This window comes from Schistocerca gregaria, chromosome 1 (genome assembly GCF_023897955.1).
Source record: "Schistocerca gregaria isolate iqSchGreg1 chromosome 1, iqSchGreg1.2, whole genome shotgun sequence".
Lineage (NCBI taxonomy): Eukaryota > Metazoa > Arthropoda > Insecta > Orthoptera > Acrididae > Schistocerca > Schistocerca gregaria.
This window is the reverse complement of record NC_064920.1, coordinates 345,412,550-345,556,728: the sequence shown is the minus strand read 5'-3', so window position 1 is coordinate 345,556,728 and position 144,179 is coordinate 345,412,550. Positions and strand designations below refer to the sequence as shown.

At 38.9% G+C, this 144,179-nt stretch overlaps 2 protein-coding genes across 4 annotated transcripts; both read left to right on the top strand.

The window, feature by feature from the left end:
• Nucleotides 1-32,369: 32,369 nt before the first annotated feature.
• Nucleotides 32,370-34,449, top strand: LOC126344704 (U5 small nuclear ribonucleoprotein 40 kDa protein). Its single transcript, XM_050002041.1, has one exon. The coding sequence runs from the start codon at nucleotides 32,614-32,616 to the stop codon at nucleotides 33,646-33,648; it is 1,035 nt and encodes a 344-aa protein (XP_049857998.1). The 5' UTR covers nucleotides 32,370-32,613; the 3' UTR covers nucleotides 33,649-34,449.
• Nucleotides 34,450-47,706: 13,257 nt separating this feature from the next.
• On the top strand, nucleotides 47,707-126,285 carry LOC126344673 (myoneurin-like). 3 transcript variants are annotated; one of them, XR_007565161.1, is made up of 8 exons: nucleotides 47,841-48,522; nucleotides 48,690-48,872; nucleotides 65,673-65,989; nucleotides 66,268-66,456; nucleotides 92,222-92,398; nucleotides 93,143-93,332; nucleotides 111,919-119,427; nucleotides 119,527-126,285. XR_007565161.1 is itself a non-coding variant. In XM_050002038.1 (8 exons), exons 2-8 carry the CDS (start codon nucleotides 48,388-48,390, stop codon nucleotides 112,072-112,074), a joined length of 1,347 nt encoding a protein of 448 aa, XP_049857995.1. In that variant the 5' UTR covers nucleotides 47,841-48,041; nucleotides 48,130-48,387; the 3' UTR covers nucleotides 112,075-126,285. The 3 variants fall into 3 exon arrangements, 2 of the variants coding, with proteins under 2 accessions (XP_049857996.1, XP_049857995.1); XM_050002038.1 differs by having other exon boundaries at nucleotides 47,841-48,041; nucleotides 48,130-48,522; nucleotides 111,919-126,285; XM_050002039.1 differs by having other exon boundaries at nucleotides 47,707-48,522; nucleotides 111,919-126,285.
• Nucleotides 126,286-144,179: the final 17,894 nt, after the last annotated feature.

Here is a 144,179-nt window from a genome sequence, read left to right as displayed (position 1 = left end):
CTCCTGGTGGTGTGCATTTTTTAAGTTCACGAATTTGTTTCCGTCAGCAGGCATAATAACACCTACTGAGTCCTTAGAAGCGCAATATACTAGATATGCTGCTAATAACTGATCTGAGGAAAAATAATTCAGGCACCTTAAGTAAATGTGATTTTTATGCTGATATTTACTCAACTGAGAGAATAGGAGCTGGGACATGTCTTTGATTTAAACATAGTGATAATTACCACCTTCAGAGAAAAGTAACATGTTTAAATGCATCTGACACTCACCAGCAAATTTTGAGAAATGGTCAGGGCTGACGACAGTAGGCTGGTCCTGCTCATCTGGGTTGCTTTTCTTCTCCAGACCATAAACATGAACCAATATTCCAGTATTGTGCTCCTGAAATTTAGGTATGTCCTAGATCTTGATTGACAACTCGATACTATCAAAGTATCTTTAGGTACTCAGTATGTACTGTGATGGTCAGGATGATCCCTACGATTGTAATATATCTTGCAAGCCAGGATTGACCATGCAAAACAAGCCCATCCCTTTCTATTTTCGACATTAATGCACGCCCTTTTATTAGTTACACCTTTAGGTAGCTCTATGTTGCTAGACCCTCCATTTACCAGATCATAGACACTTGTATGGATTTGTAGTATCCGGCTGAGTTCTTTAGTTGATCCTCTCACTTCCTTCTCAGAAAAGTGGGTCAGTAGAGCACTCAAGGTGGATTTACGAAACCTCTCATTCGACAGTTCGATGCTGAGCACTGCACTACATTTAATGGCGGAATACTGTGGCTCATTGATGACTACCTTGAGAAGCTCCTTTTCCATGACAGGAAGCCATCTGCTTAGAAAACCAACAGAGTCGCGGTACCCTCTTGCCAGATTCTCGATCCCTGTGAACGAAATTCGCTCCTCAAGGCGTCTGCAATCACTGAGTATTCTAACTGTGATATACAAGGTGCATTCAAGTTCTAAGGCCCCGATTTTTTTTCTCCGGACTGGAAAGAGATAGAAACATGCCCATTGTTTTAAAAAGTCAATACGTCCCAAAGATGGCAGCACTGTACGGCAGATGGAACTTTACCGCCAGCAGCGAGAATCAGAACTGTTTTAAATACTTAAAATGGCGACGATTTCCTTACCTGACCAGCGTGCAATCATTCGTTTTCTGAATTTCCGTGGTGTGAAACCAATTGAAATTCATCGACAGTTGAAGGAGACATGTGGTGATGGAGTTATGGATGTGTCGAAAGTGCGTTCATGAGTGCGACAGTTTAATGAAGGCAGAACATCGTGTGACAACAAACCGAAACAACCTCAGGCTCGCACAAGCCGGTCTGACGACATGATCGAGAAAGTGGAGAGAATTGTTTTGGGGAATCGCCGAATGACTGTTGAACAGGTCGCCTCCAGAGTTGGCATTTCTGTGGGTTCTGTGCACACAATCCTGCATGACGACCTGAAAATGCGAAAAGTGTCATCCAGGTGGGTGCCACATGGCTGCCCGTGTGGCATGTTGCCAAGCAATGTTGACGCACAACGACAGCATGAATGGGACAATCTTTTCGTCGGTTGTGACAATGGATGAGACGTGGATGCCATTTTTCAATCCAGAAACAAAGCGCCAGTCAGTTGAATGGAAGCACACAGATTCACCGCCACCAAAAAAATTTCGGGTAACCACCAGTGCTGAAAAAATGATGGTGTCCATTTTCTGGGACAGCGAGGGCGTAATCCTTACCCACTGCGTTCCAAAGGGCACTACGGTAACAGGTGCATCATATGAAAATGTTTTGAAGAACAAATTACTTCCTGCACTGCAACAAAAACGTCCGGGAAGGGCTGCGTGTGTGCTGTTTCACCAAGACAACGCACCCGCACATTGAGCTAATGTTACGCAACAGTTTCTCCATGACAACAACTATGAAGTGATTCCTCATGCTCCCTACTCGCCTAACCTGGCTCCTAGTGACTTTTGGCTTTTTCCAACAATGAAAGATACTTTCTGTGGCCGTGCTGCTATTGCCTCAGCGATTTTCCAGTGGTCAAATCAGACTCCTAAAGATGCCTTCGCCGCTGCCACGGAATCATGGCGTCAGCGTTGTGAAAAACGTGTACGTCTGCAGGGCGATTACGTCGAGAAGTAACGCCAGTTTCATCGATTTCGGGTGAGTAGTTAATTAGAAAAAAAATCGGAGGCCTTAGAATTTGAGTGCACCTCATAGTGTCACTGACTTGATGTTCTTCACTAAAAGAACAGGAGAGGGAACTGCTAGTAGCCGCTGGATCATCTCTATTACTAATACCATAATTACAACTAGGTCATGCAGCTGCTTGCAGTTATGTGTCGAGTGGTAAGTGCTGTACCTCACGAGATTAGCGAGAACATGATGGTGGAATAGGAGGATGAGATGCTGCAGAGTCGAGCCACTGTAAGGGGCCTGGTTGCTGCAGCCCTGACCCAAAAGCCCGCGGGAGGGCAAGTCCTGGACGCTAGAGCGGTGCTGGAGTGATCGCAGCGGTGGCGGCAGGGGTGGGTGCGGCGGCGGTGGCGGCAGTGGCGGCCTCCCGCGCGGCGACTAGCGCCGCCCTTGATGGCGAAGCGTACCACTGGGGACCCAGTCCCGCTTTCATAGTCTCAGCCGCCCCCAGTACCCTAGCCATGGCGTATTGTGGAATTTGTTCACCTGACTCAGCCGTTGTAGAATAACGAAAAAAAGGGTTAAGCATAGTGAGTATATATGACCTATTTCGCTCTGGCTCGTGAGCATCTCTCTCATCTCATCACTATGACGAAGGACCCTCTCCACCTTCTCCAACTGCTGTGGCATTTCACTCTCGCCTGAATTTGGGAAAATTCATTGAGTCATCTCCCCTGTATCACCTACAACGTAATGATCTAATGATGACAAAAGATGCACGCACAAACACACAGACACTATGGATACAAAATGTTTTTTTAGAATATACACTTACATGAGATCTGCCTATCTCGAGCACATACCCCTCCCTGTCCCCATTTTTTGTCTGCCAGGAAGTCATCTACAATGATAAAGAATATACACCATGTTACATATATGGCGAAATTTAAGTATGTATACACAATACTATGGAGATAAAAAAATGAATATGTATACAGAAACAATACGAAATTTTTAGTGAAATAAAAAAGGAAGTAACATTTATCGATTTTGGTCCCCAAAATCATACAAAACAACAACAGTGACAACATATTACATAAACGATGAAATTTTTCAGAAAGAAGCTATGTAACAATATGAAATTCTTAGTGAAAAAGTAACCTTTATCGATTTTGGACCCTCAAAATCATCTACAACAACCTCAGACTCGTTAGCCACAACATATTATGTCTTCAATGATATATATATATATATATATATATATATATATATATATATATATATATATATATATACTACTTATGATAGTTTTTGCTGCTGCTGCAGTTCCTGCCACTGCTGCTGCTGCATCCACTGTTGTTGCTGTTGCTGGTGCAGTTGCAACCACTGTTGTTCCTGCCACTGTTGCCCCTCGTCCTCTTCAACTGCCCACAGTAATACATGTATTCAGTACGAAATTCTTAGTAAAACAAAAAGTTACAGTCACCGATTCTGATCTCTTGAAATCATCTACAGACTCGCTGGTCACTCCAGTACTACAAAGATGGAATATATGCTTACAATGACGCTGCTGATGCAGCAGCTCCCGCCACTATCTCTGCTGTTGCACCACAGCATTTATTTCTCCAAACTCTGTGGTATTGGTGGACATGCACTGAAACAATAAAAAGAAATGTATTCAATTCTACGAAATTCGTAGTGGAAGAGAAAAGTTACAGTTATCGATTTGAATCTGTACTTACTAGGTAATTCCCCACCCCAGTCTAATGGCCTGTGCCTTTTGCCACTACTAGCACTACCGACGGTGCTTGATGTAGCTGAACGTTGCATTTCTTTCACCTAAACTGATAACAAGCATGCAAAAAAGGAGCATATTGACACTCACGAGCGAGAGAAAGACGGTCGACCTCACACTACCGTGGTTGACGACAAATTGAGGGCTACTGGGGATGGAGTGGCCTTTATATACCCTCTGCCCCCTCCACCCACCACTTCCTTCAGGGAGCCAATAGTAAGGCAGCATTCTACCCCACAAGGAGCTGCATGCTGGTCTGAGGGCGCTGCACAGGTCGGTGCCAGTCTGACCACACTGGACAACTCTGTGCTAGTCTGTCAGCACTTCCTATGTCCTGGTGGTTGTGGGATTTTTGCTATTCGACAAAACCGAATGTAAGATTTAATGTAGGTGAAGCTCACTCCCATTTTGCGATAACGTTCAGATTTCTACGCATCTTGGGTAGCCATAACTTCTGTCTGACAAACAGGAAATTTCTCTCAAATTGTCTGAAAATGGACGTAATTCTGGAAGGAGAAATCGGGGCAAAGCTGTCTACTTATCTTAAGCTTAGAAATTTGAAAGACTGGAGCAAGCGCTGCTTTCCTTTGCAAACAGTTGCAGCTATACCTAAAAAAAAAAAACAAAAAAAAACAGAACTTTGAATGATCTCCGTGTATTTGCTTCACAGTGCGGGCGCTAACCATTTTTTCACAAATGCTGTTGATTTTGTTTGCCCAACGTCACGGTTTTTGCTACTTTGTAAACATTAAAATGTTTGGAGCTTAGAGTGAAAGATAGTTCACTAATTTCAAAGACATGATCATGTTTAAGGGTATGATAGTAAGTAGCTTATTTTGCTGCTGTTACTAATTGCCACTGTTTGAATGAATTTGAAACAAAATAACTGTCCATTTCTTTAAGTACTTTCAGAGTGCACGTTTGATTTGTGCTTTACGTCAGCTAAATGATCCTTAATATCTGCTCTCCCCCATCCAGAAAAAAATCATAACACTTACAAATTACACATTCTGCTTCATAGTCATTCCTCCCTCGTCTCCCTCGTTTTATGAACCATTCGTCTGAATACTTTTTTTGGAATGAACGCTTCCTCTTCGGTACTTTGAGTTCACTTGAAGCAATCAAACACCTATTAACAAATTAGCCGCGATATGACTTAGAGAAACAGAGAATCACATTACTGTAAAACATAAACTACATTGACATAAGGGACACTTATGGTGGTCCCTCACGCATTCGAGTCATAGTGCTTAAAACGAGGCTCATACTTTGAAATGAGTTTATCCTTTTAGATATGTCAGGCAGCAAATAATATATATATAAAATGGCACAAGTTGTGTGGCGTCCTCGTATAACGACATACTAAATAAATACTGAGTATAGCGAAATTCGTTAATTTTTACGATTTGTGATTGTTGTCCTCAATTTGTCATAAGCAGAGAGTTTGTTTGAGAACAGTGTTAACATCTCCTGTCAGTCAGTGGTACCACAAAACAAAATTGAATGTGCACAGTCACATGGACGCCTCCCAGTAATCTTTGTACCTCCCATAAGCCGGTTAATATCTTCTGAGTTCAGGCAAATTAATTTATTTGTGCGTAGAAAGGTGAATTCTAGAAGGTGAAACCTAAGGTGTATTTCAGACGAAAGGTAAGTGGCATATTATACCTTTCTAAATGAGGACGTCGTGATTGAAAGGTTGTAACAGCGTAAAAATTTAGGACATTATTTCGCTGTCTTTTTAGTCCTCTTACGGATATCCACAATGCCCCGAGACCAATATAGATGAAGGCCACTTACAGAAGAAGTTATTTAGCTCCGTAATTCATCTGAAATTGACGATCTATCTGATGATCCTGGCGATAATTTTGAACAAGAGGACAATGATGTAGGTAATGTTAGACGTTTCATATCATACGCTATATTTTAAGTTCATTAGCCTAGACGCAAACCTCGCTAACTGCATGATAGGTGACACTGAGAAAAACAGGTAACGCTCTTCCCATCCAATTGACAATGCATTGGCAGCGAGAATGTTATTGTTGTGTACGAGTATGTTACAGCGCAGCCAGCCTAAAGCTGAACAAGAAAAACATCCATTCTAATCGTAGCAGACTGAAAGGTATCTTTAAATGTCCTGATTGGTATGTCTGATGGCTGTTCATGTGCTTTGCATCTGGACATGGCAGGGCGACAGCCACGCCTATTGGGCATTTATTGGGCTTTGCACTTGAAGACAACAAGCAGTTAGCGGCTTTTGAAACCGAACACGATTTTCGACGGTTTATAGCAGGTTTTGCACACTGACACATGTTCTATCACATAGCTGCTGAAAAAATCTATACGGCCCTGTGCCCACGTCAAAATCGACATAATATGAATTTAGCCACTTTTTCATCTGGATTACTCAGATGTTACCATCAGAATGAGGTGTTTCTAAAAGTAAGACCCTTGATTTGCTTCACTTAAGGGCAAGTGTGACCAAAGTACTGAGAAAAATAGATAAGCCAGCGGCCAAGAAAAGTGGGCATCCCACTAGTGAGAGTCCTTTGCTATTTACAAGTACTTCAAAACGAACCAATGCGGAAGTTTGTGCAGAAGCTGATGTTCGTTTGGACAACGTTGGGTATCTTCCATCGGTCAGTGAGAAAAAACATATGACAGGTCCAAGAAACCAGGTTGCAAAGGAGAAACCAAATTTTATTGTGTAAATTCACTTATGTCTGGATAGAAAAAAACTGTTCTTTGATTATCATTCTTCATAAGTGTAAAACCATAGTTTATGTATACAATCATTAAGTAAGCTTTGCGTAATTTATGTATTTTAGGGAAATAAAAGAAAAGAAAATACTTTGACTTTTCGACTTATACCTGCACCCACTTGAACACAATGTCATCATTTGAGGATACATTGTTACCCCCCCCCCCCCCCTTGGGGGAGACCTCAGAATATTTTATACATCTGAAAAATCATAATTTAATTCGAAGAACTGGATAGCAAAACCATGTTTTTCTCAGGAAAAAAATAATTCTTTACAGAGAAGTATAATCAGTTTCACATATATATATGAGAGAATATTACACACATTTCTTGACTGATCCGCTCAAACACTATGTAAGCAGTAACATTCTCTTTTCACAGTGGATGTACTTTGTAGGAAATAGTTGGGTAAATAAGTTTTGGTTTCGATGATAAACTTTTAGAAGTAAAATCTGACATTAGCAATCACAGTGAGGGGCTGGAGAATAAAATCAGTGCTGCGTGTAAAAAGATTCATCAGCTGAAAAATAAACTTGCAAAAGTAGAAAATAAGCTCAAAAATAATGTTAAAAGTGTTGAAATTTCTAACAGAATCAAGTGGGTGGAAAAGAGATTATCAGAGAAAATGGAAGCCGTGCAAAATAATCTTATTGAGCAAATTTAGGTGTGTGAAAAAATGCGCATTACTTGAAAGACAGACAGGGGCAGAAATTAAATCAATCAAAACAGGAATTTCTGTCATAAGTGGATCAACAACAATAAAAAGGAACTAGAAGAGGAAGCAAATGTATTGAGAGAAACAACTTCTAGTGTAGCAGCAAGGAATGGAAATGTGTTGTTGGGGTATCCTATGAGATATGGACATCTGTCAAAACTATTTCAAGAAAACGAAGTGCTGAGGCTCATAGAGCGTCAAACCTCATCTCTCACTGGACCGTATTTCAGGAATGCCGTCTACAGCTGCCCTGACTCCCATTCGATTGAGTACTGTGGGAGTAAAGAGTGGATCACACTTCCTGCGGAGATGGCTCTCCAACTGTAGAGAAAGAATAATTACACATGTTCCAGACTCTCCTGCTGCTGTAAAGAAAGAAAGAACGCGGATTATATTTGCCACAATAAATAAAGATGGGTACATAAATTACTTGAAACAGTGATGACGTCACCCTGCCTACTCTATGACACTACATCCCTGACATAATCATTGGAGACAGCCACTACCCAATCAGGTATCAGTGATCAGGCTTCACGCAGCTCTCACTCAATTTCTGTCAGCCACTTTGGCATCTCCTCAGTTGGACTGTGTTGGAGCCGCCAGACCAGCTGACTGACATCACCACCACCACCTACAACTACATAATGATTTAAAAAGTGTATACAGCACTATGCAAACAATTTAACATTAACATTATGTACTTAAGTGATATCTGCATTAGATTCATCTTGGGTGGTGTAACACTAGCCTCTAAAACACCTTGACAACACCAACACCTACAAGAACATACTGATTAAAAAGGTATGCACATACACAAATTACAACTCCTGTAAAAAAGTTTAACGAGAATATCTATTTACATGGTGGCATCACCGATAGAGTATGTTCAGGGGGTTGAACAGGCTCTTACCCCCATGAAATAACGAAAATATACTTCGAAATGAAATACTTGCTACTAAATATATTGATCTGATAATTGCTACTAAATTCGTTTTAACGAAATCTGAACACTCATAGCAATGAAATAGCGAAAATATACTTCGAAATCTGAGCACTCAGTGCAACGAACACATAAACATTCGGCACAAAATATGTACTTACCTGGTAATTTCTCCAGGTACTGCTTCAGACTTTTCCTGCTGCCACTGCTGCTGATTCTGATTGAAGACGCTGATCGCTTCATGGTGGTGTTAGATGATAACTCAACAAAACAGGGGGGTGGATGCACCAACGACCACGACAATAGAGTACAGCACAGTGAAGATGAACGTAGAGGGCACAGGGTTTCTATAAACTCAAGCTCCACTCACCAATTTGGGGGGAGCCAACAGAAGCGCTTAGAAAGAAGGAAAACCTTGGTCAGCATGTTCAGACACATTAGGTGTTATTGTCCCACAGACCATAGGTGAAACCGGAACCAGTTCTTCTTCTTACAGCAATGTCTTTGTCAACATTCACCAGCCTTCCCAGAAAAAAAAAACTGTTGTTGGCTACAATTAAATCTGGCGCAAAATTCTCTGGGGCAGATATTGTTTGCAAGGTCAACTTTCCAGGAATGTCTTTGTTAGTGTTCACCAGTCCACCCTGGGAAACCAGTTTTCAGCTACATTAAAGCAAAGGGTAGCATACTGGTCTTTGGCATACAACTATTCTGGATGCCCTCGAAGCAAGCACTTGTGTGTGTGTGTGTGTGTGTGTGTGTGTGTGTGTGTGTGTGTGTGTGTTTGTGTGGGTGCACGTGTTTGTGTATGTGTGGATACAGGAAACACGCTGTCCTTCCAGGAAACACTTCGTGCTTTTGTCAGTGTCTTTCAATTGTGCAGGTGGTCACTATCCTTACAAGAATAATAGGCTAATCCGAGGAATGCCTCAAAACACCTGTTTGTGTGTGATGACAGGAAATTGCACTGTTCTTTGTCGATCTTTCTAGGAAGGCCTTTGAAGCTGAAGCTACAGGTCTGCTGACTCAAATATGTTTCAAGATGGGTGGGTATGCACGTAACAACAGCATCATCCTTGGAAAGCAAGAGGTTTATTGTGACGCACCAAATTCTCAGAATGATGGAGTGATTGATGGATGGCTCACAAGGGAAGAACAGTATTTCTGGGAAATACTTCCAGTTTCCATGTGTTCCAAGATTGGCTTAGTCCACTGACCTTCTGACTCGAGTACTTCCAGTATTGTTCACAAAGAGCGAGCAGGATTTCTGTGAAATATATCCTGATGATGGGTGTGAACTTCCAAGCTACCCTGGGATGTTAAAGTATCTGCAGGCCCAGTGAGTATTCTGGGAAGCAATTAGGTAGGCATCCAGACCTGGACATTTGCAGATGGCTTATCCCAGGGGGCACTACAGGATGCGAGAAAAAGCAAACTGGTTACACAGGGGCCCATGCACCAGGCGAGGGCAGGAAGCATGAACCAACATCTAGCCCAGGCAGTTACCAGCTAGCCATTGTCACGGCCAGGCCGGCAGAGTTAACACAGGCACTTCCAGATGGTAGATGCTGCTGTGGCAGTTTGCACCGCCCACCAGATCACTGACTGCTGCATCACATGAATGTGTTCTCAGTACTGAGCGCTCTACGATTTTCCACGAATTTCTATGGGTGTGATGTATGTAAAGTGGTGTCAGTTCAGTTTTCTGTGATTATTTTTGCCTGTGATGATGTTTTTAAGCATCACTTTTTCACTATATGGATAATTTAACGTCGATTTTTATGTGCGTGGTCTGTATAAAGTGGTGTCATTTCAGTTTCCCATAGTTTTTCGTCATTACTTTTACCTGTGACGATGTTTTTGACTAGCTTTTTCGTCATAGGTAAGACTCACCATCAATTTAATTTTATGTGTAATTAGATCAAGACATCTTCCCACCAATACTGAAGCATTTTCCCCTTTGGAAAACCACCAATTGTGGTACCTTGTATTGTATCATAGTGCATAGACGAATGTTTCTCTCCAAATATTTTAAATTCTTGTGTACTGTGAACTTGGTCACTGATCAAAGGTGTAGGGTGATTGCCAGTTGTTTCCTGCGGTTTTTCTTGATTCTTTTTAACTTTGACGATTGTTTTTAATGGGCGGTTTTTCATGAGATCTACGATTTGCCATCAGTTTCTTTGTTTGTTTACTCCAGGACATCTTTCCACCAATTTTGAAGCATATTCCTTCGTGGTTACACCATTTCTCGTAACGTGTATGTAATCATAAGGCTGATTATCTGTAATTAGAACATAGGAGAGTGCTTCCCGCTAAAAATTTGAATTTCGAGCGGTTTTGTGGACTCAGTCACACACCAAGGCTGTAGGGTGATTGCCAGTTCTGTTGCCTGCAGTTTTTTGTGATTACTTTTACCTATGACGATGTTTCTAACTACCATCTTTTCGCTATATGTATGATTTACCGTTAAAAAGACCTGTGTTGTGTCAGATGCATCTGGACCGACTATATTTAGTATTAAAATTGCCATTTGTAGTAGTGTAATTCGTTCAATGAGTGTTTAGGTTGATGCTGACGCCAATTTAGTGGTGGTATTGCACGCACAATCAGAAAAAAGCGATTTATTTGCATATTTAATTATCCTTTGACAGGTCGATAACTAATTTTCGAAGTATTTTACAACGCTTGCGGTTTCCAAAATCAAATAAACCACAGGGAAAGCTGGGTTTTCCCGCCAAATAAAGAGATCCAACCCCTGCAAATTGAATTTTATAAATAAACAATTATTGCTATACCCTTTGCACTGTAATTCAACTTGATTTCAATGTCGAGTTGTGAGATCCTTTCAGTCCAACAGCTCAGCACAAACTGAGCGTCTCCCGCCATTTTTTCAGGTAGAGGAGGGGAGGGTTGAGCTTTTCTCGCCAATTTCCAAAAGGATAACACCAAAGATAAAGAAAAAACCAACCCATGTCCTTCCACACCAGCGGCTCAGCACAGACAGCAATTTTTCCCTCCCAATTAATTTGATATCAACTGTATATCAAAACTGCGCCAAATCTCTTTTTCCCCCACTACTAATGTGAGCCTTTTTGTATGTTGTCGTTTAACAAAAATGGAACATTAATCAATGTGATGTTAAAGTGGCTTCACTGAAAGATATGCTGGGATAACAAATTTACATACAATGATCACTATATGCTACAGGTTATGTATGCAGATTGCTTTGAAGCTTGTTTTTATTGAAGCAAGCACCAAAATGTTGTACAAGTCTTTGAAAGAATATCTTAAGACACAAGCAGCCTTGATCTATGCATTTATTTTAATGAGAATGTAATGCTTTTATTTCATGTGGATGATGGGTTGATAATGGGATCTGATGACATGGTTCACAGATATGCAATACAACTGAAAGAAATGTTTGATATTGTGGTACAGCGAAATGGGTTGCTGTCTTGGTCTTCAACACTGGTAGTTTGAATATTGTGTGAAGCTTAATCAGACCACAACTGTGGAAAGTGTGTCTCCAACTTATGGTATGACTGATTCAAAACCAATATCATCAACAACTGAAACTGGATTGATACCTAGCAACTCATCACCATCTACTGATATTGACATGAACCAAGGAATTATTGGTAGTCTCACATATTTAACATTGAGAACACGCCCAGATCTCATTTATGCTGTTAATGTTGCTTCGAGACAACAAAATTTGTGTCCTGAAGCCTAAACCAGTTACTTGCTATCTGACAGGTCATGTTGATGAATGAAAATTGCAAACAGTTGCATGTAAGATTATTTATTTGAAATCACAACCGGTTATGTAGCTCAGAGGCATATCTTTATATGAGTATCTGAATAAAAATTATTAAGACACCGACCTGAAGATATGGCTGTGCTTCAGAATACAAGACCTTACATAAAGCTGTTAGCGGTTTTCATTCCACAAGATGCACTTTTGCAACTATGGTCGACCTGACCATGAAGTTGTTTGATATTTGTGACGTAAAATAGACGCCGGTATTCAGTTTTAGAAAAATAACAATATCTCCTAAACACCCTTATTGTAAAGCCAATCACACAGATGAAAAATTGACTAGACATTCAACAGCAGTGTTAGTGAAGTATTACGGTGGATTAGTAATATGAAAAAGTAAACTTCAAGAATGTGTTTCATATTCATAAGTGGAACTACACGTGAGGCAAATAAGTAATTCATGTGCCTGGATCATTTAGTGAAGGAAATTAAAGTTATTGACGAATGATGAAGTCCTGTATTATGTTTTGATAATCAATTTACTGTTTAATACAGTACATAAAAGGTAAAGATTCTATGGAATTCGTTAGGTATTTTATTCTCAAAATAATAAATATGCTGCTTGTACAAAGCTGATGACGTTTACACAGATATGTCACTTCTAATGATTAAAATCACAGGAGAAGTAAGGAAGTTATAAAAAAAAGTATAAACTGATATTACAATGTGCATAGGCATTCCTTTTGGTTTAACATCCCATCCTTTATCACTCTAAATTGATATGCATTTAATGTACTTGGTATATGAAATTATCCATTGTCCACAAGCTTTTGTGTTGGAGCTCATGTTGTAGAGACACATACTGCAAATGCTACAGCGTATTTCTTTCATGAAGACTTTAAATAGTAAATGTTCGGAAAGATTATCTGTATCACACAGCAGTACAAGTGATCTGTTTTGCCAATATGGATGTACATATAAGGTGTCAGACAAAGGATTTGGGGAAAGTACTTGAAATGCTTGTCAGTTTCCTGCTGGATATACTCAGTAAAACTATCAACCACCCGAAATACTTCTGAAACACTAAATTTCTCTATAACTGTGGTACTGGCCAGATACCTCGCCTACTTGCTGCAACTATACACTGGCAGAACAGACAGTTACATTAAAAACTCGGCCCAATTTATTGCACAAATTAGGGAGATTACGTCAGTCCAAGTGATATTCTTGTGAGGTTTGATGTAGTGTCATTGTTTACCATGGTTCCTGTAAACAAAGCTATTTCATATATAGCATATATTTTACTAACTGGCATAGAGGCTTTATTTAAACACTGCCTGACGACAACTTATTTCCAGTACAACAACGAGTTTTACGAATAGATCGATGAGGTGGCGATGGGAAGCCCTCTCAGCCTAAATGTTGCCAATTTATTTATGGAGATCTTCGAACAGCGAACGCTGCAGACATCCAGTAAAAAGCCTGCTAAATGGTACCGCTATGTTGATGACACATTTGTAGTGTGGACTCATGGTGAAGAAGAGCTGGATGTCTTCTTGGTGCATCTGAACAGTATTAACCCGAAGATACAGTTTAAGATGGAGAGAGAGAGAGAGAGAGAGAGAGAGAGAGCAATGGTCAACTCAATTTCCTGGATGTGTCGGTAATTAAACGGGTGGATGGGACCCTGGGCCACAAGGTATATAAAAGAACACTCACACGGATCGATACCTCCACAGGGAATCAAACGTATCATTCTAGGCAAAAAAGAGGTATCATGAAAACGTTGGTGGACAGAGCCAACAAAATCTGCGAGGCAGCTTACTTGCAAGATGAATTAAATCACTTATGGTCAGTCTTCATGATAAACGGATATGCCAGAAAGGAAATTTATCGAGCCCTCCATCAAAAAAAGAAAAGAAGCCAGAAGTCAAGAGCAACAACGGTCACCTACAGGAAAAGTTTTCCTGTCGTTCATTAAGAAAGACACGGACCATATCAGGAAAGTTCTGGTCAGGTATGGGATCGAAACAATCTTTAGATCCACCAAGAAGATTAATGAATATTTAAGAACTGCAAAAGACGCCCGACACCCCCCAGCAACACCTAGGGTATACAAAATTCCATGCTGTTGTGGACAAGTATATGTTGGGGCAACGAAATTGTTCAAATGGCTCTGAGCACTATGGGACTTAACATCTGAGGTCATCAGTCCCCTAGAACTTAGAACTACTTAACCCAACTAACCTAAGGACATCACACACATCCATGCCCGCGGCAGGATATGGTAGCGCGGTTCCAGACAGTAGTGCCTAAAACTGCTCTGCCACCCCAGCCGGCTGACCAACGAAAAGAAGTGTAAACACCCGCATAGCTGAACATAAAAGAAACTGTCGCTTAGGACACATCGAAAATTCGCCCGTAACTGAGCATGTTTTTCGAAATGGGAAGCACGAAATTAAATTTAATGAGACAAGCATTCTAGCACGAACATCCCATGTATAGAGAAGGAAAGTTTCAATTGAAGACAACATGGACCGTGAAAGCCTACACTGTATGATATTTATTCTTTGCTTCTCAGTGACACATATATTCACAAAACACATAAAATATGTCTGCCGTCCAAGTACTAAACCTATGGGTTGGGGGCAGTGCATTCTATGCAATCAGTATTACTTGGTGAGTATTGTCTGCCAAAGCAACAATTCAGATGTTCATGAACAATATAACGGTTAATGCACACAGCAGCAACAACAGCCAGATGGAGTATTCCTCCCTGCTGTGTGAAAGGCAGTGCAATCAAGGCATGATAGAAGGTGGCGATGTCAATTCATTAAGACAGCCAATATTACCATCCATACAGATTGAGATTTTCTCTCGGCAGCGGAGTGTGTACTGATATTAAAGTTCCTGGAAGATCAAAAATATTTATTCTTGATCAAGACTCGACATCAGGACCTTGACCTTTTTGCAAGCAAGTGATCTACCGACTGAACTACCCAAGCACAACTCAAGACCCATTCTCACAGCTTTACTACCACCATTACCTCATCTCCTTCCTTCTTCTTCACAGAAGCTCTCCTGCGAAACTTGCAGGACTCGCATTCCTGCAAGAAAGGGTATTGTGAAGATATAGCTTAGACACAACCTGAGGGATGATCGCACAATGAGATTTTCATTCTTCAATGGAGTATGCACTGAGTGAAAATCTCATTCTGCAGACATCTGTCAGGCTGTGGCTGAGCCATGTCTGTGCAATATCCTTTCTTACAGAAGCAATAGCCCAGCACGTTTCGAAGGAGAGCTACTGTGAAGTTTGGAAAGTATGAGATGACGTACTGATGGAAGTAAAGCTGTGAGGATGGGTCGTGAGTCATGCTTGGATATCTCACTCGGTAGAGCACTTGTCCACGAAAGGTTAAGCTCCCAAGTTTGAATCTCAGTTCAACACACAGTTTTGATCTGCTAGGAAGTTTCACCATCTGTACATTATACTTTGAATGCAAAATGAGGCCCACTAAATCTAATTCGATTGAACTGGGGTGGTAAGGAAATCAGTCCAGTTATCGTCACCCTCGACCACGAAATTATCATGGATATGATGCACACACTAAACAAAATACAAACAGACCAAACTTATATGGAGTTTTGTACTAAACTGTACAGTCAACGGAAACAAACTAGTGAACAATGCCACACAACATTATAAATAGTATGTTAAGTGTAACAACAAACATTAGACTGCAGATGGTCTGGGGGCAGTGTGAAAAATACAATTAAGGTGCTATGCTACACTGAAGACAATGATATCTGGGAAGAAATGATCATCAATAAGTTGAAGTGCCATAAACAAAATAAGGAATTTGTACTGGCTACTATACATGCTCTCATATGAGTTATACCAATTGACTGATACAGATGCAGTGGTAAGTATTACAAACATCAGCCAAATACCCTCTCCAGAACTGTCGAATTCTGGGTACTATCGGAATTAAATCGCTAAATGTCAGGATCGGGGTGCAAATAGAAGAGATATTAGGGAATGGAGTGATGCAATCCTCGTTCTTACTCACAAGAGCATTAACAATTGAGTGCATTATGGACCTAGACATTTGACATGAGAAGGAGGCAGCAATAGATATCTTCATAGATAAATGGTATTTGAGCATTGATAAGCTAAGAACTACAATAAATCTGGTTATGACATAGGTGAACCACAGAAAGTACTGCCTAGCAGTAAAAATTATGTTAATTAAAACAAAAATGACACCCACCTGTGACACCTCAAGTTGATGATGTAGAGAATCAGATAACGAGTAAAGTAGAGGGATCTACCACTACTTACTCGTCACACCATAATGAACTGCAAAATTTTTGTTGAAGTAGGTATACATCTTTACTAAACAACCTGATACTATAAACACTTTGTAATATGATATCAGTGTCTGCTCTCATGAGTTTTATTGCTACAATACAAATTTTGTCCCATAGTCACAGAAAACAGTGATTAGTAGTGGAATAAAGCAGATTTTGAGTGGCATGTAAGCAACTTTTCGAATAGATGGTAAACAATCTTCCTTTGTGCAACATGCAGTTTACTCCAGCTGATATGGTTAGCAAATCCAGTTAGAAGAATGAATGGATAGATCCACTGTCCTGAGTATGCAAAGAATGTTCCTGGAAGGAAGATAAGAAAATTATTAACTGCAATCATATAATAGGCACACTTATGTAAGTTACACTATCACAGGAAATTACGTCAAATACAGACTTATCAAGTAGAAGGTTACATTCTTTTAAGAACACACCCATAAGTAATGAGATTTAGATCATTTTTCGTGAAATAGTGTCTGAATCTGATTTTGAAGGTAGTCTGTATATAATTGTCACATGAATTTTATTCCAGAAGGAAGAACATTATATGGATGCAAGTAATCATTAAGTATCTTAAGCAAAAAGAGGTCTGAAGCAACAGGTATTTATTTAGTTAAGACTAACCCAACTACACTAATTTCAAACCAGGAGAGAACCACTTTATCTGACACAAAAGTGACTAGGTTATGAAGATATTTCTGATTTGCACATATGTATATAATTAGTAGAGATAAGTGAAGGATGGTCACATGTATTAATACTGCTTCAAAACTAAGACAAAGAAAGAGCTGCATTGAACTCACTAATTAGTATATGTGCATAAAATTATCAGCACCACTCATGTAAAAGCTTTGAACATATTACAATACAAGATAAAACAAGCTTTGAATGAATACTGTACATACATATGAGTATGACTTCTGCTCAGCCTTGAGTGTTTGTTTTATTACATTTCTGTCATTTTTCATATTTTGTCCTATGTTTAGACAATACTCTAAACAGAGTGATGGACTGTGATAGACTGGGTTATTCTGTCCTGAGGAGGATTTGATAAGCAGGTCACATTCCCTGGAAGAATTTAAGAAATAATTGTAAATATAGAAATTCATCTAAAAATATATTCTTGTCTGAAGATATAAACCTAAACAATTTGTAAAAATGTCGCCTAGAAATATTAGAATAGAAAATCTTGGAATTGTGTGGGAGAATCTACCAGAGCATGATCTATGAAAAGTCTACTGTTAAACAGTATTGTATAAAAGTGGGATGTCAAAGAGTTACTGTGACAACGAACACGTTAAGTGAGGCAATCGGCACAGATATATGTTACTCAAAGTTAGATGATACAGCAGCAGCAGTAGTACAGTGTTGGAACTTTGCACTACAGATAACAAATTTTGGTGCTGACATTTGGACTGTGGATGCACTTACCTAGTAATATACTCAGGATCTCATGTTTTGCTTCTCAGATTTTTGTGCACACGTCGAGCATCAGGTAACTGTATTCTGGCAGGTGGAGTGATCCAAGCGCTCCAGTAATTGTGATGTCAGCTTTGATTGTTGTTGTTGCGGTCTTCAGTCCTGAGACTGGTTTGATGCAGCTCTCCATGCTACTCTATCCTGTGCAAGCTTCTTCATCTCCCAGTACTTACTGCAACCTACATCCTTCTGAATCTGCTTATTGTATTCATCTCTTGGTCTCCCTCTACGATTTTTACCCTACACGTTGCTCTCCAACGCTAAATTTGTGATCCCTTGCTGCCTCAGAACATGTCCTACCAACCAGTCCCTTCTTCTTGTCAAGTTGTGCCACAAACTCCTCTTCTCCCCAATTCTGTTGAATATTTCCTCATTAGTTATGAGATCTACCCATCTAATCTTCAGCATTCTTCTGTAGCACCACATTTCGAAAGCTTCATTAGTTATTAGATCTACCCACCTAATCTTCAGCATTCTTCTGTAGCACCACACTTCGAAAGCTTCTATTCTCTTCTTGTCCAAACTAGTTATCGTCCATGTTTCACTTCCATACATGGCTACACTTCAAACAAATACTTTCAGAAACGACTTCCTGATACATAAATCTATATTCGATGTTAACAAATTTCTCTTCTTCAGAAACGCTTTCCTTGCCATTGCCAGTCTACATTTTATATTCTCTCTACTTCGACCATCATCAGTTATTTTACTTCCTAAATAGCAAAACTCCTTTACTACTTTAAGTGTCTCATTTCCTTACCTAATTCCCTCAGCATCACCCAATTTAATTTGACTACATTCCATTATCCTTGTTTTGCTTTTGTTGATGTTCATCTTATATTCTCCTTTCAAGACGCTATCCATTCCGTTCAACTGCTCTTCCAAGTCCCTTGCCATCTCTGACAGAATTACAATGTCATCGGCGAACCTCAAAGTTTTTACTTCTTCTCCATGAATTTTAATACCTACTCCAAATTTTTCTTTTGTTTCCTTTACTGCTTGCTCAATATACAGATTGAATAACATCGGGGAGAGGCTACAACCCTGTCTCACTCCTTTCCCAACCACTGCTTCCCTTTCATGCCCCTCAACTCTTATTACTGCCATCTGGTTTCTGTACAAATTATAAATAGCCTTTCGCTCCCTGTATTTTACACCTGCCACCTTTAGAATTTGAAAAAGAGTATTCCAGTCAACATTGTCAAAAGCTTTCTCTAAGTCTACAAATGCTAGAAACATAGGTTTGCCTTTTCTTAATCTTTCTTCTAAGATAAGTCGTAAGGTCAGTATTGCCTCATGTGTTCCAATATTTCTACGGAATCCAAACTGATCCTCCCTGAGGTCCGCATCTACCAGTTTTTCCATTCGTCTGTAAAGAATTCGCTTTAGTATTTTGCAGCTGTGACTTATTAAACTGATAGTTCGGTAATTTTCGCATCTGTCAGCACCTGTTTTCTTAGGGATTGGAATTATTATATTCTTCTTGAAGTCTGAGGGTATTTCGCCTGTCTCATACATCTTGCTCACCAGCTGGTAGAGTTTTGTCATGACTGGCTCTCCCAAGGCCGTCAGTAGTTCTAATGGAATTTTGTCTACTCCTGGGGCCTTGTTCCGACTCAGGTCGTTCAGTGCTCTGTCAAACTATTCATGCAGTATCTTATCTCCCATTTTGTTCTCATCTACATCCTCTTCCATTTCCATAATATTGTCCTCAAGTACATTGCCCTTGTATAAACCTTCTATATACTCCTTCCACCTTTCTGCCTCCCCTTCTTTGCTTAGAACTGGGTTGCCATCTGAGCTCTTGATATTCATACACGTGGTTCTCTTCTCTCCAAAGGTCTCTAATTTTCCTGTAGGCAGTATCTATCTTACCCCTAGTGAGATAAGCCTCTACATCCTTACATTTGTCCTCTAGCCATCCTCGCTTAGCTGTTTTGCACTTCCTGTCAATCTCATTTTTGAGACGTTTATATTACTTTTTTGCCTGCTTCGTTTATTGCATTTTTATATTTTCTCCTTTCATCAATTAAATTCAATATTTCTTCTGTTACCCAAGGAGTTCTACTAGCCCTCGTCTTTTTACCTACTTGATCCTCTGCTGCCTCCACTACTTCATCCCTCAAAGCTACCCATTCTTCTTCTACTGTGTTTCTTTCCCCCATTCCTGTCAATTGTTCTCCTATGCTCTCCCTGAAACTCTCTACAACCTCTGGTTTAGTCAGTCTATCCAGATTACATCTCCTTAAATTCCCACGTTTTTGCAGTTTCTTCAGTTTTAATCTACAGTTCATAACCAACAGATTGTGGTCAGAGTCCACATCTGCGCCTGGAAATATCTTACAATTAAAACCCTGATTCCTAAATCTCTGTCTTACCATTATACAATCTATCTGAAACCTGTCAGTATCTCCAGGCTTCTTCCATGTATACAGCCTTCTTTTATGATTCTTGAACCAAGTGTTAGCTATGATTAAGTTTTGCTCTGTGCAAAATTGTACCAGGCGGCTTCCTCTTTCATTTCTTTGCCCCAGTCCATATTCACCTACTATGTATGCTTCTCTCCCTTTTCCTACTCTCGAATTCCTGTCACCCATGACTATTAAATTCTCGTCTCCCTTCACTATCTGAATAATTTCTTTTATCTCATCATACATTTCATCAATTTCTTTATCATCTGCAGAGCTAGTTGGCATATAAACTTGTACTGCTGTAGTAGGTGTGGGCTTCGTGTCTATCTTGGCCACAATAATGCGTTCACTATGCTGTTTGTAGTAGCTTACCCGCATTCCTATTTTCCTATTCATTATTAAACCTACTCCTGCATTACCCCTATTTGATTTTGTATTTATAACCCTGTATTCACCTGACCAAAAGTCATGTTCCTCCTGCCACCGAACTTCACTAATTCCCACTATATCTAACTTTAACCTATCCATTTCCTTTTTAAATTTTCTAATCTACCTGCCCAATTAAGGGATCTTACATTCCACGCTCTGATACGTAGAATGCCAGTTTTCTTTCTCGTGATAACGACATCCTCTTGAGTAGTCCCCACCCGGAGATGGGGAACTATTTTACCTCTGGAATATTTTACCCAAGAGGACGCCATCATCATTTAACCAAACAGTAAAGCTGCATGCCCTAGGGAAAAATTACGGCTGTAGTTTCCCCTTGCTTTCAGCCGTTCGCAGTACCATCACAGCAAGGCCGTTTTGGTTAATGTTACAAGGCCAGATCAGTCAATCATCCAGACTGTTGCCCCTGCAACTTCTGAAAACCCTCTTCAGGAACCACACGTTTGTCTGGCCTCCCAACAGATACCTCTCCATTGTGGTTGCGCCAACGGTATGGCCAACAGGATCGATGAGGCACGCAAGCCTCCCCACCAACAACAAGGTCCGTGGTTCATGGGGGAGCAGCTTTGATTGTCAGTGCCTTTATGCAGCACACATTCATTATTGACTTAAATTTTGAATAAAACCATGTAAGAAGGTTAGCAGGGAATCTCAAATTGTGTATGTTCAGTCATTAATAGAATTCAGATCTAACTTGAGTAATATCCTTCGTAACCTATGTGAGAATAAAAAATAAAAAATCGTGCAGTAATCATAATAAACTCAAGTACAGCCTACAATTGAATACAACACCATAATGCATATAATAAATGAACATTTAAATATGTCGTTTGTTTTGCTGGATATCGGTGTCGTACTTGCATGATGCTTCGGTAACATAGCTAGTTACCTTCATCAGGTGCGATCTGAGACTACTCCTCGAGTGGACCTGGTCCAGTATTTGTGACTGTGGCCTTCTCCCTCACCAGTCGCTCCCTCTGCGGTCCGCGCCCGCTCGCTGCTATCTTCTGGAGCATTGCCGTTCCGTTTTCCGAGCGCTGCAGGCCTGGGTGTTCTCTTTGCTGTCCGCGCTCGCCAGGCACGCTACTCGGTGTTCCATCTTCGATCTTGTGCGTTTGGAATCCTGCCTGTGGTACTAGGTATTCCCCCTGTGGTACTCCCCCGCTCACTGTGATCTGCTGGAGCGTTGCCATTCCATTTTCGGTCCGCTGCGGTTCTAGATGTTCCCTCTGCAGTCCGCACCTGTGAAGCCTGAACCTGGGCGTTCCATCTTCGGTCTGGTGCGCCTGGATCTCTGTATGGTGATCGTTCACCATGTCCGCGTCTTGAGTTCTTCTATTTGTGGAGTGCTGAAGCTGTCCCTGTTGCTTCTTCAACAATTCCAGAGCAGGATACCAGGCTCTACTTAGCCGGTACCCCGTGTCACGGTCCATGGGATTATCGTTCACTTTTATCTCTATTGACTCCCTTGTAACACAGTCCCAAAATCTGGACGTCTGTGCTAAAACTTGGAATCTTCATAATTCATGCCATGATCTAGCTCTAGACAGTGTTCAGCAATGGCTGATTTTGTTGCCTGGCTTAATCGGGTGTGCCTCTTGTGTTCCTTCCACCTGTCATCTACTGTTCTTGTCGTCCGGCCAATGTAGAACATGCCACATTGGCAAGGTATATTATAAATCACTGCTTTCCGTAAATCCAGGTCATCCATAAAATTTCCCACCAGTCCCCCAATCTTGCTGGATGGACAGAAAACACCCTTGATATTGTGTTTACAGAGGATCCAACTAATTCTGGGAGAAATAGAACCAACATAGGGCAAATACGCCACCCCACCTCCTTTGCTTCATCTTTCTCTGCTTCTAGATCTCGTGGAGTCGTGGCTGGTCGGAGTGCCATCTCAATTTGTTTCGGTTTATATCCATTTTTGCAGAACACTGTTTTGAGATGCTCTATTTCTGTCGGTAGACTTTCTTGGTCTGACAGGGCATGTGCACTGTGGACCAATGTCTTGACAACATTATTCTTCTGTGCAGGATGGTGACAGCTGCTGGCCTGCAGATATAAATTAGTGTGCGTGTGTTTTCGATACGTACTGTGGCTAATTGATTCACCTGCTTTCCTTTTTACTAGTACATCCAGAAACGGCAGTTGGCCATTCTTCTCCAGTTCTATGGTGAACTTGATATTCGGGTGGCACAGGTTAAGATGTTCCAGAAACTCATTGAGCCTGTCCTTCCCATGAGGCCATATCACGAAAGTTTCATCCACATACCTGAAGAAGCATGTGGGTTTATATCTGGCTGTCTCTAATGCCCTCTCCTCAAATCTCTCCATGAACATGTTGGCAACCACAGGAGGCAGTGGGCTACTCATAGCTACACCTTCACTTTGCTCGTAATATTGGTTCCCATACATGAAATACGTGGATATCAGTGTATGCCTGAACAGGTCCAGCAGAGCACCGTAAATTTTTTCTCTAATCAGTTCTAGTGAGTATCTCAGTAGGACCCTAGTGAATAATGATACCACATTAAAATTAACCATGATGTCCGAATCTGTGCTGCGTAGTTGCTTGAGGCATTGCAGGATGTCTTGTGAATGAGCACATTTCCCCATATACGGAGACAGCAGATTTTTCATATACTTTGCTGTTGCGTACATAGGTGTCCCAATACTACTGACAGTTGGGCGTAGAGGCACGGCCTCCTTGTGTATTTTAGGCACACCATACAGTCTAGGTGCACTGGTGCTTTTGCCTGAAGTTGTCTGATGATCTTCTCAGGCATCCCTGTCTCCTTCAAGAGGGCTCTGGTCTTCTTGTCCACCTTGTCAGTGGGGTCACACTCCAAAGTTCTGTATGCTGGGTCCTCCAGAAGTCGGCTTACTTTCTCATCATAATCCACCCGCTGATAAATGACTGTAGAGTTCCATTTGTCTGCTGGCAGTACTACAATAAGAAAGCACTACAGTAAGAAAGTGCAGCAGATGGAGGAGACTCGTACTGTGACGAATCTAAGTGACACATAGTTTGATGATATAACCATAAAGGTACTCAGCAAGGGTCTCAACTTCGCAACGACCCCCAGAAATGTGCACATTTAAGGTTTTGTCAGCGCAGTAGAGCAAGTTGCAGCTACACTTACACCCAATGTGGCAGTGGAAGTCTGCTGAGAGACTTGCAGGTCACTCATCAAAGCCAGGCATCAAAAACTGAACATCACATCTGAGGAGAGGCTTCCACTGATAAAACTCGGGGAAGACAATGGTATTGTAGTTTCATGCATGCCAAACTGCTGTGTCCACTGGGGTAAGTAAGAGATGTCGGTCAAATCAAATTCAGGGTTCCTGCTTTGTGTTCAAACTGATGACCTTTAATCCGGAGATTGGCTACCAAGATGGGCCTTAACACAGCCGAATAACGCCGCCTGCGTCACTACTTTGGTTCCCTTTTGTGTGATCATCGCTCTTCAAAGAGCTGTCCAGCCCTGAAATCCTCCACTACAAAAATAGAACATTATTCAGCGCATCACAAACAAAGGAAATCCACTTGTTACCAGCACCCCATCACTGTAAAAGGAAACAAAACGTAAAAATACAAACCAATTTTGAAAATGTGGGTAGCAAACAAAATATGTGTTGAACATACAAGATTGCCAAGTGTGTTCAAATATTCTTTCATATTTTGTTGTAAGCAGAAACGTAGCTCATGAATCACCAAAAGAATAAAAGGTAACTACCTCATGTAACTAACTGAATGACAAATATAAAAAGACCATATTGTGTATTTCCATAAAAACTTGATTCTAATTCCTAATATTTATAAAGTATTTTCTGGGCAACAAAAAGTATAATTCAGTGTATTTATCAAAATGTGAGTATTGTGTTTATATTTTCCTATGTTATGTAAAACTACCAACCCAATGGCACCTTGAATGGATAGTCAAACATGATATAAACCTTGACATAGCCATTCAAGGGGTGGTGTAAATGATCAATTTTGTATGGACTCATTTCACAGAGAATATTTTATGTAGCTTTGGCAGATTTTCAGCCATAATTCTTCCTGTAAGACAAATACATTCAAGTTCTTCAGACTCATCTTTCTTTCTTCAGATGTTTAAGATGAAAGAAATAATTAAAATAGTATTCATATATTGTGAGTTGTTGTTGTTAAGACACACCTCTCCTGTATCATGGATTACATATGTACATCTACATCTACATCTACATCCATACTCCGCAAGCCACCTGACGGTGTGTGGCGGAGGGTACCCTGAGTACCTCTATCGGTTCTCCCTTGTATTCCAGTCTCGTACTGTATGTGGAAAGAAGGATTGTCGGTATGCTTCTGTGTGGGCTCTAATCTCTCTGATTTTATCCTCATGGTCTCTTCGCGAGATATACGTAGGAGGGAGCAATATACTGCTTGACTCTTCGGTGAAGGTATGTTCTCGAAACTTTAACAAAAGCCCGTACCGAGCTACTGAGCGTCTCTCCTGCAGAGTCTTCCACTGGAGTTTATCTATCATCTCCGTAACGCTTTCGCAATTACTAAATGATCCTGTAACGAAGCGCGCTGCTCTCCGTTGGATCTTCTCTATCTCTTCTATCAACCCTAACTGGTGCGGATCCCACACTGCTGAGCAGTATTCAAGCATTGGGCGAACAAGCGTACTGTAACCAACTTCCTTTGTTGTCGGATTGCATTTCCTTAAGATTCTTCCAATGAATCTCAGTCTGGCATCTGCTTTACCGACGATCAACTTTATATGATCATTCCATTTTAAATCACTCCTAATGAGTACTCCCAGATAATTTATGGAATTAACTACTTCCAGTTGCTGACCTGCTATTTTGTAGCTAAATGATAAGGGACCTATCTTTCTATGTATTCGCATCACATTACACTTGTCTACATTGAGATTCAATTGCCATTCCGTGCACCATGCGTCAATTCGCTGCAGATCCTCCTGCATTTCAGTACAATTTTCCATTGTTGCAACCTCTCGATACACCACAGCATCATCTGCAAAAAGCCTCAGTGAACTTCCGATATCATCCACCAGGTCATTTATGTATATTGTGAATAGCAACGGTCCTATGACACTCCCCTGCGGCACAACTGAAATCACTCTTACTTCAGAAGACTTCTCTCCATTGAGAATGACAATGGACTTAATGCTTCAATCGTTTATTATCGCTGTGAAGCATAAGTTCAGTGAAGTGATGATGACACATCATTTCGGTATAATTAGGTGGATCATTACTTTACTCAATTTAGAACCTGCAGTCTCATTTGTTCTTAAAATAAGGTTCAAAGATTGCAGCACCTTTCATCATATTGTATTGAAGTATTACACAGTCGCACATCACTTGACTTATTGCTGTCCAGTACCATATGCACCTGCTTATAATTCCTGGAACACAAAGTGTAACAAGAAAAAGCGCATAACCGGCTGTGGGGGGCGGAGTTTTTTGCAAACAAATATCCCAGTTTTCTAGAAAATCCTTTGTCAGTCATTTTTGCTCCCAAAGCAGCTCATGTAATATGTTCCATAGTAATCAAGCTCACAATTAATCTTGTCTTTTTAACTTACGTGGACTACAGAATACTTTAAAGCTCATAGGCGGTGTCTAATAACCCAAAATTGAAGTAAATTTAGGTTTTCTAATACGTTTTTAGGGCATGCCCCAATAAAGAATTTTATAGTTCATTTCATTGCGTTTTAGTTCATAGGATAGGATGTGGAGTATATCTGGCTGGGATTCCCACCACACATAAGGCCAACAGCTGTTCTTAGTCTCAGGCATGATGCTCTCATAAATTATGCAAGTATTTTATCCTGTGACTTCTGTTACAATTTATGTTGACAATAGCCTCTACCTGTAGGTATTTACTAGTTTGAATTCTTCCTGAAGTACGCTGAATGTAATCTGATTTTTCCTCTTTTTCCTCTTCATTTTATCTCTAATTCAAGAACTAGGCGATATTTATACAAATCTGCTTTGTTTATGTTTCAAGTCAGTATGTTGGCAATATGTGTTTGGTAATTTTTCTCTTTTCAGTTACAGGGAAATGATCTGATGCAATAGTATCCTGCAGAGCTGACCTTGCTGTGATTCATACAGGGAGAAGTTAATGTTATATCCACTGCAGTTGGTCTCATCCACAGTCCTTTGTTTAATGGTACTGATCCATCATTGTACATAATCATGTAACAAACATTAATGCAAGACAGTCTGTACACATGTACATTATTATTTATATTACACCCCAATGCTGTGTGGCGGACACTGGAGTCCCCACAGATTAGGAAGATTTTTGGTATGTGTTGCAACAGTGTGTGTATGTGTTGTTCGAAATTCCTACAGTTTGGGGACGACAAACAGATGCAAGGGAGAAACTGCATTTGTTAGTATTTGCTTCTAATGTTATTGCTCGAAAGTTAAGGTTAGTTACTGGTGTGGTAAATAGTTTATAGTCGAGTTTTATACTAATCAATAGACTACTCCAATTTTTCCATCCTCTCTATCTGATCTTATTACTGGTACTTGATATCCTCAACATCCAATAGTCATGTTTGGTTTAACCTAGATTTCACTTACAACAGAAACAGAATAGTCATTAGTATTCAGTTCATGCATGAACGACTCTCTATTAGCATATAAGGCTCTGGCATTCCACCAGAGAACTATAATATCCATCATTCTGTTCATATGAGTGGAATGTAAGTATAGACTATTTCTGTCCCAATGGATATTTATTTTTGATACTATACAAGCAACCATATTGTAGATATTAGCTTGATCCAAACTCCCTTTTTAATGAGGTAAGCTGTGTTATTAGATTTGTTATTCCAGTACCAGATTTTCGATTATTGCCATGTTCCTATCCTTTCCTCTTGGTATAATTGCCTGTTGTGGTTTAGGAGTATGTGGTCTTGGCGCATATGGATTCTCTTTAATAGGATATATCGGTAACTTTATATTTGCAAAACGAGGAACTAAAATAGGCACAGTCTTTATTTGTTTTGCCCAACTGTTGTGAACAGTTATTGTGAAACTGTTCTGAATAGTTTTTATTGGTAAGAGGGTGGAGGGAACTTTTTCTCCCATTTCGATTTTCTCCTACCATTGCTCCCTACCTCAGCAGAATAAGGTCTTGGGCTTATATATTCCTCAGCTCCCTTAAAGGACATATTGTATGTAGCAGACACTTTCTTGTTGTTTTAGATGATTTGGGCAAGACTTATTTTTTTATGTATGGTTCCCTTCACAGTGGACATAGCACGTTATTTCACTTGTGCACTGAGTTGTCTTATGGTTACCTCCACATTGATTGCAATGAGTCTGTGACTGGCGTTGGTTTTAAAGATGGATATATTGAAGGCAATTAAAACACTGCCTCACTATGGGTATGTATGGTCTAAAATTGCACTTTGTGGCATATATTTTCACATATACTGGTACGAACTGTGATGCAATGTGACCACACACATCTGCTGGAGTAAGTAGTTCATTGTTTCGAAATTACTTATTCTCTTGATCATCTTGCATACGTGGGTGCCTGTAATTACAGATTGAATAACGTCTTTCAGTAGTAACTCTGTTAATTCAGGATCTACAAACACCCTGCTGATGTTTTCTGTTGTTTGTTACGTATGCTACCTTCTGTTTATGTAGCAAGTTGTCCTCCAAAACCTTGTTTGCAGCCTCCCTTGTTGATAAATCAATACGAATTACGTTTTTCCCCACTACCTTGAGAAATGTTATTTTCTGCTTGTACTCATAATCTGAGGTAAATAATTTTTTCACCTGCATGGGGTGGTATTTACCTACATTATCAGTAAGACCCTCAACAAATTCATAAAACAGGCCTATTGCATCAGTGTGATATTTTTGATTTTTGTTTTGGTCATATATCAGCTGTACATTTGTTTGTGAAGGATTTTTCCTTGGTATTCCACTCTTCTCTTGTGTATGTTGTGTGTTAATGAGTTACCACCCAGTGTCATGTCAGACATACATCTACATCTATACTCTGTAAACAACTGTGAAGTGCATGCAGAGTGTATGTCCCATTGTACCTGTTATTAGAGTTTCTTCCTGTTCCGTTAACATATAGAGCACAGGAGGAGTGATTGTTTGACTGCCTCTGGGTGTTCAGTAATTATTCTAATCTTATCCTAACGATCTCTACGTGAGTATGTTCCTAGCGTATTCATTTAAAGTTGGTTCTTGAAATTTGTTAATAGACTTTCTTGGGATAGTTTACATCTATCTTCAACAGTCCTGCAGTTCAGTTCCTTCAACATCTCTGTGACACTCGCCCATGGATTAAATGAACCTGTGACCATTCATGCAGTCCCTCTCTGTACACGTCCAATATCTCCTGTTGTTCCCATTTGGTGTGGGTCTCACACACTTGAGCTATATTCTAGAGCTGGTTGCACGAGTGATTTGTAAGCAATCTTCTTTATACACTAGTTGTACTTCCCCAGTATTCTACCAATAAATTGAAGTCCACCACTTGCTTTACCTGCAACTGAACCTATGTGATCATCCCTTTTCATATCCCTGTAATGTGTTACATGCAAGTATTTGTAGACGTTGACCAACTCCATCTATGACTGTTTAACATTATAGTCTTAGGATACTACGTTTTTTCGTTTTCTGAATTGCAAATTTTTTACATTTCTGAACGTTTAGAGCTAGATGCCAATTTCTGCCCCATGTTGAAATCTTATCAAGATCTGACTGAATATTTATGCAGCTTCTTTCAGATAATACTTCATTATAGATACCTGTATCATATGTAAAAAGCCTGATTTTACTATCAGTATTGTCTGTAAGGTCATTAATATACCATATGAACAGCAAGGGTCCCAACACATTTCCCTGGGCCATGCTCAAAGTTACATCTACATCTGATGATGACCCTCTGTCCAAGATAACATGCTGCGTCCTTCCTACAAAAGAAGTCCTCAATCCAGTCACAATTCACTTGACATCCAATACGATCGTTCTTTTGACAATAGGCTTAGGTGTGGTCCTGTGTCTAATGCTTTTCGGAAATCAAGAAATACTCATCTACCTGCTTATCTTGATCCAAAGCTTTCAGTGTGTCATGTGAGAAAAGTCCAAGTTGGGTTCACATGATCGATGTTATCGAAATCTATGCTGGGGGGCATAGAGAAAGTTCAAGATACCTCATGATGTTCGAGCTCGAAATATTTTCTAAGATTCTACAACAGATCGACGTCAAGGATACTGGATGGTAGTTTTGTGGATCACTTCTACTACCCTTCTTGTAAAACAGTGTGACCCTTGCTTTTCTCCAAGAATATGGCACGGTTTTTCGTTGGAGCGATCTATGATAGATTATAGCATGAAGAGGGGCTAAGTAAGCCGCAAGTTCAATATAGAATAGGGAATCAATCCGGACCTAAAGCTTTTTCAATTTTTGAACGATCTCAGTTGTCTCTCAACATCACTGACACTAATGCTTATTTCATTCATCTTTTCAGTGGTGCAAGGATTAAATTGGAGCAATTCTCCTGGGTTCTCCTTTGTAAAGGAACATTTGAAAACAGAGTTAAGTATTTCAGATTTTGCTTTGCTGCCCTCCACTTCAGTTCCTGTCTTATGTGCTATGGAGTGGACACTAACTATGTTGCCAACAATAGTTTTTACCCATGTCTAGAATTTCTTTGGGTTCTGTAAAAGATCACTTCACAATATTCTGCTATGGTTGTCATTGAAGGCTTCACAAATTGCTCTCTTGACAACCAAATGCGTTTCATTCAGCATCTCTCCATCTACAGCCCAGTGTTTTGTTTTACATCTATTATGCAGCAGTTTCAGTTACCTTAGAAGTTTCTTTTTCAGTGGCTATACAGAATTTAAACTTGAGTTCCTCTACATGCTCCTGATCTTTGCTCATAGTTCCAAGTTTCTCACTGAGATATAACACTACTGATTTTTTCTCTAATTTACTGAAAATATATATCTTTCTGTCTCTCAACATCACTAACACTAGTACTTATTTCATTCATCTTTTCAGTGGTGCAAGGATTAAATTGGAGCAATTCTCCTGGGTTCTCCTTTGTAAAGGAAGATTTCTTTGGTAATCATTGTTGCCACAACTGCATCATGGTCACTGACATCAGTTTCGTAGTAGACGTTCTCAAGGACGTCAGGTCTATTTTTTGTCATTAGATCCATTATATTCCGATCCTGCATGGTGTTCCTAACTATCTGTTCTAGGCAGTTTACAGAGAAGGCAGTTAGATAAGTTTCAAAAGATGTCTTATCACGCCCACCACTAACCAAACTGTAAGTTTCCCAATTAACCGTTGGATGAAAAAGTCTTCATCGATGATTACAGTATGATTGGAGAACTTACATAGAAGTGAACTGAAAAGTTTTCGGTTACATAGGAAGATGAGTTTGGTTGGCGATAAAAGGATCCAATAATCATTTTATGTCCAACCCTGAGCCTGAGGCTTCCCAAGCAACCTCATGTGCACTTAAATTTCTCCCTCGAAAGATTTAAGTTTCTTGTTTACTGCGACAAATACACCACCTCCATTTCCCATTTGCCTGTCCTTTCGACATATACTTAAATTTTCCCCAAAAATCTCACTGCTGTCAATTTCAGGTTACAACCAGCTTCCTGTACCTAGTATAATGTGAGCTTTGCTGCTTTTTATGAGCGCTGCAGACTCCAGCACTTTGTTTGCGAATGCTTTGGCAATTTACCATTAGGATTTTAATACTCTTACCTGTGGGAGGCATTTATTTCGATCCTACACTGATACTTCTGTGTTTCCTACGACCATAGTTATTTGCATTGGATGGACAGTCGCCTAATCTAAAGAAACCCTGAATGCACTCCACACACAGTCATCTGTGTGCACCCCCACACAGTCAACTACATGAGTAGCAGCCACTGATGTGTAGTGCACTACTGACCTTTTTAGGCGAATCCTACAGTTCTGTTGAGTGTTGTCGAATTTGTTACCTCCTTTGTTATTTGTTGCCGATGTTGTTGAATGACGACTGCTCGTCTCTTCTCTTTTATTCATTTCTTACGCTCCAATGTGCGTTTTGGTGCATAGCTCGTCGGTTTCGCGATATCCATGCTCATTCCCAGGAGAGCTTTCGTTCCCTGTAATTCTCGATTGTATAACTGCACAACAAGAGGGGATGGCCTCCTCTCTCCCCGGATGGGCCAGTGTCCATATTTATTGTACCACTATTTGTTCTGATTATGCAGGGTCTTCGTCCTGCTTTATTTATTTAAGACACTCGACTTGTTTGTTTCAATAACTTTTCCTGTTTGTTACGCAAAAGAAAAAGACTGGGAAATTAGTGTTTTCAATTCAGTTTACTTGGTTGTGAACCAAAGATACAGAACCCTCCCGTAGCAGGAGGAGACAGACAGCAAATCACTTTCGAAAAAAAAATGCCAAGTCGACTTGGAGAAATTCTTACATTCGTAACTAGCGTGGCAAGTTCCTCCAAGGAAGTTAATTGCTGCAAGGACTTGCCAACGTAAACCCAGCTTTAACCATGGAGGTACAAATTCTACCTCCATTGCTTAAACTTTGTTCCGTTTCTTTTCTAGTATCTTTGACACACGCTTGGTTCGTAAACAAAACGGTGTGTGTGCTGCGAATGGATTTTTGCGGTGTTTTGTGGACTTGTGACGTAGTGATATTGTTGTTATTGTTAAATGTAGCTTTATTACATTAATTGTGACAGTCAGAATAAAATCATCAAGATGGAAGTGAAAAGGAAAGCTGAAGACATGGCATTGGTGCCAGATTCAAAACGATCTAAAAGTGAACTGGTGTCGAGTAAAGGTACCAGCATGGTACCAAGTGACATTCCGAGAACATCGAGTTTGTTTGCGCCTATTATGTTGCTGGAGGGACATCAGGGAGAAATTTTCTCGGTAGAGTTTCATCCGGAGGGCCAATATCTGGCTTCTGCTGGCTTTGACCGGCAGATCTTTTTATGGAAAGTTTATGGAGAATGTGAGAATATTTCTCTTATGGCTGGACACACAGGCGCAATAATGGAGGTCCACTTTTCTACAGATGGAAATACACTTTATACTGCAAGTACAGATTGTACAGTGGGAGTTTGGGACATTGAAAGTGGCGTTCGGACAAAGAAACTCAAAGGTCATTCTACGTTTGTAAATTCGTGCCATTCTGCAAGGCGTGGACCAGCTTTGGTTTGTAGCGGTTCCGACGATTGCACTGTAAAAGTATGGGATCCGCGAAAACGTGGTCAGTGTACAACACTCACAAACCAATATCAGATAACAGCAGTTACATTCAGTGATACAGCAGAACAAGTTCTGTGCACCGGGCTAGACAATGACATCAAAGTCTGGGATTTGAGGAAGAACTCAGTGCTGTATAAACTCAAAGGGCACACAGATACTGTCACTGGTCTGTCACTCTCACCTGACGGCTCCTATGTTTTATCGAATTCAATGGATAATACAGTTCGCATATGGGATGTACGTCCTTTTGCTCCCCAAGAACGCTGTGTGAAAATTTTATCGGGGCACCAACATAATTTTGAAAAGAATCTTCTGCGCTGTGCTTGGTCCCCAGATGGATCAAAAGTGTCTGCCGGCTCAGCTGATCGTTATGTTTATATATGGGATACAACATCGAGAAGAATTTTGTATAAACTTCCAGGACATAATGGCAGTGTAAACGACGTAGATTTTCATCCCAAAGAACCTATAATTCTTTCTGGCGCAAGTGATAAAATGATATATCTGGGAGAAATCGAATGAATGGTATTACTTATGTGCTAGACATTTTTCTTTTTAATACTAGAAAAGCTCTGTTATTGTCCAACTGTCTCAATATAATTTTCCTTATATGAAGTACAAGTTCACCAATGGTGCACTCAAGCTGGCCCAGATAGTTTATTACTATTGTAAATATTATTAGGACTCAAGATTGAAGATTACTTGGTGGACTAGTGTTTAGTTGTGTAATGAAGTGCTCTACAATATATGTTGAGCAATCCACTGACTTTCATGGACGGTGCAAAGGTCTGTGTGTGTGACAAGTGTGAATCTGTCTAATATTGATATGAAACAGAGTAATAAAAATGTTTCATTAGCTAGCCTCAGATTTTAATATATTTGCCTTGTTATACATCCTTGTGAATTCCTAAGGATAACAGAACAATAAATTGTTTACTCTTCTTTCAAATGCAAACATTTGTATCATTAAAAATAGTGTAAAGTGCGGGGGAGGGGGGAAGAGTTTTTTCTATTATGACATAGGGCATATGGAGTTCTCTTCTGATTTGTATCATGAGTGAAGTGTGAAAATACTGATGCAGAGTAAAAGCTGTAACTAATATTTTTGAGGTTGGTTACATCTTATTAGAAGGGTGTGACAGTGACATAGTCACAGGCCAATACCTTGTTGGCTAGAGTGTGATAGTGCAGTCGACAGAAATCTTTGCTGTGTTGACACCTTGATGTGTAACATACTGTGAGGCCCAGGTTAAGCTGGAAAGTAATAATTTGGTTTAGAGTTGGAGAAGCCATTGGATGTGAAATAAAGTTTGTGGTAACAGATTGGTCTGTGGTGTATTATGATGTCTGAACAACTTGTTATACCTCTACATTAAAAGTTGGATAATGTTTGCACAAATCTTGACATTTTATCAATATGTGAGTTTTTATAACAATGTAGCATTTAGGTAACTGGATCATTTGCAGGTAAATCCAGTATATCAACTAATAATCTTTGCAATGTCATTAATGTATGACAATTAGCTATAATGATCATTGCATGTCCCAGGGAGACACTTTGTGGGTTTACTTGATTCCATCCATACCAGATGTGGTGTAGTCAGTGTGATGATATTTGTGTGCAGAGAGATAACAGAAGACTTATAATATATATTTTGCATCTGTATTATTTTTTGAAACACAGGTTTTTGGTGAAAGACTGAGCTGTAATGCAGCTTAAGGTCAAGATAGATGATGACAAAGTGATAGTGAATTGACAAAGCCAACAAAAGTTGTGTCATAGGTATAACTATAATTTTTCCATGGAGTGTATTGTGTACATTGTTGCTTTCGGTTAGTGTTTTTGGTCTGCAGATGTGATGGCATTGTGGGTCTGGGCAGCTGGGTTGTTTCGGTAGCTTCAGTATTTCTCACAATAGCTGTAACTTTGCCATTTGTGGGTTACTGCTAATCCTGAATAAAATGCTGTGTTCCACCAGTCAAAACATCCTCAGTCTAGTCATGTGCTTATTTGGGTATCCCGTGGTAAGTGTTGGAGTTGTTCTGAATGAAAAATCCTATAAAAGGTTAAAAAGACTTAGTCCACTTCCGGTTACCTTCATGTTTTACTCTTATGTTGTAATTCATTTGTGAAAAGCAAGAGTTTCACATAACTGGTCGGTATTTTCTGAATCCATGATAATGATTGTTTGATTAGGTTAGATTAATAATTGTTCCATAGATAGTGAGTATGACACTTCATAACAATGTGAAACATTTCTTTATAAGACAACTTAATTCTTTCTAATAATTGTTAAATTGCTAATCTGTATGTAAAAATATATCTCTTTCGTAGAAGGAGCTATCGTTCAGAATTTCCTTCAATTTGTTTTTAAATACTGTGTTGTGATTCTGTTTGATCCTTAATAGGTTACAGAATTCTGTTGGTTAGAGGGTTACTGATATAGTAGTGTATTGGGTCAGTAAGTGGTCCAGATGGAGAGGAAAAAAATCTGTTCATATGTAGTGTGAGGAAGAACAGGTATCAAGATGGCTCCTTGATTTTATCTAAATTTTTATCATTATTTGCGATGTACATAGGTGGCTGCTGTGAAACACATCTCTTCTGCTTAAGAAGTTCTCATAGCCCTTAAAGTAAGCATCTTAGCCCATGTTTACTAAACAAAAAATTCTTGTATTGATCCATACTGCTGCCTCCTCAAAAATATGGAAAGCAAAGAGATCGCAGTAAAAGAGATTTGTTTAATAGTATTGAAGATGAACAAGTGCTGATAGCTCTTATGGTGTGCCTTTTAGAGCCCACGTTTACTGGACTTTTTTGCTTGGAATTATGGTTTCCGTCATATTCCTGAAGAAGCAGATAGATGGAAAAAGTACATTGAAGGCTTCTGTGAGGGGGAAGACTTGGCTGATGACATGAAGAAGAAGAAACAGGAGTTCACAAGAAAGGGATGGGGAAAGCACTATTAGATTCAGAATTTAAAACAGCTCCGGTAATTTTACTACCAAATAAAGCAGAAGGGATACTTAACATTCCATCGGAATTTCTAAAACTGCTGGGGGAAGTGGCAACTACATAAATGACTATTCACATTGGTGTACAGTGTGTGTGAGACTGGCATTACACCATGAGGCTTTCAATGTGGCTTTAGGAAAGATAAAGGCATCAGAGAGGCAGTACTGACACTGTACTTTATAATGGAAGCATGATTGTTGAAAAATCAGGACACAGTCACAGGATTTGTTGACCTATCAAAAGTGTTTAGCAGAGTAAAATAGTGCAAGACACTTGAAATTCTGAGAAAAATAGTGGTAAACTCTAGGGAAAGATGAATAATATACAATATGTATAAGAACCAAGACAGAACAACAAGAGTAAAAGACCAACAATGAAGAGCTCTGTTAAAAAGGGTATAAGGCAAATGAAGTTCTTCATCCCTACTTTTCAATCTATACATCGAAGAAGCAATGACTGAAATAAAAGAAAGGTTCAGGAGTGGTATTAAAATTCAAAGTGAAAGTATATCAATGTTAAGAATCACCGTTGACATTGCTATCCTCAGTGAAAGTGAAGAAGACTTACAGGATGTGTTGAATGAAATGAACAGTCCATTGAATACAGAATATGGACGGAGTGAAAAATGCAAAAGTAGTGAGAAGTAGCAGAAATGAGAACTTTGAGAAAGTTAAGATCAGAATTGTGCATCATGAAGTAGACAAAGTTGGAAGCAAAATAACCCATGATGGACCAAGCAAGGATGACATAAAAAGCTGACTAGCACAGGCCAAGACAGCGTTCCTGGCCAAGAAAAGTCTACTAATATCAAGCATAGACCTTCATTTGAGGAAGAAATCTGTGAATGTACATTTGGTGCACAGCATTGTAAGGTGTTGAAATATGGAATATGGGAAAACCAGAAGAGAATCAGAGGATTTGAGAAAGGTTGCTACAAAAGAATATTGAAAATTAGGTGGACATCGGGGAATAACCTCCATAGTACTAATAGGAGCTGTAAAGGGTGGAAATTGTTTGGGAAGACGGAGATAAAAATACATACAACAAACAAATGAGGACGTACGCTGCAAGTGCTACTCTGAGATGAAGAGGTTGGTACAGGAGAGGAATTTGTGGGTGGTTGCATCTCACCTGTCAGTAGTGGGATGACTAAAAAAAAAACACATTGCTGTTTGAGCTCTCTGATTTATTTTCTGTATTTTACCATCCGCACTGAGAAGTAAAGGCCCAGATGGTCCCTCCTTTGATAGTATGGCCAACCTTAATACCGTATTTATGTTGACAACCAATTGACCCCAATGGCACGATGGATAAAGTATTATGATATGTTGCATTTATGTCTAGTATATATGGCTTTAGGTAAGTTGTTCTCGACATAACTTCTTGCTTCAAGCTTATGTGAATGATTATCTTAGTCCTCTGGATGCAGCTATGTGCCAAACACAATGTTTTGCCCTTCCTTGTTGTTTTTCATAGTTAAGTGTAATGGAGTAGGTACTTCTGGGTAATGTAAGCCCTGTTGGACGGTAGCTTGTCAGGGTGGTCTTTCCACACTTTTCACCATGAGGGTGGGGTTTACCAGTGGAGAGCAAGAGCAAATTTAGTATTGGCCTTGTTAAAACCTTATACATTTATCAGACATGGTTATGGTACTGTAATGCTCCAGTTTCATGTACAGGGGACAGTATGGGTTTTGACCCACAGTCCTTGGTGGCAGTGTGCTGTCACAAACACAGTCACAACTGTGAACAGCTCGATGTCACGTGGAGTGGAGCATTCTTGCTGTGGCAGACAGCATTTGACTGATAAGTCAGTGCTCAGGACGAGCAAACTCTGGCCTACAACGTCTGGCTGTTGATGTCTTGTGATGGCAGTTACTTAGCGGATGGTGGCTAGTATGGTCCCAGCATGACTGCACAGTCGGGCCACAGCAGCCAGACTCAGTGGCCATGTGTGTGTGAGTTGTGTTTATTCCATTTTTGAATGAGGACATTTTTGTTCAAAAGGTTAAATTTTTAGTAGTCTTTTCATTGTGCCTGTCTGCAATCCGACATCTGCTCTGCATGGTGAGTAACTATCTGTCCTCATAATACTGTTGTTATTCCCTCCCAGAGTTTCCATTGTTTGTATGTGTGTACTATTATCATATGGCATTAGACAACATACTCATACAAACACGCAATGCATTTACAGGCAAATGTTTATATGCAACAACTAGACTGCAGCATTCTATCACTTCATTCAGTTCTTTCTGACCTCCTTTAAGGTGGAAGTCCTTCACAGTATGTCTTATTACCTGTGCGTCTGAACCACAGTTAGAAGCAGCACATTAAAATAACCACACTTCTTCAAGATGTGGCCGTATTGTCGTTATCCCATTTAGGTGCAGTTGAGTCTCTACCGTCTGCAATGGGAGAGGTAAAACTCTGAAGTCCTTGTCTTGAATTAGGTGGACGGTCTAGGATGATTGATTGTTCCTTTCCATTTCATGGTGACATTGAATGTCTGTGACACAAAGATCGACCCAAAGTGGGTTGCCCGAGTACAGGCATTTAGCTGTTGGGTTTTACGTAGTACTGTGTGGAAGTGAGTTCTTAGAATGTGCAGCGTGGCAGCTTTGATCTGGAGGGGAGAGAATATTAGATAGAACAGGCAACTATTAAATGCTAATATATCAGACATATAACTATCTTAGTTGTGTGTGTGCTGTTTTCCAATGCAGTGGTACAATACTCAGAAGCTGAGTATGCAGGTGTCATTGCGTAGCATATCTGATTTTGCTTGCCAGTTGTATTCAGCTATTTTGTGGTGTAGGTTTACTCATAAGACGAGAGTCTTTGATAAGTTTGTACTGTGCCACTTAAATGACAGTGTAAATCAAGTGCTACACCTAGGTGTTTATGGAAATAGCCATGGGAAACTTAGATCCCGTTAAAACCAGATGTAACATCCTGAGTCCCTCTGTATTATGGATGTGGAAATCTGTCTCTCCTGTTTTACTTAGATCTGGTTGGAGCCTTCTGCAAAACTACTCATTCAGTATGTTGATGTCACTTGAGTGTGTATTCTCACAGTGCTTGATATCTTTGTTGTGGTATGTTAGTGGCAACTCATATACATACTGGATTTTCTTGAAAGTTAATAGCTTGTATATAACAACCTGCAAGATAAACAGAAGAGGAACCAGGACTGATTCTTGGGTCAGGCCATTATTCAGGGTTCTTCATTGAGAAAAACTGAAAACCTTCACTCACAGATCATACTGCTGAGTAAACTTGTTGGCTATTGACATGGTATTACGTCAACAAAGTTGCTGTACATGCTGACACTGATCAACAAAGCACTGAATTCTGATGACTTATACGTAAAAGGACTGAAGATATTCTTTCAAAAGTCCCACTCCCATATTCCTATATCAGGATAGGAATATTTACTTGTGGTGTTCTTCTGAATTTTAACATTCTTTTAGTGGTGGGGATATTTCCCTTACTTATATGTTCCTCATGTGGACAGCTGCTAGGCATCTTCTGGATGTATATATGAAAAATTGCACCAGCCTGACTGTTTTGTTTCTTTGTTCCAGGCTTTCCCAGTCTAACTCTATTTTTTATCATTCCCATGGTTTTTTTGCCCTCTTGTGGTTCCCTCATACGTACCTAACTTGTTTTCAGCACAATTTTATTGCCGATAATATGCAGGCACACAACTCTATCTACTTGTCAGTATTGCTATTGGTGCCTTTTATTTGTAGAAACATAAACCTTAAATATACTTTTTTGTATGTGAGATCCAGTATAGGTCATCAAAACTCAAAATTACTATACAATATATGCATCTGAAACACTGATGTTGTGCAGTCCCCATTTGTAATTATAATTAGATGTACAGCTTTGGCAAAATTTGCCATCAGATCCTTTTCATCATTCACTACCGAATTTATTTGTCCCTTTATAAGAAATTATAGGTCTTTTTGTAGTATATCACATTCTGCTTCTTTTTTTAAAATTTCCATCTGTACTGTTCATCAGCAAATAGTCTTACTTGTCCAGAAGTATTCACACTATGACAGAAATAAACAGTGCAGATAATAAGATTAAAACTACCTGGGATATTATCAAACACCAAACAGAACAGCCAGTCAATGTACAAGATACAGTAACAATTAAACTAAATGACAATGTTGTGACTGATAACTCACAAGTTGCGAGTAGTTTTAACAAACATGTTCTAGATAAAAATAGGATTAAATGGTTCAGTTGAAGAATAAAGTGAATAATTTAAAAATTAAGCAACTAGAAATATCACCAGCATCCTTCACTGAAATTAATAGAATTATGAAAATTCTAAAAAATAAAACCTCCTGCAGTGTTGATGGAATTTCAGATAGAATTCTGAAAAGTTTTCCTAACTCAACACGCAATATCCTTAGTGATACATATAAAATCAATGGGGCAGGAAATTTTTCCAGACAGTTATTTTTTATTTTTTTAAGTGACAGTCCCCTGACTGGTTTGATGTTGCCCGCCAAGAATTACTCTCCTGTGCCAATCTCTTCATCACAGACTAGCACTTGCAACCTACGTCCTCAAGTATTTGCTTGATGTATTCCAATCTCTGTCTTCCTCTACAGTTTTTACCCTCTAGTACCATGGAAGTTATTCTGTGATGTCTTACCATCCTGTTCCTTCTTCTTGTCAGTGTTTTCCATGTATTCATGTCTTTGCTGATTCTCCAGAGAACCTCATTCCTTACATTATCAGTCCACCTAAGTTTCCAACTGTATCTCAAATGCTTCAATACGCTTCTGTTCCGGTTTTCTCACAGTCCATGCTTTGCTATCATACAATGCTGTGCTCCAAATATTCTCAGAAATGTCTGCCACAAATTAAGAACTATGCTTGATACTAGTAGACTTCTCTTGGTCAAGAATGCCCTTTTTGCCAGTGGTACTCTGCTTTTTATGTTCTCCCTGTCTAAGAGCAGAATTCTGTAACTTCACCTACTTTGTGATCACCAATCCTGACGTTAAGTTCATCAATGTTCTCATTTCTTCTACTGCTCATTACTGTCATCTTCCTTCAACTTAATCTCAATCTGTGTTCTGTACTCATTAACTTGTTCATTCCATTCAGCAAGTCCTCCAATTCTTCTTCATTTTCACCGAGGAGCACATCATCAGTGAATCTTATCATTGATATCCTTTCACCCTGAAATTTAATTCCATTCATGAACCTTTCTTTTATTTCTGTCATTGGTTCTTCAATGTACTGGTTGAACAGTAGGGACAAAACACTACAGCCCTGTTTTAACCCTTCTTAATCTGAGCACTTCGTTCTTGGTCTTCCAATCTTACTGTTTCATCTCAGTTCTTGTCTATATTGTACATTACCAGTCTTTCCCTATAGCTTACTCTTATTCTCCTCAGAATTTCGAAAATCTTGCACCATTTGACATTTTCAAATGCTTTTTCCAGATCAACAAATCATATGAATCTGTCTTGATTTTTCTTTAGTCTTGTTTCCATTATCGACCACAATGTTAGAATTGCCTCTCTAATGCTTTTCCCTTTCCCAGAGTGAAACTGATCATCATCGAACAGATCCTCAATTTTCTTTTCCATTCTTGTGTAGTTATTCTTGTCAGCAAATTGGTTGCATGAGCTGTTAAGCTGATTGTATGATAATTCTGATGTTTGTTGGCCCTTCCAATCTTTGGAATTGTGAAATTTTCACTTTGCAGTGGAGTTTGCACTGATATGAAACTTTCTGGCAGGAGAGCTTCTGTGAGGTTTGGAACGTAGGAGACGAGGTACTGGTGGAATTAAAGCTGTGAGGACGGGGTGCGGGCCTGAGCTGTGCTTGGGTAGCTCAGACAGTAAAGCACTTTCCCGTGAAAGACAAAGATCCCAAGTTCGTGTGTGGATGATGTTTTTTTCCAAAAGTCAGATAGTATATCATCAGACTCATACATTCTACACACCAGTGTGAATAGTCATTTTGTTGCCACCTCCCCAAATGATTTTAGAAATTCTGATGGAATGTTATCTAAAATTATAAAGAATGTAGCAACCAGTTGCAGAAAAACGACTGGTTGCTACATTCTTTAAAATTCTATGTTCCACAGTCACTGCACAGAAAGGGAACCTAATGGAGCCCAACATTCAAAAGGAATGTTATCTGTCCCTACCCCCTTATTCAGTATTAAGTCTTCCAAAGCTTTTCCAAATTCTGATTCTAATACTGGATCCCTTATCTCTTCTATATTGACTCTTGTTTCTTCTTCTATCCCATCATCAGGCAAGTCTTCACCCTCATACAGCCTTCAATGTACTCTTTTCACCTATCTGCACTCTCCACAGTGGAATTCTCATTGCACTCTTAATGTTACCACCCCTGCTTTTTATTTTATTTCACCGAAGCTTGTTTTGACTTTCCTACATGCTCAGTTGGCTCTTCCGACAATCCATTCATTTTTTATTTCTTCGCATATTTCATTCAGTCACTTCGAATTTGCTTCCCTGCACTTCCTGTGTATTTTATTTCTAAGCAACCTGAATCTCCTGGAATATTTTTGTATTTCCATATTTTGTTGATCAACTGAAGTATTTCATAGAGATGTCCATTCCTCTTCTACTGAACTACCTGCTGAGCTATTCCTTATCACAATATCTGTAACATCAGAGAACTTAAAACATATCTCTTCATTCCGTAGTTCTTCCGTATCCCACTTCTTTGTGCACTGATTCTTCCTTACTCTCTCTTGAACCTGTTAAACCTCTTCATAAGAAAGGTGACAAGATAGAATTAGGCAATTATTGTCTACTTTCTTTACTGAACATGTTTTCCAAAATAGTCAAAAAAGTAAGGGGTATTCTCACACTTACATGGAAATAATTTACTTAGCACATCATATTTGAATCCAGAAGGGTTGCTCGACTGAGGGTGCTATTTATACTTTCACTCATTAAATAATACAAGCCTTAAATAATAAAACAGCGCTAGTTGGTATTTTTGTGATCTTTCCACGATGTTTGAATGTGTAGATCATGTTACTCTCTTAGAAAAACTCAAGTTTTGTGGAACTGACAGCTTTATGCACAGCTGGATTGAATCATACTTAGCAAACATAACACAAAAGGTTCTGTTGAATAATTCAGACCGTGTCAGAAGGGTAGAAAATATTAGTTACTGGGGAGAAATCACAAGGGGACTCCCAAAGGGTCCAGTCTGAGTCCACTCTTATCATTTATATACATGAATGGCCTTGCAATCAATATTCAACAAGCAGAATTGGTATGTTTTGCAGATAATAATAGTGTTAAAATAAACACTATAAGAGATAAAGCAACAGAAGAGCTGGTAAATGATATTTTCTAAAGAATTATGTAGTAGTTCTCAGAAAATGGATTCTCCCTAAATTCTGAGAAAAAAATCAGTTCTGTACATCAAAGAGAGTCTTACCAAAAATTGATGTAGCATGTGATCAGGAGTCTGTAAATAGGATAGAATGTTTCAGATTTTTGGGTGTACATACTGATGATTGCTAGCCTTGGGAACAAACGAATCAATCACATGATATAATTTGCATATTTCCATTTAATAATGTCTTAATGGAATAATTTTACCTTAAAACTTACCACTTAGAAAGAAAGTATTTATTTCACAAAAGTGAGCAGTAAGAATAATCTGTCGTGTTCATTACCACTTCAAGGAGCTAGGCAGTTTAACTGCAGTATCACAGTACATATATTTGGTAATGAAATTCATCACAAATAATCCACCACAAAGAACAATAATGTGCATACCTGCAATACTCAAGGGCACCTTTATTACCCTGTTAGTGGCTAAGAAAGGAGCTCAATACGCAGTAACAAAAATTTTTTATTGTTTACACAGTAACATAAAATGTCTGTCAGATAGCAAAGCAAATTTTAAATCTAACTCAAAATCATTTTTTTTTTTTTTCCTGGACAACTTCTATTCCATTTACATATTTCTACTTGAAAACTGGCAGCCAGGTTTTACTTTCTTAATTTACTTGTTTATATATTTTAAAAACCTTTTGAAGCGTGTGGATGAGAAGAACTAAAAAACAATGCTTCATTAATGTTAAAGCTTAATCCATAAACTGACTCGTTTCACATCATTTCAATAAAAGAACCATTCAAATGATATATGAAGTATGTAACTAACTAACTTGCAATGCTGATCATCTGTATTACTGACCCATGTCAGAAACAGTAATCGCCCTAATTTATTATTCTGTGGTGTCCTCATATACAAGGGTGAGTCCAATGAAAACTTAAAATATTTTTTATTGTGCAGAAGTGGTACAAAGCTGTATCACTTTTCAACATAATCTCCCCCATGCTCAATGCAAGTCCTCCAGCACTTACAAAGTGCATAAATTCCTTTAGAAAAAAATTCTTTTGGTAGTTCGTGCAACCACTCATGCACCACGTGGCGTACCTCTTCATCAGAACAGAACTTCTTTCCTCCCATTGTGTCTTTGAGTGGTCCAGACATATGGAAATCACTTGGGGCAAGATCTGGTGAGTATGGTGGATGAGGAAGACACTCAAAATGCAGGTCTGTGATTGTTGCAACTGTTGTACGGGCAGTGTTGGGCCTTGGACTGTCATGTTGCAAAAGGACAACTGCTGACAGCAATCCACATCGCTTTGATTTGATTGCAGGCCGCAGATGATTTTTTTGGAGATCTGTGTATGATGCACTGGTGACAGTGGCCCCTCTAGGCATGTAATGCTTCAAAATGATGCCTTTCTCATCCGAAAAGAGTGTCAGCACAACCTCTCCTGCTGATGGTTCTGTTCGAAACTTATTTTGTTTTGGTGATGAGGAATGGTGCCATTCCTTGCTCGCTCTCTTTGTTTCTGGTTGGTGGATGTGAAACCAGGTTTTGTCCCCAGTAAGGATTCTTGCAAGGAAGCCATCACCTTTTTGTACAAAGTGCCAAAGAAGTTCTCCACAAGCATCAACATGTTGTTCTCTCATTTCAGGAGTCAGCTGCCGTGGCACCCGTCTTGCAGACACTTTGTGAAACTGGAGCACATCATGCACAATGTGGTGTGCTGATCCATGACTAATCTGTAAACATGCTGCAATGTCATTCAGTGTCACTTGGCAGTTTTCCTTCACTATGGCTTCAACTGCTGCAATGTGCTGTGGAGTCACAACTCGTTGTACCTGACCTGGACGAGGAGCATCTTCCACTTAAGTCAAACCATTTGCGAACTTCCTACTGCATTCGCAGACTTGCTGCTGTGACAAACATGCATCACTGTACTGAACCTTCATTCATCGATGAATTTGAGTAGGTTTCATACCTTCACTATGCAAAAACCGAATAAGAGAACGCTGTTCTTCCCTGGTGCAAATGGGGCGGCCATCTTTATACTGATACTGCGATGGTATGTGTGCATCTGCACTATGCTGCCACCTACAGGCCATTCTGCATGCTGCTTCTAGCATGCTTACCAACTTACAGAATAACAGTGCGAAATTTTGATTTGTTATTAAAAATTTAAGGTTTTCATTTGACTCACGCTCATATATACTCCCCATTCTCATCCACCATCTACTTTGATGTCCGCCTCATTAGCCGAATGGTCAGCACATTGGCATGCCATGCACGGGGGGTCCGAATTCAACTCCCAACTGGGGTGGGAGGTTTTCTCCCCTCAGTAACTGGGTGTTGTGGTGTCCTCATTGTCATTTAATCCCCATTGTCAATGCACCAAGTCACCCAATGTGATGTTGAACTCAATAAGACTTGCACTTGGTGGCCGAACTTCCCGCTTGGGAACTCCTGGCCACTAACGCCATTCACTCATTTCCATTTCCGTCTACTTTAATACTTTTGCCTGACACTTAAACAGGTGGTGTTATGTCACTGCTAATGATAGGAACTCTTTAACAATGTAAATGCAAAAGTAAAATGTTCTTACCATTAAGATGACGCTGTAAGTTGCAGACAGGCACAACTAAAAGACAATACATTAGCTTTTGGCCATAACCTTTGTCAGAAAAAAAACCACACACACACACACACACGTGACCGCCCTCCCCGGCAGCTCGGAACATAATGTCGGAGCTGCCAGTGGTTGTTGTGATGTGTGCATGAGAAGTGCTTTTGTATGTGAAATGTGTTTCTTTCTGCTGAAGAAGCCTTTGACTGAAATCTGTAATGTGCAATAGCCTTTTTGTTGTGCCTGACTGCAACTCAAAGTGTCATCTTTACTTAAGAGTACAAACAATTATTTTGTACTGCAGAAGCATGATGGATTTCATTGTGCAGAATATTGTCAGATGTTTGTAGTTACTATGAGAATTTACATTATTCTACATTGTGACCAGCCTTGTTATTGGATAATGGTACTTATGTGGTGGTCACTACAAACAGTGGAGTAAAAAAGGAGTGACTATTATGTACTAAAAATGGAAGAGTAGGCCTATCAACTCCATCATGAGTCAACAAATCTGCTGGTAAAAATGAGAGCCACCTCAATAAGTTAATTTATGACTGACATATGCACTAGAAGACTGAAAAATATATGTTTCAATTGAAATAAAACCCAACGAAATTCAAGTACATCGTATTAGGCTGACGTTATCTCACACAGATGGCAGTGTCACAAAGCCATTTTATGAATCATAAAATAAGTGTGTGATGATCCAGACTGGTAAATCATCTTGTCTCTGAGTAGGCCTACCAACAAATGAGGGTCCATAAGAGTTAACATGAGGGCTGAGGACTTTTTTCTGAAAGAATGATTGGTGACTGCAGATTTGGTTGTATGTTGACAAATTATTCACTATTACTTGCCGATTATACTGTTCTAAATCTGTAGAACAAAGATTACAATTTAATTGCAGAAAATATTTTGCAGTAATACTTGATAATGGCTTTAAGGCCGTAATTGCACATGTGAAATAAATCATTTCTACAGTCAACAGCAAAAGACGATGACCCTCAAAAAATTCTATAACATACATATTTTGTAATTATAAATGCAATCGTTGTGAAAAGAAATGCATTTGGATAACCCTCGCTCATTGAAACTGTTATTAAGCGAAAATGAAGAAACCATGGAACAATAATTGAAGTCCATAATTCCCCATATCATATTTCGTAAACCAGATGTTTCTTAGTGTACACAATTTAATCCTGGGCGTCCATGAGAAGTATAATCAGTAGAGAGCGTTATAGTGTCGCGAATCAGAAGATGTAACAATTTCAATAAATTAGAATGAGTATTCTTCAGAGCGCTAACTTCATAGAGCTGTAAATATTTATCGGATCAGTCTTTCGTCTCATTTCTCCAGAAATATAAAGGAGGTCAAACGTGCTAAAAGAATCAACTAATTGGAAATGAAACAAAAGTACTGCTTGTTTCGAACAGTTTCAGCACGCTTGCCAAGCGACAAATACCGGGTGACTGAGTTTTCGTTTTATATATTGCGCTGAACCCTATACGCTATAAAATAAACTGCTTTGTACTTTATGGCATAGACTTGAGAACTGAAAGTGACGTACGTCTCTCTCTCTCTCTCTCTCTCTCATATACACACACGCACGCGAGACTTGTTTAATAGCATGGACAAATAACTGTAAATTTACTGAATGTAAACAATAGATGGCAGGTAATTCGCATCCTGTGCTGCGACCTGCTGTGGGAAGCGACAGTATAAGGATGAGCTTTTGGTGTGACTGGGAGTCGAACTAAGCACCTTGTACATAATGTCAGATGCAAGCAGAAACATGATGCGTTGTTCTACCTTCGCAAGGTTTTATCACAAAGAGACTTTTATATTTTTCCGCTGGAATAGAAAGAAATGGCGCTTAAAATCATAATCGAAAAATTAGCACTTGTTACGAGGTACGTAAAACATTTAAGAATTCGTTTTGGCGTCAAATGGGTAGGTTTACTCATTCGCGGAATGTTTGTTTCTTTTTGTTTCGTACAGCCGCGCCGGCCGGGACAAGCTAGAGATTGTTATTTCGGTTTTAAATCACGCTCTCTCCCAAATCTACGCGAACGGAATGCTATTGAAGTATTGAGCGTCGTTCTGGTACGACGCCTTAACCAACGTCATTTGTTCATCAGTGTTTTTACGGCGTCGTCGTTAGAGGTCATAAGTAAAAAGATCGTTAATAATCAAGAAAACTCTTTCATGCACTCGGCTTTTTGTGAAATGGACGACGGTTGAAAAAAGTGTTAGAAAATGGGTACAGTACCAAATTTAGACAAATTATGTCGAATATGTACAAATGAAAACACGGAAGGTGTGCCGATATTCGGCGAAGATGGCAAAAAATTGTACTTAGAAGAAAAAATCAAGAAGTATTTAACCATTACGGTGAGTGTTGGATCGATTCGCTACGGCTGTTCTCCTATTGTTTTTAATTCATCTTAGAAAAGGATTATTAGATTCACATAACCACAACATCGCAGGTTTTACGATTTTTATCTGCTTTATAGAAATTAAAATACCAGTGAACATGTCTGTTATTTGCAACATTGCAGGTGACGTCTGAAGACGATTTACCGAAAATGGTTTGTGGAAATTGCTGCAGGAAGCTAGATAGCATTCATCGTTTTGTATCGATGGCAATTAAAATGCAAGACAAATTGAAAGCACTTGTCGAAGCACGGGGCAAAGAAGAAACGAAAAAGGAACACAGTATTCTGCATTCAATTTTGAGTAAAGTAAGATATTTGCCCAAAAACGGTGGTTTTTCATTTGTGTATTTTGACAGCGCCTGATTGTTTACTATCTTCAGTGACACATGTTATTACATTGATTTTTTACACTTCTTGGTTTTGTTTGCTTCATGAGAAAGTTTTCTTCGAGGCATTCGTGAGTAAGCCAGTCACACGAATTTTGGAAAGGCAGCAATACTTTTCTTAAAAAAGAGATAACTTCATAATTTGAGAAATAAACAGATACGCGGATATTAAATAATTAGAGAATGACAATGACGAATATAACTTTTGCAATAATTTAAAATAATAACGATTTTAAATTATTATGCAGTGGGATGGAGAGACTGCAGAATACAGCATAAAGTAATTTGGGGCACATACTCAGAATTTTTAGGAAGGGGAACTGTATCTATATGCCTTTTAAATAAGTACACACAGAAGGCCTATACTTTGATATTGGACACCTTTAGTCCAAGACCACAATGTTTTTACTTACCATTGAACTTTATATATTATGAATTAACACATTTATACAGGGTGTTACAAAAAGGTACGGCCAAACTTTCAGGAAACATTCCTCACACACAAAGAAAGAAAATATGTTATGTGGACATGTGTCCGGAAATGCTTACTTTCCATGTTAGAGCTCATTTTATTACTTCTCTTCAAATCATATTAATCATGGAATGGAAACACACAGCAACAGAAAGTACCAGCGTGACTTCAAACACTTTGTTACAGGAAATGTTCAAAATGTCCCCCGTTAGCGAGGATACATGCATCCACCCTCCATCGCATGGAATCCCTGATGCGCTGTTGCATCCCTGGAGAATGGCGTATTGTATAACAGCCGTCCACAATACGAGCACGAAGAGTCTCTACATTTGGTACTGGGGTTGCGTAGACAAGAGCTTTCAAATGCCCCCATAAATGAAGGTCAAGAGGATTGAGGTCAGGAGAGCGTGGAGGCCATGGAATTGGTCCGCCTCTACCAATCCATCGGTCACCGAATCCGTTGTTGAGAAGCGTACGAACACTTCGACTGAAATGTGTAGGAGCTCCATCGTGTATGAACCACATATTGTGTCGTACTTGTAAAGGCACATGTTCTAGCAGCACAGGTAGAGTATCCCGTATGAAATTATGATAATGTGCTTCATTGAGCGTAGGTGGAAGAACATGGGGCCCAATCAAGACATCACCAACAATGCCTGCCCAAACGTTCACAGAAAATCTGTGATGATGACGTGATTGCACAATTGCATGCGGATTCTTGTCAGCCCAGACATGTTGATTGTGAAAATTTACAATTTGATCATGTTGGAATGAAGCCTCATCCGTACATACTGACGAAACTAAAATGAGCTCTAACATGGAAGTTAAGCGTTTCGGGACACATGTCCACATAACATTTTTTTCTTTATTTGTGTATGAGGAATGTTTTCTGAAAATTTGGCCCTACCTTTTTGTAACACCCTGTATAAAGTATATTAGGTGTGTTGCATATCATCTGTGAGTTGGACAGCTAAAATACTTGTGTGTACCATTACAACATCCAAATTTTCAGTTACTGGAATGGTACTGTAGTTATGCCCTTATGTTTCTCTTAAACATTTTTACACCTATGGCATATTTGATAGTGCCTGGAGTTTGTTGCATTGTTTTAGCCTCATGTGAAAAGCTACTTTTGACATATGTTGATCTTTGTGGGTATGATATGAAGAGTAATTTGCTATCTTGTACAGTGACTATGGATGTAGAAATTTTTATTCTTATAGTTGTCTAAAGTAGCGATTCAAATGGAACTGAATCACCAGAAAATAACTCTTGCAGAAATTTTGCCACCAAATTCTGTGATTACTTCATCACAGCAGCTGCAAGCACTGCATCCGGAAATAAACATTCCAGTGCAGATACATTGGATTTACTTATGTGTATAATAGGTATACCACATCATTTCATCACAACAACAGATAGAATCAAAGCACTCTTGCCATTCACTGTGGAGTCAAATTGAATCATAATCCACAACCTACACCTCAACTTCAAACAGCTGAAAAAATTATCAGCAAAAATCGAAACATAGAATTAACCTGATTCAAAGCTGGCCAAAGCATAGTGGGGTGCTTCCATCGCAGAACTTTTAATAATTAGCACAATATCCCTGGTACACTCAACCGCTGAACACATGCTCCTATCTGGATCAATAGCTGCCATACCAACTGTGTCGACACCCAGTTAAGTCATCCACAACTGGAACTATTAGAATGACTCTGCTGTGGTGGCTACCATTGTTGAGTAATATCACACCTCACCTATGACTGACAGCCCTCAAGTCACAGTTGGAAAGATGTGATGCCAAACTCTCTCTTCCCATTCATGTCGATGCAGATTCCCTAAATGACAGCAGCTGATACTAAAGTCAAGACATCCACCTGGAGAAGCCACCATTAAACTCGACTACATCAGTAGTCACTGGTCATCTCTTTGGAAAGACCAGAATCTGATTAACTCTCAACTCGTGACAGATCCAATGTCAAAGGTACCAGGATTTTTTCTTCCCAGAAGACAATGTGGCAAAATCAATAGGATATGCACGAACCATGGTATTTGAAACTAGAGCCCCGGAAACAACCACCATGGAGCCATGACCCACTTGGCCCTGGTTTGCCCTTATACTTCCTTCAGGGATGCCTTTGAATGGCCAGCTTCAGTCTTAGTAGGCCATCTTCAGAGCAGCAGGTGACCCACATAGATGATGACCAGAACTGTCTTATATGTCAGGAGGCACCATTCATTAACAACTCAGCTGATTATTTTTGTTAAAATAAGATATCAATCACTGATGTTCCTAACATGCTGTCTAAAATTGTTAACGATTTGTGCTGGCTATGATGGCACTTCTAGCAGAATATTAAGATCTTTGCTGAACTTGATAGAATTACTCTCAAGGTATGACTTCGGGAGTATAAGGTGACATACTTAAATATCCACCAGAAACACCCATTGACAAAACTTCAGATATGCAAACCACCTGTAGTTACTGACCTATGCCAATAATTTCAGTCTTTTCAAAGGTATTTGTGAAAGTAGCCTGTGACAGAATGTTGACTCATTTAACTGAATGGAATGTGTTAACTGCATCTCAGTTAGGCTTTCATAAAGGAATCTCCATATACATTATATAAAGTGATACAAAATCTTTCAAGGGAAGTGCTAGCAGTGCCAAACAAGGAAAAATTACTTTTGACATATTCTGTGACCTTGCCAAAGCCTTTGATTGCATAGATCTTAAAATTGTACTTGACAGCCTAAAGTGCTGTGCCATTAATAGTATTCTTTTTCCATGCACGGAATTTTACCTCCATAACAGGAAGCAGTCAGTCATTAAGAGACTGAATCTTAGCATGAAAATAACCCCATAATGGGGGAACATAACATGTGGAGTGCACAAGGATTGATACTGGGCCCACTCTTGTTTCTACCCCATAGAAATGGTTTTCCAGTAACTTTTAAGGGCATTCAAAAATTGCAATGTTTGTTGATGATACAAACCTACTAATTAAGGGTCCAAACTAAGCCCTGGCAGACACAGCTCAGATGATATTTGAACAGTCCTACAAGTGATTCACAGCTAACAATTTAGTCTTAATGTCACAAAGACTCATATTATTCAATTTCAAACGAGGAATAATGATCTTAGAGCACCAGAAGTAGATGTAACGGTCATATATATTTAAGTAAGTGTAGTGTGTAAAGTTCCTTGAGGTCCAGTTAGATAACAAGTTAAAATAGGGTCAACACATGGATAACATAATCAACATGCTCAGTTCAGGGTGTATGCCTTAGATGCATCTCCCATTGTGCTGACACAAGGGCATCCACTTGTGTATGAAATTTGTAGTGTGCTACCTGCAAGACATACAGAAGATAGACCTGTATTGGTAGAAAGAGCATCTCTCCAGATTTATAACTCATATTACAGATGCTCAACATGGGCACAATTTGTGATGTGGTAGACTTCAATATATACCCGAAATCACTGACATGAATTGCCTGGGAAGGCTATGGACATCTGTTCATTGGATTGCCTGCCTGCAGGTGTGATCTTATTCGACATGACAGTACTGAGCAGATGATTTATCTACATGTTCTGATGTGCCTGCCTCCTAGCATAACTGCAACCTTGGTGCATATTAACAAATGAGAATTTTGACCTATGCTGTTTTGACTAATGTGTGTCATTTTTCTGTATGTCTTGTAGTTTTCATGCAGTTGTCTTTTGAAATCATGAAATACTTGTAACTAATACTATATATGCCTCACAAACAGGTTTTGTAGAGAGAGACAAGGATGTGTTAGAAGGAGATTAGCAGAAACTACTTAGTGGAGTAAAGCAAATGGTTCTGAGCGATATCAACAGATGTGTTGGGAGGAGGATATGAAGTACTGGAACCAGGAGGACGGGGCATTTAGAAAATGAGGGAAACAAATTATTGGAATTTTGTAAGATTTTATGAAATTCTTGATGCACTGCTAAAAGAGGACTACAAAATTAGCTGGTATTTTTCAGTCTGGTCAAAGAAGTCAGCAGTGGAGTATGAACTACATTTTGTCACACAACAGAGAGCAACAGTTAGACTTATAATGTCATTCCATAAGAGGCCCATAGTTGTAACCATTGACTGTAAACAGCCAGTCTAGATAAACAGAGTTTAAATGGAAAAGAAAGAAGGCTGAGGACATCCAAGTCAAAGCAGGAATAACCAAAAAAGAATGCCAGGAATAAATTAGGAAGAGAAGACAGTAGAAAAGTATTGGGAAAGATTCAAATATGCATAAGTTAGAACAGCTGAAATGCTGTATAGGATAGACCAAAGGAGATACTGTTGTGGAACTCAGGGTGCAAAGAAGTAGTGCTGCTGATAAAACATTGCTTCCAGGAATTTTTTCAGTGGAAGTAAATGAAAGTTAAAACACCAAAAGCAAAGCCAGCCAAAGTGGTTGTATGACAAGAAAGAAGGAAGAGGCAGAAAAGAGAACAAAAATATTGCAGGAAAGTAGCAGTCAAAATAAGAAAGCAGTGCGTGGTTTGGTCAGGAATAAAAGAAGAAACAGAACCAGGGATGAAATTGTGGGTGAAAGTGGTAACACAGTTAAAGACACAGATAAATTAAAAAATATACTTTAGGATAATTTTGAAGATCTCCTGAATGCCAGAAAGTCAAGGCATCTCACTATTCCTGTTAATCTTAGCCATGGAAAGCAAGAATATAAATAATTCATGACTGAAAGAGACCACTCATTGAATAGCACAACCTACTATATTTATAGCTCAGAGTATGATAGAAAAGTTAGAATATAAAAAGAAGACATTGCTCTTTATGGATGACATGGTGTGAAATATTTCAACTTAAGTCCAAGAACAGTGATAGGGAATATAATTGGAGCGGCACAAATAGATTGGTTTAGTATCAAATGACAGAAAGACTTGCTAAAAGATGAGCATCTACCAAAAACGGGGGGCCATCATGCAGGAAATATGGCTTAGCTGCACATGAGCCCTTGACAAATATGTTAGTTGCTTAGGTAAATCAAGGTATTGTACAGCACAGTGGTTAGTCTTTGTTGAGGAAGAGAAAAACCAAGAAATGAAGATGAAAAAAAAAAAAAACCAACAACTTGTACTTTACCCTGAAGTGACAAAGCAGTTCAGGTAACACACAGCTCTTCACTTCCATCCCCCCCCCCCCCCCCCCTCGTTAAAACACATACACACAGTGTTTCTCTCATTCTGCTATTTTGTTATACGATAATTGACACTACAGGTGGTGCTCAGTGTGCACTTAGCTGCTCTTGCATTTGGTCTCGTGCACTTGCTCCAGTAATATGTGGACATTGCTGATGAATATGTAAAATGCCAGTACTTCTAAATGTGCCCAAAGACTGAAATCCAAGGTATTAATGACAGATGGAAAGAGGGCCATGGTGTTGGACCTTCTTGACCAACCATCGCTCATTAAATGTTTTTAGGTACTTTCATGTGAGGAATTGTGCATCATGCATAAACCTACAGGAGTAACTTTCATCTTTAGTGTGTGTGATTTTTCACCCAGAAATTAGCTATAAACAGATCTTGCTAATTTGTCTAGTAAAGTGATCATTATGGGTCATTTAAAGTCAGCATCGAAGGGCAACATTGGCAAGAAGTCTAAAACACAGAAAACTTGAAGGACCAATTTAATACATTTCTTCAAGTCTTCAGCACTTTCTTTCATAGCCCTTTCACAATGAAAATTGTCAACAGATATGCATTACCAATAAGCAACGAATATGGGTAACTAATGGCATAAGAATTTCATGTTGGAGGAAGCATATGTATTGTAACAATGTGGACAGTTATATCCCATTTACAGAACTTTTCTACAGGCAATACAGCAGAGTGCTGAGTAATGTTTCAGACAGGCTACTACAATACATCACACAAAGGGAATACAGCGATCTCAGGACAAAGTTATAAGTATATGTTCAATTGCGAAAGAAGTATCAGGTCAAAATGTGGGTGCTCAATTTATTACACCTCTCTTGTGTGACACTGGAATTGCTAGTGATCCACCAGAGTTGTAGCAAGTTAAATCAAAGTTTTATTGATACAGGTGAATATACAGAACCCCTGAACACCAGTGCCTTAGGACAACTATATCACAAGCAGCTACAGCATACAAGCAAAGATGAAATTGAATCAATAATTAAATGGTTAAAGAACAGACTCCTGCAGATATTATGAAGTTTTATATGGTATTACGATCTTCTTCTTCTTCTCACGGCATTACAACCCTGTGTGGGTTTTAGCCTCATCATAAAGTTTCCTCCATTTTGCCCTCTCCAGCACGATTCTCCGCCATCCTCGGACTCAGAGAGATTTCATATCTTCTTCCACAGCATTTGTCCACCATTTTTGTGGCCTTCCTGTCTGTCTTCTTTTGGTTGGCCTCCATTCAAAAATCTTTTTAGTTGTTCTTCTGATATTCATCCTGAGGAGTTGCCCAAGCCAGGCTATTCTTCTACTTATTATAATTCTTATGATGTGAGCTTCTTGTATGAGGCGGTCCAGCTCAGTATTCATTCCAGATCTCCAGAAGCCATTATTATCCTGAACTGCCCCATAGATCTTACGCAGCACTCTACATTCAAATATTCTGAGCTGTTGCTCATCAACACTCGTTAGCTTCCATGTTTCACATACATAGGTTACAACTGGCCTGATAATGGCCGTATATGGTTGCAGCTTCAGCTACCTATTTAATAACCTAGAGGCCAGCAATTTCTTACATGTGTGGAAGCATCTATTACCACTTCGGATGCACAGTTTTACACTAGACTCTTGGTAATCTGGCCCTCAGTAGTCCGGACTCTCAGTAATCTGGCACTCGTCCAAATATAAGCGCACAATGAGTTATCGTGCGCAACAATGCTTGGTTAAACAATGGTTTATATACTGTATTTGAAATGGTAGCTTTCTTAAAGTTCGGAATCATGTCTTCCAAAAGGAAACACGTTACGCAAAGACCTCAAGCAGAAATTCGAAATTTTAAATAAGTTAAACCAAGGTTCTTCGCAGAAAGCCATTGCTACTGAGTTCAATGTTGGACGAGCAACTATTTATGACATCAAAAAGCAAGATACTGAAGATAATAGAAGAAGAAGATTTAACTGCTGATGCCTTGTATAATGTTGATGAAACAGAACTCTATTATAAGATGCTACCTTTAAAAACATTAGCTGCCAAGAACAAGAAGGAAACTCATGGTTACAAGCAACAGAAACAGCACATAATATTAATTACATGTTGTAATGCAAATGGGAGTCATAAACTACTGCTTATAGTGATTGGAAAATCCCAACATCCACATTGTTTTAAACACATTTACGTAAGTACTGTACCAGTGCAGTATTGCATTCGGAAGAAAGCATGGATGGACAGACAAATATCCTCTCTTGTGTTTCAGTGAAACGTCTGTACCAGCAGTGAGAAAAGAGTTAAAGAAGAAAAAGCTTCCACTGAAAGCTACCCTTATAATTGACAACGCTCCCAGTCATCTGTCAGATGTTTCTCTAAAGTCCAATGGTATACAAGCATTCTTTCTCCCACCCAATTGACAGCCCTAATTAAGCCCATGAACCAGGGAATTTTGGAATCAATTAAACATCATTATCGACATTAACTTCTCTTCTCCTTGCTGAACTAAAGTGAAAATGACTGTATCGAGACTATGCTGAAGGCGTGGAAAGCAATTAACATATGTGATGTTGTTTTCCAAGCAGCCGAAGCCTGGGATAAAGTGTAGAGCGCTACCATAATGAAGAGCTGGAGAAAATTGTGGCCATCTATTGATACCGTGTTGGATCCAGTAGTGAGTGACAGCAATGAGCCAGTCAGTTTGGAATTATCAATTTACTTTGTACACTGACATGCTCCACAACCTTCCACGAGAAGAAATTGATGGTGAAAATGTTACTGAGTGGTTGAATGAGGAAAACTGTGATATGGACCAAACTTTTAACAGATGAAGAACTAATCAAAAGTGTGCAAGAAAGTAATGATGAAAGTGGTGAAGAAGAGGACACAGGAGGAGAGCGCATGAGGATTTCTCACACTGCTGGTGCTGAAGCTGCCGAGGTCTTCCTGGAGTACACTATGCAACAACCAGATACAAGCAGGACCAATATAATGCTTGCGTGGTAAAGCATACCTCCGTCATGTATCATCATTATGACAGTTAAAAATTAGGGACATGTTTCATTGTGAGTGATACGACTGTATAATTATGTACAGTATACACTCAAAGACTAAGTTTTCTTTCAAAATTAATGTATTTTTGGATTTAATAAAGTATATCCTCTATGTTTGAAAACTGTAACCTTTGGTTTAATAAAGTACTGTACACTATATCCCCTATGTTTTCAAAGTAAATGAATAAAATAAATTTCAGACACTCAATAATCCATCATTTCCGCTAATCCAGCACCCATATGTGCCAGGAATGGCCAGATTAGTGAGAGTCTAGTGTATTTCAATTGACATCAATTGAGATTACTGCATAATATATGTAAAACAAAGCTTTGGGCTACAGATAGATAGATGCTGAATGAAAGATGCATGGCTGTCAAGAGCGCAATGCATGATGCCTTCAGTGACTACAGTAGCACAATATTGTCAAATGATATTTCACAAAATCCAGAAAAATTCTGATCATATGTAAAGCCACCAAAGTTGGTGTCCACTCTCAAGCGAATGAGACAGGAAATGAAATTGAGGGAAGCAAAGCAAAAGCTGAAATGCTTAACTCCATTTTCAAATGTCCCTTTACAAAGAAAATTCCAGAAGAATTTCCCCAATTTAGTTCTTGTACCACTGAAAAGATGAATTAAATAGTATTAATGTCAGTGGTATTGAGAAACAGCTGAGATCTTTAAAATTGGACAAAGTTCCAGGCTCCAACGGAATCTCGGTCAGATTCTGCAGTGCAATTGCGCCTGAGTTAGCCCCTCTTCTAACTATAATCTACAGTAGATCCCTCAAAAAAAGAAAAGAAAACTGTGCCTAGTTCTTGGAAAAATTTATAGGTCACACCCGTCTACAAGAAAGGGTAGTAGAGGTGATCCACAGAACTACCATCCCACACCCATGACATTGATTTCTTGTAGAATCTTGGAACATACTCTGACCTCATTGTGAGGTACCTTGAACAGAATGACCTTCTCAATGCCAACCGACATGGATTTTGAAAACATTGCTCATGTGAAACTCAATTTGCACTTTCTCACGACATACTGAAAGCTTTGGATCAAGGCAACCAGATAGATGCTGTACTTCTTGAGTTCCAAAAAGTGGTTGATGTAGTACCAGACCTGTGCTTGTTGTCAAAAGAACAATCATATGTGGTATCAAGTGAAATTTGTGAGTGGATTGAGGGCTTTTTGGTAGGGAGGATGCAACATGTTATCTTGGATAGAGGGTCATTGTCAGATGTATAAGTAACTTCAGGTGTTCCCCAGGGAAGTGTGTTGGGATCCTTGCTGTTCATGTTGTATGTTAATGATTTTACATTATATATTAATATATTATACAGACAGTAATAACAGTAAAATTGAGCTCTTCGCAGATGATGTAGTTATCTATAATGAAGTACTGTCAGAAAGAGGCTACGTAAATATCCAGTGAGATGTTGATAAGATTTCAAAGTGGCGTGGAGATTGGCAACTTGCTTTAAATGATCAAAAATGAAAAATTATGCACTTCGCAAAACAAAACAAAAAAGTAATGTCCTATGACTATAATATCAATGAGTCGTCGTTGGAACCGGCCAACTCATACAAGTATAACTCATATCGGTTACAGGCTTGAGGATATCATTTAGCACAGATGACATGACTGTTGAATAATGGTGTTGGCTGAAGTTTAGCAGATTACTATATCTGCCATTTCCCATGTTGAATCGTAGGACACCATATCACTGTTTATACTGTGCACACTCTACAGAATCTCTAATCTTATTCTGATGACCGCACAATCTCAGAAATGTGTTTGAAATAGCTGATCTGGGAGACAAGTGTAAGGACTATGTCTGGCAACAGCATTTCAGCCAGAGGATTGAACACAGAGTGTGATGCAAGCAATAAGAAATGAGCAGTGAACCTCACAGGGAGAAAACCTACACCACTCAATACTGATTGTTCTTGACACAAATATTATGGTCCATATTTCATTAGGTGTTTTTCTGATCATATGTTTGACACTTTTTTCTAGTTTTGACCAGCATTATCTCATGCAAGAGCAAGGTACATTTGTTTTTAAACACTCAGTATAACGTTATTTTGAGGTTTCTTGGGTGTCCAGGCAGATACGATCATCGAATGCCCATGATATATACACTGGGAAAGCCCAGATCGCACTCAGTATGTTGCTTATGCTGTTAAGTGTATCTGTAAAAGCAGAGGTCAACCACTGAGTGTGCTGTTTTGTCCAAGATGAAGGCTGATGGTTCAGCAAAGATAAAAATTAAAAAAAAAAATAAAAAAAAAAAACCAGGATGTGATGGAAAGAGAGAAACAAATACTTCACTCCTGATGCCATAAAATTACATGCTGACAATGTATCACGTGGTGTGGAAGCCATGAAGAGTGCAATACTTAGTCCTTAATCAACCTTCCACTCTCAGTGCTTCTTTCCTCATACATTTGAAAGGATAAAATAAAAGCTCAAGCCTCTCCTTTTGCAGTGGAGTATAAATGGCTTATGGAGTCATGTCAAAGAATTAAAAATTCTAATGTGGGAAAAGCAACTTTGTGTACGTCTCCAAGCAATTTGCATTAAGAAAAGCTGCCGTGATGCCCTTCTCAAAACTGAGAAGCAATGGACTGCATCCAAGTATTTACCAAAGTGTAGCTTTAATGGGCTGCCTGTTTCAGTTCCTAATCTGGGCGTGGAGGGGGAGGAAGCCTTTGAGACACTCCACATATGAATTCAGACAGTATTGATCTAGGTAGCAATAAGCACTATTTAATCTGTTTAACTCGTATTGCGAGCACCTCCTTATAGGAGTATTCTTGGACGTTGACTGAGCATTTAATGCTGCTTGGAGGTAAAACGTTGCCCTTCAGTGCCAGAAATGGGTTTTCTATCGTCACATCTTTACTGTAGTAAGACTGTGTCCTGCATAGCATTATCTTAGATATAAAGTTGGGAATCAACTCTTGGACATCTATAGGAGAATATCATTGATCAGAGAAGAATGTTAAGGAGTACCATGTTTGTTATGTTGATAAATTGTGTGTCATCCACAGTCAAGTCCTGTCCAGCATTCTCTGTAGACCAGTTTTCTTTTCAGCTACAACCTGTTACTACTGCTGACACTTTAAAGGCTTAACGAATGGGCAAAGATAACAACATTTATCTTTTCATCCTAAGGAACTATGTGTGTTTTAACTGTCTTCGTTCTGTCTTTGACTTAATTAGCTACAGCTACGGAATATCATTCTCACATCTGTGAGATTTATTGGAATTATGTTTAGTAAGACATTAACATGGTGGTTGTACTAGAAGGTCTGAATGTAAGATACATCACAACTCTTAAAAATTTTGAAGATTCTGAAAGAGAAGAACTGAGGATCCAACAAAATTGTTCATACTGCACTTCTATGGGAGCTTCATTTGATAGTTGGTGTATTACAGCAGTATGATTTTCATACACAAAATACTCAAATCAGTGCACTAAGAGAGCATCAGATTAACCACTTGGGCACACAGGACTGCCCCAAACTCATAACCATATCAAGGCTAGCAGTTGTTATGATATGGGATTGAAGCAGGTTTCCACTTTGGTTATCAATAAGGCCTAAGTTCTCCAGATTTGCTAGAGTATAGGAAGTCCTTCACTCTGCACTACATTTCTAAGTTATTTTAAGGAAATTGTGCAGTGCTAAGATGTAAACTACACTGAGAATCCAAATAGGGAGATATCCTGGACTGCTCCATCATTTTCCTTCACTGTACCACTGAGCAAGGTGACATACTAGTAACACACTGGACTTGTGTCCTGGAGTACTCTTTCTTAAATTGTTTGAATGTAGATTTCAGTGTGCATCAGAGTGCCTTTGGTTTTCTACTTTTTTTTCCCAGTCAGCAACGTATATTCGATAAACAAAGAGTGTGTGTGAGTGTGGAGGGAGGGATGGGGGGGGGGGGGGAGGGATTGGGGAGAAGTATGCACAGACAATGTAGTGGATGATGATGTGTGTGTGGAGGTACTGAAAATGATGCTACTGTTTTCCTTGTATGCTGCATATTGCAATGGTGGAGAGAAAAGGGATTGGAAAACTCACTGATCCGTGACTCCCATAAAATTTCATGGTTTGTGAACGGATTTAGAATTTATGTGGGGCAGGACCACATGCTTAGCACAAAATAATATCTCCTTTTTCTATAATAGGCCAAGTTGGAAACGTTTGAAGGAAGGAAAATCAGAGTTCTGGATTAAATGCATGTTTGTGTCATTAGAAACTGGGCACAAGGAAAGACCTTTCACAAGAACCATGCCACCTCTTGCCTTATGGGACTTAGGAATGTTGTGGAAAACCAAAATCTGTATAGCTAGATGATGATTTGAACCATTTACTTCCTGAATATAAGTCCTGTGCCCCTTGACAGAAACATTTTATAATCCTGTGCAATGAAACTTCACAATTCTCAGATAAAATACATTACTCATTAGTTACACACACGTATCCTCCTCACCACTAGCTTGCCGGCAGTAACTGTTGTCGTCCATACATTGGTCAGATTATTTGCCAACAAACAATGAACTTTATAAAGAGGCCCTTATTAGGCAACCTGATCCACGCCTTCATCTCCTTCCAGTTATTCTCAATTGTTGGGGACTTATATCTTTTGTATCAGAAGATATCTATTTTCCCAATAAACCTCAAGAGAGACAAGGAATATTGCGTTGTTATTCTTAACAATGAAGACAATGCAACATTGTATTTATGAGTGAATATCAGGTAGTGACTTTCAATTAAAACGTACTCCCCTGTACGTAGATTACAGCATTTGTATACAAGTTGTGATGCAGGAATGACGACATATGGATGTTTGGGTCTGGCTGGAGGTCATACATGAATGGTCAAAACTCTGGTACTGAGTGCTGCGGGTTTCAAATTCGCTCCAGACGGCATAGACCTTGATTACCGTTAGAGATCTCTGCAGCCGTTGCATTGTAAGCCGTGGCTGCGTGCATTCCTGGCCCACGTATAACGTGAGGGTGCCACGGTGGAGGACATGATACATGACCCCAGCAGCCAATAGCAACATACCCTATCCTGTATTTAAGAGCCTGCATCTCGCTCAGCAAGGCTGTTTGATATTCATGTGAGTCTATCGACATCTTGGCTACAGACAGTGTGTTTACTTTACTTTGTTTCTGTGTTCAAGTGGATGTTGTAGATTCGTGAGGTTGTCGCTTGTGACCCAGTTGCTTCTTGCGTTTTGTTGTTCGTAAGGTCTTGCTCGGTTGTCCGGTGTTGTTTGTGTCCATCCTTTCCCATTCATTTGTTTGCAGGCTGCTCCCATTTGGTCCTGCTGTGGTTCATTCTCGGCAACCCTGCAACTGTTCTTATTGCGGTTACAACGAAAACGGGTAAGGCTCTCGTAAAGCGGGATATCCAGGTTCGAGTCCCAGTTAGACACAAATTTTCACTGTCGTCATTCCCTTATGTGGCTTATGGTTGTCAATATTTGTGACTGTGAATTCATTTGGTAAGAGCTGTAGCTGCCACAGTGCCTGTTCCTTCGGACATACATACATGTCTGAAGGAACATTGCATTGTTCTTCTTAACAACACAGGCACTGCAATATCATAAAAACAGGATTGCATCTTCTTGAAAATAAGTGGCAAATTCAAACTAAAAAAATAAATAAAAAAAGAAAAAAAATTGTCATATTTCTACAATTACCAAATTTAATCGCACAAATGTAGACTGACAGCAGCACACAAGGCACGGTCATGTTTCACTAATGTAGATGATTGCATCAGAAAAGTTCGTGTGACACAGCATATGAAATCATTTGAGATGCATTCACAAACAAAAAACCTGCATCAAGGAATTACAATATAAATGAATACATTGACAAATACTCACTGTTACTGTCTGAAAGCTACCTATTTTGCTCACTGCTTGGTGTTGCATAACAAATGCATTTATGTATTTCCTTACTCGTATAAAGATAAATTTGTGTTAAAAAAACGATGCCACCTTAAAATATCTTTCAAAGTCCATTTACTTCATGTATAAATCCCCCCTCCACCTCCCAACCCCACCTCAATTGAACAAAGTGGAACAGTTGCTACACCCTTTAACTAGCATTCTGTGCAGGCTTTTATATTCAGGATTTCTATTGTTTTTCTATTTCACTTATGGTGAATCCTGGGACAGTATTTTTAAATAACTTCTGATGATACTGCCAAATGCACTTTTGTGTGCTGTCAAGGGAATTATATTCTCAGTTCACTCTTCAGCATTGTATTGAGGACATTATACAACATTGGTCTTTTTGTTCTGCTTTGAAACACTCGATGATGAATCACATTTAAGTGATGACTTCCTCTTGTGGAGCTATCCATCAGGTAGACTACTTTTCGAAAGGAAGGAACTGGAATGAATTCTGACAAAGTAAACAAGATATTTTTAAGAGAGCTGGCTGTTTTCTGTATATCAAAACAACATCATAGATTGGATAGGTTATGTGAAACTGTGATCAGCCATGCTATGAAAGCATCCATTCTGATATTTTCATGTCAGCTTAAATAGCAGTCTCTCACTTGGTGGAACAATGAGGGTTGTTTTGTGTATTCCTAAAGCTGAAACACTGCAACCTTACACATCGCTTTGAGTTGTGAATTCAAAGGATTAAAGAGTACGAAGGGATTATGGCAAATGTTTACATAGTCAGTTATTCCAAAGCTCAGTTTGATGTGTGTTTGAAACGTAATTAGCTAGTAAAAATTCAGCATGAAAGCCTTTGGCAGACCAGAAACCTGTAAACTGCATTGAGAGAACAGTTCTTCCCGTTGTAGTTTTGTATTTTTGTAATACTTGTTCATACAAGTCTCAAAAGCTGTACCACCCACTCCTTTTATCTATGTTATAGAAAATTGTAAATGTGAGACCGGTTAAAAGAGTAGATTAATAGTTTTTTACTGTGAACATGGTAGGAAGTCAACATTAGTTCAGTTGGAACACAGATTTGAAAGCCTTCACTGCATATTGTACTACACAAATTTGCAACTGTCTCGATTGTAAAATAAAAGCCATTTCTTCATTCTTACTGTTTAAGAGAATTTTAAGAGCACTCTTAATTGTGTGATTGCTTCTATTCATTAGCAGACTTTGTATAACCTATAGAACACCAGAACCTTGAATTAAGGAAGTGCAAAATTTGCTGCTACAAGTGGAGTAGAGATTCTTGTGCATTTTCTTCAAGTTACTTTATCTTTTATTCAAAATCTAATTGATATAATCTTTATGTAAATAGAATGTGTGTGAGGTGGGGGGTGGGGGTTGCAGTGGCTGCACATCTTATCTATAAACAATGTGCATGATAATTTTTAAATAAAATGAAATAAGATCTTTGTAATAATTTGTTACTATGAAAAGCTTTTTATAGCCAAGAGGGCTTAAATTCTTCCTTATTTTCAACAACCGATTTTGTTAGATTTTGCTGTCTTCTTCTGGTCTCCAAAAACGTGTTCATTAAGAGTTAGAAACTCATGCCATGTTGCTACATTAGTGGATAAAATGTATCACTTTATACAAGTAAAACATTTATAATTAAAAAGTACCTCGTGCACATGGTCATGTCCGTATATATAGTGCTCAAAGGTGAGTGTTAAGTCTAAAAACCACAGTATGCAGTAAAATACCCCTTTAAACATCTGTATGTGTTTGTTTGCTTGACATGTTTGATTCATTGATTATACAGGTATATGGTACAACTAAATTTGTGAGGATTTCTGGTATACTGAGTGTAACTTACTGTAGCCATTCCAAGCCTGAATTTCTACATTGTGTTACATGAATGCATTTTTATTGTTACATTTTTCTGTGTAAGCTGTTTGTGTGTTATAGTCTGTTTATACTTATTACATCCTGATAGACATATGTATGTTTGAAGCTTACACACACTGCTATAAAAAGCTATTTTTTGTAGATATTTTCTTAGTATAACATTTTTATTCTTGTAGGGTTCTGAAACTGACAGTGAAGTCACGGAAGTTGAAGTGAGAGTTGACCCGATGCTTTTTCTTTGTGCCCTTGAAGATGGTAGTCATGACAGTGATGACTCATTTGAAGCAAGTAGCGATATAAACCAGTGTAACATGACAAATGAAGAGCAGGATACCAGTGACAAAGATGATTCAAATGTTACTTGTAGTGTTGATACTGCTCATGACAGTGATACTGACTTGGCAGAAACCAAGGAAGCAGACGAATGTGATACAAGTGAATGTGATAATAAAAGTGAGACTGATGTGCCAACAAACAATACAATTCAAGCAAGGTATGTTGTGACAAAAATAGTGTGTTGTAAAGACATTTAAAAATTATGTGTGTTACTAAATTTTGAAAGCATAGTTGTTTGCTGTTTCAGCTATGAACAATGTGTAGCTGTCTCTTAAATGTAACGTGCTTCATTTCTCCAAAAATTATCCAGACTTATTATTTATTATTCATGTATTTAATGTATGTGGATGAGTAATATTGTCTCTTGAATAGTGTTTGTTTGTCAGCCTCATGTTACATTTGCTCTGTAATTTTTGTGTATGTATTTACATTCAGAGTAGTGCCGGCCCATGTGATTACACATGCCAGCATTCCTCCTATTCTGGAAAAAGAAACGAAGCCATATCAATGTACGTTGTGCTCAAGAGGTTTTAATAATGATATTGGTTTACAAAACCATTTATGGAGTCACCTACCAAGGGATCGTCGTGTTCTTGGTACCAGTGATGGTAATCATATGCAACGGTAAGAAATACAAAATTTTTATGTAGAGTAATTTAACCAAAGTTATCCTGGAACCCTCTGAGGGTAAATTTAGGTTGTTATTGTTGCAAGAATAATTTTATCCAGAAAATAAGTTGCAGACTATTTTCCCTGGCAAAGTACTCACCCTGGCAGCAGCAGTGGGAATGTTTGTGGTGTGCGCATATGAAAAATGTTTGCAAAGCATGAAAGTACTACATGTTATAATGCTTAAACAAAAAGAATATTTGCAAGAGTAGTTTGTAGTTATTATTACTGTCTCTTGCATGTGTGAGCTTAAGGTGGGGTACTAATGTGACACACTATCAGGGTTTGATCTTGCTTGAATTATATTGTTTGCTGCTATGACAATTAAAAATTTGTTTGTTTTACAATATGTTTACACAGTAGCAGTCATCCAAATCCTCTGACCAGAAAATAAGTGAGAGACTGAAATTTGTGTCTGTTATACTCAGGATCTGAGATTGGATGGGAGACATAACTAGTATTAATTTCATAAGGATGGAGGAAATAAAGTGCAATTTCTTACAACGTAGAACTCAGGTCTATTGAAAAACTGTGTTTATTAATCACGAAACAAGCTAATGGTACCACATTTTGATGAGTATCTACTACTTTCTTTGTACTTTTTACATAACTGAGAGAGTACAATGCATGTGAGATTTATATGTATTATGTTGCTGTTATGCAGGTAACTCTCAGATGTATGTGAATATTTTCTATACACACATTTCAGTGGCTTTTGAGACTTGGGTTTGCACAAACCAAAAATGTCAGATTGAACATTCAAAATGGCTGGAAGCTTTAATAACACAGAGCTAACTTAGATTTTAGGTTGTAAGGAGAAGTAACCAATAAGCAATGTTAGTTTTATCACTTGACTTGGACCCATCTCCTTATAGTACATGTGCTTCATTATTCAGGCAGAGGAATTATGAATTTTCCATAACCTGTTCTTTAATTTCTGAATAACTTATTTTTGACCACTACTTGTGGAAGTTGCTTATTTGCCCACTATTTTCTACATATACACAGGAATGTTCTTCAGTATTTTCATGGCGGCTGGTTTGCATCAAGCAACAGTGTGTTGATTTGAGTTGACATAATAGCCCCTTAACCCATTCCAATTCAATTTTTTCTGCTCACTGTGTTCTCCCCAAATCTTATTTATTTTACGCCTGTAAAGATGCACGATATTTACAGATTATTTCACTACTGTTTTTTTAAAAAATAAAATGCAATATGAGGTCAGTTGACAACAATATATTTTTTTACCATTTGTTTTTGAAATTATTTATGGTGTTTTTATTCATGATTGTTTATAATTTTCTGTTTTCTGATACCTCATAAAACATTCTACCATGTGAAGTCCAAGCTACTTCTTGCATTTTTCACCGCAGAAAATTGTTTGTCTTCTTCCTCCTTTCTCCCTGTGTTTGCTGCAAACCATGCAATCTTTTGTTGATTTCTTTTTCATTTTGCATTATAAAATGCGTCTTTCTCCATTTACTCTCTCCTCAGTGTCAGATGATGATTGTGTTCCCCTCTCCTTTAAATTTGTTTTTCTCATTTGGCCTGCTAGATGCCTGATTAGATTTCTTCTATAGGAAAGATGAGTCTGCAGTTGTTTTGTCAATTGAGTAAGGAATGTAACTGTTTACTACAGCAAATTTAATCAGCCAGAAGAATAATTTTTTCCACCACATTTATGACTGTCTTGTAAAACCATTGCAACCAGAGTATTGATCATCCCTGCCAACTCCTCCCTTTAACTCAGTGTATTCCAAAATAACAGTGGGTTTCAGAAACTGCACAGATTCTTCTCTGTCTGTAATTGATCAGTTGGGTCTGAGGATCAAGGAAAATACTCAACATTGTCACTAACCTTTTGTCAGAGGACAAAAGGTGCGTAATTTTCATTTCACTTTGATGGGCACATAACTCGTACCCAGCAGGTTTCATCTTCTTAAAATAACTTGAAAAATCCTTTGTAGAAGTATAACTGTACTTGTTGGATGAAATTTCATTTTGTGCAATTCCTGAGCAAGTTGAGGCGTGGATAGAACCTGTCAGTAAAGATGTGGTAGCCTGAACCATGTACACAAAGTAGCAGTTGCTGTGCCAAATGAACAACTATTCAGGTTGCTAGAGGTAAATTAGGCTGAATTAGATTTTCTGGAGTTGTCTTAACATAATACAGAGTGTGAAAAAAAAACAACCCACACACAGTCATTTTCTGAATTTCACAGATGTAAAATTCATAAACCTCACTTTGTAAACTTCTTTGGATTGTAACACTTAAACTGAAATCTCCCTTTAAAGCATACTGTGCTCTCAGCTACAGCTATATTTCCTTTTGGTACATGAATTGCTGTCAGTATACTCACTAATGTTCTTCACCTTTCTCTCTCTCGTATGTTGACATCCCTGAGCTGTGGGAGACAATTATAAGAGAAAACATTCAAATTAAAGGCCACATTCAATATTTCACCAAGGAAAGCCTTCAGTGCACAGTGAGTGGTCTGTAAGTGGAGTGGCTTTTGTGTGTTGAAGTTCAGAATTTGGTCAAATACCAAGGTGAATTGAAACCATATTGCATGACAGAAAATAGGGGACGCACTGGTTACAGACAGTGATTGAAGAAAACTTTATTATTCTTTGGCCGACAGACAGAGTGGTGTTTACTCTTTATATTTGTGAGATTGTTCTTGAGTTAGTTCTCTGCTCATTGGTTGTCAAGTGATAATTAGCTGATGTAATCATTAAAATAAATATCTGTTGTGGGGTTCTCCATGAGTGTCTGCTTTGTAGCCTACACTATCAGCAGTACCTATAAAATCTTGGTTCTGAAGCACGGAAGTAAACAGCAAATTTGAGCATGGTACAGAGTGAGATGGTGAAGATAATGGACAAGACCGAAAGGAAGGACAAGCTTGATGCTGGGAAGAGGAGCTGGAGAGATGTACTAGGGATCTGTAGAGACAAGTTGTGTCACATAGACACAGAGAGTCACATTGAAGAGCAGTATATACAGCAGACAAATGAACTACAGAGTTGTAACATGTCCACAAAGTCAACGATGAAAATAAAACTGCCGTACTTCCTGCTTGATAAATCTGTACCTCGGTTTGCAATGGGAGCTAGCGTTTACGCAGAGTAATTTCATGAATGGCTATACAAAGTCTGCTGTGGCAGTTAATATCTTGGACGCTCGAGCAGTGGAGATGGTATCGGAAATCATTTTAAGCCTCCTACACATAGTCAATATCAACATTTGAGAGACATGGTGATCCAGCACATGGGCAAATCCTCAGACCAACAGATGCAATAGGTCCTACCCTTCGAATGTGTTGGCAACGAACATCTTCCAAATTCTGGCTGCATTTCTGGAGTGCTGTGGAGGAGGCAGCAATATGGGATCACATGCTTCGGCATGAGTGGCTTATGCAGTTGCCGCTGTCAGTAAAAATGGCAATAATCTTTTGTGGGACGAACATCATCAGTCCTGTTCTGTCAGTCACTGATAACATGCATGTGATATTGTGGCAAGTGAGTGCCTCAGCAGTAACACAGCAGAAGACACAGTCTAAAGCTATAATTAGATGAAATGAAAGGACAGTTATTGCTGCTGGAATCAAACAAATGAGTCATTGTGTACAGCAGTATAGTAGAAGGACATTCGCCCAGCCAACAGAAGTAAGGGCCCGAGGGACAAGAGAGCAGAGTATGTTGATTCTACAAAAGGTTTGACATGCAGACCATGAGGTCCGCAGTTCCCTGCACAGCCCAGCAGCTTGCAATAGGTGTAGCAGGCCCTGTAGCTTCACAAGAGTGCAAGTGTGGATATGAAGGGATGGACAGACTGTGATGGACTGATAGAAGACAGCTGAGATGCAACACTCAAGAGTGACAGTGTTATTTGAGGCATTCTTTCCATGCATATGTAGACGTGTAAGTAAGTTTGCCCACTGACTTTATTGTGCTGCTTGTATGTGACAGACGCAAAGGCAAATCAAAGTTACCTGTTTGACTCTGGCTTGGACTTTAGCACACTGCCATTTAATCGGATTCGGAAAGAGGCAGTAGACACAGCACTCCACCTATTTGCCACTAACAATTCACCCATTATGACTTATGGCGAACAGGAGATGGCAGTGGACATAGGTTTTAGCAAAGTTTTTAAATGGAGATACGTACTGGCTGATGTGCAAAAGCCGATTCTAGGTGCACATTTCACCCACCGTCATGGCCTGGGGTTTCAGCTGAGCACAGCACAAGTTAGGTGGAGGAGTGCGATGATGATAGGCATAGTAGGCAGAAGTACAAGGAACACGGTTGCTGTATCTGGTGATTCAGGTGAACATGAAACAGGGCAGAAGATATTGCATACCACATTGCACTACATCAAGACTACCACAGGCCAACTGGTCTTCTGATGGCTGAGGACACTGGTGCCCACTGGTTCCCAGAGGCAAAAGCAGAATTTGACAAAGTTGCTGGCAGGTGTTGTAAGAAAATGGGATAACAAATGGGCTTCACTACTGGGCCAGAAGACTGATGACACATGAAGGTCATGCGGGAATTACCAGGCTTGGAATGCATGAACATTATATGATGACTATCCTGTATGAAACTTGTGTGATTTTATGAATGTTGTTGCTAAGGCTACAATCTTCAACATGATAGACAGCAAGAAGGCATACAACCATACTCTGGTTGCTGAAGAGGACTATTCCCAGATGGCTATGATATCATATTTTATGGACACTAAGATGCACTTTTTTCTTCGAAAAATTGCCTCCGGCTATGATATCATATTTTATGGATGCTAAGATGCACTTTTTTCTTCGGAAAATTGCCTCCAAAATTGAGGTGCGTCTTATGCTTAAAATTAATATAAAAATGTCCAGTGTTAGATATAAAATTTCAGTCTGTCTTAAAAATGGCCATGTATTCAATACTGAAAAGTGATCATATATTCGATGCCATAGGAAACCTATCTCTATCTGGAAAATTGGATTCACCTGGCTGCAGCAGTGCACCCCCAGAACACTGTCTAGCCTATGATGCATCATTGCAGTCTACAGTGCCAGTGAACTTTAATTGAAAGTGATTTTTGTTATTGGTAACATTATTTTTGTTAGTAGCTGGTTTCTTAATGGAAAAGAATAAAAGGCATTCATATTATGTGGGCCATAAATGGAAAGTAATGGCATATGCAGAAGAACATGGGAACAGAGCAGCTGAACGACATTTTGGCCTCCCACCAACAGAAAAAACTATTCACGATTGGTGGGCAACAGAAGAAACTATTCACGATTTGTGGGCTAGTAAAGAAAAACTGGAAAAAAATGATGATGCAGAGGACTGAATGCAAAATGACGAAAACCACAAGATGACGTATTGAAATGGATTCAAGGACACCGTCAAAACAGCATTGGAATTACTACAAAAATGTTTGGAATACATGCTTGTAAGCTAGCACTGCAGTGGAACTTGACAGATTTTATGGGTGGAGTTGGTTGGTGTTTCAAGCTTACGAAGTGCTTCAAGCATTTAAACCTAAACCAAAATATCTCAGAAAATGGCACAGAAGTATGAAGAGAAAATTATTCAACATCAAAAGAAAACAAATGTGGACTTAAGCCAAATAGTGAATATGGACAAAACTCCTTTGACGTTTAATGTGCTGAGTAACAGAACCATTTCCATGAAAGGTCTAAAACTGTAACTATAAAAACAAGTGGATATGAGAAAATGCACTACAGTAGTGTCTTTTCACATTGTGCCGATGGTGCTAAACTTAATCCAGTGATTGTTTTCCAGTGCAAAACAACACTAAAAGCTTCTGAAATACTGCCATGTGGTGGTGTTCTCATACATGACAAGGGTTCAGTGGGTGGGGCTGGTATGAAATTATGGATTAACAGTGTGTGCTTTATTGAAGAACAGTTCTTTTCTTGTGCAAGATTAGTTAATAATTATTTGAAAAATTCTGTGAAATGGAATTGGACAGAGAAATACAGAGTTTGCTATTATTGCGGGATGACTTGCTACACAATTGGAAACCCTTAATGTCTTGATGAGTAAACCATTTAAAGCTTAAGAGAGAGGAATGGAACATATGGATGATGGATGAAATCCAATGGATTCACACCTAAGGGAGCTTTAAAACGACCAACAATCAAACAAGTGTGTCAGCGGATAAAACAGTTGTGGTCTAAAGTGAGAGAAGACATTATTGTTAAGTCTTTCAAGAAGTGCAGGCATAAGTAGATCTTTCGATGACAGTGAAGTCCATCGTATATATGAAGAATAGAATGATAACAACGAAGAGTAGGAGGAGGAAGAAGAAGAAAAAGAAAGTTCAGATGACGATTTTCAGGAATTTTAGTTCGGTTTCATACACGGAGATTTTTTTTTGTCTGGTTTTGCAATATAATAACAAAAATGGTAGTGTAAAAAAAGCTTAAAAATTAAGGTACATCTTTTAGTTCGTAGTGTCTTATAATCCATAGTGCCAAAATGATGTTTCTCAGGCAAGTGGTATCAGCATCTAGTATCCATCTGTTCAAGAACTTGGAGGCTTTATGGAACATTCCAAAGCCAACCAATGACCAGCAGTTACAAAGATTTTTTGGGATAGACACCTTATACTGGGTGCAGTGGGAATGCAGGCACTGCTTGCAGAGGCACTAGCAGATACTAACTGAAAGGGCAAGCAGCCCATATCAAGTACTCCAATTGTGCAGCAGGCTTTTGAAAAGATAAGGGCTAGCTTGCAAAGAGCACTACTGTTGTCTCATCCAGTTCACATTCCACTGCTGTTGATTGACGTAGAATCCAGGCAGTTGGCTATTGGTACAGAGCTCCATCAAAACGTGGAGGGGAGTTATAAGTCTTCACGGTATTTTTTCGGATAGCTATCGCAAACACAGGCTAAGTGTAGTGTGTATGGTTGGGAATTACTGCCCATTCATGAGGCCATACAATGCTTCTGGATATATGTGGAAGCTCAGCCTTTATGGACTACACCAATCATAAGCTTGTCATGTTTGCTTTCCAAGAAATGAAAGAGAGGTGTACTCAGCAGTTTCACCAACTATAGTTTTTCAGGCAATTTATTGCTGGTATAAGGCATATTAAATTACAATTTCTGCAACAGTAAATGATGACCAATTGAGAACGGAACAAGCCACAAACAAACAACTACAGCAGTTGTTGCAATGCAACTCAACATCCCTTAAGTTCATGCAAGTTTGTTTGCTAGGCAGGAAAAACCTAATTTGGTACAATGTTCCCAAGAAACAGACTACACCATTTGTGACTTAAGTCATTGTGAAAGTCAGTTTTTGACAGTGTCCAAAACCTTGCACATCTGTGAACATCACGCTGAAGCTAATGGTGGAGAAATTTATGTGGCCAGGTATGAAGAAAGATTGCTACAACTGCAGTGTTGTGCAATATTGTCTCTGTTTCAAATAGTACAGTTCATGACATAAATTCATGGCTTGTAGAAATTCAATTAACACTAAATCACAGTAAGACTCAGATTTTACTGTTTTTAACACATGATTCAACAAAACTAATTTCACAGAATGGGCATATGATAAGTGAATTGAACAGTTCAAATTTTTAGGTGTTCAGATAGATAGTAAGGTGTTGTGGAAAACCCACGTTGAGGATCTTGTTCAAAGACATAACACTGCCATTTTTACTATTCAAACGGTATCTGAAGTAAGTGATAGTTCAACATTAAGATTACTCTACTTATTTTCATTCGGTTATGTTGTATGGTATTATATTTTGGGGTAACTCTTCCCATTCTCAAAGAATATTTTTGGCTCAGAAATGGGCAGTTCGGGCAATAAGTGGTGTAAGTTCGCGAACCCCTTTTTGACCCCTGTTGACTAGTCCGGGTATTCTGATATTGGCCTCTCAATATATGTATTCTTTACTGTCATTTCTTGTTAATAATTTCACCTTATTCCCAAGAACTAGCAACTTTTACTCTGTTAGTACTAAGTAGAAACTCAATCTGCATTTCGATCACACTTCCTAGACTCTTGTGCAGAAAGGTGTGCAGTATACTGCTGCATCCATATTCAAGTAAACTACCACAAGAATTCAAAAATCTTAACAGTAATCCATGCGCTTTCATGAAACTAAAGAGTTTCCTCATGTGTCACTTCTTCTATTCCTTGAAAAATTAAGCCGATTCCTATATTATATCATTGATTTCATTTACTTAAACTGATGGCTTGTCTTTTTTTGGATTCATAAACATTTTATTTTATCTGTTATTACTTTTATGTTGTAATTTCATGTTCTGACACATTCCCTGACCTTGGGGATTTGCTCCTCAAAACTAGAAATGTAAAATAAAATAAAAATAAATACTTGATAATACCTAGATCTATTACTTTTAATGGCAGCTGTACAACCCGAACCATCTGGATCCTCCCTTCCACTACCAGTTTTTCTGCACTGAGAGTTAACATTACAACACATTTTGCACTTTCAAAATTATTCCAGCGTCAACCTACAGTAAACTACTGTCCCCATGCCCTCCGTACCACAGTTTCTGCCCCCTCTGTCCTGTCATTTCATCCCTATTCATACCCTCTCACTCTCATTGTGTGTCGCCCTCTGTAACACACCCACCTATCTTTCCCATTCCCTGCTCCTCTCCTTTTATGCTCCCCCTACCCCACACTTCCTTGCCTCATGGCCTCCCGATGCTGACTCTAGCCATCTTGTCATGCCTCCATCCAGTCCCTACATGTTCTGCCGGACAGTGCTCATCGCTGCCCCACCCATACCCTGCTATTCCTCTGATTCCCCCTCCCCAGTCAAAACCTCTACTTTTGTTCAGTGAGACAATTACATTCTGGTCCAAGCTGCTGGTGATGGGGTCATGCTTGCATGAGATATGCTTACTCTTCTGAAGATTGTGTGTGTTTTCTCTTCTGAAGAAGGCTTGGGCCGAAAGCTAATGTGTAACGCCCTTTTCCTAATATTTTTTCATTAGTACCATCATTTGTGTCTGTATAATACTACCCTGTGCTCCACCATGTGTTAAGTCAATAATAATGCAAAGTAAGTCCCATAATTGATAGTATCTAATTACCTGCTTATTGCTAAATAGATTCACAATAACAGTGACACCTTTCTACCTAGAGCATTTGTCTTACACTTCACAGAGTTAATTATATCCAGTAGGCCCTTTGGGAGTGAACCACTGTTGAATTCAGACTGACTAAGCATTGATATTAGCTTTGATTTTAGAATGATTAAATGGACTCCTGTGATGTGATGAACCTGGATCTATTACTGTACCATATTAAGGTTGTATTTATTTGCACAAAATTTAGGCCAGATTCATCAGTCCTCATCCAGTGCCCTAGATGGCAAAAATTTTGCAATTTCACATTATTATGGAAACTTTCAGAACAGAGCAGGAGCATCTAGAGGAACTTTTGGCTTAAGTTTAAAAGAATAGTTCACCATGGGAACGTAGTGCTACCTACAGTCATGTTATGTGACAGTGCAAACTGAATGAATGTGTGGCCATTGTCATTTGTGTATTCATGGAGGCTGTGCTTTCCTACTGCTGCGAGGTAATTGTTTTCTTTAGTAATCTGTGCATTGAGGTCTTCAATAATTATTTTAGTGTGATGCACAGGGCATCTGTCTAAGTTCTCTCAAAGTTCTCAAAGAAGGTGTCTTTATCCTGGTCACTTAATACTTGTGTGGGTGTATGTACGTTGGTCAATGAGTAGTTTGAGAATCGGGACTTCAATTTCATATGGGAGAGTCTAGATGTTATTCCAATGAATCCACTCACTAGGTGCTTAAATTTTTGTCTTACCATGAAATCTGTACCAAATTCATGGTGGCTCTCTGAATCATTGTAGAAAATTATCCAGCTTTCTATATCAAGCACTTGTGTCCAGTCCATCGCATTACCTGTAGGGCAAGTATGCATGCCTTGGTTTTATCGAGTTGTTCTAGCACTGACCTCATGGTCACCACCCAGTATAGCAATTGTATGTTTCAGGTTCCAATAAAAACATAATTTTTTTGTTTTTGTTTGCCTTTAATAGTGCCATGTTGTCATCCATAAATCCATCCAACTTATTTACTTTGATGTTTCTGAACAAGAATTTTTTTTTATAGGTAGGGGTTGTTAGCCACTTGCCCAGCCCCCAAATTGGAGGACCAGGATTTATATGAGGTTTATTCCTTTAGGGAAGCTGGCTTCACCACATCTATGCAGCCCTCCCTGCCCTATGTTGTGGGACACACTTTGTCTGGCTCCTTTGTCAAGACCACTCTGGTGCTACTGCTAACACAGCTCTTGACTTCATCGGAGGTGCTAACCATCCTGCCCAGCATTGAAGGTGACTTCGATAAGGTAGTGTCCCCTAGGAGGGTTGGTAGGAAGGATGCAACATATTATCTTGGATAGAGTGTCATAGTCAGATGTGGAACTAACTTCAGATGCACTCCAGAGAAGTGTGTTGGGATCCTTGCTGTTCATATTGTATATTAATGACCTTGCGGACAGTAATAACAGTAAAATTGAGTTTTTCACGGGTGATGTAGTTATCTGTAATGAAGTACTGTCTGAAAGAGGCTCATAAATATCCAGTCAGATGTTGATAAGATTTCAGAGTGGTGTGGAGATTGGCAACTTGCCTTAAATGTTCAAAAATGTTAAATTTTGCAGTTAAAAAAATGTAGTGTGCCATGACTATAATATCAACGAGTTGTCGTTGAATTGGCCAACTCATACAAGTATCTGTGTGTAACACTTTGTAGGGATATGAAAGGGAATGGGAAATATACTTCAACCCCTTATGTATTGCTCAGCTAGGGATCATGAAGATGAGATTAGAATAATTACTGCACACACAAGGCAGTCAATCAATCATTCTTCCTGTACTCCATATGTGAATGGAACAGGCAGAAACCATAATAACTGGTAAATCAGAATGTATCCTCTGCAAGCACCTCATGGTGGGTTGCAGAGTATAGATGTAGATGTAGATGTTGGTACTGTGTAAGACAGTAATTAATGAAAAGTTTATGGAAGCTGCACAAAACAACATGATTGTTTATGCACAAATGTATTATTTGTTAAAGTTAATAAATTTGTTTTTTCACTCATTCAGAAATGATCGTACTATCTTCTAGAATTCATCGTCGTAATACAATGAAAATAAATAGCTCAGGAATAAACATACACACTGACTATATAAGTATGCTTTAAGTGGAATTGATTGGCTTTGACCTTGATGAATGAACGATCCCAGCATTTGACTGGAGTAGTTTAGGAAAGCCATGGTAAATGCAAATCAGGATGGCTGCACAGAACAAGCTCCTTCCTCCAAAATGTGTGGTCAATGTCTTAACAACTGTACTTCCCAATTCATTTGAACCCTTGTTCTTTGATATAAACACAGTTTCACTCTTCATCAAGGACCTCTGCTGATGACTCGGGAACCACATAGTTTCTGGTATACCCCTTGCTCTAACTCCGATCAACTCAGAACATGAATAGTGTGTCATCACAAGATATTAGCTGTTACAATCTGATGATAAATCTGTGAGAGTCCATGCACATGACATTCCTTTTGCCAGTGTCTGTGTGTCCATTCCATGTTAACTGACAATTAGTATTCATCCCTAAAAACCTTATGCTTGTTATATTATCTGTAAATTTATTACCTATGCTTAATGTGATAGAATTGTGTTCCGTGATTATGCTGAAGTATGTACTGTTTGCTTTCTTGATTTTTGGTGTTAACTTATTACAAACTGCCCAGTTGTGTGGAAAAGTTTCATTTGCTTTCCCTAATAGGAGTTCTGGTGTTTTATCAGTGATTATGGTCTTGCTTTCATCGGCAAAGAGAACTTTTGCTCCATATCTTATACTGTGGTAAGTCATAGATATACTAGTTGGTTATAATTAAAGCACAACTCTTCACAGGGGTCCAGTGTGGGCTGTAATTATTGTATGTCAGCGGAACTTGGTTGGTACGCCAATGAATTAATGTGGAACCAATTTACACTGGAAAAAAATTAGTTCCAATTTTGGCCACCAGGTGCAAATCTGGTGCTTTGATGCAAGAAAGGCGTATAGAAATGTTTCTGTGTGTAATGGATTAAGAACGGAACATGGTGAGAAAAGAACGGAACATGGTGAGAAAAGGTCAAACAAATGAGAGAGGCAAAATGTTGATGTTATTATTAACCGTTATGGTTTGTAAAATGCCAGCATGGATGTCATACTGTCATACAAAGAGTGTACAGTGCCAGATTTTCACCTGATGGTCAAAATTGGAACTAATTTTTGTTCGTGTTTAAATCGGTTCTGCATTAACACATCAGAGTATCTACCAAGTTCTGCTGTCATATGATAATTACAGCCCACACAGGGCCACCGTGAGTAGCTGCACTTCAGTCATAACCACCTGGTATATTAAAAATAGAATTGGACTCAATTCAGTCTAAACACTACCCAGCGGAACACCTTTGTTCATGTGTTTTTTGTCTGACAATTGTTTCACTAAAAATTGAACACACAGGTGTGTGAACTATCTCTGCCAACAAAATTTATATTGGCTAAACTTCCTTTCCAGGAGACACCACCTTAAAATAGTACTGTCCATGTGGGCAGAGAGGTTTCAGTTTTCATACGACAGTAAGGGGTGTGCTGGCAGTAGCATCGCTACTGGCGGTGTCTCCCAAGCCAAGGTCTTTGTCAGTGAACCATCTATATCTATATCTACATCTACATGACTACTTTGCAATTCACATTTAAGTGCTTGGCAGAGGGTTCATCGAACCACAATCATACTATCTCTCTACTATTCCACTCCCGAACAGCGAGCGGGAAAAACGAACATCTAAACCTTTCTGTTCGAGCTCTGATTTCTCTTATTTTATTTTGATGATCATTCCTACCTATGTAGGTTGGGCTCAACAAAATATTTTCGCATTCGGAAGAGAAAGTTGGTGACTGAAATTTCTTAAAAAGGTCTCGCCGCGACGAAAAACGTCTATGCTGTAATGACTTCCATCCCAACTCGTGTATCATATCTGCCACACTCTCTCCCCTATAACGTGATAATACAAAACGAGCTGCCCTTTTTTGCACCCTTTCGATGTCCTCTGTCAATCCCACCTGGTAAGGATCCCACACCGCGCAGCAATATTCTAACAGAGGACGAACGAGTGTAGTGTAAGCTGTCTCTTTAGTGGACTTGTTGCGTCTTCTAAGTGTCCTGCCAATGAAACGCAACCTTTGGCTCGCCTTCCCCACAATATTATCTATGTGGTCCTTCCAACTGAAGTTGTTCGTAATTTTAACACCCAGGTACTTAGTTGAACTGACAGCCTTGAGAATTGTACTATTTATCGAGTAATCGAATTCCAACGGATTTCTTTTGGAACTCATGTGGATCATCTCACACTTTTCGTTATTTAGCGTCAACTGCCACCTGACACACCATGCAGCAATCTTTTCTAAATCGCTTTGCAACTGATACTGGTCTTCGGATGACCTTACTAGACGGTACATTACAGCATCATCTGCGAACAATCTAAGAGAACTGCTCAGATTGTCACCCAGGTCATTTATGTGGATCAGGAACAGCAGAGGTCCCAGGACGCTTCCCTGGGGAACACCTGATATCACTTCAGTTTTACTCGATGATGTGCCGTCTATTACTACGAACTGCGACCTTCCTGACAGGAAATCACGAATCCAGTCGCACAACTGAGACGATACCCCATAGCTCCGCAGCTTGGTTAGAAGTCGCTTGTGAGGAACGGTGTCAAAAGCTTTCCGGAAATCTAGAAATACGGAATGAACTTGAGATCCCCTGTCGATAGCGGCCATTACTTCGTGCGAATAAAGAGCTAGCTGCGTTGCACAAGAGCGATGTTTTCTGAAGCCATGCTGATTACGTGTCAATAGATCGTTCGCTTCGAGGTGGTTCATAATGTTTGAATACAGTATATGCTCCAAAAGCCTACTGCAAACCGACGTCAATGATATAGGTCTGTAGTTAAATGGATTACTCCTACTACCCTTCTTGAACACTGGTGCGACCTGCACAATTTTCCAATCTGTAGGTACAGATCTATCGGTGAGCGAGCGGTTGTATATGAGTGCTAAGTAGGGAGCTATAGTATCAGCGTAATCTGAAAGGAACCTAATCAGTATACAATCTGGACCTGAAGACTTGCCCGTATCAAGCGATTTGAGTTGCTTCACAAATTTGTTTCACGATGCCCTATCTTCCTAATCCCTGTCTTTCATCATTTCACATTTTTAAGAAGAGGGGAGATGAATCTTGACAGCTGTAGAGAAAGCAATTCATCTAGGGGGAGGCTACCTCAGTATCAGAAACCCTGTTCCTCCAGATTGTTATTTGGTGGTTACTTGTTAATGGTAAACAAACTACAAGGAAGCCTCAGAATATGACAATACAAAATAGACGAAAAGTGTTAGAACAAGATATTCAATTTGGAACATGGAATATTTGTGGTTTATATAAAACAGGTGTCTGAATGAGCCTAGTCAAGGAGGTCGAAAGATATAAGGTGGATTTATTTGCTTTACAGAAAGTTCATTAAGTTCTTTGGGGAGGGGGGGGGGGCAACACTTGTACCCTTGATGTCAAAAAGTATACAATCTTTTATGGAAGCTGTGAGACAGGGTACAAACAGGATAAGAGATTTTGTGTAAGGATCTAGCTGGTAATGTGTCTGGGTTTTTGTCAGTGACCCCTACAGTTGCAGCATTACCAATAGATGTGAAGATACATAAAGTGTCATTTGTGAACTGCCATGTACCCACAGAAGGAAGCACACGTCAACTGAAAGATGAATTCTGTGCGTAACTGGAGATTGTCAGGGAAGCCATCCCCAAAAGAAAATGTAAAGCCCTGTTGGGCGATATGAATTCTAAAGTGGGAAGAGAAGATGTATTCCATTCAACAACTAGAATACATGGTTTACAGGAATCCTGCAATGATGATGGCATTATGTTCTTAACCTATGGCATTGTGTTCTTAACCTTTGCAACCTCAAAAGGGATGTAACTTCCTGGCAGACTAAAACTGTGTGCTGGACCTAGACTTGAACTCGGGACCTTTGTATTTCGTGGGCAAGTGCTCTACCACCTGAGTTACCCAAGCATGACTCATGCCCCGTCCTCACAGTGTTACTTCTGCCAGCCACTTCTATCTCCCGATGGACCATGTTAATGAGTAATCTTACCCAGATGCATGGACAACATCACAGTCCGCATCCTGTGACACCTGATTCAAAAACTAACATGTTTACGGAGGTGACAGTAGAACTTTTGGTCTGGTCACCACGTTGGTGTGGGCGTGGATGGGCCCCATCCTTTTTAAAAAAACTTCTGCCAGCACACAGTTTTAATCTGCCAGGAAGTTTCATATCAGCGCACACTCCGCTGCAGAGTGAAAATCTCATTCTCAAAAGGGATGTTCGTCAGCAGCACTAAATTTCCAAAGGAAGAATGTACATAAAGGAACTTGGGTGTTGCCAGATGGTAAAGCAGTTAATCGTATAGCTCACATTGCTGTTGGCATCAAAGCAAATAACTGAGTGGTGGATGCGAAGACAGCATGGGGTGCAGAGTGTGTGTGTATTTGTGTGTATTTGTGTGTGTGTGTGTGTGTGTGTGTGTGTGTGTGAGAGAGAGAGAGAGAGAGAGAGAGAGAGAGAGAGAGAGAGAGACCACTTCCTAGTAAAAATATGGCCTGAAGTACAACCCACAGCAAGAGTTAGAAACAGTCATAAGAAAGTAATGTGCTACCATGTTAATGCACTCAGCAAGATACATACCAGGTGTTTCATACTGTGGTAATGCTGATAAACTGAATATCTAAATTGTTGAGGAATGTAAGGGCAAACGTTACTTGTTGATACATTGCACCATAATAATCTTCCACCAGGGGTTTCTTGATGTTTAATCATCAATGAGGTATGAAGATTAGAGTGGTTTTTCTCAACTTCCTCAGTTACTTGAACATCTGCTGTCTTCTCATAATAAATTGATACTAATACTCCCAGTTCGGATAGGCTGTCAGTCACACTAGTTTCTTTTCCAGAAATGTGTGTAGGGTCTGTTGTAAATTGTGATATGAATTGCACGTGAAATGAATGAGCATATGGCATTGCTGGCCGGGAGGCCCCATCTGGGGAAGTATGGCCGCCAAGTGCAAGTCTTATTTCAGTCAGCACCACATTGAGTGAGTTGCGTGCTGGTGATGAGGATGAAATAATGATGTGGACAACACAATCCGGCCGGGAATCAAACCCGGGCCCACTTGCACGGGAGGCGAGCACGTTACCACCCAGCTAAGTAGGTGGACATGAATTGCAGGTGAAACAGTTGCATAGGGATTGCCTCATCATTCCTTGCTTAAAAACTTTCATCAAAGGAGCTTGGTTAGGATACACTGCAAATGAACATCCTTCAAGGAGGTTCTTGAAATGCCTTATTGCCATGTATTTTGAATATTTCTTCTGGGATGGCAAGAACTTTTTGTCCATATTCTTTATTTTTTTCTGTTTCAGCACTGTACTGGATGCAAAAATCTGAACTTCCATGTTAGAGCTCATTTTAGCTTCGTCAGTATGTACGGATGAGGCTTCATTCCAACATGATCAAATTGTAAATTTTCACAATCAACATGTCTGGGCTGACAAGAATCCGCACGCAATTGTGCAATCACATCATCATCACCGATTTTCTGTGAACGTTTGGGCAGTCATTGTTGGTGATGTCTTGATTGGGCCCCATGTTCTCCCACCTACGCTCAATGGAGCATGTTGTTATGATTTCATACAGGGTACTCTACCTGTGCTGCTAGAACATGTGCCTTTACAAGTACAACACAACATGTGGTTCATGCACCATGGAGCTCCTGCACATTTCAGTCGAAGTGTTTGTACGCTTCTCAACAACAGATTTGGTGACCAATGGATTGGTAGAGGCGGACCAATTCCATGGCCTCCATGCTCTCCTGACCTCAACCCTCTTGACTTTCATTTATGGGGGCATTTGAAAGCTCTTGTTTACGCAACCCCGGTACCAAATGTAGAGACTCTTCGTGCTCGTATTGTGGACGGCTGTTATACAATACGCCATTCTCCAGGGCTGCATCAGCGCATCAGGTTTTCCACACGACGGAGGGTGGATGCCTGTATCCTCGCTAACAGAGGACATTTTGAACATTTCCTGTAACAAAGTGTTTGAAGTCACGCTGGTACGTTCTGTTGCGTGTGTTTCCATTCCATGTTTATGTGATTTGAAGAGAAGACATAAAATGAGCTGTAACATGGAAAGTAAGCGTTTCCGGACACATGTCCACATAACATATTTTCTTTCTTTGTGTGTGAGGAATGTTCCCTGAAAGTTTGGCCGTACCTTTTTGTAACACCCTGTATAGTGGAATTACCATAATTACTGTCAGCCAGGAAACTTAACCCAGAAGTTTTATCTCTAACAAATAGTTGATATCACGACATCAAAAATAATCAATTTTTGGCAATATAATGTAACTGGATAGATAAAAAATCTACTCACTAAGTGGCGGCAGGAGCACACACACAGGAAAAGGTTGGACTTATGCAAGCTTTCAGAGCCAGTGACTCTTCAGCAGAAGAATTGAAGGGAAAGGAAGAGAGGTGAAGGAAAAGGACTGAGGAGATTTAGGAAAAGGGGTACAGTTAGGAAAAGTCGCCCAGAACCCCAGGTCAGAGGAGGCTTACCAGAATGGACGAGAAGGAAAGACTCTGCAAGAGAGTAAATCTTGGAGTGTGAGAAATGGTGGGAGTGGCAAAAACGAAAGACAGAGGGTGGAAAAAGACTGAAAAAGGGAAGAAAAAAAGGAAAATTTGGAAAAATCAGAAAATCTCCTACAAAAATTGTGAGAACTGACAATGGTTAACAAGAGGCAATGAGTGGGCAAGAATTTCTCGTCTGAAGAGTGGTCTATATAATACCAAAAAAAAAGGTTGGAAACGAAAAAAAATTGATAGGAAAACTTGTAAAAGGGGACAAAATTTTAAAAACTGGGCAAACAGAAAGAGAAAGTCACAGGAGAGAAGGTTTCGTTTCATCCCGTCCAGTAAGTCTCCCGTGACCCAGGATTCTGGTTTAAATTTCTGAACGGTACCCATTTTTCTAAACCTCCCCAGTCCTTTTCCTTCATCCCTCTTCCATCCCCTTCGACTCTTCTGCTTTGAGGAGGAACCACTGGTGCCGAAAGCTTGCATAAGTTAAATCTTTTTCTGTGTATGTGTGTGTGTGTGTGTGTGTGTGTGTGTGTGTGTGTGTGTGTGTGTGTTTTCTCCTGCAGCTGCTTGGTGAGTAGATTTTATATCCATCCAGTTACTTTAAACAGTTGATATTGGTGGCCTGGGATACCATTGCAACAGAACACCAGTTGCTACTGTGTCTGCCAATTGGAGTTTCCCTCATTTCTCCATAGAAAAGTTTGGACTCAGTTCTCAAGTCTGCAGTTTGAGCTGTATCAAAATTAAAATGACAGTACTTTTCTGAATTACTGTATCTCAGCGTGCTGCAGCCTCTGCTGTGAGAACATCGTCACGACTTGGCACTGTTGCTCCTCAGATCTGGATTTTTGGATTTCGGTTTCAATCTGCTTGATCCTTACCAGAAGATCTTTCACTGAAACAGAGGAATCATGTGCTACAGGGGCATTGAAAATGATTGAAGTTCCTGAGTGCTTCACATTTACATCATCATATCAGCCATTTGTGCTAGTTTGTTCACATTTTCTTTGGAAATTATTAAAATATTTCGGGTGCTGGCAGGAAGTTTGTCTACCCAGTCAGTCTGTAAAACTTTACCTGGAACATTCAATCCTCCATAACCCTTCACTTTCCAAAGCAATTGACAGGTTTCAGATCAGTAACATTTAATTTGCTAACTAGTTTCTTAATTTGACGTTATTCACTTTCCTTAAAAGTGATTAACAGTCTTTCCTTAGCTAACGAATATTTGTTGCTTGTGTCACTTTTCGTGAGACCCCATATATTTTCGAAAAATTTGGGCGCTTAACTGAGCCAACAAAATAACTGAATTTGGTCGCTCCAATCTGTATTCTCATGATTGTGAATTGTGCTTCAGCCTGACAAAATCATATATCAGGCTTTTCAGTCCAAAATTGAAAAAGCTTCCCTCTAACTTTGTCCACTTCTATTTTTGTACCATTTTTTGGGATATTACTGTCCCCTTTATTTGGCATCATATTTGGTTCTTGTTTGGATCATATCAGGGTCTTCCTGTGCAATTAATCATAAAACCCAGTATTTTAGATTAACAAATATTATTTGAAAACTTCAAGACAAAAATCTCACACTCAAACAAAACAATTGATATGTAGACCTCTTACTTTCTGAATTTCATAATTTCATTTATTTTCAAGATATAAAGTTACCACAAAGAATATTTACAGACCTGTGGGTTATGAATATGAACATAACCTCACAAGATCCCCAACTGTGATGAACCTAAAGATCTGTTTGAATTTCAATCTCCTAACATTATAGATTTAGATGATCTCCTGCCTACCCTGGAGAAAATAAAGATTCGGACAATGAAGCTGAAGAAAATCAAAAGTTCAGGAGAAGATGGAATCCAGGCAGAAGTATTTCAGGCTGGACAATAGAGACTCCAACTGATCAAGAGTATCTGGATTTTGGAGGAGATGGCAGAAGATTGGATGTCTGTGGCCATCTGCTCTATACAGGGTAAGTCACTAACTATTGCCACCAAGAATAACTCCGAAAGCATGACAATAGCTGAAAAGTTTGCGGGACAAATGTTGCATGGGACAATGGGGGCCATAATATGACGTTGGTTTTTCATTGTTAGAAGGGGTCGCGTCAGAGATATGGAGGTCAGCTTTGTTTTTTTAAATGGGATGCTATATATTGATACTTATTTTCTGATAGCGGCTATTGAGACGAATCCAATAATGTGTAACAGTAAGATCTCTGAAGTTCAAAAAAGTGGCGTGAACGCCCATTTACAGAAGGTGTTCAAAGTGATGACCATTGGTATCAGTGCAATGCTGGAATCTTCTTATCATGGATTGAGTGGTATTCCTTATCATATCGGCACTTATCACATGCTCTGACAATTCTCTCTAGCATATCTTCAGGTGTAGTTTGAACTTCTTTATAAACAATGTCTTTTATGAGTCCCCACAAGAAACAATCCAGAGGCGTCAAGTCTGGCAAACGAGCTGTCCACAACACATCTCCCCCACATCCAATCCAACGATTTGGGAATTGTCTCTGCAACTCATTTCTAGCCATCAGCAAAAAATGTGCTGGACGTCCATTGTGTTGATACCACTTCTGTTCCTTGTTCCTAAAGGTATTTCTTCCAATAACAGACCTAATGTTTCTTGCAGGAATGTGGTGTACTTCCTATCATTAAGATTTCCTTTAATGAAATAGGGGCCTGTAATTCTGTCCTCCAGTATTGCGCACCATACATTCACTGACCACGGTTTTTGGTGTGCAACTTGCTGCAGCCAACATGGATTTTCAGTTGCCCAGTAATGCACATTACGCAAATTAACATTTCCATGGTTTGTGAATGTAGACTCATCAGTAAATAAAATCAAATTAATAAATGTGTCATCCTTCTGAATCTGAAGTTGAGCCCATCGGCAGAATTCGATGTGACACATACAATCCGTACCAGTTAATTCTTGGTGGAGACTTATATGGTAAGCATAATATTTGTGGTGATACAGAACATGAACAACACTACTCTGGCTCATGCCAGATTCCCTTGCGATTTGATGCGAACTAACACAAGGATCTTGAACCACAATGGCAAGAGTACCAATTTCTGTTTCCTTGTTAATAACTTTCCTCTGCCGGATATATTTATGATATGTTAAAGATCCAGTTGTTCTCAATTTATCATACATATATTTAAATGTATGACGTTTAGAGTGAGTACGTTGAAGATATATTTCAGTGTATAAGTCTTTAGCTCTCACTGAAGTTTGTTGGCATTATTCGTAAATGAGAATCGTATCGACTTGTTCTTCGAAGGAATACATCATTAACATTTGCTTGATTCAGCGATACTAGTCTCACCATAAGTATTAGTGTCGTATTGCGAAATGGTTAAATGGCGTTTACATGTCAATGGCACATTAAATGGATATGCTGTATTCGGTGAATATTTACTATTTGCACACTATATGAGAGAGAATTGTCAGAGCATATGCTTTGATAGGTGGCGAAGTGATAAGGAATACCACTCAGTCAATGATAAGAAGATTGCAGCACTGCATTGATACCAATGGTTATAACTTTGAACACCTTTTATAAATGGGTGTTTACGCCACCTTTTTGACCTTCATTGACCTTCAAAGACCTTACAGTTAAACATCAGTGGATTCGTCTTGATAACCGCTATCAGAAAATAAGTACCACACTATAGCACCCCATTTAAAAAAACAAAGTTGATCTTCACATCTTTGAAGCGACCCCACCTAGCAACCAACGTCGTATTATGGCCTCCGTTGTCCCAAGCAACATTTGTCCCACAAACTTTTCAGCTACTATCATACTTTCAGAGTTATTCTTGGTGGCAATAGTTAGTGACTCACCCTGTGTACAAGACTTTGATTTTGGTGTGACGTCACGTGTGCTGCACTGCTGCTGAAATAGCTCGTTAATATTGTATAAATTTTAAAGTTTATTTGTTTTAATATTTGGCGTAAAAGTAACTTATTAGCAGATTTTCATTAATCTCAGTCTTTCTTCCTGTGTTATTGACTCGAGTGGTCTGTTATTTGTGAGTCTGCTTTCGTCGTTCGTCTAAGCGTCGCATCTCAGTAGTGTGTTTACATTTTGCGGCGTGCACTGCAGCTGTAGCTGTTATAAGCTAAGTACTGACAAACTTATTTGTGCTCTGTAATACAGTTATTAAATTTAATAGATTTCAGCGGTGTTGCATGCCGTTTGTGGCGAAATAACGACTTAATAAACTTTTGTAATTGTTCACTCGCTGTGTTTTAGAGAGTTTTCAGTGTGTTGAAGTCGTTAGTAATTTTCGTGCCTTAGTTTTCAACTGATGTTTATTATTCTTTCTAGTGAAATATTTCAGTAAAATTTTCATATAGTGTTTTAACTTCGCTTAGTGTTAGAGTGGTAGTTTTAATTTTTTGGTTGTAGCTAATAATTTTGTGAAGTTTTGCTGGTATTGGTATCGGCTGTATTGTAGTAGTATTAATACAAGTAGCTGCTTTCTTAGTAGGCAGAGAATTTCGAGACCATTATTGTTCTTAAATAGTTCTACTGGTGTAACTGAACTTTCGTAATGTAGACGTATGTTTTTTTTTTTTTTTTTTTTTTTTTTTTTCAGTAACTGTAAAATTTACCATGAGTGAAAAATGTGGGCTCTGTCGTAGGTTTGTGAGGAGTGGATTACAATGTGGGATTTGTTCAAAGTATTTTCATTGGGGGGAATGCATTGGGGAAGCCAGTGGTCATTTTAGGGAGATCCTCTCCTGGGAATGTAGAATCTGTAGTAGAAATAAGTTAATAGAGGAGCAGGAAGCGTAAGATCTGTGCCCTTCAGGTGCAGTTACAATGCGCAAAGGAGGAACTGGATAGGTTGAGGAGGGTGAAGGGTGGTGGGGAATGGGAACTGGCAGTTGGCAAGAAGGTAGCTAGGAAGAGGAGGTACTCAGACAGTTTTACTTTGCATACATGCAATAGATACGACCAACTGTCAGAGTTGAGTGGAGAGGAGCCTCGTGTAGCCATAGATGTAGGTAACTTGCAGCAGTCCTCAGCAATTAGGAGTCCTAGGTTAGTTGCAAAGTCTAGCAGAAAGAAGGTTCTGCTGCTAGGTAGTTCCCATGGTAGAGGTGTGGGCCAGCAGTTGCAGGAAGTGTTGGGGAGTGAGTACCAGGTCACCAGCATTGTGAAGCCTAGTGCAGGGTTGGCTCCAGTTACTGAAAGCATAGGGTAGTTATGTAAGAATTTTACGAAAGAGGATCAGGTAGTGATAGTGGGTGGAGCAGGGAAGTCTCGATAGGGACGGGGAATATGATGTCAGTGGTGACTTGGTTAAGATAGCTACTCAAACTGGTGGTACTAATGTGTATTTCGTGCAACTGTTTCAGCGTCATGATCGGCCTGTTAGGCGCGTTAATATGGGGCTGGGGAGGGCACTGATGGCGGAGGGCATGAATCACATCTCGGTGGTGCCAGTTGGGTCTATCAGTAGATGGGGTTTCACTAGGCATGGACTGCACCTCAATAGGTATGGGAAGGGGAGGCTGGCTAAGCTTATAGGTGACAGTGTAGTGGGTGGTGGTGGTAGTTGTATCACTCATGGAAAAATTCCTATAGTTGTTGGTGTAGAGCTGCACCTTTTTTAGACTGAAGTCAGCTGATAGGTATACCTGCTTAAAGGAAGTGCCTCTAACTAAGGGCTCACCTCCAGAAGATGTAATGTTTCCAAGTAGAGAAGGAATTAGCATATTTCATCAAAATATAAGAGGTATTAGAGATAAAGTTAGTGAACTGCTAATAGATGTTAACTCTGGAATTATTGGTATATCAGAGCACTACTTAAATAATTTGATAATTCAGAGGCTTCCTTTACCAGGCTACAGATCAGCTGGCTGTTTCTCAAGGAGTTCCTTGCGGGGTGGGGGAGTGGCTCTGTACGTAAAAAACAGTATTTCATCTGAGACCATAGACGTATCACGACACTGCACTATTTTATTAATGGAAACTGAAATAAAAGGGCTCGAAAACTTACTGTTTTGTGTGAAGTTTGAAAACGTATCAAAAAAACTGAAGTGTCATTGATATAGAGTGTAGAAAGAAGTTGTGGTAGTCAAATTTATAGAGAATTTTGTGCTGTTTTAAAAATAAAATAGATGCCAAAGCTCTGGGAGCACAAGAAACTAAGATTTTTTTGAAAAAACTGAAGAAAGTTTGAAATTGTCAATTTTTTTTTAGTACAGAAAGTTTAGTCAGCATAAATTTTGTTGGCAAAACTGGGTTTTACCATCTTTCAACCATATGAATAAATTTAAAAAATTAAATCCTCTGCCCTACCTTTAGCAAGGTATAGGCTTTTTTCCGACACTTTGACTGGAGTGTAGTGCTTCTAAATTGTTTAGTAGTAGTTTGTCATCTACAGTGTAAAAAACCTTGGACAAGTCTAAGTATGTGCCCCTAACAAAGTCCTCCTTGTTTCAAGTACCACAGTCCATAAAGCTTAAGGGTTTATGGGGCTGAAGAGTACCCTAAAGCATCAGCTTTTACAAACTCATTTTCTAGTTTAGAGACAACACACTGGGCTCTACATCTGCTACATCTGGAGAACCTGGCCTCAAATCCACACCTGTGATCTTGATTTTATCCCTTCAATATTTAATCCAAAGAAGAAGATTCTCTTCTTTGCCTTCTACTGAAATGGATGGAACTGAAGTAGTGTGAGGTATAGAGTTAAAAATGTGTGCTTGATACAAGAATCATGTGTTGCAGTACCACACCGCCTGAGCTATTCAGTAACAAATCACAAACCACCCTCACAGCTTCAGTTTTGTCAGTACCTCTCCTACATTCCAAATTTCACAGAAGCTTTACTGTGTAGAGCCTGTGAGATTAGCACTCCTTGAAGAAGGAATTTTGCAGTGAAGTGACAAAATCAATGGGGGGGGGGGGGGGGGTAGTTTCCAGAATGAATTTTGCATTCTGCAGGTGGGAGGGCAGGTCATGAATTGTGAGTTATGCCTGGATAATTCAGTTGGAAGGGCACTGTCTATAAAAAGTGAAGTTCTGGATTCAAGTCCTTATTTGATACCCAGTTTTAATCTGCTAGGATGCTTCAAAACTGCACACACACTATTCCAAATTGAAATGTTCATTCGAGATATGTTGGTGTTTGAAGAAAGAAAAAAGTCACTCGTAACGTGGATGAGGATAGATGCAGATGGAGGAAAGCTTTCAAAATAAACAGTTGACAAAATCAGAGTTTTGATTCCATAATACTAATAATGAGCTGTTGGTAATTGACTGATGAAAGATGGGTTGACAGAGAGCTAATAGAAAATAAAGGCAGTTCAAAGCAGAAAAAAAGGCAGATTTTTTTTTTTTGGGGGGGGGGGGGGGATTCTAAAACAGAGTGGCAAAATTGTGACAAACTAAAATAAAATGGAGAAGATAATGAAAATGGAGACAGGAAAAGGGGCTAGAGAGTTAAGATCAGGCGATTTGCAAGAGTAAAACACAGGCTCATGAGACACTAACCAAATTATCAGAAAAGTTAGGAGTACAACGAATTCAGTTAATATTCTGCTATTGGCACATGGCCATTGGAATTGGTCAGCAATATATCTGAAGATTTCTTGGTGAAAGACCCAATGAGCATGCTAATTAATGAGCTCCTTTCAGTGTCTCCAGCTTGTTATATTACTTAAAGATATGATTAATGCACCAACAATCTCAGTGTGTACTAACATTTTTAGCAAAATGTGGTTATAGGATGCAGAACTAGAGCTGTAGTAGATCCAAGCCATGCTAACAAACAATGTCAAGATTCTCAGTGCATGTTACTTCAACAAAACAATAAAACATAAAGTTATTTTTAAAATTACATTTGTTGTCTATCCCTCAGGCACCTTCCAGTGTACTCCTCCAGAGGAGTTCTCCATACCAATACTGCTGTTGGAACAGCAGTTCGTTTTGTGTGTCCAGTGTGTGGCAAGAAAATTTCAACTAAAGGCAATTTGAAGGTACATCTTGAGACACATCGACCCAAAGGAAAATATGGCTGTGATATATGTGGAAGGGTGTAAGTTTACTGTGTAGCAGGTAGCATTTAGGTAAAGTTATCTAGTTTATTTTATTTGTAGATAATGAAATGTGGACTGTGTTTGCCTTTAATGGCAAATATCATTTTATTGTGTATGTTACATGATATTATACATGGACCCAACTTAATTTTATTTAGCTAGTGATGTTCAGTGTTTTACCACCGAAAGCATGAGTTGTGATATGTTCGTTGAGTTTTTCTTTTTGCATTCTTTTTACTCTTGTAATCTGCAAATGTAACTGGGGGGGGGGGGGAGGGGGGGGGGGCATTATTCTAGGAAGTACATTGTGGAAAGAAGCTTACACAGCAGCATATAAGAAACAAAAATGAGACATGTGGTACCTGCATGGTTGTTTATAGCAAACACATTCATATAATTCTTTCAGTAATGCAAACATTATGCTCTTTCTAATCTCAAGGTTGTAAAATTATGGTCCAATAGTTTGAAATAGAAACATTCAGTGTTCTATTAGAGGCTGTATTTGTTTTTAATAATTGTTTTGTTTGTTATGTATTTTGACATATTATTGTGAAAATATATGCATACCTGTGTTTTGGGTGCCATAATGAAAGTGTTGGGGAATATTAGCTAGAATTGTTTCAAGTTTTTTTCTCCATCCTGTTTTCTCAAATTTCTGCTATTGCAGCTTTTTACAGTTGGGCTACTATGCTTGAATAATCCAATGACGATTTATTAGTTGGTACCTTTTTTTTGTATTGCAGATTCAAAACTCAGTCTAACTTATACCGACATAAAGAGTACCATGGAGGTGTACAGTTTCCCTGTGGCGTCTGTGGCAGGGTTTACCCCACAAATAGTACATTGAGAGCTCACAGTATTACACATAGTGACTTAAGGCCTCACGCTTGCCCATTGTGTGATAAAACATTCAAACGAAACCAAGACCTAAAGGTGAGTGATAAATAGCACGTAATTATATACTATCTTCTCGTATAGCTAGCAAGGTGGTGCCATTTGTTTGCAACATACGAAAGCAATTATGGGTATGGAAGTTCAAAAACTGTCTTACAAATTACATCTTTAACGAGCTGGACTTTTTAGAGTAGAGAAGTTTCTTAGTCTTACAGAGACACCATAAATGCAGCTGCCTTGTTGTCCAGATACAAAATTCTCTTTCCACTTTTTACTCTTTACCTGTGCCAATTTACAGCTAGCATGTATCACATAGTTGTGGACAGCATTTTCAGTTCATTTGTAATTTATGTTCTATTTTGGCGGAAATGTCAGCTGCTGCAATACTTGGTTTATGCAAAACATTTAGCAGGGGCAGTGAATGATGACATTGCAGTGTTGCATATTTCCAATAATTTTACATTTATTTGCTACATTTTCTTGTGGACTCATAGACATATCCTCTAAAATATGTTAAAATCAACAATCTTTGCATGTTCTACATTATAATGCTTTGTAATGGCCCAGTAAACACTGCTGGTCTCAGATCACACTTGGGAGTTATTTCCCTACTGCAACTCCCCAACTGACAATGCGCCACGGTGTAATTTCAACAGGTACAAGTCTGCAGCTGTATGTAACAGCAGGTAGAAACATTGCTTGCATCTGCCCTGGGGATTATAGCATACTTGCAAATCCCCCATGGGAAAACAGTTCCAAATGTTGCTGTTAGATTGCACCACGATGTGAAGATGATTTCATCCCTGCTTCATTGCTTCTCGCAAGAGCAATTTTTTTGCATTCTGCTAGGTTATGGATTTTATCATATGCCAACACCGTTATTTTGTCAGCAATCATAAATGTTTTGGTTCATTTACAAACTTATAGTGAATACTGTGTTTGGGAGGAAATGTTTACTTGTGAATATAATTTCATTTTACATTTTTGTCAAATGTAAATAGAGCTTAGTGCCAATGTTGTTGCATAGTGACAGGGTATTGTCGGTGTTAATGTGGACGTTATTTTTTTGTTACTCATGTGTTACAAGATTTTTGGTGGCTTGAGGTGAATGTTCTGATTTCAGATAGCTCTTGCATCATGTGACTTCCTGTGTTCCTATTTGCTGATGGCACTATATTAGATTAAACTGCAGTCATCATATTTCTTACATTTTGCTTTCTTGTATTTTGGTGTGTGATCGTAATAGTGTTTATTTATTGTAATTTGCACATGATTTTCAAAACACATATTTTGAAGTATAATTTATTGGAATGGCATCTTGGGATGCAGGATGTGGAGTTAAAAAATCCTTCCTTTCTAAGTTTCTTATTTAAAAATCTGACAGTGAAAACTTTGTTGCAACACCCAGCTTCAAGTACTATCAACTGCCACTGTCAGTTAGTAAGCTTCATAATATGCTGTTAGTTTTGGATAGCGGAAGATCGAGAGGGAAGTGTTCTTTATGAGTCGGTACAGGTAGAGATTGTCACTGTTGTCGCTGTTTGCAAACAGCTACAGATTGTGTTGGCAACAGGTGACAAGCCTAAGGCTGTTGTGTTATTAACAGACATTTCATAATTGGCTTTCTCTGATAGTTTATATGAGAATAAGGATATTTTTACCTTTAGTATGGTTCTTTGGTAATATTTTATCTATCTTTTTGAATCCAACATGGCTTGGAGCTACAACTCCATTTTCATGGATTGTTGTTGTTATGAAGATGATGACACTGAAGTTTCTGGCACCATATCTCCCTCAGTTTATTGTCTAGAAGTAGATGTTTAATATAGTTGTTAATTTTTTGAGAAAATTGATTCTGTTAAGAATAATGAACAAGTAAAGAATAACTAGTACACTACTGGTCATTAAAATTGCTACACCAAGAAGAAATGCAGATGATAAACAGGTATTCATTGGACAAATATATTATACTAGAATTTACATGTGATTACATTTTCACGCAATTTGGGTGCATAGATCCTGAGAAATCAGTACCCATAACAACCACCTCTGGTCGTAATAACGGCCTTGATACGCCTGGGCATTGAGTCAGACAGAGCTTGGATGGTGTGTACAGGTACAGCTGCCCATGCAGCTTCAACACGATACCACAGTTCATCAAGAGTAGTGACTGGCGATTTGTGACGAGCTAGTTGCTCGGCCATCATTGACAAGACGTTTTCAATTCGGTGGGAGATCTGGAGAATGTGCTGGCTAGGGCAGCAGTTGAACATTTTCTGTATCCAGAAAGGTCCGTACAGGACCTGCAACATGTGGTCGTGCATTATCCTGCTGAAATGTAGGGTTTCGCAGGGATCGAATAAAGGGTAGAGCCACGGGTCAGAACATATCTGAAACGTAATGTCCACGGTTCAAAGTGCCATCAATGTGAACAATAGATCACTGAGATGTGTAATCAATGGCTCCCTATACCATCACGCTGGGTGATACGCCAGTATGGTGATGACGAATACATGCTTCCAATGTGTGTTCACCATGATGTCACCAAACACAGATGCGACAATCATGATGCTGTAAACAGAACCTGGATTCATCCGAAAAAATGACGTTTTGCCAGTCATGCACCCAGGTTCGACAGGACAATCACTGGAAGCAGTTACTTCCATAAAATATCAAGGAGTATGCATACAGAGTGATTTAAAGTGTACTGGCTATGTAAAACTAATCACAGGAAAGGTAGGTGCCAGACTGAGATTCATTGGATGTTTCTCTTTTGTTCAACCAATACTTGAATATTGCTAGTCAATATGGGATATGTACCTGATAGGATTGACAGAGCAAATAGGGGAGATACAAAGACGCGCAGCAATTTTATTATAGGATCATTTAGTAAGGACAAAAGTCTGATGTAGATAATCAACCAACTCCAGTGTCAGATGCTGCAAAAAGTGTGTGGCAGCACGATGTGGTTTAATGTTAAAGTCCCAAAAGTGTACATTCCTACAAGAGTTAACAAGTTTATTGTTTTCTTCTATGTATATCTTGTGAAAAGACCATGCAGATGAAATTAGAGAGATTTGATCCCACATGGATGCCTACTGGCAATCATTCTTCCTGCAAACCATTTGGATCAGGAAAGGGGGAGGGGGTCTTAGTGGTACACAAGGTAACTGTTGCCACACACCACAAGGTGGCATGCAGCGTATGGATGTAGAGGTCATGTGTTCATAGTTTTGTTGAAATTTTTCAATGCAATTCAGAGTGAAGATGTTGTCATTTAAAAAATTAATGTTTCTTTGGTATATTGCTAAAATGCATGAATAGAGCCGAGGACAACAGAAAGATAGAATCAACTTTTCATTAAGGCACCTCATTTGCCCACAAAGGTGCACTTATAGTGAGGAAAAATGAGGGATTTGAAGTACAACTTGTTGGAACATTCAACCTGTCAGCCTGAATTGGAAACCTTTGATTTTCATGTATTCTCACATTTAAAAAAAGACACCTGTAGACTGACAATTTGGAGACATTTCAGATTCACACTTCAGCAATGGAATCCACTCGCTGGATGACACTAGGTAGTAGGAAAAGTCTCATCAAAGATAATATCAGAGACAAAGTACTGTACAGTGGCTTGTGGAATACATGGTATAAGTAGAAATAGAAGCTCAGATAGGGCAGTGACATAGAAGAAATCAACTGTGTCCATTTTGAAGTAACCATCCTGGTATCTTTAGGGAAACCACAAATACCTTAAAATTTGGGTAACCAGACAGGGATTTGAAACCACCACCACCACCACCTCCTCCTCCTCCTCCTCCTCCTCCTCCTCATCATCATCATCATCATCATCATCCTCCTCCTCCTCCTCCTCCTGAATGTGAATCCAACATGCCAGCCACTATACTATCCTTCACAGTGTAAAATATTGAATATGGTGTATTGTTTTAAAGGGGAATACATTAAATATAAGTTCAATTGTTACCTAATAAGCAAATTTTAATTCCTTTTCCAGTAATTGTCACTATATATTGTAAATAAAATAGAAAGAAACTTCCACATGGGAAAAATATATTAAAAACAAAGATTCCAAGGCTTACCAAGCGGGGAAAGCGCCGGCAGACAGGCACAATGAACAAAACACACAAACACACACACAGAATTACTAGCTTTCGCAACAGATGGTTGCTTCTTCAGGAAAGCAGGAAGTCTTTCCCTCTCCTTCCTGCTTTCCTGAAGAAGCAACCATCGGTTGCGAAAGCTAGTAATTCTGTGTGTGTGTTTTGTTCATTGTGCCTGCCTGCCAGCGCTTTATTTAATGTGCCTGTCTACCCGCGTTCCTGCTTGGTAAGTCTTGGAATCTTTTTTTAAATATATTTTTCCCATGTGGAAGTTTCTTTATATATATAAAATAGAAAGAAACTTCCACATGGGAAAAATATATTAAAAACAAAGATTCCAAGACTTACCAAGCGGGAAAGGAATGACCAGCAACAAACTGTCCATTCGCATGAATGGACACAGGCAGACAGTGTTTGTTGGTAATGAGGATCACCCTGTGGCTAAACATGCCTTGATGCACGGCCAGCACATCTTGGCACAGTGTTACACCGTCCGAGTTATCTGGATACTTCCCATCAACACCAACCTATCCGAACTCCGGAGATGGGAACTCGCCCTTCAGTATATCCTCTCTTCTCGATATCCGCCAGGCCTCAACCTCCACTAATTTCAAGTTGCCGCCGCTCATACCTCACCTGTCTTTCAACAACTTCTTTGCCTCTGTACTTCCGCCTCGACTGACATCTCTGCCCTTACTCTTTGCCTTTAAATATGTCTGCTTGTGTCTGTGTATGTGCGGATGGATGTGTGTGTGTGTGTGTGTGTGTGTGTGTGTGTGTGTGTCCTTTTTTTCCCCCTAAGGGAAGTCTTTCCGCTCCCGGGATTGGAATGACTCCTTACCCTCTCCCTTAAAACCCACATCCTTTCGTGTTTCCCTCTCCTTCCTGAAGAAGCAACCATCGGTTGCGAAAGCTAGTAATTCTGTGTGTGTGTTTTGTTCATTGTGCCTGTCTGCCGGCGCTTTCCCCGCTTGGTAAGTCTTGGAATCTTTGTTTTTAATATATTTTTCCCATGTGGAAGTTTCTTTCTATTATATATATATATATATATATATATATATATATATATATATATATAAAACAGAAAGAAACTTCCACATGGGAAAAAAACAAAGATTCCAAGACTTACCAAGCGGGAAAGCGCCGGCAGACAGGCACATGAACAAAACACACAAACACACACACAGAATTACGAGCTTTCGCAACTGGCAGTTGCTTCGTCAGGAAGGAATATATATATATATATATATATATATATATATATATATATATATATATACCGACGGTTGCTTCTTCAGGAAAGAGGGAAGGAGAGGGAAAGACGAAAGGACGTGGGTTTTAAGGGTGAGGGTAAGGAGTCATTCCAATCCCGGGAGCGGAAAGACTTACCTTAGGTGGGAAAAAAGGACAGGTGTAAACTCGCACACACACACATATTCATCCGCACATACACAGACACACGCAGACATTTGTAAATTTTGTCTTTACTGGAGATTATTTTAACAATAATGTGTAAAATATAGATTGCTATTGACAAGATATATTGTTGTCGCGTATTCCCCTGCAAAATAATACCCCATGTTCAATATTTTCCACTGAGAGGGATAGTATAATGGCTGGAATGCTGGAGTGACTTTCAGGAGGAGTAGGAGTAGGAGAGGAGGTGGTGGTTTCAAATCCCTAGAGAGGAGCCGTCTGTCCTTTTCATATTTTTTCATTATTCCATCCTAGATTTTCCAGTGTTTGGAGATTATTTTATATGGATATAGCACACTTTTGTAATGTAGAGTTCGTGTGCAGGTCTCTTTGAGTATCATTCCAATTTTTAGTTTGATAGTAATGAACTTGTGGTTTCAGTGCTAAAAGTTTGCTTTATGAATTAAAATTATGGTACATTATGATTATGTTAGTAAGAGCATTCTTTATTCTACCACTAATTTTTGAAATTTGAATGATTGTTTCTGTAAAACGCTATTTCCCTGGAACAACTCATTGTATCTTAGTAACCTTTGTGTATATCAGTAGTAGCCTGATAATACTCTTTTAGTATGTATTAACTAAATCTTTTCTTGAATTGTTCCACATGTTTCTTCAGTCTTAAATAGCTCTGTAACCAGACACTCAGAAATTTATTGTAAGACATTTGCTCTTTGTTACAACCCCCAAATTACAACAGTATATTATTTCTAGCTATTGTTCATATATTACTCATCCTTACTGCTTCCTTGCCATTTACAACCATGTAATTTTCCCTAAACCACCTGCTTCTTCTTGCGTCTTTGGATCTTCTCTTGTCTAACTCAGCTTCAATAAAAAAAAAACTAATGTTATCTGTAAGTACTACTGTCCCCACTGTTGACAAGTAATGTGGTAACTTTATGTGTATAATTTCATGAATACATTCCTTCAAACAATTACTGATGCATACGTTTCTTGTCACACATCATATAGAGGGATCTCATTTTTTTGTGAAGATAATAAAATATTCGAAGATGATGTGACTTACCAAACGAAAGCGCTGGCAGGTTGATAGACACATAAAAATTCACACAAAATTCAAGCTTTCGCAACCAATGGTTGCTTCATCAGGAAAGAGGGAAGGAGAGGGAAGGACGAATGGATGTGGGTTTTAAGGGAGAGGGTAAGGAGTCATAATCCCGGGAGTGGAAAGACTTACCTTAGGGGGGGAAAAAGGACAGGTATACAGTCGCATACACACACATATCCATCCGCACATACACAGATGCGGATGGACATGTGTGTGTATGCGAGTGTATACCTGTCCTTTTTCCCCGTAAGGTAAGTCAGAAGAAGAAAACACCCAACAGTAACTCATATATCTATGTTCACTATCTTGGGCCACTAAAGGCTAACTGTGAGTTCATCTGACATGAGCAACAATCTGGCTGGGATGGGTAGCAAGAACAAGGAAGAGGTGTGCGGTGGGGAGTGAAGGTGATAGCAGATGCTAGTGCTGCTCGTTAGAGAGTACAGGGATGTGGTGTGGACAGGATAAGGGCTGCTTGGTGCAGCAGTGGATGGCTATGTGTGTGTCAATGGGGAGGGAGGGGACAGAGTATGGAATAGGAAGTTACTATGTAGGTGCTTGGTATCTAGTAGGCGTGTGTTGAAGGAATAGATCAGCTTCTTTCACATGTAGCCCTGACTTTGAAGGGTATGGAGATGCCAGTAACAGGACTGGAGTGTGTGATAGTGGAACGTATGGGACATGTCTTGCATCTGGGCTAATACAGGGATGTGAGCCATGAGACAGCGGGGTTGGGATGAAAGGACAGTAAAAAGTAGGGAGGAGGATATTTCTCATTTCAGGATTATATGAGATATATTCAAAACCCTAGAAGAGAATGTGACTCAGTTGCTCCAATCCTGGGTGTTACTGAATCATTAGAGGAGGACTACTTTAAGGCCAGACTGTGGGTGCATAAGGGATATTAGGTAAGGAGGACAGACGTCATATTTGGAGACGGACAAACATCATAGAGATGAAACGACATTGGGTGGTTAGAATGTATGAAAGGCAATTTTTGGTGTGGAACAGGTGGCAGCTGTTGAAGTGGAAGTGTTACTGGGGATTGGTAGGTTTGATGTGGACGGATGTATTTATGTAGCCATCCTTGAGATGGAGGTCAACATTGTATAAGGTGGGTTGGTGGGCTGAGGAAGACCAGGTGAAGTGGATGAGGTTCTGTGGGGATGTGGCTAGGATGTCCTCATCTTTGGTCCAGATTTTGAAAATATCATTAACGAATCTGAACCAGTAAACCAGATGAGGGGTTTGGGATTCAGGATTGTTAGGAAGGATTCCTTTTGATGGCATGTAAATAGTTTAGCATAGGATGGTGCGATGCAGGTGCCTGTTGCTGAGCTATGGATTTGTTTGTAGGTGATGGCTTCCAAGGAGAAGTAATTAAGGTTTGAGGATATAATTGATCATGGTGACCAGATTGGAGGTTATAAGTTTGGAGTCAGACAGGCATAGGGAAGTGAAGTGTGTGGCACAGCCAGGGGAAATTGGAGATGTTAGTGTAGAGGGAGATGGCATCAACAGCGGCAACCAGGTTACTGGATGGTAAAGAAACAGTAACTGTGGGGAGTCGGTGGAGGAAATTTTTCGTGTTTTTTGCATAGGAGGTTAGGTTATGGGTGAGAGGCAGAGGTGTTGATACACAAGGGCAGAGATTCACTCAGTGGGCACAGAACCAGCCATAATGGAACGTCATGGATGGTTGGTTGGATTTATGTACTTTAGGAAGCATGTAACAGATAGGAATGCTGAAATTGGTGGGGGTGCATGTGTAGTGACAAGCAGCCCCTCTCGAAAAATGCTAAGGGTCTTATCGAGGCCTTCACAGACTAGAATTACCCTCCCAGCCCAGTCTACAAACTGATCTCCCATACTTTGTCTCACCAGTCACCTATCATCCCCCACATACCCACAGTCTGGCTGCAAAGAAGCACCTTGGACTGGAACAAATGAATCACATTCTCCGCAAGGATTTTGACTATCTCTCATCCTATCTTTAAATGAGAAATATCCTCCTCCCCAGTATGCACCACCCACACAAACTACATGGTATCTTTGTCCGTCCCTACTGCACCCCTGCTCCCAACCTTTCGTCTTTCTACAAACTTAGTTGCAATCACTGTGTGGCATTCTACATAGACGTGAGAATTGTCCACATGAATGGTACTTCCAAACTGTGACCGAGACACACCTGTACCACCCAGATCTGAACATGCCACCCAACACGCTGTGCTACACTTTAATGGCAGCTTCACAGCCTGTGCTATATGGATTCTTCCCAACCGCACCAGCTTATTTAAATTGTGCAGTTGGGAACACTCTCTACAACCTATCTCTTATTCCCATAACCCCCTTGGCCGCAACATTTGCTAGTCCATGGCCTTCATCTCCCTGTCCTCTCCCGGCACACTCACCAGTACTACACACACCTTCTATCCCAGCGGTGCACTTACGTAGCCCTCTTCTCTTCTCTTCTCTTCTCTTCTCCTTCTCTTCTCCTTCTCTTCTCTTCTCTTCTCTTCTCTTCTCTTCTCTTCTCTTCTCTTCTCTTCTCTTCTCTTCTCTTCTCTTCTCTTCTCTTCTCTTCTCTTCTCTTCTCTTCTCTTCTCTTCTCTTCTCTTCTCTTCTTCTTTTGTATTTCCTCTCCCTTTCTCGTTCCCCTCGACTGTTCCCTCCCTTCCTCCACTCTGCACAACATCCTGATGATGCACCTAGCAGCCTTATCCTGTCACTACCGTATCCCTACACACTGCCACAGTTAGCACTAACATCATCCTCCAGCACTACCCTGCTGTCCATCTCCATCTCTTCCCAAGCCTTTTTGTTACCCCCACTACCCAGTGCAGCCAGAATGTTGCTCATGTGAGACACAATCACAGTCGAGCCATAGTGCCCAGTTGCAATTAGCATTTCGTGTCAGGAGACAATGGAAATGGGTGTGTGAGTTATTGTGTGACTGTGTGTGTGTGTGTGTGTGTGTGTGTGTGTGTGTGTGTGTGTGTGTGTGTGTGTGTGTGTTTTCTTCTTCTGGAGGACGACTTTGTACAAAATAAAAGTATATTTGTAGGATTCTTTTTTGTGGTGCTTTTCTGCAACTCAGCATTTCCTCTATGTGATTGTCTAGAAAATATTGCAGTCTGCATTAATCATCTTTTTGTTTAATACCATACTCTCTCTCTCTCTCTCTCTCTCTCTCTCTCTCTCTCTCTCTCTCTCTCTCTCTCTCTCTCTCTCTGTCTCTCTCCGCCTCGCTACCCCCCCTCCCCACCTCCCCCCTCCCCCCCTCTCTCTCCCCCCCTCCCCCCCTCCCCCCCCCCCCTCTCTCTCTGTCTCTGAGCGCTTCTAACCACAATTTAGCTGCTACTGTGTTGTATATTGCCACAGACTCTGGGCGTGCTAATTTGGATGCAAAATGCCGAATAGGGTCCACAGTCTGCACGCTTAAAGGGTTTCAGCCGACTTGCCTGCATTGATTAGGATAAAACTGTACATAGCTAAGAAACTGGTCAGAGCTTCACTGAATTGGGACTCCATTATGGCCTTCCATGTTGGGGTCTTGGAAGTTCTGCTCCACCTCTGAGTTAAGCACTTGATAGCATAGGGCAGTGGTCAGATGTTCGATGCCATGTCTACCACAGAATTGTTTAAATGCAGAGGTCATAAATCAGGGACTATTATTGGAAGCCAGGGTGTGACGATGGCCCTCCATTGTGAAAATCATCTCTGGGGCTTGGAGTGTGGCTGATGCAGAACTACTTGACATTCACAGGATGTAGGAGAAATTTGTGAGAACATTGACCACTGAGTCACAGTGCTCCCTGGAATGGGCCCAAGAAACTGATATGAACCCATTCCCAAGGGTGCTCAGGTTTCAGCGAGATGGGGGGGGGGGGGGGGGGAGGAAGTTGCACTGCGCTACATTATTCCAGGTGTAAGCATTGCAGGCTTGTATTGCTCTCTTAATGGTTATATCGATTCCAAGCCGTTAATGCCTGTATCAATGCCAACCATTCATTTGTGCATTGTTCAAATGGCTCTTAAAAGCACTATGGGAATTTCTGCATGCCATGATATCCTCTGCTGTGAGGTGTAGAACAGCTAGATCACGTGGGACTGGTTCCAGAGTGGAATCATGATTCAACGTTCTTGGTCCTCCGTAGTTAACAGTATGATACCATGTATGATGATAGACAGTGTTGCAGTGAAATACAGTTTTGGAAGTAGAGCCTGTTTCTTTATTGAGATGTTCTGGGCAACCCAGCTGTACTGAAACAATACCTTTCAAAGGACTTCCACCCTGTAACTGTTAGTACCTCAGGATTGATGATTGGTCTCAGGAGTGCTGATTTGGAGTCTGCAAAAGATTTGGTGTAGGTTGTTGTCTGTTATGAAAGGCACAGTCTCGTGTCTGCCAGACTCATTTTCAGGGTAAGTGGGCAGACAAAGTGCTGCCTTTACATGCTGATTGGGGGTCAGTAATATACAAGGCTTGGAACTTAAATAGTGGCAACTATTTATTCTCAATTGATACAAAAGAGTTACATGTTTGTGCCTGTTACTGTCCTTCAAAGTAGTCACCAGCATTGTGTAGAACCCATTGAACCCATTGCCAGCAATGTGGAAGGCATAGTATACTGTTAGCAGATCCTGTTCTGTTGATGGTGTGAATGGAGCAGTCTAAAGTTATGATTATTCTTGTGTACAACTGTGATGGTGGTATCCTAATGCATTACGTTCCTCTACGGCAGACCGTCAGTTTACAGTATTACTGTTCATTTTCGGAGCAACACCTGCAACCGGCTTTGCAAAAGAAGCACTTTCTGTACAACTCACCCATCGTTTTGCATGACAATGCACGGGTGCATACAGCGCAAGCTGTGGCTGCTCTGTTTGGGCAATGGGACTGGGAAGTACCGTACCATCCACCATACTCCCCGGACTTAAATCTGTGTGACTTTGATTTGATTTCAAAGATGAAGGAACCACTTCGTGGCATTCACTTCAGAACTGTTCCAGAGATTTGGCAGGCAGTAGACCGCTCCATTCGCACCATCAGCAGAGCAGGCTCTGTTAACAGTACGCTACGCCTTCCAGTTCGCTGGCAGCAGGTTCTACCCAATGCTGGTGACTACTTTGATGGATAATAACAGAGGCAAACATGTAACTCTTTTGTATCGATCGTGAATAAATAGTTGCCACTGTTTAAGTTCCAATCCTCATATATTGACATGTCATAACCACACTCAAGTCCAAATCCAAAACCAGGGTCATCAGTGAAGCACAAAAACATAGCACTGAAGGTACATTTGTTACAGACACAGACAGAACAGAACTGACCTGACTCCTGGATAATGAGTGCTACTATTTGTACAAACATAAAATATTCCAGACTATGCAAATTCTGAGAGTGTGATAAATACTAAATGACAAATATTTGCCCGTGATTGTATTTGAACTGGTGACCTGCAGAATACCAGCCAGTGATGTTAACCACCACTCCATGTTAGATGTAGCTCAGCTCGCAGTAATATTACAACTTTAATTGGTAATGTATAAGGCCCAACTTTGCAATAAATGAACAGTTTATCCAGTAGCTTAGAAAGCAGACCAAGCTTGATGATCAGGTGGTTTATGACAGGGTGAAATTTATTATCGTGCAGGAAAATGTGTAATTTCCTAATCTCACAGGTAATGACTAGGGCTTCTTTTTCTGTACGAAAATAATTTAGCCCCAGCTGCTGCAATTTTTTGAATGCAGAGGCCATTGGCTGCTCCCTCTAATCTGCATTTATATGTAAGAGTATATGTTCTTATGCTGTACTGCAATGTTTCTGTTGCCTTTGTTACATGCTTACCAGGGATAAATGTCATCACAAAGATCAAATGTCATTTCTTAATTTCATGAAACCTAGCTGACACTGATCGGAATATGTGAACTTCACATCTTTATGACATCAAATGCTCTGCTGTGTGTTTAAGCACATTCTTACTGAGAATATGGCCCAAATATTTTATGCTGAGTGAAGAATGCTTGCAGATTGGCTACATCTTAATTGCACATTGGTGGACCATATGTTACCATACTATCAAAATAATTTGCACATTTTGGGATTGTTGGCAGAGAACACAAGAAGCCACAAATACTATTAAAATTTATTTTAATGCCACTACCTGTTTTGACATATCGTGTCCACATGAGATAGCCATGCTTGTTTAATAAAAGTGATATGTTCATCAGCAGTATGCTTTCCTCCTCTGCAGTTTGTTCTAGTGGGTGATGTTTCATATCATTTTGGTATTTACGCATTTTCAAGATGAAGCACAAAGTGTTCAAATCTAAAATGCGTATACATACTACATAAATGACAGTGGCACACAAACATTTCACAATATTCCTCATATCAGTTGCAGTCCCACCTGTTATAAGTATTTGTAGCTGGTTGCATTCTCCACCAACAACTCTAAATTGAAAAACAGCCACAGAGTTTCAACAGGATCGAGAATGGATAAAATAACACTGCAGTTTGAACAGTTTGGAACACCCTGTATTAACTGCTCAAGATAGTGCTGAAAAACTGATGAGGCATTTGCAACCCTGAGCAGAAATGAGTTGTATCTGTATGTACTGAAAGTCGTGTTAACAATGTCGTTGTTAGATTGTTCTTCCAGTGGAAGCTGCATGTAGGCTTTGGCTGGCTCAATCTTTAAAAAGCACTACCCCCCAGCTTATTTAGACAATAACTCCTCTGGGCATGGAATCAGATGTAACTCTATGCTATGGCATTGAAATCATAGCATATGCAGATATATTCATTTGGTTTTTTATTGATACTGTTGAGGTTGCTCATTGGTTGATTCTGTAACTTTCCTGCACCCTGCCAAGTTTGAATTTAACTGCATCCTACGTATTACCAAATGAAAATACAGTAGACACGAAAGGTACTTCAGTATCAGATTTTCAATCTGGATTATATGAATGTTTATAAACTGAATGTGTTATGTACTACAGCTGAGCTAACTACTAAAAATGTTATTCTGTGAGACACTTGATATACAACTTACTTTAACTCTGATTTGACTCCTCCTGGGAGCTGTTGGCCACTGTATGATTTGGCTTGCCACTGAACTTTTTGGATTCATGCGGCACCAGGGATCGGTTTGTCTACTAGTTAATTAGTAACACTGCTGTTCCTGTGTCCACTTGGCACTTGGCTACTTACATTTAATTCCAGCAGAATCATCAGTCAGGTTCATGATTCACTTATTGGCGTGTCCAGCTTTATGACATTAAGTATCTGTTTTTACATGATGACATTGCTGCCATCAGACAGTGGCTTGTGACAGGTGTTGCACTCCACCTCATAATGTCAACACTATTTACATTCATGCTCAGTATATAAGTTGGGAAAAGATTTACATTATTTGTAACTATGGTGGGATAAGACAGAGCTGAGAAGCGGCAGCTATGATGGGCTGCATTAGCTGAGGCCCATTGATATCTATGAAAATGATGTTATACATGTACGGAAGATGATGTAATGAAATTGTCACTTTCCAACTGAGATGATAATTTTGTGTAGAATGTATGAAGATTCTGAGAAAAAAATGTACTATCTTGATACTTAGAAGGTAAATTATGAGAATCCTTTATCAACGTAGGTACAAAAAGGTTAACAAGCTCTAACGCCATGTGCACTGTGTTGATAAGGTAATATTTTGATTCCTGTGATCCTTTGAAAAAATCAATCCTGTCTGGATATCTAAGTCTGCATTTGCTATCCTGTTTTTGGTTTTCAAATGCAGTCTTCAACTGAGACACTGTTTTATGCATGTAACATTCACATACTTCTGCTGATAAACTGTAGGAAACTGCTGTTACTTTTAGTTAATGTGATATTTGTGCAGTTAGTGTAAAACGAATGTTCATTGAGTTATATGTCTTTTAAAAGTCACAGGCTTTACACAGTAGTATAGTATAAAATTCAAGGAGTTTCAGAGACGGCATTACTTGCACAAAAGTGGTGAAATATGCTTCATAATGCTGTACTATTTCACTGTGATAAACTTTCGTAAAATTAGCAACTGCTCTTGCCAGGTTCTTGTCTGATTTTAATCAAAGGTTGTGGTTGGCTATTTGGGGCCGGGGATGAATTAAAGGGTGTTTTAAGGGTTTTTATAAACTGATGTTTCCAAAGTCTGATATAGAGTCTTATGTGAAAAAGTTAAACCCATCCATCAATGTCTCTATTGTAAATGTTTTTATCTAAAAACAAACAATGGAAACTCTGCTTGAAGTATCAACAACGTAGGGAAACATAGATCGCTACTTACTGTAAAGATGACATGTTAAGTTGCAGAAAAGCATAGTTAAAAGACACTTTCACATAAGCTTTCAGCCACAGCCTTCGTCAGACACACCATTTGTGAGGTGTGCTTGCTTGCGTGAATGAATAGTGCATGTTTCTCTCTTTTTTTTCTGATGGAGGCTGTGGCTGAAATATTATGTGTTGAGTGTCTTTTAATGATGCCTGTCTGCAACTTAATGTGTTATTTTACAGTAAGTATTGATCTATGTTTCCCTACATTGTGGTTCCTAGGTAAAAGTATTTTTTAAATATAATAAAATGCACTTTTCATCACTTTGCTTTTGTTCAGTTAATACAATTCCAGAAAATGTTTTCTGCTCAAGTCACTCACTGTTGTATAAAAATAAACTCAAGGTCACTTCAGAAGCAACTGACTAATTTTATTTTAATTACAGTGTTCTTTCTAATTTTGTATTGTTGTAATTCTACTGACGACGCTGTTGGCCAATGCCCATCTTCTCAAAATCACAGACTTGTGCCACACAATCATCTAATGGCCAGTTCTGTGTTTCCTTTACTTCTTGAGTGTGACTGAAGGGGGAAGTATGTCTCACACTTTACATTTTATGACATTACAGAGTACTTTGAAAGAACTAGTGATGACATTTGTACGTGTATTTTAAAACTGTTATCAGACAATGATGCTTTACCTTATATCGTGACTGATCATGAAACACGGACAAGAGGCTGAACCCACCCTGTGAGATATCTCAGCCAGCAGTGCCATATGGTATTTACATTTTTTACATGGATTAAGAAATCTTCAGTGTCTAGTTAAATAGCAGAGCATACCGTAACACAATAAAATGTTCATCAGAGCTGAAAAAGTTCAGATAGACAATTTGTCGAAAAATCACAGCTATTGTGTTGAAAGAACAGAAAGGTTTGCTCTTAGTTAATTTCTTGATGCCAGGAACATATGAGATGTACTGCCTGACATTTTCGGAACTGAGATCTACCATTCAAAACTGACTACTTGTGAAGCTGACATTAGAAATTGTTTTGATGCCTGGCAGTGCTCATTTGATACTGTCGTCCGTATTGTACAGCTGGATTGAACCTTTTAGGCTGTAACTTTTGAGACAACCTCACCTTACATCCTTAGTGTTCCAACATGTGTAGGAGACTTTGTTTCTGTTCTGAATTAACTGAACTTGTTGAGTTGGTTGAAGCTGTTTTCATGCTTCTGAAAGTGTCTGGTAAATAATGGTGCCTATATAAAGAAAGTCTAAATGATGGTTTTTGTGAACTGCTAATTATTTTCTATCTACATCTGGAGTGATTTTTTCGTGCCAGTCAAGTATTGTATTTGACCTGCTTATTAATTTTAAGTACAAAAGAAGATTAGAGTTAAATGCCATGTCAGTGATGAGGTTATTAGAGATGGACCATAAGCCCAGGAAATATGCTGTGTCCTTCTCAAAGAAATCACCTTGGCATTTACCTTAAAGAATTTAGGGAAATAACGAGAAACTTAAATCTGGAGGTCTAATTCAGGATTGTACTGCCACTATCCCAAACGTGAGTCCAGTGTGCTAATCAGGATGGCATCACTCAGTTTCTTGCTTTTAATTGACATAAAAGAAAAGATATGATATAAAATGTCATTAAACCATTAGTCTTTTTTGATAAGATTTTTGTTGAAGTTTTCAATAATTGTCAAAGTAGAGAATGAACAGAGTAGAAGGTACTTTTGGAAATGAATTTAGCACTTGAATCACATGCAGAATGTAAATTTAGTTGTTAAAAGAAAGATTAAATGATTCCATACTGGCAGCATTGTAAAAGCAAAGAATTGGACCTAGATAAATTTAATTGTTCAGAAAAATAAATAGCAATTTACAACTTAATTTGGATTAGATCAAGGTTGTCAAATATTCTAAATTGAAGAAGGGGATGTGATGAAATGACTTCATTTTACCAACAGTATTTTCTGTTTTCTGTAAATGACTGTTGTTGTTGTTGTTGTTGTTGTTGTCGTTGTCTTCAGTCCTGAGACTGGTTTGATGCAGCTCTCCATGCTACTCTATTCTGTGCAAGCTTCTTCATCTCCCAGTACCTACTGCAACCTACATCCTTCTGAACCTGCTTAGTGTAGTCATCTCTTGGTCTCCCTCTACAATTTTTACCGTCCACACTGCCCTCCAATACCAAATTGGTGATCCCTTGATGCCTCAGAACATGTTCTACCAACCGATCCCTTCTTCTGGTCAAGTTGTGCCACAAACTTCTTTTCTCCCCAATCCGATTCAATACTGCCTCATTAGTTATGTGATCTACCCATCTAATCTTCAGCATTCTTCTGTAGCACCACATTTCGAAAGCTTCTATTCTCTTCTTGTCCAAACTATTTATTGTCGATGATTCACTTCCGTACATGGCTACACTCCATACAAATACTTTCAGAAATGACTTCGTGACACTTAAATCTATACTCGATGTTAACAAATTTCTCTTCTCCAGAAACGCTTTCCTTGCCATTGCCAGTCTATATTTTATATCTTCTGTACTTCGACCATCGTCAGTTATTTTGCTCCCCAAATGGCAAAACTCCTTTACTACTTTAAGTGTCCCATTTCCTAATCTAATTCTCTCAGCATCACCCGACTTTATTCGACTACATTCATTATCCTCGTTTTGCTTTTGTTGATGTTCATCTTATATCCTCCTTTCAAGACACTAACCATTCCGTTCAACTGCCCTTCCAAGTCCTTTGCTGTCTCGGACAGAATTACGATGTCATTGGCGAACCTCAAAGTTTTTATTCCTTCTCCATGGATTTTAATACCTACTCCGAATTTTTCTTTTGTTTCCTTTACTGCTTGCTCAATATACAGATTGAATAACATCGGGGAGAGGCTACAACCCTGTCTTACTCCCTTCCCAACCACTGCTTCCCTTTCATGTCCCTCGACTCTTATAACTGCCATCTGGTTTCTGTACAAATTGTAAATAGCCTTTCGCTCCCTGTATTTTACCCGTGCCACCTTCAGAATTTGAAATAGTGTATTCCAGTCAACATTGTCAAAAGCTTTCTCTAAGTCTACAAATGCTAGAAACGTAGGTTTGCCCTTCCTTAATCTAGCTTCTAAGATAAATGACTAAACAGGGGTAAAGAAAAAATATGCTTCTATGACTATTATTGAATACAATCACTGCACTGATGGCATTTTTTGCTACCCTTATAGAAACTGGACAATGCAGGAGAGGTGAAGAATCTTAGTTTTTCAAAGATGTTGTTATGCATTATGAAACAAGATATGTGTCCATCAATAACAAGCTGATTACTTCCACATTTTATGTTTATGACAAAATATTAAATCAGAAAATAAACTTCTACAGTTTTCTATTTGCAGAGGCTTTTATGAGTATGTAAACATCAAATTCAGTTGTATGAAATACCATCCTTTTGTAAACCATATTTTCAATGATGTTATGGTTTTATTCCAAATTTCTGTAGGTTTGTACAGTAGATGAGACCATGGAGGGCTCAAAACATATTATTTGTACCACAGTTAACTTGTTGATGAGATTTGTACGTCATTCCCTTGCCAATATTTTAGCCATGTTTCATGTTTTTTGTATTTTGACAGTTTCATATAAATCAGCATACGGGAGCACGACCATATCAGTGTCCCTACTGCCCTAAGGCTTTTGCCAGCTCAGGAAACTGCTTCTCGCATCGTAAACGTATGCATCCTATGGAAGTGGAGCGTGATAGAGAACGAGCAGCTCAGCTCATGAGGTGAGAGGAACATGTAGGGTATGGAAACAACTGTGACCTGCACACACCACAGTCCACTGAAGAGTTTTGACCAGTGGGGACCCTAGGTATGATATTTAAGTTTCTGGTTTACCAGTGCTTTCCAGAACTATGTATACTTTGAAAGAACTCTTAATAATGGATACATTTAGTCTTTTACACCAGGCAGTGATGATCAGAGTGTATAGAAATAAATATTATTTGAATAGATGCTTTAAGTGTATCAAGAACAATAACAGATATCGTGTTCCCATCTGAGATATGATTGGTTTAGTGTTTTAACATATTTTACAAGTTTGAAAGAATAATTATTGTTCGGATGAAAACATTGTTATGTTACTTACCTCTGTATTTATATTTATATGAATGTGATTTTAACTGAGTTGCTTTGTTACTCCAGTTATTAACACCTAAAACTAATTTATGTTTTGGGTGTTTAAGATATATTTTTATGAATAATTCACTTTTCTGAATTATATTTTTATCTTACTGCTTAGCTCCATGAATGTTTAATGATTTGTGATTATAGAATAAGAATGTAATATTTTCATAGATGACAATCATATTTTATAACTCTGTAGGCAAAAGTGTTTTGCATATTACTGCTTTAGAGAGAAGGTACATATTAATAGGATCAGATAATGCAAATACCATAATTCATACAGTTTATCATCTGAGTTTAGCTTAACCTTGTTGCAGTTTTAGTTCTTATGAAATTTAGGAACTAAGTGAAAGTAGAAACTGATACTGTTTCTCAATACTATTTTTTTGCCTCTGAATGCTAATAATTAAACAATAAGTCCCAATAACCCACACTTCTGCAGTCACCTATGTGAAGAAATTGGCATGAGATAAGCCTAACAACATAAATTGTGCCACATTTTTTAATTTTTTTAATTTTTATTTTTTATTACTTTTTTGTGCTCAAAATGCTAGTGTCTCTTAGCAAACCAAATTTTCTTGATAATACTTGGTAAATATTACTGTTAAGTTCAAAACTGATAAGTGATGGAAGACTCCTCAAATTTTCAAGCTTAATTGGAATCTACAGAGCTAGCTCCAAGAAATGCATCTCAGGTCATTATGAAATTCTGCATTTATCAGCTTTTTATGTATGGTTGGGCTGCTCTGAATTTGCTCTTCAAGGTGATTAATGAGGGAAATACTTTTTCATTCCTGACTTCTCTCTTGTTTCTTAATATGTTGAGTCATTTTGTCTGCAGAGTTAAGTACTCTTAGTTATAAAGGTATTGTATTTTGTTATGTTCCATTTTCAAAATTCCTGCAGTATGTTTTGTGTTTGTAAGCATACAGCTATAGATTTGTAAAGATGCAGATGTAGATGCAGTGAAGTACAACTCAATGATATCTTAATAGATTTCAGGAAATTAAAAAAAATACACCTACCTCCATTTTGTTGTTGACTGTGTGTCAAGAATGCAACCATTTTAAAAATGCAATAACTTAGGTACACTACCTCCTCACTTGCATTTATCACATCTGTGAGACTGCTCTATAAAATTTATATGGTACTTTTGATGTTGGAAATGTGGTTTTGTTTATGTGCCAATATATTCTTAGTCTTTACATACTGTAATTGTAGCTGCCATGTATCTTTAGTGTATTTATTGATACACTCATTTGAACAATTGCAGTAGTTCAAGAATATTCTTGAACAATTTTTTGTGATAAGCACTTTTGTCTCTATAGTGCAACAAACTTAATTGTAATGGAGTAAAAATTATGTTCATTTATTTAGCGTGGTAAAACACACTATTAATATATAGATAATTCTGAATTAAGTGAATTAAGCAGTTCTGGTCTTGAAACACTAAGGTGAAGCTTTGTGCTTAGTAATGTACTTAGCATGTGGTTATGAAGAAATTTTTGAAGCCTTTGATGAGCATTCTCAAGGAGGTCCATTGGTTTTAGATTATAAGGCAACAGTATTTGGCTTCAGGCTAGTGAAATTATGTTCCTAATGTAGGTAATTTTTGCTTATATTAGTCTTATCGATTAGATAATCCAGTTTTACTTTAAGTTCAACTGATTTTGCTGTGAATTAAAATAGGATTGGATGCATAATATATCTTATTTTAGTATTTTATCCACCTTCAGCAACTATAACTGAGCAAACCAAAATAATCAGCAACTGGTTGCACAAAAGAAATTCTAATTTCCTTAACCAGTTTAAGGTGCTTAGTACCCTTCTTCTGAAGAAGGCCACGAAGTGCTTAAAACCACTGAAAGAAATTAGAAGTTCTTTTATGTAACTGGTTACTGATTATTTTGGTATACAAATAATACAGAGAGTAAAAATGAGCAACCATTCACCTTATAGCTGAGGTGTTAAGTAATTGATAATTTACAATAAAGATTTTTCAAAAGCTCAGTGACGTTTCCATTGCAACTTTTCGGTTGTTTTCAATGTGAGTGAATGACAAGCTATAAACAAGATTGTCCGAAAACTTAGTAATATTTTCATTGTACCTCTTTGGAATTAACTATTACAATATGCACATAAAAGGCTGTATTATGTCAGACAATTTAATTGTCCCAGCACTACATCCCAACTATGTTGCTTCATCATCTTTCAGCCATATACACTCTATTCCCACTTGTATCCCTACTCATCACAATTGAGGCCATCTTCTTGTACACCAATATCCTATACGTTTGATTGTGCCACTATTGAACACTTCCTCTCTCAATGTCCTGCTGATTCCAAACTTTCCGCCTCCTTCCTAATATACCTGACCAACAATATCCATACCCATAACTACTTTTTCTCCAAGGGAGAGATTTACAAACAAATCTCTGGCAGGACTGTGGGCACCCACCCACATATCACCTGCCTATGTGTCATCTGGAGGAAACCTTTGTAGCCACTTAAGGTCCTGTATCTCTTATCTCATTTGGATTTGTTGATAATACCTTCTTGACTTGGACTCAGGGTTAAGACACACTGTCTTCTTCCTTCCACAGCGTCTTCTCTCCTGTATCTTCACTTGGTGATCTTTAGCAAAGTGTATTGCATTCTTGGACATTGATGTACACCACTTTAATTGCTCCGCAAAAAGCTCTGACAGTGTCAAGCCCATTAACCATCAACAGCACCTCCACTTTGATAACTGCCATCCATTCTGCAGTAAAAAGTCTGTCCCATACATTCTGGGCACGCACGGATGGTACAGCTGCAGTGGCAAGCAATCCTGCGGATAGTCTGCTGTGACATTACCCTCAAAATCTAGTCTGTAAACAGAACTCCTTGTCTTATCCACACAAGTCTCTGATCCTCCAACCACGTCTGTGAACCAGTTGCAAAAGAGCACAGCCCTTATTATCCAATACCAATCCGACATTAACCACATCCTTTGCCAGGACTTTCACTACCAATTGTCATGCCCAGAAATAAAGGACATTTTTTTTCTAAATCTTCCCCATCTGTCTCAAAATGGTTTTCCCCTGCCTTCTCAATGTAAGCTACATCCTATCCCATTTTTGAATGAAATGTATTCCCAATACCTAGTCACATAGGTCATATCAATTTGGAAGGTCCAGGTGCAAGACCTGTCTTATGCAACCACCCAGTGCTTCCAATTCCATTCCCATAATAGACATATCCTGCACTGTGACAGGCAGGGCTACTTGTGAAAGCAGTCATGGCGTAACGCTGCAATGTCTGCACAGCGTTTAAAGTGGGTATGACCATTGCCTGATTGTGAACAAGAACAATGTTGACCACCCACTGGCAGAACGTGCTGTTGAAAACAATTTGCTCAACTTCAGCAGTGTTTTCTCTCTCTCTCTCTCTCTCTCTCTCTCTCTCTCTCTCTCTGTCTGTCTGTGTGTGTGTGTGTGTGTGTGTGTGAGAGAGAGAGAGAGAGAGAGAGAGAGATTAGTTACCTTTGAAGAAGAATATTGGCCGAATGCTCATGAGCTCCTGTTGACCACTCAGTGACTCAATTATACTGTGAGTGGTTAGCTTTACTCCTTCCCCTATTAATCCTCATTTATTCATCTGTTTAAGAAAATAAGGAAGTGAAAGAGCAAAATGCAGAATATGAACTTATTTGTTAAGAATGTAACTCGCACCGTACATTTACTCCTCAGTACACATTTTTCAACAGCTCTTCTTTTTTTCTTTAGTTTATTGTGTTTCCATATTGTTTATTATGTATTTTCTTACTTCCTTGACAACTTGTTGACAGTTACCATTGGCTTTAATATATTTTAATTACCATACTGTATGATTTGCTAAATTCTTTTTTCTGAGCAAGCTCACCTTCGGTTGTACCTTCTTCCTACATGTGCCTTATTTAACAGCTATCCATAGAAACAATGTTTCAAAGATGCAAGTCAGTGTGTTTCAGGACTACATTTCTGCAATGTATCTCTGTAGAATGATGCATACTGCCTTGATTTTTCAAATATATAATGAGCATTCAAAAAATTATAGCTAGTTAATTAACAGTATCAAATGCTTTAATCAACACTAATTAACTTTATCAAGTGCAATGGGGTGTTAAAGCATAATCTTTCATTGTGAATTTTAACATTTTTCCCACCAAACTGAATATTCAGAAAAGTTTTGTGCTTGCTGCCATTTGTCATTAACTACAGTCCATGATATTTCAATTTGCAGATATCCAGTGGAAATATCATGCACAGTGGTTAATGACAACTGACAACAAGCCTGAAACTTCTTTGAATATAATATTTATTTCTTCTTTGTTGAGTGGTTAGAGGGGTAGTTTATCATAGAGTAGTAGTTTATCTAAAAAGAGTGTAATGAAAGTGTAAAGGCAGCTGCTTCAACCATACTTTAATACAAAGATTTGAACTGAAGAAGTCAAAAATCCCTTCATTTCTAAAAAAATGTGGTACAAACATATGTCCAGCATTTAGCATTAAATAGGTTTATTTTATATCATGCATATGGTATACAGATCCGATTTTCTCTTGCCTTTTTTTTCTTTGCAAGAAGTAATTTGATTGTAACTTGCAAACAATTAATCACATTTGTTGCTTTTTGGCATTGGTAAACTGGATTAAAAGAGAAAGAGATCAGTGAATATTTTCCTTTTAAAAACTGTATTTTATGTTGACTGCAACTATGAAATGAAATGTAGTAGTTGGTTAAAGGTATATTTATTATTGCTTTGACTTCCTGCTCTAGGAATTGTATATCGTTAGCATCCAAAGTATAAAAAAATAATACGAATGATGTATGTACATAAATAAACCATTTGCAGTTTGGCTTCATTTGAACCAAAGTTACATTAAGCGTCATTGTAACAGTTTTTAACTGAAACATGGCACATTCTGAACACCAGGAAAATTGTATGTATCAGTGCTGCTCACAAGAAGGAGCAAACATATAAGTCCATAGAAATGAAAATTACTGAATGACTAAATGCTTTCCCACTTGGTTACATCAATACAGATCCCACAACATCCTTCCTCCTATTCTCTTTTGTCATTATTTAACTTTATTCATGTGAACAATGAGATCTGCTCACTTCCTTTTTCTCGTTTTATTGTCCCAAATCTTATTTTGTCACTATCATTCAGTTATTGCTTATATGTATCTAATATTAATCAATGCTGTGTTTCCTATCTTTCCTCTTACATCGATTGATCTTATTGTGTGAAAATTTTACTGTCAGAAATTGCATTATTGAATCATGCATTGTGATAGAGGTTGTTCATCAAGAGTAAATGAATTTAATTACACATATTCTGATTTGATGTTTGTCCATTTATACTGAGTCAGCTGCTCTCCTGCAGTACAGTATCTCTAACAACTGCCATTTCATATAGGGGAGGGATTAAAATATTTTTATTAACTTTGTGTTTTATTATTAGTAGCATTGTTCTTAAAATTTTATATATCTTCATTTATGTTGCACCTTGTATGAGTAATTGAATGTTTTTAATGCTATTTGCTCATTTGTCTTTGATATGACCTCTTCTTTGCTGCTTCAGTCAGTATCAGCAGCAGCAAAGTAAATTTTTGAGCTGTGTGGATCACTTATGTGACTCTTTCTTATGTTTGTATTCCATGCCTTTTTCATGCTCAGCATGGTTTTTTGTTCTCCTTTCTCTTGTCCTACATTATTGGGTCCACATTCTCTCTGACTGGTGTAACCTTTGATTGTTGTAAAGGAGACACACAAAAACAAAATAGCTAAGAAGAGAAAAAGATAGTTAGAAATCTGTACAACTAAAGCTACTAATAGATGTGCTTTTGCAGTTTTAAACAAAGGAAAGTGAGACACAAATAAGCTTGAAAACAAAAGTGGAACATTGATTAAATAGAAAGAACTGGGAAATAGGGCAGTATGAAAAAGTTTCTTAGATTGCTTGAGAGAAAGATGTCTTGTGGAAAATGGGAACAGTAAACAGCAGGACTAGGGGGCTATAAAAGAATTAAGAGTGGTGGAAAGAGTATGGAGAATTAGTTGATTAGAACAATCTGACAGTGTAACTGGGTATGATGATATGGGTATGATAATTGTGGAATATCGTGTATCCACTAAAATTGTCTAGGTTGTAATGCCACATTGTTTTCCTCCTCCTCTTTCTTCTTTTTTGTGAAGTTACAATTTCCGGTACGCTGTGCGGCTTTTTATTAAGTGTTCTTCAAGTGGCTGAACAATTTCTAAGCACACTGTAATGTTGCTTCTACATCTTTATTAGAAAATTGGAATTATTGCTTAATAATAGAAATAGCTAAGAACAGAACTAGGTGGTTAGAAAGCTGTACAATTGAAGCTACTGACAGGTGTGCATTTGCAGTTTCTTTAAGCAAGGGGGAAAATGAGAGACAAATAAAGCTTGGAATCTAAAGCAGAATATTGATAGAATAGAAAGAACTGGCAAATAAGGGAGTATTAAAAAGATTTTTAGAATGCACGATTGAAAGATGTTTTGTGGGGAATGGGGATAGTAAATAGCAGAACTAAGAACTATAAGGGAATGAAGAGTGGTAGAAAGAGTATGGAGAATTAGGAATGGGTGAAAGAATGAGACAAGTTCGTTAATTAGAATAATCTGACAGTGTAAGTGGGTATAATGATATGGGTACGATGATATGGAATGATGTGCATCCAAATTAAATCGTCTAGGTTGCAATGCCACATTGTCTTCCTCCTCCTCCTCCTCCTCCTCCTCCTCCTCCTATTTCTTTTTCATTTTTTGTGACATTATAATTTCAGTCATGCTGTGGGGATCTTCATCAAGTGTTCTTCAAGTGGCTGAACATTCTCCAAACACATTGTAACATTGCTATATAAGGGGAAGTGCCTGTACACTTTTTTTGGAAGAAATTGTAATTGTTGCTTAGTAATTATTGCATTCTAATTGGTTGCCCATCTTTATTTATTAAAATAGGGCTCTAGTAATGCATACAGGACACTGATACCAAAAATTTCAGAAAAGAAATATGTGTGTTTAATTTAACAAAGTGGCTTCTCAGGAATTGTTTATTTTTGTTGTATGTAATGGCTGACTGGTTACTTTCTGACAATAACATGAACAGCATTAAATTGTTCAGAAATATCTTCTTTTCTTTAAAAGTATCTTGATTGCAGATAGAAGTTGAGCAAATCATATGTATCTGAAGTGATATTTTTGCCAATGACCTTCATTATTTTTAAATGATGCTGTCGTACTGAAGCCCATCAAAATTTCATTAGTTGGTGTCTTCTTTGTGTATAATTTTTTTGTCAAGTATGTGTAATCTTTCACAAATGAGTCCATTGTAACAACTAAATGCATTCAGGTGAAAGCAGCATGACACTGGGAATAAATCTCATTTTATGGAATGTTTGGTGCAACATTATTTCTAAATGTTATTTGTCACTCTGATCCTTTTTGACTTCCAGAGTGATAGAGTTAATAATTTTTTTTATCTTTGTGGTCTCCGTTCAACTTACAGACATAATTATGTTTTTTTTGAGGGGGGGGGGGGGGGCAGGGCATTTGAAATTGACAGTTAATATTTCCAGCACACACATTTCTGTTTTTCTAAATTCTGATCTGCTTCTTGTTATGGAAAATTAATTATGTTTGTTGCTGCTGCAAAAGAGGTTTCTTATTTTCATTCAATCTTAAACTGTGAAGCAAAAAAACATAGCACTCTGTACAATCATATAAATTATATGCAAATAAATTTTAGATATAATTTTTAGCATCAAAAGATGTGGAACGAAACTCATCTATGGTAAAAAGGACATTTAATTTTGCTATGAAACTTTATATCTGGATATAGATATTTTTGCTGACTTTATGTCACCTGGTAATATTACACTCCTTTCTTGTGTGTGTGTTGTCATACTTGGCTCATTAATAAGTTTTATATAGCACTGGTAGAAAATAGTGACCAAAACTGCTGTTTAAATTTCATATTCTTTTTATTTTTACTAATTTCATCTTGTTTTCACACTGTTTACAGTTTTTTTCTGGTTCTTGTGGAACATTTTTTACCATGCAAGTCTCATTTATACTATTGAGAGATAACTGCCTATTTTAGTTAACATGAATGTGAGACCACAGACTTTTGGTGGTATGGATTTGATCATGATCTCTGCAATTTTAGTATTCATTAAACCCAAAATAAAATGTGTTATGTGCTATTCTAAACAAAGTCTTAAAGAGAAAAATAAATTAAAAAATGCAAAGTAAGATCGCAGTAGTCAAGCATGTAGAGTACTTTATTTGAGTTTGTAAGTATATGATGTTTGGACGTAGAAAATTCAGTAGTAAACTATATTATACAGCCATTATATCATCCAGACATATTCAAGTTGGAATGAAGTAATCCATGCTTTGTAATTTTACTTGTTTAGAGTGCATCTGTAATTGAATTAGTGAAAGCTGTTAACACAGTTCAAAGATTCATTTCATTTACTGACTGTATAAGTACTGTATTTACCTGATTGTAAGACAAATAGATGACCTGTATCTGATGAAATGGTTTCTTGAGAATTTAGACACCTACTGTTGGAAAATTCTGTTTTATTCCCACTACCTTCATTCTGGTAACTTTTTGAATGGTAGGAAACCCTTCGTTGTTTTTATGCTGTGCATAATGTACAATGTGTTACCATGAAACCTTCCCTGCTTAGGTTCCCTCTAAGTTTTCCATGTAGAACAGGTGTTCTTTAATGTATTCTTCTTTTGATGCCACTCACAAACAATGGTTTCTATTACACCAGACATCCTACATATGTTTTGTGGCCTCTGCTTCATTACTAAAATTAACTTAATGTCAAAATATGTGTGTGATCAGTTGAACATTCATAAATGTATGTATCCATGTGATTGAGTAGAAAAATCCATTTTAGAGTTGGGTTAATACAGTATGTCCTTCATAACTTTGTGTCAACATGTGAATATTTGTTTGTAAGTACAGCTTAATTTAATATTATTCTAATGAGATTTACTGACAAGTTAAATACCAGCTATAACAAATAACATCATTTGTGTGTATTATGTGCAGAAACAGTAACTTTTTTTTTCCTCTGAAAATGATGTGAATTAAGTTTGATAAATTGTTATTGTCTTGATTTTTTATATCAATGTCTCATTGGATTTGTATGATGATTATGATCATCATCTTGTGGGTGAGTTCAAGGCCAATGAGCAGAATGCTCTTAATAGATGACATTAGTGTTTGTCATCTTTCCGTTACCTGAAATTTGGAGAGATGGACAAATTAGAAGTGTGTACCATTTCAAACATGATTTTTGACATCATCAATGAAATGAACACCGATATTCAGTTGTATTTTTCTGGTAGAACTCTGAATATCATTCAGTTAATTGCATTATGATAAGGGAAGTTGCTATTCACCACACACACGCACCAACACACGCGAACTTGTTGCTATGGTGTATAGCAGCTATCCTTTTCATAATATTGTCATTATTCCATCCTGGATTTTCAGTTGCTTGATTCAGATAATTGTAAATAAGCTAAAGTATCATTTGCAAGAAAGTAAGTGATGTACTGTTAATGCATTTCTAATTGGCAACAGACATCTCTTAAAATGTTCTTCATTGCTTACAGTACCTTTATCACAAAACTTGTTAACTAATTACTGTATAGCTTTCTGTTTTGTACTCTCTTTTGTGTTACTGGTATTTAAGTCTGTTAAAATGGAAGCCATTATTTTCAACCATCTTCAATACTTGTTTGTGAATTTAAGAAATATTTTGTGTTAAAAATACCTGGTGAAATTTTCTGGCATGTATTAATTTCTGTGGAAAAATCTTAGTTCTGAAAAAATGTTTAAAATTTCATAAAAGTGAGCCCTCTAAATATTTTTTTCAGAAGTGTGGTGATAAATTCCATGCATGATGTAATGTTAAATAATTTTCTTTATTCTGAATTGTATGCATATATTCATAAGCATTGTTACAAGCAGGAGTGTTGTTATTTTGTTGTGATCAATGCTGTACTCTGTTATGGATAAGTAAACTGTAATATGTAGTGACATAAGTATTATACTTTTGCATGGTAGTTGGAAAGTATAGAAATAATAACTGATAAAAAAAGTTAGGAACTGTAATGTGATACATTCAGATATAAATGCAAGGCATTTCACTGATCTTGTAAATGAAACTATCTTACAGATAGTAAATGGTGTGTATTCTCAAATAAAAGTGTTTCATTTACAGTTTGAGAAACTCTTGTTCCCATTGTTCACTTGCCAGAGTTAAACTGGTAGGTACTGTAAGAATGAAGCAAGTAGAAATAATTTAGGCTTGTAGTGATATGGACTTACCTTTTTTGTGTATTTTGGTAGCAGAGTGAATATTTCTCTTTGAGGAAAATGAAGGCACGATCTAATAATGTATCATACTGACTACTTCAGCAAATTACTTACTTGAAGAAGAAGAAGAGGAATTAACTCATTAGTTAGATCATGTTAGTAGCTTTGAATTTACAGAGAGTGACAGGAAACAAAACATTTTATTTACAGACATGGTTTCTGAAGAGTTCTCTTTTCTAACTATATTTCTGTATGTTTTACAATTTGATTGTTATTGAGAATGAATGTCACAGTTTCATCTCATTTATATCAGTGCATCAAAGTTTCATTGCTTCACCTGAAACTGAAAGATTCCAATAAAAATTGTGAGTAATGATAATTTCTGGATATCAAATAGTGTATAAAGGTTTATGTATCAAGTTAGAACATTTGTTACAGGATTTTATGTTTGGTGAAGGATAAATTATTTTCACTATAATTTTCAGACCATCCTTTTCCATTCACAAAAATTGTATGGAAATGACTATTGGTAAGACTGTTTATAAGCTTGAATTCCTCTACCTCTGATTTATTGTTTTATCCATTCTGTTAGATATATGACAAAAGTTATCTTTTACTAAAAGTTAGAGACAAAATTGATGATATGTCCACATCAGTATACCATATCTCCATACTTTTCATACTTTTCTTCAAATAAAATCAAAAGAATAACCAAGGCAACCTTCGACATTAAGTGATAGACAGACACATCAAGGAAAAAAGATACAGGTGTGGCGGTGGGGGGGTATGGTGGGGGGGGGGGGGGGGAGGTATCCATATGGCATGGTATGTGAAGAAGCGAAGAAGCCACTAAAGTGTTGATGGCCAGTCATACGGATGAAAAAACTATTTACAGGTCAAGCTCATATTAAAAGCCTAGCTGCAACAGACTTGATATATAGTATGATTGCTTGCACTAGTGACATGGCTTGTGATGTGATAAAAGATATTTGTGGCAGAATGGGAGTATCAAATGTTGTATGATGCATTGTGTGGGTCTTCAACTGGTGTGTGTGTGTGTGTGTGTGTGTGTGTGTGTGTGTGTGTGTGTGAGTGAGAGAGAGAGAGAGAGAGAGAGAGAGAGAGAGAGAGACCCCCTGTGCATGTGTGTGTGTTTGTGGAGGGAGAGGGGGAGGGGGAGATGGGATACCATTTGGGAGAGCTAAGCTGGATCTCATTGAGATGCAGTTCCACACCAAGTTAATGTTTCTTAACATTTGGGTAGCAAGTGTGATTGAAATATTAGAAGTTTGAGAGGATATTACACAGGAGCTCTGCAACTGGGTCAGGTGGGGTGACAAAGTGTTTTGCATTCTCAGTAAGGAACTGGGCTATCACTGTGGCTGTGAAGAGTGAATGGGAGAGGCCATTCAGTGTCAAATGGAAGGTAGATAACATGGTGGAAGTATTGTTGATTGTTGGCAGATTTGATGAGGAGAGAGATTTTTATAGAACCATGGTTAGAAGTAACTGGCCCTAATGGGTCAGTCGGGTTTGACTGACCGTCATGTCTTCCTCTGACAATGGCATTAGATGCGGTATGGAGGGGTGTGCAGTCAGCACACCACTCTCCTGGTTGTTGGTGGGTTTATTGACTTTGGAATCGCTACTAAGTGGTTGAGTGGCTCCTCATTTCTCCTCATGAGGCTGCGTGCACCCCATACCAGTCTTCCCACCAAGGAAAAATCCTGACAGTACCAGGGATTGAACGTAGGTCAACCACATGGCAGTCAGCCACACTGACCACTCAGCTACAAAGGTAGACACAGATAGAAGTGTATGTACATAATAGCAGCTAACTGAGACAAAGAGGACCAGCTGATATAGATAATGAGATGGCATTAAGGTAATACAGGAAGGGGACACATTTTGAGTCCCTTTCAGGAATGTATCATCAATGTGTCTTCACCAGATGGATGTGTGTAGCAGTTTTAATGGTTAGGAAGAACACCTCCCGGTCCTTCATAAACAAGTTTGCATACGAGGTTGCCATATGTGCACCCATAGCTGTACTGAAGATTTTTTGTAAATCTTCTCTGTAAAGCTTTATGTGTGAATTTCTTGTGTGTTCTCCTTTTTGTTGGCTTTAATGCAAGAATGTCATTCTTGCCTATCTCACGGTTTGTACGGGGTAGGAGAAATAAGCAGCTCTCATCTGCTATCAGTTATGCACATTTTGACAACCATTTCCTTGGAGAGGTTTCATAAAAATTATAACAACAGGTTTTGTAAATTTTCTTTGTTTCAAATTCCTAACAGAATAGTTCAGAGGAACAAGTCGTCATGTCAGAAACCAAATTCATTTCTATCATAATGTTGTTGTTCATCATTGGTGTTCTTTGGCTTTAGTGAGGAGGATTATTCACTGTAAAGAATGATGTGATACTTGCCTCATTACTTCCAGTACTCACACCTCTTCTCCGTTGTTACAGATCTTCTATTTCAAAACAAACTGACCATTTGTATCAGTGCTGAAAGTTTATTGTAAGGGTGAATTTGCAAGAAAATTTAATACATCTGGTGTAAAGACTGTATAGCCCAAAGATTGCTGTGGTTGATGAAACTAACATGAGTGATGTTAATGTTTCATGATAGGTTTCATATTTGACTCCTTCACTGCTATTTTTGTTAGCTTTTTTGTTTTGTTAGCAATTGTCATTTACTAAAGTGCTTGATTTTTTTTTTTTTTACACACCATTGTTCTTCAATATGTTGTCGCTGTTTTCTTTTGTGCGAGTACTATAAAACTGGAGCTTTGATCCTAACTTGATAATTTTCTAGTCATAAACTGTCAGTGTTCAGTTGGCTTTAAAATAGAAGCCTTTTGTGATGCTTCTAGTCATTTTGTGAGGTTACTTTTTAAATTGTAAATTTCTGTAAGCTCTCTGTTTGGACTCACAAATTGCAATAAGCATTTGTGTTTGCTTCTTCTCTTCTCTTTTTAAACGTAATTTATATCTATTTGCAATGTTTATTATGTCTTTAAATATAATTAAATTCATTAGTTGCATGACCTACTAATTTTAAAGTGAACATACATGATGGTGTATACTATTCTGCAGATTTTATTCTTTGTGGTTAAGTGATTATGCAGTGTCTTTTAGAATATTAAGTTGGAAAATCATTTTGTTTACAATTTTCTTTCTGTTTGTCAACCTTTTTTAACTTTTTAATATCACTTAGACTGTTTGTATGATTTTTAATAGAAATTTAAGCTTTTTGTTCCAGTGCTCACAGTTCAGTTTTTCTTTTAAATTTTGCACAGTTCCTTGATTGATTATGTTGTTAATGCACTATTTATTTCTATCTGACTGTGTTTTTTGTTACTGGAATTTGAAAAGATATTCTAAATAAATCCAACAATTCTCAAAAAAATCATTTTTTCATGGCTTTATTATTTGAGTACCTAGTCACTTTGGAGAACTTGTGCGTGAGGGAAAGGATAGAAAATATAAGAAGCAAAAAACTTTTATGATTTTGGCAAAAAGACTAGCTCTCTCTCACACACTTTCTCCATTCTCCTCCATCCCGCTTTCTCACTCCCTCCACACACACACACACACACACACACACACACACACACACACAGAGGTATTTCTCAGTGCTGCATCCTGACTAGAGGACTAGCAGTAGTGAGAAGATAGAGGTAGAAACACAATGGGAGGGGATTTCGATAAGTGCTCATGTGCATGATCTTACACCTACATACGGACTCTGCAAGCCATCGTATGGTACATGGTGAAATGTATCTTGTACCACTAGTAGTCCATTTCCTTTCCTGTTTCACTTGTAAATAGAGCAAGGGAAGAACGACTGTCTGTATGCCCCAATACAAGCCCTGATTTCTCTTACAATATGTTCATAGACCATACGCAAAATGTATTTTGGTGGCAGTAGAATTGTTTTGCATTCAGGTTCGAATACTGGTTCACTAAATTTTCTCTATAGTGTTCAACAAACAGACCATTATCTTTCCTCCAAGGATTTCAAGTTTGAGCTCATGAAGCATCTCCGTAGTACTTGATTTTTGTTTGAACCTTCTGCTAACAGATCTAGCAGTACACCACCTGAATTTCTTCGATATCTTCCTTCAGTTTCAACCTGATGGGGCTCCCAAACACTCAAGTAGTATAGATTGAAAAATCGCCAACCAGATGCAAATAGAGGTTTATTATTTGTTGACCATGGTTTCGGTATTTGTAAAAATATCTTCTTCTGAGGCATCAAGGGATCACCAATTTAGTATTGGAGGGCAGCGTGGAGGGTAAAAATCGTAGAGGGAGACCAAGATATGAATACACTAAACATGGCCTGCACCTTCACTAGATATGGCCTGCACCTCAACAGGTATGGAAAGGTGAGGTTGGCAAAGCTTATAGGTGACAGCATATGTGGGGGTGGTGGGATCACTCATGGGAAAATTCCGGTAGTTGTGGGTGTTAGAGCTGTACCTTTTTTAGATTGAAGTCAGCTGATAGGTATTCCTGCTTAAGGAAAGTCTCTGTAACAAAGAAACCACTTTCGACAAAGCTTAGGTACCCGGTTAATGAGGGAATTAGTATATTTCATCAAAATATACAGGGCATTAGAGACAAAGTCAGAGAACTGCTTATAGATGTTGACTCTGAAATTATTGGTATATCTGAACACTTCTTAAATAAGGAGATAATTCAGAGGCTCCCTTTACCAGGATACGGGTTGGCTGGCAGCTTTTCTAGGAGCTCTTTGCGGTGTGTGGGGGAGTAGCCCTGAATGTGAAAAACGGTATCCCATTTGAGTCAATTGATGTTTCAAAGTATCGCACTGAAAAGGTGTTTGAATGTTGTGCATTTGTGGTTAAATTTAGTGGAGCTAAACTTCATACTGTTGTTATTTATAGATCCCCAGACTCCGAGTTCACAACATTTTTGCTAAAGCTAGAGGAGGTTCTTGGTTCACTTTATAGGAAATACAAAAAGTTAGTTATATGTGGTGACTTCAATATTAATTGTATAAGTGATTTTGCAAGGAAAAGGATGCTGGTAGAACTCCTTAGTTCATATAATCTTATACAAACTGTATTCTTTCCAACGAGAGTGTAAGGGAACAGTAGAACAACCATAGACAATATTTTTGTTCATTCCTCATTACTAGAAGGGCATTCTGTTAGCAAAAAGGTGAATGGCCTTTCAGATCATGACGCACACATTTTAACTCTAAAAGATTTTTGTGCTGCAACACAGCTGTTTAGGAAAGCAGATTCAGTTGCTGTAGAGACATTTGTAAACATCATCAAGGAACAAGAGTGGCAAGATGTTTATAGTGCTGATACAGTAGACGATAAATATAATGCTTTTCTTAAGGCTTTTCTCATGCTCTTTGAAAGTTGCTTTCCGTTAGAACGTGCAAAAAAGGGTACTAGCACAAACAGGCAGCCTGGGTGGTTGACTAGAGGGATAAGAATATCTTGTAGAACAAAGTGGCAATTATATCAAAACGTTAGAAACAGTCACAATCTAAATGCAGCAGCCCATTACAAACAGTATTGTAAGGTGCTTAAAAAAGTTATTAGGAAGGCAGAAAGTATGTGGTATGCAGATAGAATAGCTAAGTCTCGGGATAAAATTAAAACCATATGGTCAGTCGTAAAGGAAGTGACTGGTCTGCAGAGACAGGTAGAGGATATAGAATCAGTGCGTAGTGGGAATGCCCGTGTTACTGATAAGTCGCATATATGTACAGTATTTAAAGTATTTAATAATCACTTTCTGAATATAGCAGTTGAACTAAATAGAAAGCTAGTCCCAACAGGGAATCATATAGCGCTCGTAGAAAAAAGTGTTCAGAGACTGTTACCTGAAATGCTCCTCCATGATACTGACAAGAGGGAGATTGAGTTAATAATTAAATCACTAACGACCAAGAACTCTCATGGATATGATGGGGTATCTAGCAGAATACTGAAGTATTGTTCCATGCATGTTAGCCCCGTACTTAGCCATATCTGTAACTTTTCCTTTAGGAGTGGTCGCTTTCCTGACCGATTAAAGTACTTGGTAGTGAAGCCACTTTATAAAATGGGAGACAGGGATAATATTGACAATTATAGGCCTATTTCTATGCCATCGGTGTTTGCTAAAGTTATCGAGAAGGTTGTATATACAAGATTCCTGGAGCATTGAAATTCACATAATTTGCTGTCAAATGTACAGTTTGGTTTTCGAAACGGCTCAACAACTGAAAATGCTATATTCTCTTTTCTCTGTGAGGTTTTGGACAGATTAAGTAAAAGGTTGCGAACGTTAGGTGTTTTCTTTGATTTAAAGAAGGCTTTTGACTGTGTTGACCACAAAATATTACTGCAGAAGTTGGACCATTATGGAGTAAGAGGAGTAGCTTACAATTGGTTCAGTCCCAATGGGACACTGTTAAGTGGGGCATTCCCCAAGGGTCGGTGCTGGGGCCACTGCTGTTTCTTATTTATATAAATGATATGCCTTCCAGTATTACATGTGATTCAAAAATATTTCTGTTTCCTGATGACACCAGCTTGGTAGTGAAGAATCTTGTGTGTAATACTGAAACATTATCAAATAATGTAGTTCATGAAATAAGTTCGTGGCTTGTGGAAAATAATTTGATGCTAAATCACAGTAAGACTCAGTTTTTACAGTTTCTAACTCACAATTAAACAAGAACTGATATTTTAATCAGACAGGATGGGCATATTATAAGTGAGACGGAACAGTTCAAGTTCCTAGGGGTTCAGATAGATAGTAAGCTGTTGTGGAAAGCCCATGTTGAGGATCTTGTTCAGAAACTAAATGCCGCTTTATTTACCATTAGAACAGTATCTGAAATAAGTGACATTTCAACACAAAAAGTAGTCTACTTCGCATATTTTCATACGCTTATGTCATGTAGTATTATTTTTTGGGGTAATTCTTCTGATTCAAAAAGGGTATTTTTGGCTCAGAAAGGGGGTGTTCGAGCTATGTGTGGTGTAAGTTTGAAAACCTCTTGTCGACCCCTATTCAATAGTCTGGGAATTTTGACACTGCCCTCGCAGTATATATTTTCTTTAATGTCGTTTGTTGTTAGCAATATTAGCTTCTTCCCAAGAGTTAGCAGCTTTCACTCAGTTAATACTAGACAGAAATCAAATCTGCATGTGGAATGCACTTCCTTGACTCTTGTGCAGAAAGGAGTGCAGTATTCTGCTGCATCCATTTTCAATAAGCTACCACAAGAACTCAAAAATCTTAGCAGTAGCCCAAACACTTATAAGTCTTAACTGAAGAGTTTCCTCGCTCACTCCTTCTATTCTGTCGAGGAGCTCCTGGAAGAGCTAAAAAATTAAGCAAATTCCAGTGTTACATTCTTGGTTTTCTTTATTTAAACTAATGACTTGTTGCCTGAATATGTTTCTTATATTTCATTTTATGTGTTTGTACAATCTACAACTGAATATGTTTCTTATATTTCATTTTATCTGTTTCTACAATCATGTTATCATTTCATGTATTGACTCGTTCCATGACCATGGAGACTTCTCCTTAATGTGGTCCCACGGAACAATAAATAAATAAAAAAGATTCAGAAGGATGTAGGTTGCAGTAGGTACTAGGAGATGAAGAAGCTTGCACAGGATAGAGTAGCATGGGCAGCTGCATCAAACCAGTCTCTGGACTGAAGACATCTTATTCGGAAGTATTGGCCCTAAAAACGTATAGACCAGTTACAAAATAATTTTTTTACTAACATAATAAAATATTAATAGAAAAATATTTGTGAAGTAAACGTACACAGTTGTCACATCACATGATGTCACAATTCTCAAAAAAATGCTTCACACCAGCAAGCCGCAGTGCTTATGCACATGTATACAGGGTCTCCCATTTATCTTGACCACCCTAAATAACTGTTTGTCCAGACGCAAATTACAAAATGTTTCAAGCAAATGTTCTTTAGCCATCCGGGGGGACATCAATCAGCATGATTCCTTCATTGTAGCTTTGGTTTTTACAAAGATATGAACAGTGGTATGACTTTTTTAAATGGCACCCTATATTTTTTATTCAGTAATTCATTTCCTCTCCTAAAGACCTATTCAAAAATGCATCTCAGTGTACAATTCACTGAAGCACGATATTATTAATTACATAACATAACATTGAGTTTGAGCCCAGGATCACAAACTCGTCCACTTGTTGGAGTTATCAGAAAACAAATGAAAACCAAGTAAAAACAAAATTGGATTTAACTCTCCTGTACTATTGCCCAGGAGTGCAACATTCAAAGGTGCTCAAAGTGGTGACCCTGGACACAGATACACTGGCACACTCATTGATTGAAAGAATTATTTACTGCTTCCAGAGTTGCCTGCTGAAGAGAATTACAAGCAAGCACGAGATGTTCCTGCGTGTCCTCTGGAGTTGTTGGAATATTGCAATAGACAATGTACACTCCTGGAAATTGAAATAAGAACACCGTGAATTCATTGTCCCAGGAAGGGGAAACTTTATTGACACATTCCTGGGGTCAGATACATCACATGATCACACTGACAGAACCACAGGCACATAGACACAGGCAACAGAGCATGCACAGTGTCGGCACTAGTACAGTGTATATCCACCTTTCGCAGCAATGCAGGCTGCTATTCTCCCATGGAGACAATCGTAGAGATGCTGGATGTAGTCCTGTGGAACGGCTTGCCATGCCATTTCCACCTGGCGCCTCAGTTGGACCAGCGTTCGTGCAGACCGCGTGAGACGACACTTCATCCAGTCCCAAACATGCTCAATGGGGGACAGATCCGGAGATCTTGCTGGCCAGGGTAGTTGACTTACACCTTCTAGAGCACGTTGGGTGGCACGGGATGCATGCGGACGTGCATTGTCCTGTTGGAACAGCAAGTTCCCTTGCCGGTCTAGGAATGGTAGAATGATGGGTTCGATGGCGGTTTGGATGTACCGTGCACTATTCAGTGTCCCCTCAACGATCACCAGAGGTGTACGGCCAGTGTAGGAGATCGCTCCCCACACCATGATGCCGGGTGTTGGCCCTGTGTGCCTCGGTCGTATGCAGTCCTGATTGTGGCGCTCACCTGCACGGCGCCAAACACGCATACGACCATCATTGGCACCAAGGCAGAAGCGACTCTCATCGCTGAAGACGACACGTCTCCATTCGTCCCTCCATTCACGCCTGTCGCGACACCATTGGAGGCGGGCTGCACGATGTTGGGGCGTGAGCGGAAGACAGCCTAACGGTGTGCGGGACCGTAGCCCAGCTTCATGGAGACGGTTGCGAATGGTCCTTGCTGATACCCCAGGAGCAACAGTGTCCCTAATTTGCTGGGAAGTGGCGGTGCGGTCCCCTACGGCACTGCGTAGGATCCTACGGTCTTGGCGTGCATCCGTGTGTCGCTGTGGTCCGGTCCCAGGTCGACGGGCACGTGCACCTTCCGCCGACCACTGGCGACAACATCGATGTTCTGTGGAGACCTCACTCCCCACGTGTTGAGCAATTCAGCAGTACGTCCACCCGGCCTCCCGCATGCCCACTGTACGCCCTCGCTCAAAGTCCGTCAACTGCACATACGGTTCACGTCCACACTGTCGCGGCATGCTACCAGTGTTAAAGACTGCAATGGAGCTCCGTATGCCACGGCAAACTGGCTGACACTGACGGCGGCGGTGCACAAATGCTGCGCAGCTAGCGCCATTAGACGGCCAACACCGCGGTTCCTGGTGTGTCTGCTGTGCCGTGCGTGTGATCATTGCTTGTACAGCCCTCTGGCAGTGTCCGGAGCAAGTATGGTTGGTCTGACACACCGGTGTCAATGTGTTCTTTTTTTCATTTCCAGGAGTGTATTTAATGCATCCGCAAAGAAAAAATGTCCAGAGGATTTAAACCAGGAGACCTAGCAGGCCAAGTAACTGTTTCTCCTCAACTAGTCCATCTGGCAGGATACCTTCAATTCAGAACATGATGTGCAAGCAAGGCATTATGTGCTGGGCATACATCGCATTGATACCACATAAACATTCTGGTTCTTAGCGGCACTTCATCCAGAAGAGGAGGAGGAATTCATCTGAGGAAGAATTACAAATGTTTGCTTGTGTCTGTGTATGTGTGGATGGATATGTGTGTTTGAGTGCGAGTGTATACCTGTCCTTTTTTCCCCCCTAAGGTAAGTCTTTCCGCTCCCGGGATTGGAATGACTCCTTACCCCCTCCCGTAAAACCCACATCCTTTCGTCTTTCCCTCTCCTTCCCTCTTTCCTGACGAAGCAACCGTTGGTTGTGAAAGTTTGAATTTTGTTTGTATGTTTGTGTTTGCTTGTGTGTCTATCAACATGCCAGTGCTTTTGTTTGGTAAGTCACATCATCTTTGTTTTTAGATATATTTTTCCCACGTGGAATGTTTCCCTCTGTTATATTCCTATCACATTTATATGTTGACAAGAACCTCTCCTTGTAGGCATTTACTAATGAGTAGTCTTTCTGAAGTACAATGTATGTAATATGGTGCTATCTAAAGTCATGGCTAGCAGTGACTCTTGTTTCATCAATTTCATGTATGACAAGAGCCTCTTAGCTTTATCTGATTATTGTGGCATCGTGTGATGTAATAAGTGAGTATGTTTGCTTCACAAATATTTTCCTATTAATATTTTATTATGTTTTTTAAAAAAATTCTGTAACTGGTGTGTACATTTTTAGGGCCAATACTTCTGACGAAGATATTTTTAAAAATATCAAAACCATGGTCAGGGAATAAAAACCTTTATTTGCAACTGGTTGACTGAGTTTTCAATCTATTCAGAATTACACACTTGCTGTTTCGCAACCATGTTTAAGATTTTGAAGGTCAAGCAGTACTCGGGAATGGGTTGCTCCTGTGTTATATAAGCAGTCTCCTTTACAGATGATTGACAGTTTCCTAAAGTCGCCCCAATGAACTGAAGTTGACCATTCACCTCCCTACTAGCATCCTTAAGTGCTTGCTACATTTCATATCATTTTGTAACATTACAACTGAATTTTTAATTGATGTGATTGTGTCAAACAGTACACTACTAACACTTATTTGAACATTGAGGGTTCGTTTTTCCTACTCTTCTGCATTACCTTACATTTTTCATATACACTGACGTGCCAAAGGAACTGGTGCAGGCATGCATATTCAAATACAGAGATACGTGAACACGCACAATACGGCACTGTGGTCACGCAAAGCCTGTATTAAACGAGTGTCTGGCACAGTTGTAAGATTGGTTGCAGATGCTATTGTAGCAGGTTATCAAGACTTAAGCGAGTTGGAATGTGGCGTTATAATCAGTGCACGAGAAATTGAACACAGTATCTTCGAGATAGAGATGATGTGGGGATCTTCTTGTACAACCATGTCACGAGTGTACTGTATCAGGAATCCTATAAAACATCAAATCTGTGACATCACTGTGGCCGGAAAAAACCCTGCAAGAACGGGACCAACGATGACCAAAGAGAATAGTTCAGTGTGACAGAAATGCAACCCTTCTGCATATTTCAATGCTGGGCCATCAAAAAGTGTCAGTGTGCGAACCATCCAATGAAACATCATTGATACTGGCTTTTTGAGCTGAAGGCCCACTCATGTACCCTTGATGACTGCACGACACAAAGCTTTATGCCTTGCCTGGGCCTGTCAACACCAACATTGGGCTGTTGATGACTGGAAAGATTTTGCCTAGTTGGATGAGTCTCATTTCAAATTGCATTGAGCGGATGAATATGTGTGGATACAGAGACAACTTCATGAATTCATGGATCGTGCATGTCAGCAGGGGGCTGTTCAAGCTGGTGGCAGCTCTGTAATGGTGTGGAGCATGTGCACTTGGAATGATATGGGATCCCTGATACGTCTAGATACAACTAACAGGTGACACATACGTAATCATCCTGTCTGATCACCTGCATCCGTTCATGTCCATTGTGCACTCCGATAGACTTGGGCAATTCCAGCAGGACAATGTGACATCCAGAATTGCAACAAAGTGACTCCAGGAACACTCTTCTGACTTTAAACACTTCTGCATTGTAGAAAAGCAGTAGTAGAAATCTCCAAAACAATGTATGAGGAGAATGAGGGGGTGGGGAGGGAGATGGAAGATGTGATGTAGAAGAAAAATATAAGGAAAGGAGTGTGAGTTTGAGTGCAATATATGGATGGGCAGTAGGTAGTTTGGAGCTCACCCTAGGAGCAGGATGATGGTAATATTAAGGGATCAGGAAGTGGATGTGGACGAGGAGAGTAAAGTGGAGATTTACATGACATATTCCTTCCTGGATTTTCAGTGATGTAAATAATAAAGTTAAACAGAGAGGGAGAGAGAGAGGGTGGGGGGAGGGGGGGGGAGGAGAATGTTAGTAGCAGTAATAAAAACATTGAAAGTGAATACAGTTGTAACAGTAACCAAAGTAAGGGTTTGTGATAGGGACAACAACAACCCACAAATTTGTTATTTACTTGGATACACCTTTTTAGTGAACTGAGGTTGCCCAGAACTTCAATTGTATGTGTGTGTGTGTGTGTGTGTGTGTGTGTGTGTGTGTGTGTGTGTCTGTTGGAAGGAAGGAAGGAGGAAGGGAGTGGAAGGAGAGATGTTTGAGACCCTTATCCTTGCAACAGGTGGTCCCTTCTCATCCTGGTGGCACGGATCTGTGTCAGATCTCTCTGTGGAATGGCATCTGGTGTGCTACTGCTCATAGTAATAAACTCCGCACAATCAAGGACTCTACTGCAGTTTGGCACTCTTCCTTCCACTCCTCTTGGAAGGAGTCCACTTTTTTATGCTGTCTACGCATTGGTCATACCAGGCTCACCCATTGTTTCCTCCTGCGTAACCAACCATCCCCACTAGGTGGTTGTGGAGCCAGACTACCGGTATCCCACATATTGGTGGAATGTCCCCTGCTTTTGGCCCTTTGTACTAAGTATAGTCTCCCAGATTCCTTAATTTTAACATTAGCAGATGATTCAGGGATGGTTGAACTGGTCCTCATTTTTCTTTGTGAAAGTGGTTTTTATTTCCAGATATAAGGTTTTGCTATACTCCTGGAGCGTGGGCAGGATGGTTGTGGTTGTGGCCTCTCTTCATGTCTTCTTGGTCTGGGACCCCCATGACCACTCCCCCATGGGAAGACCACCCGTTTTTCCAGTTTTTAGATCTCCTCTCACCTTTTATGCCTTGTACTGTATGTGTTTTAACTTCATTATCTTATAATTTGGCTCCCCTGCGTGGATCCATCCACTTTTTGCGCATCCTCTTTCTTCTGTGAGTAACTTCGGAATTTTGGGACTGATGACCTCATTTTTTGGTCTCATAAACCCTCTCAGTTAATCAACCAACCAATCAATCAGTTATCCTGGTGTCTGAGTAACTTACCCTCCCTTTTTATCCATCGCCAAACTATCCATCTCTGTTCCTTGCAGGACGAAAAGTACATACGTAGTGAGGAGATAAGTAATTTCCATGTATTTGCTTTTGAGTTTGACATTAGACAGTACATGGAATGTGAGAAAAAGAAACTGTGATATTAAGAAAAATAAAAGTAAACCTGTATCAAATAGGACTAACAGGGGAATCTGATTGTATAGAGAAGGAGAGCACAAATGGTGACAGTTTTTTTTTTTTTTTTAATCCATGGAAGAGTGTCAGAGAGATACTGAAGGAACTGAACTGAAAGATTTTTGAAGATAGATGCAAACTATGCCGAGAAATTCTATTAACAAAGTTTCAAGAACCAGTTTTAAATGATTTTATACTATAATCCCCTGCATGTCACTCACGTAGGGACCGTGAGGATAAGATCAGAGTAAATACTGCGTGCACAGAGCCATTCAGACAATCATTTTTCTTGCACTCCATATGTGAATGGAAAGGGAAGAAATCCAAATAGCTGATACAGTGGTATGTACCCTCTGCCGTGCACCTTACCGTGGTTTGCAGAGTATAGATATAGATAAGGAAACATTCTTTCTCTCTCTCTCTCTCTCTCTCTCTGTCTGTGTGTGTGTGTGTGTGTGTGTGTTTCAGCCTGAATGTGTGCAAACTTTTATATTAAACGAGATCTTTGTAGTTATATAACTAGATAATTGTACACTGTAGTACTAAGTATGCCATTTGAGTACCTGTACCATGTGGTTGGAGTCATTACCCTTTCAATGTGTTTGCAATCATGTTAATGTTTGGCCTGATTAAAAGTAAAATACTCATAAAGACTGTACATCAGAGGAAGAGTGACATTATTTCCATATCTTTGGCAATTTAATTGTTCTTAAAAAGCTTTCCATATTGAGGAGCATAGATATGAATTTTGATCAAAATTGTGTATGTTTTAGGTGCTATAAAATGTGATTATCAGTTTTTCATTAGTAGTGTAGACAGATGCAAGTTATCTTTTAAATATAAAGTTGGCTAAGCATGGACACATTCTGTTCAACAATGTGTAGTTATCATACATTGCGCAGCTGATGGGTACCTGCTGCTTGCTGTCTGTGGTGTCTGCTTTATTGTTCTTACAGTGCTGGAAGTGTCTGGGTATTGCTACCATTTCTTTATGTACTTAATATTGAAAATTAAATGTTTTGTTTGAACTTGCCCTTTTCATGGAATGAAAGACAACCAGACATCAGGTAAAAAATCTTCATATTCTGTACCATTTCCTTAATTACTTGAAAGTCTTACTCGATGAGATTGGGATTGTCGATAGTGCAGTTTATAGCATGGTGTCTTAGATCAGTGTGAATGGTGACCCAGAGATAGTAGACACATTTTTAGATTATGGAAGTGAATTGTAATGTTATCCAGGTAGTAATTGAGAAACGAGGGTCATTTCAAAGGTTCTGCTCACTGTAAGATAGCACCAAAGAAAATAATTTATTTAAAAAAATACTTTTACAGGTCTTCAATATAATATCCCCTCTTCCTAATGACAGCTTCCCAACATTTTGACAATTCTCTATTACGGATAGGGCACCTTCATTGTTGAGCTGTCTGATTATTCGAGCCAACTCACTAGAAGCTTCAGCAGTTGCTTAAAAATGTTTACCACGAAATTGTTTTTTCAGTTTGAGAAACAAATCCAAGTCTGGTAGGCTCATATCAGGACTGTATGGCTGGAGGGGAAGTCTTTCCCATCCATTTTTTTTAGTGTTTCTCTCACTAGTAGGACAATATATGGTTTTGCATTACTGTGCAGAATGAAGACACCAGCTGTATCCATGTCACTCTTCTTTGACGAATTGTCAGCTGCTAAACACTTTGCAGAAACAGCTTATAGCACACCTCTGTTACAGACATGCTCTTTGGCACTCTATATGTAGCTACGACTCCATTCATGTCATATGCATATATCATCATCAGTTTCTCCTTTGATTTCAGTGGCAGAGTTTTTTCGGGTGTGAAGAGTTGGAACTTTTCCATTGTGACAAATGAGACTCCAATTCTGACTCAATACCTTGTATCCAGGGTTAATTAGGTGCAACAATCCTTTTTAGAAACTGTTCTCCTTCCGTTCAATAACATTGAAGCAATTCTTGTTATCTGCTTTTTGCTCTTCACTCAGATCTTGCAGAACATATCTGACAGATGCTTTTCTCACTTTAAATTTTCAGTTATGATTCTGTAAACTGAAGTTACAGAGATTCTGGCCTCATACAATTTCTTCACATGTTTTTGCTCAGTTCTCTCTCAAAATGCCATTAACAATGGCCTGAGAGGTGTAGTCTGTTGCGGCTGATGGCCTTCCACTTATTGGGTTGTTCTCAGTGCTTAACTGACCTTAAGGGAAACAACCAGACCATTGTGATACTATGCTATGATCCACTACAGTGTTCCCACAGACCTCTCATGAAGAATTGTAAATTTGTTGTTTTTTTCCACAAAGGGATTTGATTTTGATGTGGGAATGCTGGCCATAATGTGTAATCCAACCTGACCCGAATTCAGCTTCCTTTTTAAAACTGAATTACTCATGTCAAAGTCAAGCAAAATAGCAAACACATATATGATCATCACACCTAAAGTCTCATTTACAGCTGATATGAATTATGAATTTCAGCGTGATCACACCATCGCAACAGTTGCAAAGGAACAGTTTGCAGGATGTTTGAAATTACCCTCATGAAACAGTCATAGAATGATAAAGCTACCAAGTATTGTATAAGAACAGTTTTATTTTGAAAGGGTATTATTGGTCTGAAATATGAAATGAGAACCCCACAGTCATGATGGTAGTACAGTTCCTCTAAAACTGTAGAATTAATTTATTTGGCAACTAAGGGATGTAGATTGGATTTGATAGTATATTGTGCAAGAAGATACACATTGGAACACTTTCATGGAGCTCTACGACTGAATACAGGGAATCAGTATTGTATTTAAAAAACAAGATATTTTCTTTTGTATTTGTAGTTGATTATATAAAGTAGTGAAATTGGTCCCATTTCAGTAAGATCAGTATTAAAATAGTGATTTGAATTTATTCTCAGTGTGAATTTAATTGACAGAAACAGTATATTGAATAAAATGGCATGATACAAATCTGGAGTGCAAAGTGTCATCATAAATGTAAAGTAAGATTAAGTGAAACAATTTGTGAGTCACTTTGCGTATTTATATGTTGTTAGTATCCAACATATTGATTGGCGAATGACAAACTGTGATTGGATAGACAGCGGACACACACACACACACACACACACACACACACACACACACACGGACACACTAGTATCCAACATATTGAATATTGATTGGCGAATGACAAACTGTCATTGGATGGACAGCGGACACACACACACACACACACACACACACACACACACACACACACACACACATTGTATGGACTGCAGACATATTTCTGCTTGTGTCTGTGTATGTGCGGATGGATATTTGTGTGTGTGTGTGTGTGTGTGTGTGTGTGTGTGTGTGTGTGTGTGTACGAGTGTACATCTGTCTTTTTTTCCCCTAAGGGAAGTCTTTCCGCTCCCGGGATTGGAATGACTCCTTACCCTCTCCCTTAAAACCCACATCCTTTCGTCTTTCCCTCTCCTTCCTGAAGAAGCAACCATTGGTTGCGAAAGCTAGTAATTCTGTGTGTGTGTTTTGTTCATTGTGCCTGTCTGCCGGTGCTTTCCCGCTTGGCAAGTCTTGGAATCTTTGTTATATATATATATATATATATATATATATATATATATATATAGAGAGAGAGAGAGAGAGAGAGAGAGATTTTTGAACTGGCAAGTGTGACATGTGGTTGTAAGTCTTTATAGACATTATGCAGACTGTTTGAGTGACAGTTGTGTACTCAAGTGCAAGAAACAAAATCTACATGTTGCACTCCATGGTGTGATTCAGACTGATCCGCAAAATACACAACTGTGACTGTAACCTCTTTGTGGAGCTCGACATATTTTCCAGTCCCAAATTTCCTTAGATGTGAGAATAGGCGGAGGTCAGTGCGCGTTGTCATAAATAACAGGCTGGCTATTTCAGAATTTCATACTTAGAACTTTTCAGTTGTCACAGTAGGTGGTAGATGCATCATCCTAATGAAGACAGTTCTTTCGGAGTCCAGGCCTTGTCTCCCTTATAAGTTCACCCACCCAGCTCAGAAGATGTGCATAGTATCTACTGGTCATCGTTTTAATCTTTCCAACTCAATTATTTTGAAAAAAAGTAAAAATAATCTCTTTTTCACCTCAGAGAATGTTAGTCATAGCATTTCCAAGTACAGTGGACTGTTTGTTTTTGTTGTTGTTCCCATATCTCAGCCACAGTAACAGTTGAGCATAGGAAATCAGTTGCATTTTTTTCAATGGTCCAAACATCATATAAATTTGTTTTATCATGTGATATATACAGCAACCATCTTTCCCGTTGTTTTCATCTGTGGTTCCAGTGTTGGGTGTCCTTTGAGTGGATCACCTTAAAGTGACGTACAGTCCCATTTGACTTGGGCACATTTCTTAACTGTTGAAAATGAAGGGACAGACTTATTATAAATCTTCACTATCCTTTGATGAATTTTGTAAAAGCACAGTATTCCAATTTTTCCATCTAGTGGAACACACACGCTACAACAACTTAAAAATCCATATAAACAAAATTATTCTTTAGCTCAAACTGATATCTGATTACTTTTATTGTGCAGCATGTACCAACATGAAAAGAAATTTCCATATGAGCACCATCAATGTACGAGACCAAGTAAATTTTCCCCACCACTTGTGTAATGTTTGGTTGTACAGATGTATTTTTCTTAGGTCTTAGGTCAGGCATAAATATCTTAATTTAAGTGAAACCAATGCTGCAGAATCAACTGTTGTTGTCAATTGAAGGGCCAGGGGAGAGAACAAGTTAAGTCAATTTTTATGCAACTAGAAAAATAGTGATTTTTAGACTTGAATTTTGTTTATTGAATGTATAATAACATACAATATGTTTTATTTCATAAATTAAAGGTGGAAATAGTATTATTGGCATCTGGAGTGTTCCTAGAAAGAAGTATTTTCTCAAAATGCAGTCAATTGACAGTCTGTACAAGGAAATAAATAAGCAAGTCAAGCGAAAAAGATGCAATAATTCCATCATCTGAATGAATTTCTAGTTGTGATAATACAGTGGCAGTACTCACATCATGTATATGTAGCTGTGGGGCAGCTGACTCAAGAACTTCACAGGACCAGGATGGTAAAATTTAAGCAGGCTTTGTGGATCTTTATATTTTACTGGGAGAATTGGAAGGAGACCTAGAATAAAGATTGTAATTGTTTAAGATAAATTACAGCAAACATAAAATAACTGCAAAGCTATTGTTTACCAGACAAGTGAGGATCTCTGAAGTTAAGTATACCACTATAAGCAAATTTATGCAGTTCAACGAGCCCATCCATTGGTTGATATTGGTATCCTTATGGTACCATTTTTCATTCCTCTGTGATGAATCATTTATATTTCAGCATGTGAAAGTGGATGGATTCAGATGATATTATCTTAATTTCCTGAATCTTGAAGGGCATTTTGCGGCCTACTGCTACTTTAGTGAAACAGCATTTTCCAGTTCTTCATTAACACTGACCGCAGTTAAAGGAAATACATTACATTTGGATGCTTGTAACAGTTCCTTAAAATTTTGGGGTGTGTCCATAGCCAAGCACAGGGAATGTAATTTAGATATTCTTCAGGCCACTAATTTGATTGGGAGTTACATAATGAGTGAAGAGGAAGACAGTGAAGTTTTATTTTGACCACCAACAGAATCACAAAATATACCAGATGTCTCAGGAGGAACAGTCCATATTCAGGGATATGACAGGAATAATCATTTCAAGTAAAGAAGTCCAGTAAACATAGGCTCTAAGATGCATAACTTACGAGCACTTGTTCATCTTTGCTGCTGAACAATCGCTCATAGCCCTTAAAGTATAAAGTTTAGAGCCAATGTTCATCAGATCATGTTTTCTTGTTTTAGTCCATATTATTTTCTCCCAAAATATGGACAGTTAAGACTTGTTTCACAGTCTTGTAGATGAAGAAGAGCTCATAGCTCTTAAGCTATGCATTATAGATCTCATATTTACTCAGATTTTTTGCTTCAAATTATGATTCCTGTCATGTCCAGGAATATTGACCATTCCACCTGGGACACCCCGTATAGAGCTCTTCAATGCCTCCATCCAAGGAATGAGTGATGAAGCAAAAATGGAATGACACCGTTTCATTTGCACCCTTTTTTGCTGTGCATTCAGGATGAACATATAATGTTGCTATAACATGGGTATTGAATGTATTTGTCAAAGGTTGCCACTTAAAGTAAACATCATTGATTGCTATGTTTGGCAGGGATATATTATTTGCAAAGTTATGCAGATAGCCGCCTCCTTTTTGTTTTTCCTTGCCTCCAATTTACTGGAGGTGAGAGGCTGCATAAGAATTTGTTTGCTCTACCATCTCGTGGTCAGATGAGTCACCACTGACTTGCTTGCTTCTTTCCCCTGAAAAATTGACTTACCTGCTTCTTTCCCCTTACAGCAGAACTTTGAATGCTAATATCTCTGGGCTCGCTTGGTTTTTCCCCAGTATTAGCCTTTCAACAGCAGCAGGCGGACAGTCTGAATCAAGCTGTTGTAATAACTCAGTTTCGAGAAAGAAGTGACTTTCCTGGATTTTTCCCTTGATTTAATTATATCATTAATGTGTGAAAAATTGGGATTACTATCATTTAGCTCTGATCATAATAGTGGTCAAAGTTTCAAAGTTGAGCAGAGCACTGACTATTTCGGTGGCCAACAACAGGATATTAGCAACTGCAGCTCTTCTCATCACATTGCACACATTACTTGCAATTACTTCTGTACCTACACATCACAGGGCACAGAGGTTGCCAAGGGTTTCAAAAACACTTCCACTCTATGCAAAAAATTTGGAAAATGACTGTCAGGACAGTAGCAAATCTGATTAATGTCGGGGAACAAGTGTGCCACAAAGCACATAATTGATCCTCTTTGAGAATGTGGTACAATTTATGGTCAGGATGACATCCTCATATGAGGAATGGCTCCACAGGGGCCTGGTATGTCTGCCATCTTTGATTAGGTTAATTTATGTAGATGTTGGTTCACTTGAAGCTGTGTGTTGAAGACCTATATGTTTGGCAACATAACACTCGTAATTTCTCTCGAACTGTGTTGCAGTGGTTTGATTAATTGTACACATATGGGCTACCTGACTGGTCCTGAAGTCATCTGCCTCAAGGCATCACAAGGATAAAAGAATCTGATACATGTATTATTATGAGAGAAGCCTAGTGCTCTAAAGTTTTGTGCTGCTTTGTACAAGTATAAATCCAGAATAACAAATGGTTGTTTACTTCTGTTGTTTTCTCCTAAAGCATATAGCTACACATCTAATTTCACAAAATGATTATGGCAGTGTAAATGTTCGCTGCCATAGTGTCATCATCTTCCAAATCAAATGTAATCATTTAGGTTAAAGTAACTACATATAAACCATTTTTCTTCTCGGTCTTTCTTCAGTGTAAGGTTTTTGCTAAGTTACCTGCTTGTTTCATATCACGTTGAAGAGTACTGTACAAAATCTCTTAGACAGATGCGCATTGATATAAATTCTGAGGGATGAGAGAGACACACAGTGGATCAACAGCCATGTTAGAAAGTTACTCTGAAACATAAAGAACTCACCACATATTTAAACATACCCAAAACCTTGT

Excerpts from the sequence above, each read along its gene's own strand:
- LOC126344704 (XM_050002041.1), top strand. The coding sequence starts at position 32,614 with ATGGAAGTGAAAAGGAAAGCTGAAGACATGGCATTGGTGCCAGATTCA.
- LOC126344673 (XM_050002039.1), top strand. The coding sequence starts at position 48,388 with ATGGGTACAGTACCAAATTTAGACAAATTATGTCGAATATGTACAAAT. Across the intron at positions 66,457-92,221 it reads GATGGTAATCATATGCAACG|GCACCTTCCAGTGTACTCCT; the intron begins GTAAGAAATACA and ends TCTATCCCTCAG. Across the intron at positions 93,333-111,918 it reads AACGAAACCAAGACCTAAAG|TTTCATATAAATCAGCATAC; the intron begins GTGAGTGATAAA and ends GTATTTTGACAG.